The sequence below is a fragment of the Drosophila persimilis genome, unplaced genomic scaffold (genome assembly GCF_003286085.1).
Source record: "Drosophila persimilis strain 14011-0111.01,24,50 unplaced genomic scaffold, DperRS2 tig00000652-arrow-arrow-pilon, whole genome shotgun sequence".
In the NCBI taxonomy this organism is placed as follows: Eukaryota; Metazoa; Arthropoda; class Insecta; order Diptera; family Drosophilidae; genus Drosophila; species Drosophila persimilis.
In genome coordinates, this window is record NW_020825329.1 from 1018644 (window position 1) to 1147400 (window position 128757).

The window sequence follows — 128757 nt, forward strand, 5'->3', positions numbered from 1 at the left end:
ATAATGGGGAGTTAGTTACTGTCATTTCATAAGCTTGCATAACCGTATTTCGGTTCATTCATTTTGTTTTGCTATTGAAGTTTGTAGGTACCTTACATACCTACATATGTACATATGTATGTGAAAATATTTGTACATATTTATCAAGTGAAAAACATATGTTTTCATTTTAAAAAAGGACATCAGATTTATGATTTTTTTCTGATTGCAGATATGGCGAGCATAATATTAATAGCATGCCTTGCTATATTGGGACTAATCATTGCAATAGCTTTGTTTCTGGCGGGTGGGTATTTGTGGTGGAGACACAAAAGATCGCAATTGCAGTTTATTGAGCCCAACGAAGACGAAGAGTCTAGTAGTTACAGTCTAAGGTGAGTCGTATCACCTCATTATTTTATTTTTTATTTTATTTATGCAGATATTCGACAAAGGCTAACTGAAGAATATAGAATATTCACAACTAGCCATCGTTCATGGTATTATATGTTTGAATAGTCGCTTCAATAGTTTAAATATGTCTAATAACAAATGATTTAAGTGGTTGAAACAAATGAAAGGAATATTTCATTAAAAATACTATATTTAATTTTAAATGTACAGAGCTGCTCAGGACATTGATTCCGGAAATCCGCCTAGCAAACCACAAGTGCCGGTGGCGCAAGCAATAACAACTCCTCTTCAAAATAACATTAATCGGAAATTGAATGGATTCTTAAGCCTTAGAACTCCCCTAATTGGGTATGTATTTTGTTCTATCTTCATTGTACTAATAAATCTATTATATCTATTATAATCTCCACAAATTAATTTAAAACTCAAACCTTTTAGTGGCTCGGCACCTGCACAAGCTAAAGCACAAAATGCTTCTACAGGAAATACAAATGATGGTACCTCCAAAGATTCCGCGGTAAGAATAAGTCAGACTTCCTCTCATATCCTCTTTTTAAAATTTAATACGCTTTTATTTTTAAGTAATTATATATTAATTTTCGAACAAAAAACAGAACAAAGGTGAAAAAACCGGTTTCTCAGTTGTTAAATGTACGCTTCTCTCCATCTTAGAATAAAAGTATCTCCATGACAGACATGTATCTGGACAGCACGGATTCTAGTGAAAATGTTGGGCAAATACATTTCTCCTTGGAATATGATTTTCAAAATACAACATTAATTTTAAAAGTTCTTCAAGGAAAAGAACTACCAGCTAAAGATTTAAGTGGGACTTCGGACCCATATGTTCGTGTAACCTTGCTACCAGACAAGAAACACAGATTGGAAACTAAAATAAAACGAAGAACTTTAAATCCGCGATGGAACGAAACATTTTATTTTGAAGGATTTCCGATACAAAAACTTCAGTCACGTGTGAGAATGCTTTCTATTATCTTTCTTTACATGATCTTTAAAAAGAAATTTTAAATAATTTATCATCATAACATATCATCACCCTTGGTATAGGTATTACACTTACATGTTTTTGATTACGACCGGTTCTCACGGGATGACTCTATAGGAGAAGTATTTCTTCCTTTATGTCAGGTAAACATATCTTAAAATAATATTTCTAAAAAATGTGTATAGAACGTTTAATATAGGTGGTTGGGTATATTGCGTGGGCAGACTGTTTTGAAGATTTTAATTTATTGGTCGTGTTACTGATTAAGGCTCCACATGCTCGTACCTTTGTCCTCTTAGGTTGATTTTGCTGGTAAGCAGTCGTTTTGGAAAGCATTGAAACCACCAGCAAAGGATAAATGTGGGGAACTTCTGTCTTCGCTTTGCTATCACCCCTCGAACTCTATTTTGACGTTAACATTAATCAAAGCGAGGAATCTTAAAGCAAAGGACATCAACGGAAAATCTGGTAAGAAATCTTCCCGCGCCAAGTTTAAAAATAAAATAAAAATATTTGTTAGCAGAGATCAACTTTTTATTATAATTATATCCCCCACCTTTGATATTTTCGTTAACCAATTATTTTGAATTAACTCTAGATCCATATGTGAAGGTGTGGCTTCAGTTTGGAGACAAGCGAGTAGAGAAAAGAAAAACGCCTATATTTACATGTACATTAAATCCAGTGTTTAATGAATCATTCAGCTTCAACGTTCCATGGGAAAAAATAAGAGAATGCTCTTTGGATGTTATGGTGATGGATTTTGATAACATTGGGCGAAATGAGTTAATAGGACGAATACTATTAGCCGGTAAGAAAAATATATAGAACAGCAGAAAATTTTAATACATTTTTGTTTTTACGCATTAACGTTGTACTTATTCATAGGAAAAAATGGTTCTGGTGCATCGGAAACTAAACATTGGCAGGACATGATCTCAAAGCCTAGACAAACTGTAGTACAATGGCATCGCTTAAAACCTGAGTAAATTTAAGATTTAACTATCAATTTCAGCATATGATAAACACAGAGTATGCATGCACATACATATGTACATGGATTTATACCTACCATTACCATTATCATACCATATGGAAACGCACACAATTAGCAGTATTTAATACAGTCTGCACAAAGCATACATAAGTATAAACGCATTGCACATTGGTTGGATATTTGAAAGTTAATACCGAGTGAACGAATAAGGATACTGCAAATAAATCTAAATTCACTTATTGCTCTGAAGTTTTAAAGCCTCACAAACCTCTCTGAGCAATACTTAGTTTTATAATTACTTGTCTACCTAGCTAGATATATGTACGAGTTTTTGTATTTGTACGTGCATGTACTTACACATACCCGTCTGGCTTCTGATTATTGTTTATAGATGTCAAGGTTCGTTGAATTGTCTTTAAATTTCTATACATTTTCGATTTCATGAAAAAAAGCGCGGTTAAAATCCATTGGAACTGAATTTTTTGTTGAACAAAGGGGTATAGTAGTAATTTGTCTTAGCTTGATTAGCTAAATAAATTATTGGTAGCAATAATAATAAATATATCAGATTTATTTTATCGGCGATGCGTGTTTAATGTAATGTAATCAATTTTTAATGCCGAAATAGACAACCCACAAAAACCAAAAGAAATATATTAAAATGTATATAATACAATTGAATTGTTAGATATATTAGATTAAAATAATCTAATAAACTCGTAAAACGACATTGTTACAAGTTACATAAAGCGAATTGTTGTTTCTTTTACAATAAAAGAATATAAAAGTAAAGGTCATATTAATTTTAAATATAGTTTTATCACAAAATATAAAGTATGATAGGGCTATAGTTTAAAGAAATTATTTGATTAGAAAAATGAATGCATTAACACAATACAAAATTGAACATTTTTAATAGTAACTATAAAAAAAAATTAGCCAACCATTGCCGAAACAAGCGTCTACTGCGAAGAAGTGCGAAAATAAAATGACATTTAAATTAAGAATTAAACAATAAAGAGATTTATAATTGATGCATTGAAACTGAGTTTAAAAAACGAAAAATCGAAAATACAACCCACCTTGAAATTACATATTTGTTATATACCTGTTATAATATTATTAAACTAATTTATGAATATTACATAGCTGCAAATAAAGCATTTTAAACTTACGTGTTGGGTATTTAATGCTAATGCTTTTTGTTGAGTTGCGGGAAATTATAATGTATGTGCACACATCTCTAGTACTTACTAAAAGAGTGATTTCGCTTAAGTTGCGTGTCTGATGCAAGAATGTAGATAATATTATTTTATACAAAGATAGGGTTGGGAGGCTGGCGAAAATCCTCATTCTGAACTCTCCACTAAAGTGTCGGCTGGGCCTTGGGCAGCAAAAGGCAAGAGTAGCCCGAGCGAGAGTGCTGCCAAAGACACTCCGGCGAACAAGATGCAACGCGGGCCCAAGGGCGCTACCCTTCAGCCAAAGACGACGAGGAAGTTCAGACAGAAGTTTCCAAGAGGCATCTGATTGTGGCTCTGATCGATAGAAGCGACGAGAATGGGAAGATGCCGGCAGCTTAGTGGAAGCTAGTTCACACGCAGCCCTCAGAATCTCTCTACCCCCGAATGGAAGACAACTCCAACGCTACCATGCCCACCTTCGACGGCATCGGATGATTGAACGGGTTGAAGTGATCCTTAAGTGTAACGACGACACAACGCAGCAGTGGCTGGTGCAGAAGGTGATCCAGTTGGAAGCCCTGTGGCATGGGGCCAAGCTGGAGGTGGTAGACAGGGAGCTTATCTCGACTAAACCAACTAAGCATGGATTTATAAGGCGGCGATCAACCACCACGAACTTGTTACAGTTTACCTCTTTCATTATTAATGGCTTTCAAGGTAACTTATAGACGGATGTTATTTACACCGACTTCAGTAAAGCATTCGACTCTGTAAACCATTCCCTTCTGCCACATAAACTTGACCCTTTAGGGTTTCCGCCCAACCTCCTGAGATGGATTTCTAGCTATCTTTGTTCCAGGTCTCTAAGAGTCCTCTTCAAAAACTTCCTCTCTTCACCAGTAAAGGTTTCTTCGGGAGTACCACAGGGCAGCCATCTGGGCCCCTTACTCTTCACATTCTTTATTAATGACTTGCCTTCGGTTTTAACATACTCTCGAGTACTTATGTATGGGGATGATGTTAAACACTGTGTCCAGCATAAGGACATTTCATTTCATTCTCGCTTGCAATCCGATCTTTCAGTCATGGTGTTGTGCTAACTTGTTACACCCTAATGCTTCGAAATGCAAAGTTTTGACATTTCACCGTTCTAGCCCCTTGTTGGCTACCTATACCCTATGTGGCGATTCTCTTGAGAGAATTACCCTGGTGAATGATCTTGGTGTCTTATTAGACGCAAAGTTAAAGTTTCCGAACACATTTCTACCATGGTAAATAAGGCCATGGGCGTGCTTGGGTTTATAAAGAGGTGGTCAAAAGAATTTGACGACACCTATATAACATAGACTCTCTATACTACGTTAGTTCGTCCGATTTTAGAATACGGCTCCTGTGTATGGTGCCCTCAGTACAAAGTACACCAGGACCTTATAGATTCAGTACAGAAAATCTTTTTACTAACATCTTACTCTAGTAGACTACTATTAGTAAATCTCCCATCCTTAGTTAACCGTAGAAAAATGCTTGGTGTGATATTTATGCACAACTTGATCAGGGGTGACATAGACAGCCCTGATCTGTTGAGCCGCATAAACTTCACGATTCCTATTAGCCTGACTAGAAATTTTATACCGTTGTTCCTTCCATTTTGTAGATCGAATTATTCCTTGCATGAACCGTTTAGGGTCTTATGCTCGGATTATAATTCCCTCTACCATATTATATCCACCACTAATTCTCTTCCTCTTATTAAATTACTAATCCTTACACACCTTTCTAGAAATTAGTAATTGTAGTGGTATTTGTATTTTGATTGCATGCTTAGTTTCTGAGTAAGTTTAGTGCTAATTTTCCTCGAATGTTAGTCTAACAGCTATCTTTCTTGCATGTTCGCGTTCGGTTCGGCTACGCGCCGTGCGTCATGCGGCAGCGCCCCTCGGTCGGTTGGGCGGGAGGAGGGCTGCGTTTTGCCTAGGATCCGCGCGTAACAGCCTTCTGCTGGTTTCACACGGGCCACTTGACGGTGCAGTAACTGCTTCGCCTCTTGAAAGATGCAGTCATTGCATGTCAACGTCCAAGAATAAAACGAGGGGGAAAGTTGTGAGTTGCTGCGGACACCGCAACTCTACATTTATACCCGATACTTAGTCAGTATGGCTCTCCTGCGGCAGACGCCGAGAGAGACAGAAAATCAGTCTGAGCGTGACGTAGGGCGCTGCGTAGCCACTGCAAATCGATTTGTTCCTATTAGCTATAAAAATGATCCGATTTGATCCAGATTTAGCAGCCGGATAGATATGGTCATTATCTATGATTCTGCGTATCCTCAATATTGTGGATGCAACAGATTTCGGTACTTTTGAGATCTAACAGCAGTGCGGATACCAAATTTGGTTACTCTAGCGTTAATAGTCTCTGAGATTTGTGAATATCCCCAGATTTTCGTCCTTTTCGGGGGCGGAAGGGGGTGTGGCAAAATTTTGAAACAAACTCGTCTCGGTCCGATATATTGGAAGTGTCGATACTAAATTTGGTTTCTCTAGCTTTTATAGTCTCTGAGATCTAGGCATATAAAATATATGGTCATTCTCCACGATTCTGCGATTCTTGATGCTGATCAAGAATATATATACTTTATGGGGTCGGAAACGATTCCTTCTGGACGTTACACACATCCATTTTCACCACAAATCTAATATACCCCAATACTCATTTTGAGTATCGGGTATAAAAAATGGTATCATCCTTCACCTTTGCAGTCCAAGGAGAGCGAACACTAAAGCTGCTGCAAAGAACCCGACTGTAAGGACCAGTCTATAATGTGTTGCATGATGGTAGACCACTACCCAACGAGGGCGACCAGCATGTGATCCATAAGATCAGCAAGAAGGAGAAGGACCTGCTACAGCCTAAATACGGGAATATAATAAACTCCAGATGATAAAGATAGCGCATACTCTACAGACAGCCGAGGTGAAAAAAGACCTTGGTCTTAACACCATCATGAAGGCCGCTCTGGGTCTTGCCATGGAAGATTCAGAGAAAGAGGATGACGGTGACATGACGATAGTAGTCAACCCGTCGTTAGTAGCTACCCATGACACTGACGATACTACAGCTCAACTGCAATAAGAAACTACATAAACTAGCGTCGTCAGAGCTGCTCATAGCCATGGAGCAAGGGCCCGTCGAGAAAGCTTTGGTCCAGGAGTAATGGATTGCTTCATGCAATGCAGTGGCCGGACTAAAGTCCTCCAACTACAATTCAATCGGCTAAACAACGTAAGAAAGACCAGAACCATCATACTCGTGCGACAGGAAACCAATGCTTACCTTATATCATACAGCACGAATGACCTGACAGTAGTGATGTATGACGAGAGTATCGTGGTTCAAGAATAAGGCGTGGATGAAGAGGTAGAAAAATAAATTTTGTATTGCTCTTAATTGTACGTCGTTTAAGATGGGATCTTATCTTCCTGTTGGGTCTTCCTTCGTTGTTGTTGCTTGGGTCCTTCGCTTTTATTTGATTATAAAATAATAATAATAATAGAATTTGTTGTTTGCTTTTACTCCTGGAGCAACTTATACAACAGTCAGAAAAAATTATGATGATTTAAAAAATAAAAATAAAAAATGTGTTTTATCAAGGTTGAAGAATTCGGAGGGGGATATTATTTGGTTTAATTATCTGTTCAGGTTTCTAGGGTAGAGGTCCTCTTAGATCATCCTGTTGGGCAGGTCGACTGGGTGTATTCTGGCCAGACTACGCCGGTATCTTGTTCTCGGAAGACGCCTCGCCAGTATATTAGGGTGGCTTCTGAGCTTACAAATATGGTTCTTGATTGTTGATAACATCACCAACGAGTGGTACGTTAAGGTCCTTGGCAATGTCCCGGTTACGGATATACCACTCAGCTCCGGAGATCCTACACAGAAATTTACTCTGGAACGTCATGATCCTCGCAAGTTTAGTTTTGGCGGCAATCCCAAACACCTGAATGCTGTACTTCCAGGTAGGTGCTAGTGTTCTAGCCGTTGACATGCAATGACTGCATCTTGCAAGAGGCGATGCAATTACTGCACTGTAACGCGAGGATGCAGGAAAGATAGCTGTTAGACTAATATTCGAGGATAATTAGCATTAAAGTTACTGAGAGAACTAGGCATGCATTCAAAATAACATACCACTAAAGTTACTAATTACTAGAAAGGTGTGTAACGATTAGTGATTTAATAAGAGGAAGAGAATTAGTGGTGGATATAATATGGTAGAGGGAATTATAATCCGAGCATAAGACCCTAAACGGTTCATGCAAGGAATAATTCGATCTACAAAATGGAAGGAACAACGGTATAAAATTTCTAGTCAGGCTAATAGGAATCGTGAAGTTTATGCGGCTCAACAGATCAGGGCTGTCTATGTCACCCCTGATCAAGTTGTGCATAAATATCACACCAAGCATTTTTCTACGGTTAACTAAGGATGGGAGATTTACTAATAGTAGTCTACTAGAGTAAGATGGGAGTCTCATACCTTCATCCCAGTTAAGGCCCCGCAGAGCAAAGAGTAAAAAGTTTTCTGTACTGATTCTATACGGTCCTGGTGTACTTTGTACTGAGTCTCCCATACACAGGAGCCGTATTCTAAAATCGGACGAACAAGCGAGGTGTAGAGAGTCTTTGTTATATAGGGGTCGTCAAATTCCTTTGACCACCTCTTTATAAACGCCCATGGCCTTATTTATTATGGTATAAATGGGTTCAGAAAACTTTAACTTGGTGTCTAACATAACCCGAAGATAACAAGTTTGCACAACACCATGACTGAAAGTTATTGAGCTCGGATTGCAAGCGAGAATGAAATGAAATGTCCTTATGCTGGACACAGTGTTTAACATCATCCGCATACATAAGTACTCGAGAGTATGTTAATACCGAAGGCAAGTCATTAATAAAGAGTGTGAAGGGGCCTAGATGGCTCTCATGTGGTACTCCCGAAGAAACCTTTACTGGTAAAGAGAGCGAGTTTTTGAAGAGGACTCTTAGAGACCTGGAACAAAGGTAGCTAGAAATCCATCTCAGGAGGTTGGGCGGAAACCCTAAAAGGTCTAGTTTATGCGCTTGAAGGGAATGGTTTACAGAGTCGAATGCTTTACTAAAGTCGGGGTAAATGACATCCGTCTGTAAGTTACCTTTAATAATGAAAGGGGTAAACTCTAACAAATTCGTGGTGGCTGATCGCCGCCCTGTAAATCCATGCTGAGTGGGAGATATAAGTGACTTGGAGAGATGTTGCAAGTGCGGAGTTAATACCTTCTCAAACATTTTGGGGATAGCGGATAACTTTTCTATACCTCTATAATTTTTTGCGTCAGACTTGCTACCTTTTTTATGGAGAGGAATTATAAACGATTCCTTCCAAATGGGGGGAAGCAAGTAGAATCGATGGACAGGGTGAATAGTTTAAGCAAGGGTCCACACAGAGCCTCGGCGCAGTACCTGAGTACACAACCTGGAACCCCGTCTGGACCCGGTGAAAACACCGGCTTAACTAGTCGAAGATCATGAAGTAAAGAACATTCATTTTACCGTATGGGTACGGATGACCAGAGTAGCTTTCCTCAGAATAGGTGGTGTGGAAAAAGTGGGCAATAAGATCGGCAATTGCCTGATCATTATTTGCCGACGTATTACAAAATGATAGCGAGGATGGGTGTGCGGACGTTCTACGCTTACTGTTTACGAAGGAGTAAAACTGTTTAGGGTCCTGAGAAAAGCGTATCCTGCATCGAGATAGGTGGTTCTTATAGCATTGTACACTAAGATCCGAACATTTTGACCGAGCCGTTATATAGCGAGAGTGAGAAGTAGGAGAACCAACTTCTTGAAATTTGTAACAAAGTCTTGATTTTAAGTTTTTTAAGCTGGATAACTCTTTGGTGAACCAAGGGGTTTTCCAGATCTAATCGGACCAGAAAGCGGGACACAAGAATCAAAAAATGTGCCCACAGCATTGTAAAAAATCATTGTATCAAAATCCCTAATGAGGTTATTAAGCTTCGCAAACTCGGCTTTTCGAAAGCAGCGGACACGTACAGGTAGCCTACTCGACCGATGCAATGCAGTTGGTCCTATATCTAGCGACAATTCGAAAGTAGGATGGTAGGCGTCTTCAGGTATAGTGAGTGGAAGGGCTCGGGTTAACAACACTAAGGTCGGATCCGATACAAAGCACAGATCAAGCAATCGACCCAGGGAATTTTTCACATGGTAGACTTGAGACAGGGACAGGTCAAGCAAGCCGTCAACAAAGTCATGTCGTGACATGGGCACTAGGTTACTAGACTCGTTAACCGAAGACCAAACAGTTCCTGGCAAGTTAAAGTCACCAAGAACTATCATATGATCTTTATCTGATAGCGAGGAAGAAACAGCAGCTAAAGCGGACAAATGCGATGGGTGCGAGTTACCCAGAATTTCCTTGAACAGGGGAATGCTTGAGTAGGGTTTCAACAGCCTCGTCATGGCTGAGACTATCTGCCGAGTTGTCAATAAGATAGCAATGGGAGGCAGGTGGTCGGAGGTGAGGTCATTCTCTTCACGGATTGTAAGCTGATTTCTGGGGATAGATCGATATATGAAGAAGTCTATGCAGGAGGGCATGGATCTCCGAAAAGGTGGGTAGTAAGTGGGGCTTCCTGTCGCCAGAATTTGTATCGAGCCATTGGTTAGGGCATCATGTAGTGCCAACCCTCTGCGGTCTCCTCTGTGATTGCCGCAAATCCTGTGCTTCGCATTAAAGTCTCCTCCAATGATAAATTTGTTACCCAGTTGGGCCAGAAGATTGTCAAAATCAGTGCTTGACCAGGGAGACAGCCCTAATTGCTGCAGCCTATTTACCCCCATCTCTCTGCATAGTGTTGACACCATGACCGCCGCAACCTGAATCGGCCCCAATTGCACAGCGTGATGGTTGTAGTGGCAAATATCCTTCCGAACGAGTACAGCTGCTCCTCCTCTGGCCCTGTTGGATGGGTGGTCGGCTCTGTAACACTCGTATCCGTGGAGCGTGTAGTTTTTTCCTGGGTATAAATAGAGCCAGATCATTAGTGTTATGAGCCAGGCCTACGGGCGTTCCAAAATCCGATCCTTAGGTCCGATAGCATTATGGTCTTCTGAGAGATTGCGAGGGTATGGGTGTACCTGCGTTACGCAGTTGGTCGAGGGACTGCAGGATACCTGCTACTGCCATTGTGAGGCCCGCTACTGATCTCTGCTATTCCATAAGAACCTGAGCTATCGAGCTCGTATCCATCTGCTGTTCAGGATAAGAACCTTGGGCGTTGGTGGACCAAGTTGTTGGTCTGCGTTTTCCTTGAAGCTGAGGGAACTGGGTGTTATAGTCCAGCTGTGCCAAGTAGTGCCGGCGAGTATCAACGTAGGCCTGTTTGGGTTCGTTACGGCGGAAAGCATCCGCGAAGAATATCCCCCGCTGTACTGCCATTGATGGGACATTTCTCACCTTTCTAGCATCTGGGTTTTGCGGAGAGACGTTCACGGCGGATTGGCGATTTTTATGCATCATGACGTAGATCTTGCAGGATCTATCATATGCTGCATACTTTCCGCTGCAGTTTGAGCATGTGAGGTCGTCCACGGTTATGGGGTTGCATTCTGGGCTACCTGTCCAGTGGTCCTCGGCGCATCTGCCACACATTGGTCGCTTTAGACAATAGTTTTTCGTGTGATTTAATTTAAAGCAACGAAAGCACTGCCTCACGCTGTTGTTTTTGCGGGGCAGCTCCATTTGTCTCCACCCGTTGTCTGCCGACTCTAGCGATCTTGAGAGCTTCCTTGTTGTTAGGGCCCTGGGCGAGGTCAATAAACCAGGCTTTTTGGTTGGGTGGTTCCTGCCTGACTCCATCAGCGCTAACGGAAGGGCTCCTCGTGGACTTCGGGTTGCACAGGTTGACCACTCGATGTCCCAACTTCTTAAATGCCTGGTTGATGGTATCCTTGGGTACAGATGCTGTTACCCTGAAGTTTCTGTCCTCGGAGACGCAGAAATGGGTGTACTGCACCCGCAGTGCATTAAGGATCTTAATTATCTTTCTATGGGTGTCAGCATCCTTTGCGTAAATACGAAGGTCCCCTGAGGGTGCCGTGCAGAATCCTCTGGGATCGGGGGGCTCAGGGAATCCTCGACGGCAGTAATGTCCAGCACCCCAGGGATGGTTATTGGCCTAGGCTTTCGTGGTTTTTTAGGAGTTGTCTCAACCTGAGTTGCTTGAGCCGCTGCTGAGGTGGACGGGACATCATCAGCAGAAGGGTTATGTTGAATCCTAGGCATCTCCCTCGCCGCAGTCTGGGCAACAGTTGAGAGATCCTGTTCACGCAATAGGGCAAAACGGTTGCCTTGAAGAGGCGCAGGATGAAGGGCGGGGGAAACTTGGAGAAGTTTTTTTGTGTGAATCGTTTAAGAGCTCAGATCCACAACGTTTCTTTTTTCCCGCTATTTGCCATGTCACAGATGATGGGTCACACAAGCGTTTGGAAGGAAGTGATTGAGCCTGGCTGGACGTCTTAGAAGTTAGCATGGAGATAGAATAGATAGATAGTGCTGAGGCTTAAGTACGCTCCAAGGACAATTGGAGGCGGAGGACGAATTAAACAAGGAAGGAATCGGGAGATTTAAGTACGCCCCGAAGGTGGGGAACGAGTGAAAAGCAGAGATTCTACCTTTGGCACAAGGACCACTTCAGAATATAGGTGCGGTGGACCCACGGGCTTTCCGAGTTGGACTGCCAGCGGCGATTCCCGATGGAGCGACTATCTGTGTTGGATGTTGGAAGGTGAGGAAAAGCGTTTTCTGGTAGCTTACTGCAACATTTCACATGACAGGCCCGTACCACTGGAAGTTCATAAGTACATTCCGTTTAAATGGGAATTTAAATACTCTCCGAAGATAACAGTCTAAAGAAAGCACCGGAATTCACACTGGGAAATTTATAAAAAGCAGTTACTTCGAAGCTCGCGAATCCATGCTCAGCGAAATCCGCTGAGAATATAGAGGAGTACCTACAGATCCTATCCAAGGAATTACTGGATACCACACATCGTGGAATCTCACTTCCCAGGATGGACCGAAAGCACTGATGACAAAAAGATGGAGTCTATGTCTACGGGCATAACCAGCATGGAGGGAGCAGGGAGGTACCACTGCCTAAAGAACTTCGAAAACCATGTGCATAGAACGCTTATGTAGACTCAGTCACTACTTTCTGCCCCTACCATGGAAGGACTGAAGATTTAGCACTGTCTAGCTGCGGCGCATGCTGCCAAGCTAGGCATAACGAACAGAGACACCTGTAGGAAGTGTGATGCACTTATGACCATCGAAACCCTGGAAGATCACGGGCAAGGAGAAGATACCTATGACGTAGATATTTTAAGAAAACGCCTTAATGCCTTTGCTGGAAACGCCTCGAGTCTAGACGAGTTTCAAACCTCATAAGCGCTTCCGCAACGGTTCATACCCCCGAATCCGGATAACTAAGGGCCATATTGGCCTATGCGTAGCGCCGTCAGGGTTAGCCGAACCTAACTTATAGGGCTGGGCTCTATGGCTTTGAGTAGATGTGTACATACAACGTGCAGAAGTCACATCAGCCCCAAAGCATATATTTTTTGTCAGGATGACCAGCTAAGTTTATATACCCATGGGCATCAGTTCTTAAGTTTGTTTTTATGCAAGCTTGTCTTTCAGTTTTGAAGCTTTTCATAGACTGCACGTTGTATATGTAAGTAAAATGTATACTTAATATGAAATGTATATTTTTGCAACTGAAGTATGGACAAGGTTGATTGCATCTATAAAAATATGTGAGTTCATGAAGGACGGATTAACCCGTCCTTCTTCTTTTAATTTTGACCATATCGTCGCGCTCTGTGTGGGCCCACTGACAGAGTTCTTCGGATAATTTTTGCTTCTCAAGCCAAAAGTAGATCACAATAAATATTTATTTATTAATGTATTTTCGAAGATATAATTATAATTTAACTTTTATTTATTTATTTAGAACTATGCTCTTTTAAGTTATCTAGAAATTCATGTAAGTAATAGCAAAAAATTGAATCCAGTCGAATTCGAGTCGCCATAATACCCCATGGTCAGTTACTATATATTAAACAATATATTCCTGCATTCCACGTATCATCTCTCCACCTAATGAGCAAAATTCAATCTATTCTTATACAACACACTCCTTTATATCTATCTCCCTTCCTCGCCAACGATGTACATTTGTATGTACCATACGGCCGATAAATCTCCATTATTCCCAAAGAAGACAGGGTTGAGAAAGAGAAGGGCGAGGCAACTGTTTCTGCTATTTCGGTTTTTCAGTATTTGTGGATGAAACAGAATTCTTCGATTTGAGTTAAGTTGTGAAGTGTCATAAATTTTAACAAACTTTTTTCAGTGTTATACCACAAACAAATTCGATCCATTAAACCATAATAAACAATGAAAATCACTTCAGTGATTTCAGGAAGGAGGACATGGTTTAAAACTATTTATTTTGAATGTATTTTGGTATTGAAGTAAACAACTAAGAACCAAGACGTATCAACTTCAGTTGCAGTTTTCGTCCAAATCAAATTAAGATCGCATTCAGGAATACCCTAACAAAATAAAATATCGATAATATGTTTACACAACCCTAATCCTAAATGATGACAAATCACATTTCAGCGACCGATACTAAAAAAAAGAATAATACAGCTACATATGCATATGTACATTAAACTTCACTTTTATATCTAACAAATTTTATCCAAGATACAAAATGATTATCACCGTAAAAAATCTGCAGCAGCAAACCTTTACTATTGAGTTTGACCCGGAAAAAACGGTGAGTGGTAGTTTTTTCCATATATGTATGTATGTATGTTCGTGAAACGTAAATATGTATATGCCTACGCTACACGTATAAATACAAATAGTATGTGCATATGCATTTGCATTCACGAATAAAATTTAATTTAAAGTTGTAAGCACATTCTGAAAACATTTGTTGTATAGGTTTTGGAACTCAAGAAGAAAATATTTGACGAGCGCGGGGTAGAGTACGTTGCGGAAAAGCAAAAACTGATCTATGCAGGAGTCATACTTATGGATGACCGTACAATAGCGTCATACAAAATTGATGAAAAAAAGTTTATAGTAGTAATGTTAACACGCGATACAGCTGCTTCGACGGCTGCATCTTCAACTTCTGATACTCAGCCAAAACGGACAAACGAAGCTGAGGGAAAATTGTTTGAAAAAGAAAAAAATATCGAAAAAACTATAAGCAGTACAAGTGGATCTACTCCCATTTCTGGCGCTGTAGAGTCCGCGCCTTCTGTGTCCGTCTCGTCAACTGGAACAGCTATACAAAGACCCTATTCCAGTAGCGATTTAGTTGGAGAGCTGGCTAATGCTTCATTGCAAACACGTGCCGAGTCAAATTTACTAATGGGAGAAGAATACAATAAAACTGTTTTATCGATGGTAGAAATGGGCTACCCACGTGACCAAGTGGAACGTGCAATGGGCGCCAGTTTTAACAACCCTGAACGGGCTGTGGAGTACCTGATTAATGGTATACCCACCGAGGATGAAAGCCTATTTAATGCCGGTGACGAGACAAATAATCAAAATCCAAGAGCTCCTGGATCCCAACCTATATCTGAACCAGCTGTCGATCTTCCAGCCCAATCTTCTGGTAACTTGATTTTGAAATATAACTATGCTATATATCTAACTACGTACAATTTTCCTATGCATATATTTTTATTTGCAGATCCGTTTGAGTTTTTGCGTAGCCAGCCACAATTTCTTCAAATGCGCTCGCTAATATATCAAAACCCTCACCTTTTACATGCTGTTTTGCAACAGGTAAGTTCATCAACAAAAATAACATGCATTTTTAGTTACTTTTCGCACTTAGATTGGCCAAACGAACCCAGCTCTTTTACAACTTATTTCGGAGAATCAGGATGCGTTTCTTAATATGCTAAACCAGCCAATTGAGGGTGAATCCGCATCTGGCAATAACACTCAACGCTCTACGCCTCCTCGAATACAGTCTTTTCCAACTCGGACAGAAAGCTTGCCCTCATCAGCAACAGAAGAAGGGCCAGTGGCCAACCAACGGTCATCTGCTGGTGGCATTGCTGCAGACCAGTTGCAAAGGCGAGATGTCGCCGACCGCGAAGTCACGGAACAGTCCGCCGGAATCGCAACCATTCGTCTAAATGCCCAAGATCAAGATGCTATAGAACGGGTATATAACATTTTCATAACATATATATAAATTTTGTACAATTTAAATTAAAAATTCCCATAGCTGAAAGCACTCGGATTTCCGGAAGCACTTGTGCTGCAAGCTTACTTTGCCTGTGAAAAAGATGAAGAACTAGCAGCAAATTTCTTACTTTCATCCAGCTTCGATGACTGAGTCGGCCAAATGTAAAAAGTTATATGTATACCTATAAACCGAAATCGTTACTAATAAATTTAGAGGTTAATAAAAACAACCAGAAGTGCTGAGCCCCGGAAAAAAACCAAAGTCCAGTCCTTCATGTTTTGACCCTTTTAGTTTTACCCTGTAGCATATGAACCTTTTTTACAAAATTTTGAAAAACAACACGTGTGTTAAGCGGGAATCATTTCTTGCGGGAGAGAAGCCAGAATCTTTTCCGATCCCATACATATTTTTTTAGAACTTCATTTTCAGTGCAGTCCTATTTGATGTCACACAAAAACAAGTGTGTATCAATATGGATACTATTACATATAGCCAGTCATATAGCCACTCTCGTCTCAAACTCCCGTCTCTCCTCCTGTATACCATAGGCGTTAAGTATGAGTGCTCATGTCCGACATTTACTCGAAAGGTACTAGTAAAAATGGCCAATAATTTTAAATTTGCATGTTTTATTAAATTTATAATAAAATACCTAAATTGAGATAGAACATATATAATTCGATTTAACTAAATTATTCCATTTATTAATCGGACCTGCCTCTAAATTGCTATTGAACTAGCTTCTTATATCAATGACAACGCAACCACCATTTTGTCGAAATGGAACTTGATCGCCAGATCTAGATTCTCGACATTGTCCTTCTGTAGTTTAATATTCAATTACAACTGCAATGTGTAATGGTTTTATTTATATAAGACATTACTCTTGAATGCCGAATAAAAAAGTATATGAAATGCCACTTTTACAGTACTTGAAATACATGTACTGAAAATTCATATTTATTAATCTTTGAAATTACAAACGTTACAGTATATATCATCTTTTTTGAACTGTATTAACTGTGCCCAACTATGGGCAACAAGTGAAATTTATTGAATTGCATGTAAGCCCATAGATTCTATACACTAACGCGCGAACGACAGGAATGTACGACAGTGTACGTATGCTTATTCTAATGCTTATGTCCAAATGTTATGATAAGCGGTAGCAGCGCACCACATATCATAATTACTAGCTCACTGTATCGTAAAGCCTGTATACTATGACTCTGAGAGTTACTCGCGGCAGCAATACCGTTCATGTCAATAGTGCCGACATCTCGAGATTCCTCTAATACCCGATACTCATACTGAGGGGAAGCGGTACCTTTATGATGATGATGCCCACCTTGTGTAAGCTCTGGGAGAACATGCACAGTGGCAACATACAAAAAAGTTCCGGCTGAAAATAGCATAGCTATCCCAGTAGCATTCACTGAATTCAAAGTCTCCTTTTGCTCCTGACCAATCCCGAAATACGTTAAAATCGTCAGTAGTGGAGCTGATAAGGAAAAAAGTGCCAAATGTCTACGAATTTGTTGTCGCTCGACTTTCTCATGCAACAAAAAGCTAACCAATCCAAATGCTGCAGGTGCCTTGTGTAACATAATGGCGAGAAAAACTATTATTTCAACGTCCTGATGACTCGTTGTTGCAGCAGCCCCTAACGCAATTCCATCAGCTATACAGTCAAGCATGTAAGACATATAAAATGTAAGTTCGAAAAACACCTATTAAAAAAAGTAAATACCTGCAGCATGTACCACTAAGCCAAGCGTGAGTGTGGCAGTATTTTTCTCGTCACTACCGATATTGCTCCTCCGTTGAGAAACGTCAACCAGCATCATGAAGACAAAACCAAGCACGAGGGAAAGTCCTATAGTTTGCGAGTAGTCTTGAGGTTTAGGACCTGGCGTCAACTCTGTCGTTCGTTCACTATCCATATACAATGAACGAATACCTTCTGGTATAATTACAGCTAAAGCAGTACCCACCAATAAACCAGCGCCAAGCACAGTGACACACTTCAACTTCTCCTAAATTCAGAGAATATTGTTGAATTAATGTACATTCATACCTATGCATATGCAAATAAATGCTTGCGTAGAATTTGATGTATGAATATCTACCTCGCTTAATTTCATCAGCATTGGTATGCTTCCAGCCAGATAAGAGCCAACGAGCATCACTATCACCAATAAAATAAGAACTACAGTCTCTTCCGCCATGATTACCTGGTTTGTTTTTAATTTGGCACAAAACAGACAGACCGCTACTACATACTATGTATGTTCATTTTTTATGGATGTATTTTTGCCAACTCAACTACAGAAACTAGTGTTGGGGAACGAACTGCTTTCATCCCATCCCATACAAAATAAATACATTTTTTTGTAAATTAAATTCATTTTTATTCCGTCAGCTATGTTGTCATTTTAGCTAGTTCCATTCTGTTCACTAAATCGTTATTTTATTTATTTTGTGGTATTTTGGATATAGTTTTTCAACATCTCTATGTCACACACCCTGCAACTTATTGGATATGTTTCGGATACCGGATCAGATATTGTACACATCAAGGGTAGGCCGACTCTTTCGAAGTCAAGATGCAGCTTATTCAGTTCCATGCGAAAATAGTATTATTATTAATACATATGTAGGCGGCAAGGCATTTGCACAATCGCATCGGGTGAGCGCCAGTCCCGATGGAATGCGATTTACCGCATTAAACTTCTGGGGACAAAAACGACCCAAAACTACTTGATATCGTAGAGAGATAATCAGCTAGGCTCTGGCTGTTTTCCAATTTTCTTTAGAAATCAGATATATTGATGCTCCCGTTTCCACATTCCGCAAGATTTCTTCGATTTCAAAAGCGTACATCTTTATAAATAATTTTTTTTTTAACCCAACCTCAAATTTGTGTCGGAAATAATTGGCCAGGGCAACAACAGTTTGCGTAAAAATTCGTAAAAATAACTGGCGCTTGTCCGCTTTAGTTATCGGAACGTTAGCAAGAAATAAATTTTGGCGCATAACAGCGCAAATGTGCTCAATATGTATCCTGCTATTCGCCGCTCGTCAGACATGTTAAATACACACGCGCACTTACTGCCGTCGTTTTGCTTCATAAAAGTATGCCTGAACATTAATATTTTATTTTCAAACCTCATAAAAAAATATTATACTGCAACGAAAAAATATACTGCAAACAGAAAAAAACACTTGTTACTGCCCCACACAATTTTTAAAAGGTATAATTTGGGATATTTCTGAAAGGTACCATTTTTCTGAGATATAATCAATCTATTAAATATAATTTTCAACGGTATATAGAAATCCAATAACAGCAAATATTTAGAATAAGCCAATCAAGTAGAAAATTGATTCATCAATCGTATAAAATTATGTGGGCATTGCTAAATGTTCCATATACTATAGCTGGAAATATTCGACGGAAGATCAAATACGAGTATTTATTGGTGAATAACCGGTTGACAACAATGATTACCGGCAACACTAATTTTCATACCCTAAGGAAATTGAATAGAATATAGAATTGAGAAAATGTTTGTAATCCCAGTCTCCGTAGGTATCAGGATCGAGATAAATATATACAAGATACTAATAATATATGTATGTACATAAATATGTCTAAAACATATCAATTTGAGAACAGGTCTTTATAAATTACGTTTTATCTTCATATGAAATTAACGAAATAGGGTGTACAAGCGACTGTTTTTTTATTGAACTACATTGTTTAAACCTTGTTTCAGCCTAAATACAATAAAAGCAAGGACTAACAATTAGCCAATTAAGTAGAAAATTGATTCATCAATGGCCTAAAATTACGTGGGCAAAACTAAAGGTTTTAGTTAGACAGAATTATTAAACGGAATCTCTACATTAAGCAATTGGAACGACTATCCTCTTTCGTTTTTTTTTTTTTGTTTTACCAATTTCGTTTAAACCTTTTTTACGCAAAATGCAATAAAAGCAAGTGTTTAAAATAAATCAGACAATTAGAATATAGATTCACTAATCGGATAAACTTATGTGAGCATGGCTGAAAATTCTATTTAGCTAGTAATATTCCACGGAAGATCAAAAACGAGGAATATGTAAAATATAACTTGAATTCGTCAGTATATTTACGGTATATTTTTTAAATGAGACGGTATGTTTCGGTATATTTCTGAGGGTCGGACGGTATATATTAACGATAAATCCGCGGTCACACTGGTCGCATAATTAGCAATAGGTAAAATTGAAAAAAATATTATATCTATTGATAATTATTTAAGTAATATTATGTCCCTATGACATGGCACTATATCACCTTAGCCACCAAGGTTTTAATTCACATTTTGATGTACATATTATCGCATATTATCGTATATACACGTTTGAATACATGTACATGCATATACACAAAGGCGAATGATAGAAACTGAATTTTTGTGATTCGCGTTCATATGTTTGCAGTGAAGTGCAATTATTGTGCGAAGTCAGTGTACATATAAGATAATGTGTTTAATGTAACACAAGCTAACTACATAGATTAATTCGTAAATTTACGCTTATCATGTCTGGCGTCGAAAAAAATAGCACTGTTTTGTACCACAGCCTCTATTGAACACTATCAAATCAAATATGTTTGCATTTTGCAATGATATAAAGTATGATTACTTTACAAGTCTTCTCTTTGGGAGAGGTGTTTAGACTCTCAAAACTCTAGCAGTTTTAATAATAAAGTAAATTTTTCGAAAAATATGCGTTTTAAGTTTTTTGATATTTTCCTTTGGAAAGTCTTGATTGAGTAAATAATCGGTGGCTTGAGTCGATTGTCACAAGAAAGTTACAAAATAAAAAGAAAGCACTGTTGTGAAGAATCTTTAATTTCATAAGACAACACCTATGTTAAGATGAGTAAATCGTCTGTTGCCCAACAAAATGATTCGCAATAATGTTAAATAACAACAAGAAACAAAGGGAAGAAAGGGCGTGATATCCACATTTCTGATAAAACAAGAAGGACCCGTTTAAGCTACAAAAGGATCTTAAAAATCGGCAAGTGCCAGCAACGTTAGATCATGCTTTCATGAAACTAAATTGAGTGCTCTTAGTACGAGAAAAATTCCACTTCTGACTGTAAAGCGAATTCAGTTTTCAAAACAAAACTTGAGTTTTCCTGAAGAAAAAGGGATCAAAACATTCTGTGGTCCGACGAAAGCCGACATTTATTTTTTGGTGGAAAAAGGTCTTGATCTTATGTGAGACGACTACCTAATGCAGAATACAACCCCTTGACGCACATATAAAATCATTAGACAGAAAATCAAGTATAATCGTATGGGCCTGAATTTAGTACTAGCAAGGTGATCCAATACATGTCACAAATCGATGATGGATCACATGTGAAGTTAAACTATCTGTTTCTAATGGGGAAACCAAAGGACAACCAATAAAGATCTTTGGGGTATCCTGTATTTCGTGGATCGATATCCCAAAGGAAAGATGCGAAAATTATATGAAATTTAATGCCGAAATGTTGAGCTGCTGTTGCAACAAAATATTAACCTTTCAATACAACGAGTCACATATTTTAGTGACAAATTTGGAAAACTTCCTTGCATTTTATAGTTTTTTGAACTTTTTGAAACCAGTGCTATTTTTGCTGCGCCTTAATTTCCTGATAAATCCATTTCTGTAATACCATTGCTTTCGGATACGTTAGATTACACCTTACATCTTGTAAAGACGTTCTTTAAACAAAAACACTATATAATCATAAGTCCGAGTATCATGGTACTATTTTACCTGCCGCAGCTACTTATAAAATTAATAAACGCAAAGTTAATCTTTCTTTAAATAAAACCACCTTTACGATAAAACCACACCAAAGGATAGAATGGGAAATTGCTTGAAAATTAATAGTTCTGATGACATTTCACTTTTGCGAGGCAGTGAAAGTGTACACAGGCAAAACAGCGGACCTCTGCCAATGTTTCAGGTAAGTCCATAAAATGGATTAGTTACAAATGTATGTATACATACCTGTAGGTTCGTTTATTCTTTCAGAACGAGCAGTATCAACAAATCTTTTTTCCATCGCCATCCACTTCCATCGGCCATGCTCCAATAGCAGGCCATTCACAACTTTCCGAGGAGGACCAAGTTAAAATAGCAAAACGGATTGGTTTAATGCAACATTTACCAATAGGCACATATGATGGTAGCTCGAAAAAATCACGAGAGTGTGTTATTTGTATGGCCGAATTTTGCGTTGATGAAGCTGTTCGCTATCTTCCATGTATGCATATTTATCACGTGAAATGCATAGACGACTGGTTAATGAGAAGTCTCACTTGTCCCAGCTGCTTAGAGCCGGTCGACGCTGCTTTGTTAACAAGTTATGAAACAACATAGCTCAACTGCAATATGCCACTGTCTGTTAGTCAATACAGTAGGCATTGTAAAACATGCAAAACACCATGAACATTTTTATTGTTAAACTCGTCATAGTAATCATTGATTAAAAAAATTCTTTGTCTTTATTGTTACCGCTTGTGGGTATATATTATCACATTTTTTTTTAATGCTATTGATTCATTTGATATAAATATTTACATAAATAAGTTAAAAATGTAAAAATTGTGAGATCAAAATTTATAAAATTAATAGTACTATATAACTTACGTGTTAATTTTCAAAAAATACTATTAAATTTATAGAATAAATTATTATAAACAAAGCTAGAATAAGATTATTATAAAATATAAATATGACGGATCTATACAATTCGTTCAGTCTTCGTAATTGCTTCTATGTAAATGTCGTGTGTTTAACAAAAACTATAGTATGTCTTGTAAAAAATGAATTGAATTGACTAACTTAGTGCGTATATTTCATGGAGATTGGGTTGTCTTGGTATATATGTACATACGTAGCGTGAAAGTGACCAAAAATCAAAGCAATAATACTAAATATAAATGTAATACCACGTTAATATAGAGTTGCGTCTTTTCGCCCTCTGTACATCTTCTGGGGAATTTAACGATGGTAAGGGTTCTGGTTCTTGCTAAAGGTGAAATTGGTAGCTTCTAGGTTGAAGGAGCGAAATCTTTTAAAGAAAAACATCAATCGTAAACAAATAATAACACTCATGCTTATAAAATACTATCTGAAGAGAAAGACACTTTCTGCTTGTTGTATGACTTTGAACCTCTCAATATTTAAAGTTCTATCTATCTTTTCTACGTATATTAAACAGTTTTTAAATATTTTGTTCTTACAAATTTCAAGTTTACAGTCTCTAAAATTTTAAGTTCGATTGAATATTGTGTTTGACGTCCTCATATTCGTATGATTCTGTTCTATTTAGTACTTGAGTAATCGTACGAATCTTTTTTTTTGTGTACAAGAAACGGCAATCTTAATACGATATAAACATCATATTAAATCACATTTATATTTGGAAATAAAAGGAATTTTTTAATATTTAAATAATAAATTGTTATACAAGAATTACACAAGTTATTAAATGTTAGTTTCTGCATTCTAAGTTAAGACGAACTAAAAATTAAAAATTATGATACTGCTCTATATGTGGCACAGTAATTTTATGTGCATTCTATATATAAAGTCTGAATTTATTAGTGAATCCTACCATAGGTAACTATTGAAACTTAGAAATTTCCATAATAATTGAGAGAGTTTCTTTACCGGGCTGTATACAAAGTATAGTTCAAAGATTTTGTTCTTACAACTTAGAAGTTGAGGGACTCTACGAAGTTTTAGGTGTATTGAATATTGTGTGCTCAAGAATGCAAAAGAAATGCATTATGACGTCATCAAATTCTAATGATTCTATTCTATATATGTAGGTACGTACGTAATCGCACGAATCTTGTTTTTGTTTATATGATATGACAATCTTAATACGATACACACATTATATGATTTAAATAATTTATATATTGACAATAAAGGGGATTTTTTAATACAACATACGTATTTTAATAATAAATTATTTTAAAAGAATTACAAAAGTTATTAAATGTTAATTTCTGCATTCTAAGTTAAGAGGAACTAAAAAGTTTTTAAATATGATGTTATCGACCAAAAATTCAGTTATCAAATTTTTGAAACCACTTAGAAACGGTGTTGAAAAATTTACAAAATATGTATATGTCAATTATTTCACACCGGCATTCTTACTGACTTGGTGTTGAAATGGACTCTATAACTGGATAACTATAACTATTAGTCGCTCATTTTAAGCAAACATACAAAGTTTTTCGTCATTCGATAGGATAATAATGCCAGCCGAAACAAAGAATAATCAAAAAGGCTAGTTTCGGTGGCTGAAACTTTTAAAGGTTATTTGCTTTGTCGACTAGCGATTCTGACAATTAGTCTGCGCCCGCTCTTCCTCAGAAGTCTTACCGATTATTCTCTGTGGCGACTGCGACGATCCAAATTCATTTATCTGCAAAGCACTATGTTCCAAACAACTCTGAACTAAGAGTGACTATATTTAAGGAAATTCAGGTAGATCTGTAATGACACAACAATGATCGTTAAAAATCTGTTTTGTATGTTACTGACGGAAAAAATAGTTAAAAGCCTGATCAAAATCGGAATATCGGGTTTTGTGTTTGAGCTTTTAAATCAACACAAAATGTTTGTTTTAATCAAACTTATACGTTTATACGGTCTATACCTCAGGATTGAGGAATTATTTTAATAGGTTTTATTCGAAAGAAGTTTGGAAGCTGTTTCGAGATGACTGATTTTATCTCAGTATATCCAGTATGACCTCTTAATAGAACTCAAACGAAATGTTACTTAATGTGAAATAATTGCGTAATGAATTAGGACTAAGAAGCAAAGAAAATTCCAAATCTAAGCCACATACAGACAACCATGATTCGCCAACCATGATTCCAGCAACTTCGTCAATAACAGGTGTTCTATCAGGATTGATGACAATAGCGTGATTGTCACTTTGTAGTTTAAGCATGTGTGATTTGAATAATTTCAGTAATTCATTGTGCCCATTTAACAGAGCGTCCAGCTTGCTGACGATACATGATAAACATGGCCTTTGATTTTGAACGTGGAATTAAATTGTTGACCATTTACAGCAATATTGCTAACTATTTCTGTTGCTCCAATTGATGTCATTTGGAAACATGAATTTAATGTGCGAATTGACTTCAGGAACATGCTACCATCTGAATCTGTACCGATAAGTAAACCGTGCAATGGTTCAGGTGGTGTTTCAATTTTGGTTATTTGTAGTTTACCTGATGAGCAACATATCCCAACTGGCACATTTTTAAATTTAAATTTTAGCAATAACCACTTTAGAATGAGCATAATATTCAACATCAGGCTCATACTGGAATGCTACTCGAAGAAATAAATTTGATGTAAATTCTCGATGAAATTGTTGGCGTTGTTGATCAATTCATCTACGTTTGTTGCGTTGTTGTTCAATTCCTCTACGTCTGTCGACTATCTATCTGCACGTTACTCTCCGTTCTAGTTGCCTTTGTCTACAGTTTGCTCGTCGCAACTAGAACTTGAACCAGTTGAACCAAAGGAGGATCTGAAGACACGGCGACAGCCTCTGATGATTGCGATGGGAAATGAGTGACAGGTCGTTGTGGTACTGTTTCTGATACTGAATTTTATTGAATAAATGCATATCATTATATAGCTAGCAGTGGTACTCTTATTGTATATATTATATGTCTGTGACTGAACAATCTCTTCTAGTAATTTATATTCGAATTCCGTTAAATTATCTGTTTTCGCGCTCATCTTAATTAAGCTCTGAGCGCATAGACGCACATACGTTTGTATGTCGCTTTCTTTCTTGTTGAGTTCGTTGAGGCACCTGTAACCTCAAATGTTGCGTTCTCGGCATATCCTCTAACTCCCTAATCCAAGCTTTCTGTTCCATTATTTAAAGCGTTAATTCATAACTTATTCGACGTGCAGGTTATATTTTTGGTACTTACAAGATGTGTGTAGGTATGTTATAAAGTGCTCACTCACAATGCTGAGCTGGGGATATAAGTGATTTGCAGAGATGTTACAGGTGCGGTGTTAAGATTTCGCTGTGCTTGGCAGCCACCTCGGCAACCGGTTCACACTGGGGCCCAACACCCACCGACGTGTAGGACCGATTGGCTTTTCGAGCCTATCCACGCAACACTTGCTGCCTCAAGACTGTGAACTGGCAGAGTCTCCTTCCTTGTCATTTTTCAAAATGAAATCCAACAGCGGATAAATCTTTGTTCAGCAATTCACCAACAGCCTTTTTCAGGTGGTAGGCATCCTTATATGTTGTACATGCAGGCTGGATAATATTCCCCAACGATCTTTATTTATTTGTGTGTTTGGTCAGGAGACCGCTGACTTTTGCAATAACACTATTTTCCTATCCGGTAAAAGTCTTTGGTCAGGAGACCGCTGACTTCTGCAATAACACTATTTTCCAATCCGGCAATGGCATCCGGCGTGGCGCGTTGTCTTGCTGGCATCCCCCAATCCCCGTAAAAGTCTCCAACAAAAACGTTAAAATACCTAATTTTAATCATTGACTCATTTATTTAATTTGTGTTATAATAATAGTAATAGCATTAATGGCTTGAGTATACGGGGCTTGATCGGAACATTCATGTGTATGAAATAATTATGAGTAGACAACATATGCATGGTTTATACATATGTACATGCATATGGGTGTAGTTTCCCTTTTTGTGTGAAAGGAGTTCGAGTGATGTATTTATTTGTATAATTTGTTTTAAGCCTTAAATATCTTTAGGGCACTCTGATCTATTGTATAGAGTGTGCATTTCATCTTCTCGTAACATCCGCACATACGTATGTACAGTTAAATGTACGTATTCATATGCGTTGTCTTGTAAACCGATTTTTTAGAAGTAGACTTCCATTTCTTTGGAAAATGATATCCACAATACATACTTGTACAGTTGCGGTAATTTGCACACTTGTATCTGAATGAATTTAAACTGATTTGACTTGATCCCCAAGTGTACGAGAATGTATATATGCATAGGTATGTTTAAAGGAATTTAAACTGCTGTTTCGGTGTGACTGTGGGATGATAAACGCTCGACGTCGATTTCGGGTATAGTCAGCTCATCGGGTATATTGTCGGCATACTCAATGGAAGATGTTTCCGAAAGTCGTTTGCTCAGTGAAGTCTGCTTTCGCAGCACCTCTGCCAGCGACGTGTTGGTGTGTTCACCGTAACGGGCGTCAAGACCTTGCCGGAATGCGTTCACCACACGAATCTAAGTACAAATTAATAAAAAGAAAAGAACAACACCAATAACAGTGACAAGAGAGACGGAAACAACAGTATAAGAACAGTTTCGATCAGTCAGACTAAAAATGAAAAGAATCGAATGCAAATGCATAAATTTTGTTTGCGTACATAGATATGCACATACTAACATACAAGTATACATATGTACATAACAAAAAATAACAAACATAATAAACAGCATTTTCTTTCAAATGTGTACATAGTATTGACATACATACATATGCAAATGGAGAGCTAATAGTGGAAGCACACGTACATACATATGTAAGTAAAACCCACGCAATGCAATCAGACGGACAAAGCAAAAGCGAAGGCATTCTATCACAGCGCGTGTATGCCATGGATGACCCATTAGAATATCGTGGTTTTTTTTGCAGGAGATTAGGTAGTTTACAGATCATTTATTTGATCGACCTCCCCCAGAAGCAGGGTTTTCTATTACATTCACAACTTATCTATTCGAAATTCATGCAAAACTACAAGCAAATGTGTGTGTGTATATCAGGTAAATACCAAAAGTATACAAGAGTGCTAGAAAGGAATACTTTGAAAAAGGCCGAAGTGAAATGAAAAACTATGACTTGAGAGCTCAAACAAATACTAATATTGGGGTATTTAAAAAAATATAAAATGATAAAGCAAGCAATGGGCTAAACATAGATAAATCAAATTTTTCGGCGCACCGAAATTTGCATTATCAGTTTTTTAATCTTTCGAGTATGTATATATGTATATAGGTAAAGTTATATATGTATACATATGTAAAGTTTTCTTAAGCTCTTGAAATTAGTGGACACAAATTGATATTTACTAGACTGCATCTTTAAGCAAATGCTACAAAGATTGATAGATAACCGACAACGTAGAACAAGATTCCTTAGTTTCTCTTGCTTAATTTATAGTAAGGTTATAGCTTTAGCATACAGTATACGAGTATTTACGATCAGACAAGCAGACAAGTGCATACAAGTGTATTATCTGTTTTTTTTTTGGCCAGAGGTTGAGCTTAACGCTTTTTTAAATTGTTTTTGTAATCAAAAATGTTCAATAAAATAAGAAGGGGCTTACAGCTTGATCAGTGTTGCTCTTGCTATATGGGACCGGAATCAAGCGTTCTTGCAATTCTCCGCCTATCACCTTTAATATTGAAGAGAGAAAGAGAGAGAGAGAGAGAGATAGAAAGTGAAATAGAAAACAATAAATGGGGAAGAAAAATACAGACACAGGTTGAATTTCAGTTAAGTGTTGCTGCCATAGAAAGTGTTTGCTACAAAGAATTTAACATGAATTATACTAGAATAATGTACATACATATATCTTATGTATCTTTAAATGGATGGTAGGTACTAAATAAGCTTATATTGAAAATTTAAAAATAGCACTAATACAATATATACGAAATAAAGACACAAATGCGGAACATGTTTTGGAATTCCATGTCTGTACAAGTGTGAGTATATTGTATATTGATGTGAATGTAGTAGGGATGGCCTCTGTCTTGGCATAGGGGGAATACTTTACTTAACCGCCCTCACAGTTTGTGCAGGTTTTATGGGTACAGGTACATATTGCTACGTACATAATCGTATTCCTTATACGCTAAAAGTTATGCTATTCACACATATGTATGCTAGTTCAATGGGCAACAACTAATCCGTTTTTCTATGTATGGGTGTAAGAGGTAATGGAAAGAAGATTAAATTACCGATAAAAAATCCTTCATTGTAAAACCTCCTAATGTCATTTTGGAGCAAAAAGCAAAAAAAATGTTTGCGATGCTTTCAGTATACCCCTAAGCCAGTTTTAAATTCGGCAACAGGATAATCCGGAGTCGCACTTAGGCATGTTCTGCATATATGTATATGTAGTATTTAGCAACCACCATTAAAAATCCGTGAGTGTGTCGTATTCATACAATATGGATGAGTATGTATACCTACCAGAAACGGACAATTGAGGGCCCTTGAAGGTTATTGATCATTCATACAAACACTCAAGCCAGACAGACAAAAAATATATGCAAGATCCATTAGATGTACAGTAGTTAATAAAACGATTACTAAGTTATTATTATTTTTTTTTTTTTACAAATAAACAAGGTAATAGTATAAAAAGCATGCTTAAATATTCTAGAACGTATAAAGTATTTTACTGTTAGATTGCATAATTATCTGGATACTGCAGACTCATTGGATGAGCAAAGCGCATGGGTATAGCAAGCGAGACAAAACGTGAGTTACACGTATGTTTGTACTAATGCACTAAGCTACCTGTAAACTAATTAAATATTTGTTTTGGACTTATACGGTCGTTCCAACGCATTAATAGCTGGTTTCGTTTACTTCCAATCTTTCGATGAAAAAAATCGGTAAATTTGCATTTGATTGTCGTAATTTTATACTGGACGAACCGAATCGTATTTCGCATATGTATACATATGTAAGCCCCAAGAGAATAAATAAATAGGTTATTGGGATCGAAAAATGCACGAATAACAAAGTATTTAAACAATAAGCTAATACAGATAATAAGAACGAGCATTTTTAGACTATTGCAACACTGTTAGGGTTCAGGTTCAGAGTGTCATGGTCAGTCTGATTTGGGATTCGGTTCGAGAATAGGTTTGCCGATACCAATTCAAATTCAAATACGTGTGTGACTGACAGCCGCTGAAACAAGTAAGATTATTAAATTCGTGTCTCATTCTGTCCGTTCGAATGGTGCGTTTCATTGTGATTACTCCGCACTTGCTGTTGCAAAGTGTGAGCTATTTCGGAGAAACCTGGGGATATGGCAGGGACACGCGTAGATTGTGTGGTGGAGACCGGGCCGGATATGTTTATGGATGTAGTACGTCCATTGTGCAAAGTTAGATGCTGCTGCGGGTCTTCGTCAATATAAGATATGTCCAAAGGCAGCGGAACGCTGGTCAGATTCTGTTGAGGCTGCGGCGGTGGTTGTTGCTGCTGTTGATGTTGGTGCTTGTTGTAATTTGGGCTCAGAAGATTGAAATTGTACAATGGATGGCCCCCGCCCACTGGCACGCCTGTCCGAGGACTGCGTAAGCTATGCAAGCTGTGCATCGATCGGCGTTCGTTTAGGTCTTCCAAGGTCGATCGGAAAGCACGAATCACGCGCAACTGAAACAAATGAAATTAGACAACAAACGAACAGAAACAGAAACGTAAAGAAAACTACCAACGAAATAGCAATGCAGTCAATACATACGTACTTATTAACTTTAGTACATATATACATACATACATAAAACATCAATTACGCACAGTAAAAGGAATTAATAATTAAATAAAAAATCAAAATAGAAATAAAATGCAGACTTAACGTAAGCTCTTAACTAAAATCAGATCAGTCTCGAAAAATTTTAAACTAATTAAATCACTGCAAAGTGCATCGCCAGAAAAAGCTGTACCACGGAGTTAAAATTACGCATACTCGTACGTGCAGAGCTGAAGCGTCATGCGGGTGCGGGATTTTTCTGTTCGTTCATTGGACACGGACATTAGAAATAATGAAACTTTGGACGATGCGGACGAACGAGTGTTATAAATTTGCTGGAAGCTTTACCAATCATAATATGTATATTTGTAACTCACTATTGGCCACAGATACTAGATACGGGCTTTAAACAGCATAAAGCTAATCTGTGAGGTATAAGTATCTTTGCTTTCTTCCCTAAAAATGTATGCATGCTACTGCAGAAGAAAACTCTTTTAGGATTAGTTGGGTTTAGTAGAAGAAGCTGGTGAACACCGTAATATATGTACATATTTTAAGAAAAAAAAAACAAAAACTCTATCTTCGGACTGCCGAATATTTCGTAACTTTGCAAAACGTTTGGATTTTACTCGTACATCATAGTGGAGATATTTCGTGCTTTATTAATCGGAAATACATATTTATACCTTATACATAATATTGGAATCACAGTATATTCTCATATAGGTATTTTAAAAATATTCCGTGATGTGCTGTCTTATGACAGTTACATTATTTAAATTTATTTTTGCAAGGATATGATTATAAAAATATATTTTAAAAAATAATAATAATGTGTTATGCTGAAAAATATTACATTTTCAACACTAGTTGTAAATTCAGCCGAATCAAATATCGAAATTAGATGGAATGGGAGAAACTCACCAACCTGCAGTTACCACTAAGGTCCCTTGAACTATGTCTGTGTCTACTTACCTAAAATATTGCTTTCGAAAAATAACAAGTGAGCTACAGAAATGTATGAAATGCCCATATATGAATACATATATGTAGGAAGACACAATATACATATATTGACAAAATTGGTGACAACAAAGTAGATAACTGTGTCCGTAGATAACATACCAAAGAAATAAAGCGAATTCAGATATTCGGTCTAATCATCGGTTGTTTTACATACACAAATATTCAGTCATTCATCCAACATATGTACATACATATAAAACTATGTCCTTTGTCCTTTGTAAACTGTCTCAGGAAAGCAGCTAAGCAGTCCATAAATGTAATTCTGATTTAAATAAAACTAACGCACAGATAGGTACCGAAGACACATGTAGATACATTTAATGCATGTACATAACTCTTACACCCCCATGTTGATTGATTAATTTATCGCTTTGTTGCTTATAAATAAATTGTACTGAGGGGAAATAGCCTCCCCGGAAACAGTGGTGAGAAGGTCCAGTGCTCTCAATTAAGACACATTATCTCTGGTATCGGAGTCTGTGCAGTCGGACGGGTGGGGGTGCTGTGTACGTGCTGCAAGATAGGGAGGGACAGTACGGGGCTACTCACTATGCTGAAAAAGTAGTCAACTATTTAGGGACACCATTTATTACTATGTATTATCGACGTGCACAATGGTTCGTTCTTATACAGAGAAATAAAAATATAGTTACGTACGTTTGAATGCTTACAGGAAATAGAGAGCTGGACTTTTTTGTGTTGTAGGTAGTAGTAGAAGATAGTACAGTAGATATCAGAGTAAGAGAGAGAGTACGTAACATACATAATGTGGAGCGTAGCAGAAGACCCTTGTACGTTGTTGTGATGGTTGCTGTTGATGTTGTTTGTTGTAGTAGAAAGTAGTAATAGTAGTTGTTGATGGAAGCTGTTTTTGTTTTGTGGTTTTATTGTGGTGCCAATATTATTTTTTCATTTCTTTTGCAGAACTATTCAGATCCAATTTATTAAAGTTTAGAATCTATACACTGAAGAAATTTCTACCGTTGTTGTTACCATCCTTGACATAATTGTGAAGAAAATTGGCGTGTATGTTAACATATCATAAGTATGGGGATTTTGGTTATTGATGCTTTTTTGTTGCCCCTTTTTTTTTTAATAATTTTTTTAAATTATAGACATTTATAATCGCTGCAAATCCTAGCTAAGTACGTATAAGCCTACGAGTACATCAGTTTTTGATTTGGTTCTGTTCAATTCTGGTCTAATTCTGCATTTGCTACCTTAAATATTATTTGCATCTTTACGTCTACCTCCATGTTCTCACTAAGTACCATCGCCGCCTATTTATATTCAGCTACGTTTATAACATTCTTATTATTGGGTATATTTTATCTGTGTTCTGTTCCTTATTAGTTAAGTCCTTTAGACCGCTTTAATTTATTATCAACATACTTATGGATGTTTGAATGAAATGATACACACAATTTTAATTTCGTACATTTTAGAGTCCCTGTGTAAATTTGAGTGTACGAGTGTGTCGAGTGCGAGTATAACTGCAGGTTAGTTTAGTATTTATATAACATTTATGTAGAACGGTTGCTGATTTTATTGCAATTGTCAATTACACTTCAGTCTCTCGAATTGGTTCCGCCGGCTTTAAAATTACAAACATTAACAAAAAATATCTCATAATTACTTTAGAAACAAATCATTTCAAATTGAAAGCACTCAATCAATAGTTATAATAAAAATTAAAATGTTAAAGTAATATTTTTAAATCAAATTCAAATGATGCAAGATGTTTCGATACATGTGTACGAGTATATGTATGTGTGTCTCTATTTCATTGGGTTAAAAACAGATAATACAAAATCGTCTGCAGTCACAGTTTCAAGAAAATCCTATACGAATTATATATAGTAATTAGAAAATAACAAAAGAGTAGGCTAACTTCGGGATCCAAAGACTTCGATACCCTTGCAGACTGACCGATTGACTATCTATGGATAAACACACATGAGCTACAGTTCAACATGTACATTTGTTCCAATTGTCTTAACCAAATTTCTTTTCGCTCAACAAATGCACCTGGAGATGGTGATAATACATACATATCATATGTACATATACTCGTATGCACTATTCGGGCTATTCTCAAAAGGAATCATTTTTCTGCAGGGCTGTGAGTTTCATTTTTTCTTCAGCGCAAAAAATGATTTTGCACTGAAAAAAATGTTCAACAGACTGTCGGATCTTTTTTTATATTTTTAAGTCGAAGCGTATTGTTTTTTTTTTTTATTGAGAAGCGTTATAATGTTAATCATTCCCGCTACAAGGATTTAGTGGGTTTAACGTTCTGCAAATTTGTTAGAATCAAAAGCTAAATTTATCCAATAGTATTTTAATGTATCCGCTGTTTTTTTTTTCTTTTTTGACTGAAAGGATCCTACTTTATCTGAATTCTGGTTTTTGCTTTATGCTTGCACATAAACACACTACAAACTTGTGAATGCCGCGTGCCGTTATCTGGTTTAAACACATATGCTACATAGTAATACGTAACACTTTCAATCTGGATCAAATTATTTTATTATCCAGTATTTTATATCAGATCCTACGGACGAGTCGATGTACGCTACGCTATTACTGTCCATCTATCTGACTGATTAGCTCAAGAGACTTTAGAAAACAATTTTAGATTTACACAACTACAAAATATAAAACCTATAGAATAATTTCGCCCCATTATTTTAGTCTGAATATCCGCTTAGATAATCGAACTCGATGGTTTATTATACGGATGGAATAGGATCAAGAAATGTTGTTAAATATGTGAAATCGTTTCGATATCGTAGTACCTTAATAGAGTCAAATTAGGTACATGCATACATATGTACATACATATATACAAATATTTTAAACAAACCTACTATAATATATTTCGTCTATGATTTAATCTTTCGTACACACGAAAGAGAATGCCCGAGAATTTCAAAAACATCATACATTGCGTGGGCATGTCGCGGCAAATTGATGCTCGGCTCGAGACTGGGACCAAGAAGTGCAAAAGAGAATGCCATCGCCAAAAACACAAAGTGATTGGCGCCAGAGCGCACGTGTAGACTGACAGGGACTGCTGCGCCGATACTCCCCAAAAACAATATACATTGCGTGTGGCGAGGCAATTGATGCTCAACTCGAGTTTCGTTGATAAGACTTGTTTTTCTAATGCTGTTTTTGTACATGTATACATACTACATGTTGTTCTTGACTTTAATTGCTTGACTCGGTTTAAGAACAATGTAAAGCATTGTCATTTTGGGTTGTCATTATTTACCCTCAGTGCAAGGGATATTTAGTTGAAATTTTCGAAACTCGTATAGTTATATATATAAGCAAAACAAAAAAGAAATGGTGGGGCTGCACAAAAGATGTCCACGTGTCATGTTTATTTGTTTTTTAATTTAATAAAGGCTTGATAGGGACATTTTATTTTCAATAACGATGTATATGATATTATTATAGCCCCCCTTCGAAACAAGCAACCACACTCACACAAAATGATAAAAGATGCTACGATTGAACAATAATGTTTTGTAGACATGTAAAACCATTAAGTATACCGTATTCCAGCATACTATAAATTTCATTAGTTATGTATTTACAGTAGCCAAAGCAAACAAAACTAGTCAAAAAACACACACAAATGAATGCTGTACGTATGTTCTTTATAAATAAATGTATGTTGTTTGTAGCGACTCTACTCGATATAGTGAAAGTGGCAGAGAAAAATGCATACATTTGTAGTATACTAAATATACGCGAAAACATTCAACAAAACGTCGATGTCTAGGTGTGCATGTGTGTAATTGAATGGGAATTGAAAATAAATATAATAGGGAGCAGGATGGGTTTTGTTATACAAAAAACACTGTCTAGCTGCCAATACATTAAATCATATAGACAATTCTTACCGGTACTGAAATCTGGTCGTTAGTTGAGTTTGCGCGAGTTTTCAATTATGAAGCACGGTTTTGACGGTTTGGGTTATCAATTATCAATTCATCAATGTTTATGAGGTATGTATTACAAGATTCAGACGTCAGGTTATTGTTTGATTATTTAATTTTTGTTAATATTTATTTGTCGATATATTATATGATTTTTATTGTAGTAGATACACAATTATTTTTATTGATTATTCGTTCAATCAAACATTCAGGATTGGATTTTAGCATTTTAAAAGGACGAAAAATATGAAATGAATATTATCAATTTGTATAATATTTTAAAGTTTTTTTTGCATAGGTTTGAGGAGACTAGTTAATTGTTATGTAGGTTGCCTGTCAGATTTGTAGTATACTCTTTTATACATCCACAAAATAGTTTCAAATGTTAAAAATGCATAGGATACTGCAAGACCACACATAAATATATTTAGATACATAGTGTGCAATAATAGGGTGTAGAGGACCGGAGTTCAGGACTCCTGAAATACGAGTAAAAACTGGAGTAGGAAGACTACTGTGTATGTACATTTTTACATACAGCTCTCGTACTTTTAAACTTCGGAACGCTGCTTTATACATCGTACTTTTAATCTCAATATGGAGGGATATAGGAAAGAGTATATTTAGTTTCGGTAGTGCCGAAAACAAATACATTTATTTGTTTATATTTGTTAAGATTGTGGAGCTGTACATTGTGTATATAGTAGAATATGCAAAGTATACAGAGAAATGTTTGTTTTCAATAACTGAAATACTAACATGCATCTATCAAGGAATTTAAATTTAAATTTTCTAAAGGACTAAACAGTAAAGAAATAAAAAATACATACATATGTATAACTGAATCATAAATCAAACCTGAATAAAATAATACAAAATCGATTAAAAAGTTGACAAGTTGGATAGAAAGACACATGAAAGTTATCGAAAAATAAAGTAAAGTACGTAATGCCAAGCAGATATAATCTTTTATGAGTATAACGGATACATTTACTGAAGTCTCAGTTAATGCTAATCCTTCCTAATGGTGTAAGAGTGTGCTTCAGTGGATTCTGTCACTCTAGTTGAATACGTGTGTGCGTGTATTAATTCTCCAATCACTCAATCTAATCACGTAGTAAATAAAAAATGATTCCTATAGAAGGATGCATTTCTTTGCTGGTCAACTTGAGCAAAATAGTGAGTAAATTGAAAGAGTTATGTATGAACAGGCATACATTAATGGTTTATTCTATCTTCACGCACAGTAGGCAATTTCTTTTGGTTTGATTTTATATTTCGCTATGAAAATGTTCGGGATAATCTGGAATCGTATTGTTTATCAGTTATGGAGATGTACAAAATGCTTAATAAATGGCGGCTTAAAAACTACAAAAGGAAATGTGTAGATCCAGACGTGATCCATCAAAATGTACTAAACACAGACAGAAACGAGTCAGACGTGGATTCAAAGAGAATGGCAGATAGAGAGAAAGAAAAAAGGGGTGGAAGAACAAGAGGGAAAGAGAGCAAGAGAAAGGGCTGTAGATGCAGTGGCTGGTGATCAAATTTGTCTACTGCAACAATAAGCTATACATAAATCGAACTACAAAGTTTTGGAAAGATTATAGTAGTCAAAAGCAACAAGATTGCACAACACAATTTCCAGGCCTACCCTAATCAATAATTTTACCTCAAATCAATCGAGCGGATACAATTTGAAACTTCATTCGCAGCATACATACATGCATACATATGTACATATACAGATGCCTGACTGATACGGGTGCATTTGTATCTATTGTGTTAAAGCTTAAGGAAGTAAATCAAAGACTCAATTCTTCGGCATGCCGAATCGGAAGATCTCCTTTGAACTTACTCCGCTGGACACACATGTATGGACATGCATGTAATTTTTACTTTTCAACAAAATTTCCATGCCTAGTTATCACTTCTTTTTTTGTATGTATGTATGTATGTATGTATATTTATCCTATTCTGTCTCCTCTGTCTTGGCCGAAAACCCACCATGTGTCTTTGCTGCGCAGTAAGAAATGTACCTACTGACAGAACACATGTATGTACATACGAATGAGCACAAAAAATAAGTTAAATAACGAAAATGGCAAATCATAGAACATACAAAATATTGTATACCAATTATTAACAAAAATAACTTAATTAAAGCCAATTAATCAAAAAATTGATTAATACAAGTCGACTATTTGACTTTTTTTCATTGATTGATCCGTATTATCTGTTGAATATTCTATATCAAATATAACAGAAAACCGAAAGCAGTCGCCTTGGTATTCGCCATGCGACCACAATGTATGTTTTTTTGGAAAACCAGCCTTAAAACTAAAGTCAAAGACATATGATGTACGTATTTAATATGTCAGCGTCTAAAAAAATCAAAATAAATAAATTATACCTAGGCATCTGTGTAAAATATGAGAATGTTATATGAAAAAGGGCACATAAAATACCCATGTAATGTAAATCAATTTAAATATATGTAAATTTAACGAAAAATCCGTGAATGAATTATAAAAAACGAAAATTAAATTTATAAATTAAAATATGACTACACAAGTTTATACTCGTTAGTTAATCGAAGAGTAAACTTTAATTTCTCGACATGAACATAAATGGACAAGCGGAAAGTGATACTTACTTGAGTCTGCAAGCGAGTTAGCCCACGAATCCATAGAATCTGTCCAGCTCTCGGCTTCTTATCGGAATCAATTGAGTCGAAGCGTTCCTCGCCTAAATTCATGGCATCTGTGTACTCCTCGGGATGGCCGCGACCCCACCTGAAAATTACATCTATTTTATTGAGGGTATTCAAGAGGTGTTTGGCGGGCCAACAAAAATGCCTAGCATAAAAACCCTAGCTTCATAACGATAATATAATACAGTGATCCGATTTGTATCATATTTGTATGCATATGCACATACATTTCATGTTCATGTTAAAAAAAATTAAAATGACACCAACATTATCTTTAAAAAACTTTTGCGACCAATCGTTCCAAATTTCGCTGTATTAAATCTTGATAGACAGACAAAGAAACATATGTTCATACACATGTATGTATATGATAAAAGACTCGGTTGTTGATGCTTATCAATAATACTTATACTATATATAGTACTTTAGTAACCTTACAAGATTCACGTCGCCTAAAGTTTACTTTTGCAAAAATAAAACAGCTTACATAAAAAAACGTACTGTTGCTCGGTTCAAGGTAACTGGAACCGTGGTCGGCCAAAAAAGCACAGTTTGAACTCCTGTTTTGGTCTTGGCCAGTTTTGGGAAGTCTAATTTCCAAAGAAACGAAATGAAAGCCGTACGACAATTCGTAATAAGCTTAAGATAAAAGTTTACTAAAAAAAACTACTAACTAAAGAAAATATTCCGAAAATGATAGTAATTTATTTTTTATAATTTCGAATATATATATTTATATATATAAATATTCAACCGAAAAACGAACTTTTCTCTGAATTTAAAAACTATGATATGGATCAATAAATCTCCGTAATCACTCCTAAGTAGAACTCATTCCAAATAAATTGCTCTTTTAGAAAGTACAAAATGTTGTAAAGGGTAAGAATTTAATTTCGAATTAGTTTTTATCAACCATATTCACATGACTATGCTCCGACCCACTATTAAAAGTTTCTAAAACAAAATATTCCCAGCGAACAAACTTAAATCTCTGCGCTTGACGAAAAAACATTTACCACCAGGGTGTGGAAAAATTATAAGAGCACGTTGGAATTGATCTATATTTACAATCATTTTAAAATTGGAAAGAAAAAACATTTTTATCTGCGTTAAACCGGGTAACTATTGAACCATTGGGTTGGTATATGTACATTTTGTAAATCAAAAATTGAATTTTTGGACGAGCGATTGTTTTAGTGGATTCTTCAAATATTATAAAATATTTATTTACATAAAATGTAAAAAAAGCATCAGCACATGTTTGGTTTGGCAGATGCAAGTCAATTTGAAACTTCAGAGAGTGGTGGCAGTACAGTCTAGATATTCATAAATATATATGTAAAAAAATAGGTACGGGAACGTTATACAATATGCTATACAATTTTACATACGAACACGAAAATAAAAAAGGGAGACAGACTAGTACAAGTATAATACAATACAAGGGAAAATCGTCATGTAATCAATTTTGACTTTAGGACTTAAAAACCACCAAAATGTCTGATATTTCATTAATTTCAAAAACTTAAACATACTTACATATTGGGCAATATTGCTTACAGGAATTTAAGTGAGCAGACTACGCGTAGCTTTCATCGTATACTGCCTGCATATATTTTTTAGAATATTTACTGTACATACATAAATGTTTTGTCAGCTTAGTATCAAGCTAAAAGTAAACGAGTTAATGCCTTAAAATACTTATTTAACAAAAATATTAAATGTAAACGTTTGAATAGAATCGCCGATTTTTGAATACTTTTATTGTGTAAAATCTAAAATACTGAAGCATAATACATAAATATACATGATATACCTTAAATAGTTATATTCGTAACGATTCCAACGTGAACAGAAACGAAAAAATAAATACAATATAGAATACGTATTCCAATATAGCTAAGGCTAAGCCAAAGGCAAAGAAGCAGTCCAACTTCCAAAAATCTCTATTGCGAGCGATAGCTAAATAACAAATTTTACCTAAGCACGATTAATTAATCTACATCATACTCGTACATAGGTAATGATGTTGACGGATTCTCAGGGTAGGTATTTGTGCTGAAGTCATTTTCTTGATCCGTTCGGTTTCCTAATTCTTATTCAAGTGGAATGGCTTTGCACATATGCACTTACATCTGTGCATATATGGAATTATCTAACTTTTTAAGCCGAGGTCCATTGAAAAGCGTGTGTTGGTCTTATAAGCTTTATAACAAGGAACATTTACTCACGATAGTATTTTGGGCAATTTTCTCGTAGGCACAGAGGTAATTAGTTGTCCCCAAACAAGTGTACCGATTCCAAAAAATACACACCAGAGCCATTGGTCTAGCGATAGAGCTCTTGTTGAGAAAGCCATTTTTCCATATTGAATGATTAGAACCTTACAGTGAAAAGATTAACCGGTTAACGATTTCACATATACATATCCAACAATTATACAATACGACATACCTGCGATATCATAGTGAATATCCAAATAGTGTAGAATATGGGATTCGTCAAAAGTCCCTCAATGACGTTGCGCTGCCCATGGATTTTTCGTGCATTTATTTCATTGAAAAGGGTCATCATGACAAACGTATTGAAAATAATGGTAAAGTGCTGTGTTGGGCCAGCGTTAAGCTCTTGGCCGCGACCGGATTCAATATCGAGTATCAAATCGCCTACAATTAGTTTAACAAATTAGTCGAAGATCTATACATATTATGTATGTAGAGTACAACTCACCAACGAAGAGCAGCGAAAATATTATAAACAGCTGATAAAGTGCCTGGCCCAAAATGTTTTTCATCATTGTGCGGGAAATTAAGGGTTTTGTTCGACCATATGGTTTACGGAGTAATAGATCTGGTGTCGGAAGCTCAGTGGCCAAGGCAAGCGATGCTAATGTATCCATTATGAGGTTAACCCACAACATTTGCACTGCCTAGAATTAATTTTTGGATGGAGTTTATTTTAGAGTTTATTGCCAGGACAGTTTTTTACAAAGACATACTTTGAGAGGGGAATCCTGCACAGCGCAGGCGCCAATAAATGCAACAATAACAGCGACCACGTTGACTGTCAACTGAAACTGCAAGAACTTCGCTATGGAGTCATAGACATTCCGGCCCCACATCACAGCCTTGACAATACTGCTGAAATTGTCGTCGGTTAGTATGATATCAGAGGCTTCCTTGGCAACGTCTGTGCCAGCGATACCCATGGCAAAGCCCACATCGGCCTTTTTTAGAGCTGGACCGTCATTGGTTCCATCGCCTGTCACAGCAACCACTTCACGATTCTCACTTACTGCGCTGTCAATGATACCTATAAAGCAATTGAAGTTCTATTTGTGATAAAGCAGAACTCGTATCTACTGTAAGCTACTCGGAATTACAATTTACATGGACTTTGTTTCGACTGTTGTACATACCTTTAACCAATGTATATTTGTCAGTGGGAGATGAGCGGGCCAAAACGCGTAATTTGGGCCACACCTTGTCTATAAGATGTTGTTGAATCTGTGCGGATGAACAAATTAGTTAATTTAATTCCGAGGGTCAGAGGCAGAGGCGTAGAAGGGCAACACTTACATCGCCATTGGTATCCCGAATGCGCCGGTTGAACTCTTTGCCTTCCAGAATGAGAAAGTCATCGTTGGGACGCAAGATACCGCATTTGCTGGCAATTGAGCGTGCTGTATTGATATTGTCTCCCGTAACCATACGGACAGTAATGCCAGCACGCTGGCACTTGCGGATGGCGTCCGGGACTTCGGGACGCACTGGATCTTCAATGCCAACGACGCAAAGGCAGGTGAGATTTGCCATGATGTTTTCCTCATCGTCCCAGTTTGGTTCGCCATCAATGTGGACTTCGTTCAAAGCTGCTTTCCCAGGCACAAAGTCTCGATAGGCAACAGATATGGTGCGCAGACCATCGCATGCCATCGGCTCAATGACTTCGCGTATCAATCTCTCCTGCATGTCCCTTGTAAACTTCTCCAAGGTGCCCTCGTGGCCGTAAATAAAAGCACATCTGTAGACAAAAAAAATTATAGCAAACTGACCAGCTAGCCGAATTATACACACTTTTTCATGATAATTTCTGAGGCGCCTTTCGTGTACAACCGATAGCCACCATTGGGTCGAGGTATCACAGTTCCCATGCTCTTGCGAACCGAATTAAATGTATAGACGCGCGTGAATTTATCCTCTGGGATTTCGTCCCGAATAGACTGATACTTGACTCCCAGTGCCTGGACAAAGCCCAAGAGAGAGCACTCAGTTTTGTTGCCAACCTGAATCGGTAGGTCTCCAGGGTTTTTTCCGCCCTTTTTACAAAAGAAGAACACACCCAATTTACAGTGGATCATTTACAGAAAATCATTAGTAAAGAATATAGATAATTACCATGATATTTGAAGTGTATGCCGAGTTGACTGATATCCCCATTGTGATCAAATTTCCCACGTGCTGTGGTATATCGCTGAGTGTGGGCAAGACCTTGCATAGTTTCTCACATATATAGGATTGCACCACGGTCATGCGATTGGTTGTAAGTGTGCCAGTCTTATCTGAGCAAATGGCAGTGGCATTGCCCATAGTTTCGCAAGCATCTAAGTGACGAACCAGGTTGTTGTCCTTCATCATTTTCTATTGACACGAGAAAAGAATAGAAGACAGTTGTGAAACGAGTCCATGTGTTTGATGTGACATCCAACTGACCTTGACCGAGTAGGCCAGAGACAGGGTTACAGCCAGGGGGAGTCCTTCGGGCACCGCAACTACTAATACTGTGACACCAATTATCAAATGCTTCACTAGGTTATTGGCATAGGTGTTCTTCCAAGGCTTCTCGTCAATTACAAACGTTTTAATGCAGAACTGAATTATCAAAATTATAACCGTCAGCACGGCAATGGTTGAGCCAGCGTAGCCGATCTGTATAGCTAGTTTCGTCAGCTTGGCCTGCAGCACAGACTTTTCCTTCTTGTGTCCTGTTTCAGCGGGTGCGGATGTCGAGGATGATTGCGGCACATGGTTTCCATCTGACTCGGACTTGGTTCCCTCGCTGACTGGCTGTCGCTGCGACGACGCTTGGGTTTGGGTCCCCTTCATTGGGGTTCGACCATCGCTTTCACCTGCGTGGTCCGCAAATAAGTATTATGTTCAATTATTTACTACATAGCTTCTATCACATACAACTTTACGGATAAATGACTGATAAACAGGCTTACTGTACAGTATACTCATCTGCTTTCAAATCGTGTAATAAGTAATTTTTCAATATAGCAAGAGCTTTGGCAAAGTATCGGACTGGGGTGGGGTAACGGACGTCCATATGTATATACAGTGATGGGGCTTTCTAGGGCGAAAATAAATCCGGTTTCAGGTGTAGTTTTGAAATGCTCTCAAGTTTAGCATATTCAATTCTATTCTTAATGCAGAAGAATACCTACGAGACAGAGACAGTCTTAGCATTCTGTATGCACTGTCAATATCAACGATTAAATATTGGATGGAGCCAAGATCGTAGATCGTCTTGGACGATCGATTAGTAGTGTGGTTGCGCGTATTGCAGGTAGATTTTATATTATCCAAAGCTAAGAAGGGGCTTGGTTAAAGATGATTTCGCTCAACTAAGCTCTTCTCTGAGGCACAAGCTGATATTTTCTCGTTTTGCCAACTACTTTAATCATGCTTCGTAAATAAACAGATTAGGCACTTTTTGGCAGTAAAGATTTCACTTAAGATACATATGTAGATGTATATGTATATAGGGCATATAGGGAACCTTATCACTGTATATACATATGAGGTAAGATTACAAACAAAATCATAACACGAAGATAATTACGAAGTGATTCACCTGTCAGACTCTTGTTTGCTTGTTTGCTGGCCTTTTTAGCTTCTGAATATCAATAGTGATTTGCATGTCGTTTAGTTATTATTCCATTTTAGTCAATTCGATTAATTTTATTTGGGGTTTATTAGATTTGTATTTTTGTTGGGTTTTTGTTTATTGTTGTGGCCGAGTCGAGATCGAGGTTTTAATTTGGTACAGGTACATTGGTTGGTAGATTGGTTTATTGGTTGATTGATTGGTCGGTTGGTTGGTTGGTTGATTGGGGTAGATGGAGGAGTTCAATGATGGATCAATCAATTCACATCATGCAATTCGCAATTCGTATGACAATTGGAATATGAAAAAATAGGAACAACGAAAAATAAATAAATAATAAATATATGTATAATATAAATATTTGTAGCAGTTTAGTGAGATAGGTTTTACTATAGCTAATTCAAATGTTTAGCAATTTCCACAAGATTTATGACGTGTTTTACACTAACATACTAGTACATTCATACATCAAATGATTGCTTTGGAATTGAAGTTATAGCCAAATTTATCACATTTACTTTTCTCAATCACTGTCGATCTTATATGATATACTATTGTGACATATGTTTTGTGATACATACCCTTCTTCATCTTTTTGATTTCAGCTTCCTGCTCATCGACAGCGGCTCCAAGGAGTGTAAAAATAATACCCGCCTGAGAGTTGACACCAACAGCTGTGACAATCATTTTTCCACTGCCTTCCATCACGTGTGTGCCGGATAGAACCATAGGATCAACATCTGGGCCTTTCTTTACATGATCAGATTCACCAGTTAGCGAGGATTCATCAACCTTTATGGACAACACAAGTGCACATTAAAATACATAAAAGAAAATCTAATAGGAAGTAGCCTTACCTTTAGATCATTACTTTGTATAAGGCAACCGTCGGCTGGCAACAGATCGCCATATTTAATCTGTGCAATGTCGCCTACGAGAATATCACCAACCGAAATTTGGCACACTTCACCCCCTCGGATAACCGAAAACTTGTGCTCGCCCTCAATTCGGTTCTGCAAGCCCCGGAACTGTCGTTCCTTTGAGTAATCGTTAAAGGCTGTCACTATCACAACTACAATAACAGATATGAGAATGGCCAAGCCTTCGATCCAGCCATGGTGTTCTTCCTCCTCTTGTAGTACAGCTGTGTCAAAATATATATATAGAATCGTTAGATTCGGCTGCCAGCTGGCAACTGCCACAGGTGGGATCAGGAAATCCAACACTTACGTGCTTCATCGTCGGCGGGTTTATAAAAAGATAGACCAAGCGATACTAATGCAGCTACCTCTAAAATAATAAGTGTTACATCCTGAAGAGCCTCCCAGACCAGTGTAAGAAAGGTTTTTGGTGGCTTCGGTGGTATTATATTCGAGCCGAATGTCTCGCGTCTGTGCTCTTCGTCAGCCTTCGAGCCACTTAAACCTAAAATGAATATAACGTGAACCTAAGCACAGTGTGTACTATGAAAGTACTTTCCTTCATTCGGAGATGTGTATAACTTTTTGCAGAGTTCGTGAATACCACCAAATTCACCAATCATCGCTACACCTTCCCGTCCGCGATGCTCCATGAGCTCGCGTAATTGCTTAAGTGATATTCCATATTGCGCCGGTCTTCCATCTATGGTGGCCATTTGTTATTGTAGAAACTATAAATGAAACTCGATATATTAACATCATTTTAAGACTATTTCCAAATTAAGACTACAAATTAAAGACTGAAAGCTGGAACATATAGAGCCGCTCCTAGGTCCGCGGCTTTTCTTTATACCCAGTACTCAGTAAGTAAACATACATATATTTGAGTTTATGATTTATGTAATTTATTCAGAATAGTTTTGGTGGTGCGAAAGAGAAAAATGAATTTTTTGGCAAAAACAAAACTTTTAGAAAAATCGGTCGAGCCATTTGCGATATTTGTATATATACAAATGTATATTCGATTTTGTCCGTTTCCATTTTTCTTTTCAATTTTTTTTTGTACATTTGTCTTTTTTTTCTTTTCTTACACTAACATCATGCGTTTTATCTCGACAGAGCGCGTGGAAGGCGTTGAATAGCCACTGAAATTTAATTTATTACTTCTGGCTATAAAGATCCCATCTAATCCAGATGTCAATCTGCTAGACATCATCATTTTCTAAGATTATGCGTTTTTGGTTTTCGCGTATCATCAAATTTGTAGATGGCACTCCCCCCCTTTGTGAGGGGGAGCCAAATTTGGAAATACACTTGCAACAGTAGTCAAATTTGGTTGCTCCAGCTCTAATTTTCTCTGGCATCTAGGCTCTCAGCGGGGCGGACGGACGAACAGACAGACATGGCTATATCGACTCGTCTATTACCGGGCACTACGCATTTAAATACATATACACTACTGGCCAAAATAATAAGTACACGCTTATGAGCTTTCTTTTACGTCCTATAAAACTTTTCTTATAAACATAATTAAAAAATCAAATTTACTTTTAGTTTTCTAACCTACAATAGACTATAAAAATGTTTATCATAAGCATTTTTCATTTCAAATATATGTTTTATGACCGATTAAACCTTAAAAACATAAACAAGTGCTGGCCAAAATAATAAGTACACAAATTCTCCAAAGCGAAAAGCTAAAAGCGTATCAAAATTTTTCTACTTTTTTCTTATAAGTTATAATCTGTTACTAGTATCCTATATAGCAACACTTATTTTGGATGACTTCGGGCCATTCTTCTTAGCATACTAGCAATAAGTTTGCGGCAAGTCTCCACTGGAATCTCACATCACGTTTTTTGCACAAATTCTCCACAATTTTTTTTTTACCAAAATGCCCATCCATCAAAAATTTAAGCATAGCATTTTATAAAGGTGGTTCCCCACTTTAATTTTTTATTTAAATATTTGGCAAGACTGTAACCATTCCATATATAAACAATTGGCATCCATTTACAAAAATTCAAGCTATACCATAACAAACTAGCACGACACCAATATACTAATTTTTGGCCAGTAGTGTATGAACTTCATGAAAATGCATGTCACATTACAGCGACTGCTATAGGAGATTATGTGTGCACATCACATCCTGTGACAATATAAAACAAGCTGCCAGATGTTGCTGACCTCTATATGGAATACGACCCCTCTCTCCACCCACCTCTCGCTCGCTCCCGCTGGTGATCGTACTCGTTCACACTCTCATTCCCACACCTTGAATGCAAACTACATGCGTATTTCGCCTCTTTTTACTTAATATGTAGATATTTAAACGAAAATAAATTGAGTACCGGGTGTCTGAAGAACAACTACCTCGAGTATATGTAACTATCAAATCTTTTTAATAAAGACGAATTTTTATTTTTAATCGCTCGTGAAAACAATTTTATGGTGCTGGGTGCAGGTATTTGCATACCACACAGATATTTTTAAGGTACTGAAGTTACCAAAGTTCTAGCACGAACTATTTCGGAGTCTCATACTCGTATTTTATTTTGTGTAAAGATAGTAAATGACAAAATGACAACTATCTAGAACGAATTGGAACGATCCGGCTTCGTCTGTTGTGCGATAGCAGAGATATGGTTTTCGTTTATGGTTTAAGATAATGAAGAAGTGTCTCACAATCAGCTGTCTTCCACAATCTAATGACGTCAAACAATACCGGTACTAACTAATTCCGAACGGTAAATACCAGACGAATCAGTGATGAGGTATCTGTATCCAAAAATAGAATTTCGTCCGTATGCATATACTAGTTTGTGTATGTATGTATTATTATTAAAGGTAAATAAGTATGTAAACTTGCCATTGCTTGTTCAAGCTAAGGCGGAATAAAATGCTTGCAAACGCATGCACGTTTGTACGTATGTACATAATAAATATATCTAAGAACTCTACAGCAGTAAGAAAGGTCAGCTTCGGCCCGGACCGATGATTTATGTAGATATGTACGATTTCAGGTGTAAGTGACGTCTGGCAAACAGATGGCCATTCCGATCTTTTCTTAAATGGAAATTTATTAAAAGAAATATTCCTAAACCGATTATCGAAGATGTAGAACCTTTTCTCAAATGTACTTCACGGTTGCAAATATTTTCTTTTCAGCGTTGTATGGTTTCGTAAGGGAATAAAGATATACACATGTATGCGCATATTTGTGAAATGTACATATGCATGTATGTACCGTTTATCCGGCACAGATTTCATGTGCACATATGTCTGTACGTCTTATATATTATAAATGTATGAATATATTCTTAAGCGCGTACACACACAAATTATTATGTACATAGAAAATAGTACCACGCCTTGTAACAAAAATATACATATGATGTAGAGTCCCGTAATATTGAATGCGTTTTCTTTTGAATTGTGTTTTCTAATCACATGCACATACCAACACACTTAATAAGTTTGCAATTTGGTACAAATTCTTGCACTGAAAAGTGGCGGCAACGCAAAGGACAACACAACCCAGCGATATGTCATCGACACCTCAGACAGAAACTTACGTCATACGTCATGACGTACATGTAAGCGTACCCTGCGTATTTGCAGTGGTATTGGCCACATTGGCATTGGAATAGATATATGTATGTATGCATGAATAGATATCCATACATACATATGTACATATGACAAGCCTTCAAACAGATTACCCTTATACACTCGAATATATTGATTCTGATACTAAAAAAGTAGCTTCAATCTTATAAATGGACTAGTTGGTTTTATGCGTGGGCGTGGACAAGGGGAGCCACTTGTTTATACGAATATAGATGATATCATATCACATCACATCAAGTTCCGTTCCTGACCGCATTAAATATCTAAATTCCTTGACACATAACGTTTGTACATTTCTATGTTTTTTAATTATTAACATACACAATAAGTTGGGTTTTTTATGTTACACGCCTAAGTAAAAACGCCGCGAAACGGAGTAACTATTTAAATTATAGGAGCCGAGTTGCTATTTTCTTTTTTTAGATTGAGCAGGCCGACCCTCAGAAATATACCGAAACATACCGTCTCATTTAAAAAATATACCGTAAATATACTGACGAATTCAAGTTATATTTTACATATTCCTCGTTTTTGATCTTCCGTGGAATATTACTAGCTAAATAGAATTTTCAGCCATGCTCACATAAGTTTATCCGATTAGTGAATCTATATTCTAATTGTCTGATTTATTTTAAACACTTGCTTTTATTGCATTTTGCGTAAAAAAAGGTTTAAACGAAATTGGTCAAACAAAAAAAAAAAAACGAAAGAGGATAGTCGTTCCAATTGCTTAATGTAGAGATTCCGTTTAATAATTCTGTCTAACTAAAACCTTTAGTTTTGCCCACGTAATTTTAGGCCATTGATGAATCAATTTTCTACTTAATTGGCTAATTGTTAGTCCTTGCTTTTATTGTATTTAGGCTAAAACAAGGTTTAAACAATGTACATAGTTCAATAAAAAAACAGTCGCTTGTACACCCTATTTCGTTAATTTCATATGAAGATAAAACGTAATTTATAAAGACCTGTTCTCAAATTGATATGTTTTAGACATATTTATGTACATACATATATTATTAGTATCTTGTATATATTTATCTCGATCCTGATACCTACGGAGACTGGGATGACAAACATTTTCTCAATTCTATATTCTATTCAATTTCCTTAGGGTATGAAAATTAGTGTTGCCGGTAATCATTGTTGTCAACCGGTTATTCACCAATAAATACTCGTAAGTGATCTTCCGTCGAATATTTCCAGCTATATATGGAACATTTAGCAATGCCCACATAATTTTATACGATTGATGAATCAATTTTCTACTTGATTGGCTTATTCTAAATATTCGCTTGTATTGGATTTCTATATAACGTTTCAAATTAAATTTAATAGATTGATGAAATTGACAAAATATTCCATTATTTACCGATATACCGTAAATATACCGTCGGTTCAATTTTGACCTAAAAAATACCGAAACATATTAAAAATACCGTAAACGGTCACCCTGGAGTCGAGTTGCTAATTTCTTTTTTTAGATTGAGCATGCCCGATTTTACGATAAAACATGCGTCAATAATTTCAAAATATACCGTAAATATACTGACGAATTATTTTTATTCAAGTTCTATTATATTCATCGCTTCTGATATTCGACTATCGGCCCAGAACTCATAATTTTATCCGATCGATAAATCAATTTCCTACAAGACTGGTTAATTTTAAGTTCTCATCTTTATTGGATTGTTTATAACATATGGTTTAAACACAAAGGGTCAACAACCATTTCCACCAAATTAGTTGTTATTACATGTTCCCTACATACTAACAACACCGTTGCTACATATTAACTACATTTTTATCTAATTACCAAAAGCGACATCTGAGGGAGAGAAGTGTTCGTTTGAAAAATGTTTGACCGGTTTTTTTTATATAAGCCCAATGGAAGTGCAGTATGGAAAACCTCCGTTATCCACTTTTGACAAGACTTTTTTTTAAACATTTTTGAAAAAAAATAATTTTAAAGGTGTGTGAGCTAGACATGGTGTTTAAACTGGCAGCGTCTTACGTTACCCTCAGAAACATACTGAAATATACCTTCTCATTTTCAAAATATACCAAAAAATACTTATGAAGAAAACATAGCCCAATTAACCCGCCTCTATTTAAACAAGCGAAAATCTTTAGTTAAAACGCGGAAAATATTACTGTTTTTAAACCACGATATTGTTCACCTGAACTGTGATAAAATTCTTCAAGCTTAATAATATTCGTGCCCGTATATAAATACCCACTGGACGACTATGGGTTATGCGGCTCCTTCTCTGATCGGAATTTTAATATTCTGTTTGATATCACTAGCTAGATAGGACACACAGCACTGAACACATTATTTCATTCGATAAATTTATCAATTTTCTACAAGATTTGATATTAAAGGCTTCGTTTTATTGGGTTGTGTCTAAAATAAATAAAACGTAGGGAACAGATACCGAATCAAACCGAAGAAGAGAACCAATCGGTAGAGCTGCGCGCCAAAATATTTACGTACATTTTTTAAAAGGAGAATAGAGCACCAATTAATAAATTAATATTTAATATATAGTCCAGTCTGAAAAAAAACCGAAGACGAATATGCTCTTCCATGCGAATATGAAAGACTGCAGTACTTTGTTAATCGACACCGCTATTTGTAGAAGCTTTGAACAGACTCTGACAGCTGCTTGTCTAGGTTATCATTATCTTATCTCAGTTATTCTGCACTGCACTGCGGCGTTGCGATAAAGTAGCGTAGCACAAACATTTTCATACACTTCCAGATAGTTTATCTTGCACATGTAAATAAAGATTCTTACCAGATCAGTACCTATAATATTATTATTATTTCCATATCATGAAACTAATATATATATCTAGCTAATGTGCCCATTAAGCTGACGCCCGGTTTTTGATGATTTACAGTGTGGTACTTCTTATTTTTAAGCCGGTGGTGGTTTGTTTTTTAATTTAAGTCTCTTAAAGTCTTAAGTCTCTTGGGTCCTCCGAATAAGGCGGAGAGAAACTTGGATTAAAACCGTATTCATACCTGATTTTGCGGAAGAACGTTGAGAATTATAAGGCTTATGGTTTTGTCGCATCCGGACCGCTTTCTTTAATACTTTTAACATATTTTGTTTCTTTAAAAATAATCACAAACTTTTGTTGGAATACTTTGATTTTTCTGCATTTTTGCGCTGACTTAGTATAAAACTCAGATTTCCAGTATATTGTATGGTTAATAGGCTCACACTGAGGATATCCCGGGGGAACAGTGTGATTTTTTAACAGACGTGAAACCCCGACTCAAACTGGCGCCATACATATGTATTGGAATCCCTTAGAAATTTCAGCAGCTCTGTTTGGACGGACGAGGAAACGCGGGTTGGGATGTCAACCCAAACGTCGGTGGAAAGCGTGACTGCTACCACCGGCGGGCACAGGGAGGAGCAATCCAGAGAGCAGAGAGAGTGCTGTCAAAAACACTCCAGCGAGCAAGTGACAACGCGGGCCCAAGGTGGCCACCCTCCAGCCGAAGGCGAAGGCGAGTAAGCCTAGAGACACTTCATTGTGGCCTTAATTGATCGCAGCGTCGAGAGTGGGAAGATGACGGCGGTGCAGTGGAAGCTACTTCACGCGCAGCCTGTTGAACCACTCTTCTCGCGAATGATAAGTTTTACATTAAGCTAGTTTACACTTGAAATATATACGAAAATATCGGAATTGTAGAAATTGTAGTTGTTCCACACCCTGAAGTCTTTTCTTTCCCGCCTACTAGTACGGTCATAGTTCAATGTGCCCGAAGACTAGAAAAAGGGAAGGGACCAAACTGAGCACCTCAACATATATACGGACGGCTCCAAGATGGACGGAGGAATTGGAGCGGAGCCCAGGCGCATGTTTGTGCCATCAGGAAAGCAACAGAGGTCGCTCTGCTTGAAGAACGACCACACGATGCGGTCAACCTATTCATCGACAGTCAAGCGGTGATACTGTTAGTGCGAATACTCCCAGGTCACTGTTTAGCTGCGGCGCACGCTACAAAGGAAATGTGATGAACCTGTCCGGCCCTCTTAGGGGCAAGGAGAAAATAGCTGGGCGCCCCGCAGCTAGCATAACTGGAAGATGGCTCCAAGATGGCCACAGAAACTACTGGCCAATACCAAAAACACCGCGAGTCTCAAGGACTTATAGATCCCATAGGCACTTCCGCGACGGTTCATAGCCCTATCCGGATAACTAAGGGCCTAACCTATATATATTTTTATCAAAACAACTAGCATTTTTTATTTATTTATTATAACGAATTCCAGATCAATGCGATTATAATAGGGAGACTTAGCGATACGGGACTTGACCGATTTAAGACGGTGTCGATTGAAGACGCGGTGGGGTCGGTTCAAGACTTTGTCGGATTGAAGATTGAAGAAGTGATTTCTAGATCAAGACTAAAATCAAAGGCAGGCGGCTAAATTTCCCGTGCCCTAATGCAAGCAAGAGCGCGACAGATTGACAGGGCGATAGATAAGGCGAAAGAAAAAATGACGCGATAGAAAGGCTGGATATTCTGCTGCCTTGAGGGAGCACATGTCATGTGCGTATATGGTGATACAGTGGGTACAGTGAAAAAAACGAACCGGATTTACATTATTGCTGCACCACTGGCTGCCATTTATAAATTATTGGGAATATTGTTCTGTGTAACATCGTCCTTTTTAAGAATTTTTAAATCTCTCTATCGGACTAAAATCAGCTGAGAATATGTTGTTTATCGAACTAATGCAAAATGTAGCAGGTTACAATGGTTGTACAACGTCTACACTGCTCGGCATTTTGTACATCGCAGAGTAAAAAGGCGTACTTCAAATTCGCCCTGCTTGTAGGAAATTGATTCATCAATCGGATAAAGTTCAGGGTTGAGGTTGCTAGCTAGCTAGTAATATTCAACCGAATATCAAAAACGAGGAATAGGATGGAACTTGAATACAAATAATTCGTCAGTATATTTTGAAAATAGTGACGTATATTTCGGTATAGTTTTAAGGATATTTCGATATTTTTTAAAATATCGATGTATCAAATATATTGACATCACTAGTGCTTCGTTGTATGGTTGTATGGTGTATGTTCGTTCGGCTTTTTTGCACATTTTAAATAGTGAGTTTATTTAGTGAGTTGTATTAAAACAAGTTATGCATTATTAGCATCCTTGGAATCAGGAGTTTGGTAAGAGACTGAAAGATATGAAAATTAAGCAAGTGATATGTAAACAGTTCGCACATAAAATATGAACAGGCCAAGTGCGAAGCGTCCATTCGCAGCATTGCCAGGCGAAAATAAATTGGTGCGCATATAGATGCTTTCAGTGTATATCAAAAATATTTTGGTATTTTTAGTCTGAGAAAATACCTACAGAAGCAATTAAATTTGTAAGAAAATATGTTTTTTTTTCATTGTGCATCCATGTATATGTACGAGTTTTTCTGCAATAGTCAATGTTGAAACAAATACCAAATGCTGCCAGACTTCCTAAATTTTTGATAACATTAAACATAATGCATATGTTGAATAAATTTTGATTATTTTTAGGTGAATTCGCGGTTTTTTATGATAAAGAATGAATCCTTGTTTCGTTTCATTCTACAATTATTAGAATTATATAGTGTAAAGGGTAAGAAAATACCACGACATGGAGAGTTCAGATTTCGCGGGGCCAACCAAAGGAGGAGTAGCAACAGCTACATCAGCTGAATCCGAAGATCTAAACAAGGAGCAAATATTGCATTCGGAGCGGCAAACAGCAAATGATATGGATACAGAGGAAAGTTTAGAAAGTAATGTAGCCACCAACTTGTCTGGCTTTCGGTGGAAACGTGTTCTTAATCCGACAGGACCACAGCCGCGTCCGAGACACGGCCATCGTGCAATAAACATAAAGGAGCTTATGGTTGTTTTTGGCGGTGGAAATGAAGGAATCGTTGACGAATTACATGTTTATAACACAGGTATTTTTAGTTCAGCATAATTTAAAAACATGCATTTTCTCACTAAAACTTCGTGTCGTGTCTTTCATCACATTGCAGTTACGAATCAATGGTACGTGCCAGTGCTGAAAGGCGATGTCCCTAATGGATGCGCTGCTTATGGGTTTGTTGTTGAGGGAACTCGGATGTTTGTTTTCGGTGGAATGATTGAATACGGAAAGTACTCAAACGAGCTTTATGAGCTCCAAGCGACCAAGTGGGAGTGGAGGAAAATGTACCCTGAATCTCCAGACAACGGCTTATCACCGTGTCCACGCTTGGGACACAGTTTCACAATGGTTGGCGAAAAGATTTTTCTCTTTGGTGGACTTGCAAATGAATCAGACGACCCAAAAAACAATATTCCAAAGTAAATAGTAGTTTCGCTAGAATGTGGACTCTGTAACAAATTGTTTTGTATTTGACTAGATATTTGAATGATTTGTACATACTGGATACACGGGGAGTTCACAGTCACAATGGTAAATGGATAATACCAAAAACATATGGCGATAGTCCGCCACCCCGCGAGTCCCACACTGGAATTTCGTTTTCCAGCAAAAACACTGGAAAATTGAATCTATTAATATATGGAGGAATGAGTGGCTGTCGTTTGGGGGATTTGTGGTTGCTTGATACTGGTAATATCACTTCATTTTATTAGCACTTGCTTAACGATTCTCATGGTATCGTTTGAACTATTTATTGTCAGATTCCATGACTTGGTCCAAACCACGCACACTCGGACAGGCACCACTGCCGCGCTCATTACATAGCTCAACGATGATTGCCAATAAGATGTATGTTTTTGGCGGATGGGTTCCCTTGGTAATCAACGACTCCAAGTCGACAACGGAGCGCGAATGGAAATGTACAAATACGCTTGCGGTCCTGGATTTGGGTACGTACATATAGTGTTTTTATATCATTACTAGACCTCGGATTTTGCATATTTTATTCATCAGCATAGTCGTGGGCTCATTATTAATTTTTGTTCAATTGATTTCCTTTGACTATATTTGAAAAGCACTTGGCTGGGGGATCGGAGGATCGGAGGTGCTGCGAGTACGAGTCATCAGAATTTTTCTATCTTAATCCTTTAAAAATATGCAAAATCCGAGGTCTAATCATTACTATACATACCTCCTGCATTTTGTGGTAGCTTTTAAGGCCCATAAATAGAGTAAAACTTTAATAATTAAGACTTAGCTTAGCTAATTCAAATATAGCTTAAATAAAATAAAATCGAAATTTGTATACCCGATACTTAAAATTATTATAGGGGTGTGGATGTATGTAACGTCCAGAAGGAAGCGTTTCCGACCCCATAAAGTATATATATTCTTGATCAGCATCAATAGCCGAGTCGATTGAGCCATGTCTGTGTGTTTGTCTGTCCGTCTGTCCGTCCGTTCGTCCGTCCGTCTGTCCGTCCCTATGGGCGCCTAGATCTCAGAGACTATAATTTCGTCCCACCCCCTTCCGCTATGGAGCTAGAGCAACCAAATTTAGTATCCACACCTCTGTTAGATCTCACTGTTTCAAGTGTATTTCAAAATCTGTGGCATCCACAATATTGAAAATACGAGAATACGAAATAAATACGAAATTAAACCCACAATCATAGAGAATGACCATATTTACCAGATTGCCGATCGGATCATTTTTATAGCCAAAAGTAACAAATCAATTTGCAGTTGCAACGCAGTGCCCGACGACACGTTCAGACACGTTTTCTGTATCTCCCGAACACACTCATTGTCGCTCAATATAGCCATACTGAGTATGTATCAGGTATAAATGTAGAGTTACGGTCGCAGCAGCAACTCATTTGTATTGAACTTTTAAACAAAATTTTGTTTTATTATTAAATTAATTTTTTAAATATAAATAAAAAAAATTAATGCATTTAATTATTTCTAAAGACTGGTATCAAAAAAATAAATATATATAATCATATTCTGGTTGTGGGCTTCTCCGATCCGAAAGCAGAATTACCATCTGATAGAAAACGAGGGGGAACGTTGTGAGTTGCTGCGGACACCGCAACTCTACAGTTATACCCGATACTAAGTCAGTATGGCTCTCCTCCGGCAGACGCCGCTAATATTAAGCGACACGACGAAGAGTGCGTGCGAGAGAGACAGAAAATCAGTCTGAGCGTGACGTCGGGCGCTGCGTAGCCAGTGCAAATTGATTTGTTTCTTTTGGCTATAAAAATGATCCGATCTGATCCAGATCAGCAATCTGATAGATATGGTCGTTATCTATGATTCTACGTTTTTAGTTTTCTCGAATCTGCAATATTGTGGATGCAACAGATTTTCGTCCTTTGTGTGGGCGGAAGGGGGTATGGCGAAATTTTGAGATATACGTTTTATAGTGAGATCTAACAGGAGTGCGGATACCAAATTTGGTTACTCTAGCGTGAATAGTCTCTGAGATTTGTGAATATCCCCAGATTTTCGTCCTTTGCGGGGGTGGAAGGGGGTGTGGCGAAATTTTGAAACAAACTCGGTCTCGGTCCGATATCTTAGGAGTGTGGATACCAAATTTGGTTGCTCTAGCTTTTATAGTCTCTGAGATCTAGGCGCTAATGTTTTACTCTAAGCAAAGCCGCCTATGCTACCTGTGTGTTAGAGAGAGACAGGGCGAGAAAAAATGAAATTGTTTTCTTGATGCTGGCTAAAATAATAATACTATCAATTCAGATTCTGCAGTCTAAAAGATATGGTCATTCTCTACGATTCTGCGTTTTTGGTTTTATCGTATCTTTAAAAATGTGGATGCCACAGATTTTCGTCCTTTGTGGGGGCGGAAGTGGGCGGGGCGAAGTTTTGAAATATTTTTGTAGCAGTGACATATCACAGAATTCTGGATCCAAAACATCGTTGCTCTAGCTCTTATAGTCTTTCAGCACTAGGCGCTGAAGGGGACGGACAGACGGACAGACAGACATGGCTCAATCGACTCGGCTATTGATGCTGATCAAGAATATATATACTTTATGGGGTCGGAAATGATTCCTTCTGGACGTTACACACATCCATTTTCACCACAAATCTAATATACCCCAATACTAATTTTGAGTATCGGGTATAAAAAGGGATCCTTGCGAGGGATGCGATTTGTTCAGAATTTACACGCAGAAAATGTTATGCCTCGAATGTCGCGGCTGTAGTACTACATCTAATAAAATTACACGGATGACAATTTCAAAAGCAACCAAAAAATATTATTTTTCAAGAATAAAAGTGATGGTCATATGTATGTATCTGTGAGATACATTTAGATCTGTAAAAATAAAATTTCGGGCGACGATGACTACCCAAATTTTTTTTATAAAATCAATAAAGACTTATTTGAATATAATTCTGTCCCGATAAAAGAATCTAAATGTATTAACAGTTAACTAATTTAACGAATTAACTTTATTATTATACCCAATACTTAAAATGAGTATAGGGGTATAATAGATTTGTGGTGAAAATGGATGTGTGTAACGTCCAGAAGGAAGCGTTTCCGACCACATAAAGTATACATAGAGCTAGACTTCTGTGATATGTCACTGTTACAAGTATATTTCAAAAGAAAACACAAAGGGCGAAAATCTGTGGCATCCACAATTTCAAAGATACGAGAAAACAAATAGAATCGTAGAGAATAACTATATCTTCTAGACTGCAATCTGAGCCAGATTGAATTATTATTATAGCCAGAATGATGGAAATAATTTCATTCTTTCTCGCTCTGTCTCTCTCTAACACACAAGTTTCATGGTTGTCTTCGCATATTGCAAAAAGTGAGCGCTTAGATCTCAGAGACTATAATATACCAAAAAAAAAAAATACCAACCAAATTTGGTATCCACACTCCTGTCAGATCTCACTGTTACATGTGTATTTCAAAATTTCGCCCCACCACCATCCGCCTCCACAAAGGATGAAAACCTGTGGCATCCACAATATTGAAAAAACGAGAAAATTACGCCCACAATCATAGAGAATGACCATATCAGATTGCCGATCAGATCGCATCATTATTATAGCCAAAAGTAACAAATCAATTTGCAGTGGCTACGCAGCGCCCGACGACATGTTCAGACACGTTTTCTGTCTCTCTAATGTTAATTTTTGAAGTGCATCTCGGTATTTTATAGCCACGTCTTTCCTTATTATTATTATTTCCTTGCCAAATTTAACCTTAGAGTCAATATGTCTAATTAAGAATTATAAGTGAATCCCATTGTCAAAATATGTCTGGCATTATAAAATTGATCACATGTTTTTAGCCATCAGAAAGATATAGAATATATACACACATAATTCTATATATTCTGATTAAGACGACAAGCCGATTCAATCTAGCTATTTTTGTCTGACCGTCTTTTTAAATGCACTTTGATTATTTTTAATTTTTTTTAGACACTATGACCTGGGACAATGTCACCTTGGATACTGTGGAGGAAAACGTACCAAGAGCTCGTGCCGGCCACTGTGCAGTTGGCATCCAAAGTCGCCTGTATGTGTGGTCAGGACGGGATGGCTACCGCAAAGCATGGAACAACCAGGTTAGGGTGAGATATTCTCCTGTTAAAGTTTTAAGAAACTCGTTGCATTCGAATATAATTTTAATTGATATACAACACACTCTCCTTCACAGGTTTGCTGCAAAGACCTATGGTATTTGGAGGTGACGAAACCTCTTTACGCAGTTAAAGTGGCACTTGTGCGCGCATCCACACATGCTCTTGAGCTCTCTTGGACTGCAACCACCTTTGCAGCCGCATATGTTTTGCAGATTCAAAAAATAGAGCAAGCAGCAAATCCGACCTCGAAGCAATCAGCTCAAAGTCTGGTGCAATATGGAACAACGTCTACAGTAGCCCCCCCAGCAAATGGCTCCGAAATTACACCGTCAGTTGGAGTCGAAGCTGCAGCTGCTTCATTAAAGTTTGAAAAGAGTCAAATTTCAGTGCTGCATCATGCGGCGGGGGCTGCGAGTGCATCCGAAGCAACCGTTCAGCCAGCAACAACTACGACTAAGCCTGCATCGGTATCGGGTAGCGTGGCTTTCACTGACATTTCGCAATCTCCATCACCAAACACACAATTGCAAATGAAACCCATCTCTCGATTGTTAGTCGAAGCTGCTGCTGCTTCATTGAAATTCGAAAAGAGTCCGGGCTCAATGCTTCAACATGCTGTGGGTGCTGCTAGCTCATCCGAAGCCGTCGGTCAACCACCATCAACTGCGACTAAGACTGCATCCGCACTGGCAAGCGTGGGATTCACTGACGTTCTACAATCGGCATCACCAAACACACAATTTCAAGTGAAACCTGTCACAGCTGTGGCCGGAACTTCTTTTACTGTACCAACATCGACGGTCGGTGTGCAACCGCAGATATCCATAATCAGCAGTACTGCGGTTTCAGTCGGAGGTAATGCTGCCACCACCAGTAGTAGCAGTGGCATGCTGCAAAAGTTTCGTCCCAGTGTAGCCCCTTCAAGAACAGGTTCCACCACAACAGCAGTAGCAACAGTAGGCGGCGGTGACACTATGGCTGTACGCGTGTCTGGTTCAATGCCATCGAACGTTGTGCTTAGTTCTTCGGCTTCAAGTGGCAGCCTACGCCTAGTACCCAACGTAACTGCATCTCAGACACTGCGCATAGCAACCACACATAGCACTGGGGGAGGCGCTGCAACTAATATATTAAAAACAGCACTACCGAGCACTGCTGTTCAATCGCAGCACACGGGACAGGCGACAACGTCAATAGGTGGAAAGCAGTACTTTATCCAAAAACCGCTAACCCTGGCCCCAAATGTGCAGCTTCAGTTTGTTAAGACGAGCAGTGGCGGCATGACGGTTCAGACACTACCAAAGATGAACTTTAATATAGCCAAAGGCGCTACTTCACAGAGTCTTTCGATTGCAAATCAGCAGTTGTCTGCTGGCTCCGCTCAGATTCAGGTAAGGCAAGAAACTTACCAACCAAAATACATTACTTGTAATTGAACATTTTTTCTTAAAGATTACTTCAGGATCACAAAAGTCGGCGTCTTCGGCTGGTTCAACAGCTTCATCAGTGGCAGGATCGACGACGTCTACTAGCCAGCATAATAAACCTATTGTATCTGGAAACGTACTGAAGCTTGTTTCGCCCCACGCAATGACCAGTGGCGGCAAATTAATCATGAAAAATTCAAACATTCTGCAGATGGGCAAGGTGACGCCAAACGTAATGGGCGGAAAGCCCGCTTTCGTTATAACAAACAAGCAGGGGACGCAACTGGGCAACCAGCAGATCATTATTGTTACCACTGGCGGCAGTCTGCGAACTGTTCCTGCCAGCACTGTGATGAGCACAGCTGGGACAGGAACGGGGGCAAGCATAGTTAGTATAGTAGGCTCTACGTCGACCACCACTAGTACACTACAGGCGATTGGTGCGCAACGAGCAGTGATATCCAACCAGAGTGGCGTCAAAATGATACGCAACATATCATCAGCACCGGGATCACTAGCGACAGGTCAGAAAGTGAGTAGCTCTCCTCTACAGCAAAAGACAGCACTATATATAGGCGGAAAACCGGTCACTGTAATGAGCACGAATGCAGGCGTTGCTGGATCTGGAAGTAACTCAAATAAACTAGTGGTTTTACCAGGGACAAGTGCGACCAACGTGGGTTCTACTACGACACTTAGCGCCAGAAAAAGCTTCGTTAACATTTTTAATGCCGGTGGCAGTTCGCGTGCACTGACATTGGCGACCAAGAGTGTGCCAGCCAAGATTGTGCAGTCGGCACAGGTACAGGTACAAAAGGATTCTGTAGCCGAAAAGAGCGCTCCGATTACGAATATAGCGGATACTGATCCGATGGACGATATAATAGAGCAGTTGGATGGTGCTGGCGATCTATTACAAAAACATCCTACCCATGAAGCCCAAGGGAGATCTGAAGAGGGGGTGAATGACGACAATGCCACATCTACGTCAATGTCAGCATCAGGCCGGTCTGAAGGCCAGTCATCTGCAAGTGGCTCAAGCGATCACAATCAAAGCATAACAGACCAACAAGTGGGCATTGTTGAAGATATTACCGGCGTTAGCAGCACTACTGATGCCAGGGAAACACCGGCGGAAAGCACCGAAAGTGTTAATAGCACTGAATCCGGGGAAGATAAGATGAATAGCATTGAGTTTACGGTAATTAGTGTTTTCTGAAGAGGATATGACAGCATTTCTCATTATTTTTTTTTTTTTTTAAAGGCGAAACCTTCATCATCGGAGAGTACCTGCAGCCGACCGACAACGTCTGAGACTGAAGCCGCCACTATACTAACAAACATTAAAGCTGGGGAAACTTCAGTTTTGGGGAGCGCAGGAGTCGGAAAGGATCCAGCCATCTCCACTACTCGTGGGGCGGGGGCCGACGGGGCTCGAGATACAGATGGCGATTTCAGTCAAGGTCATATATCTCATCAACACCAAAATGGTTTGTAGCCATTCGTCAGTGACATGGCACTGCTTTGATATTCATGTTATTTTCTCGTTTTAGTGGATGGCTCACATTTGGAGGCATTAGCTTCAGCAGCTGTGATGCAAGCAGCCACGGCAGATGCTACCGCTTCGATGAACTCTAGTCAAGTGGTCAAAATTTTGGTTGAACGATCGGGTAGTGGCACACAGCTAGCAAATGCAATTACTGACAATTCCCAAACCAATGTTTGTACCTTGACAAGTGCTTTACAGCAATCTGTTTATTAATTTACTTCGACTGCTTTTTAGGATCAGCAAAACGCCATCGCCGTTGCAGCGCAAAACACCTCACAGAACGATAACGATAAATGGCAAACAGTGGGGGTGTTCAAAGACCTCTCGCATACAGTTACCAGCTATATTGACTCAAAGTATTTCAACGATACTCTTCTCGAAAGTTTAGATGCCGATAACTTACCGGACTTTAATCAATATCCACGTGTCAGCTTAGATCCGGGAACAGCTTATCGCTTTCGGTTGGCTGCTATTAATTCATGTGGCCGTGGTGAATGGGGAGAGGTTTGTTTTAATTTAATTGATTGAAATTTGTATTTTATCTATTGCCAAATGCCTTCTTACAGATATCCAGTTTTAAAACCTGTTTGCCGGGCTTTCCAGGTGCCCCATCGGCAATAAAGATTTCAAAGGACGTTAAGGAGGGCGCTCATTTAACATGGGAGCCTCCTCCGGCACAGAAAACAAAAGAGATAGTCGAGTACTCTGTATACCTGGCTGTAAAGCCCACGACAAAGGACAAGGCGTTGACGTCTCCACAACTAGCTTTTGTGCGAGTATACGTAGGTGCAGCCAATCAGTGCACAGTGCCGAACGCCTCGCTTTCTAACGCACATGTGGATTGCTCGAATAAGCCAGCTATTATATTCCGGATTGCGGCGCGCAACCAAAAGGGTTACGGACCAGCGACTCAAGTTAGGTGGCTGCAGGGTAATTAAAGATTTAAATATAAAAATATATTTTTATTGCATCACCAATAAATGGTATCCTAAAATTTTTTAACTTCTTGTAGATCCTGCTACAACTAAACTACAGACGCCCGCAAACACGCCAAATTTAAAGCGTGCTCAGGACAAGACTTTCAGTGGCACAGGTAGCCCGGCAAATTCGTACTGTTCACCGCAAAAGCGTGGACGTAGCGGGGGCTTGCAAGATTGATCATCTAATTAGATATAGTCTATAGATAGGTGTAGAAATAAAGGGGACATGTCACCATTAAGATTTACAGTAAATACAACTGCCACCGCCGCAAAAAATACACACTAAAATCGAACCCATTTCAAATATATGTATATATTTGAGAGCTTGGGTAGAGCATTAACATCGGTGTGAATATATGACCTCCTGATGTGTATGGATGTTAAACACTTGCTATATAAGATGTTCACTGATTAACTTTGTGTAAGAAAATGACAAAATGAGAATTGATGAAATATTAATTATATAAAACGAATTTTGAGAATTAATTTTAACTGCTATTTCTTTTGCCGGACCTTTTGGGGGGAACGTTAATTTCCAGTGAATTTATTAGATGCATGTCAGGAATTCCAAATTTCGGATATCACCCTGTTCAGGCAAGAGGTACATGGCAATTTAGTGCTCCTTTTATATGTATATATACCTACATACATATATAGGAGATCCGATTCTGACCTCCCGCGGACCCAAGCAAATCCATCTACAAGTGATTTATTTCTTTAATCTTATAAACGTAAACATAACACAAAGGATTTTTTACATGATTTCTAATCTGTTTCCGATAAGTGACGATCCATATAATATTGCACACTGACTTACGGGCACTGTTGTAAGTACATACAAACGTAATCGCATTTACATATGGAAATATGTACCTCATTTATAGTATATAGTATATTCATAGAAGTTTGCACATAAATATATATATATATATATATATATATATATATATTTAATTCTATTTTAACTGCTGCAATCGACGCAATTACGAAATCGTTGTACTTGATTCTGTATTTCTATCTGTACCTATCCTACTGGGCTCAATCACCGCCAAGCTTCATGAGCTCGACGGTACTTGTTGCTCTTGCTGATGTGTCGGGAATCGATGCTGTTCGTTACTGTTAGCACTGACATTGCCATTGCCACCAATTGACTGTTGCTGTTCTGATTCGCTTTTGACGCCGGTACTGGCAGCCAAACGAAATGCCACCTCATGGGAGCGCAGAATTGCTTCGGCCTGCTGGTGCATGCGAAGAGCGGTTTCTGGATGGTGGTGACTGTGTTGTGAATGGGCTTGCTGAGTACTAGGAGCCACTGCGTGCTGTGAATAAGTTGACGCCTGGTGATGATGTTGTTGCTGATGATGGAGGGCCTCTATCGGATTCATTCCTCCTAGTGTTGAGTCTGGTTCTATGGAGCCACGCATCATGTTAACGTTCATGTTCATCGCAACGGACGACGCGTTAGCTGATGACTCGTTTTGCATCTGCAAGCTCGGCACATTTATGTTCGGCGAACGGCGGGAATTGTTCCCGTGAGAGTGCCCGTGCCCTAACAAATGTGACAACTGCTGTTGATGGTGCTGTGGTGTCTGCTGTTGCTGAAGATTATGAGGGTGCTGATGGTGGGGTAAAGGATGTTCGCCGAGCTGTGAATTGGGCCAAAACAATTACGATTAGTATTTATAAAACAAATCAGGCAACACTTACTGAAAAAAGAGATGAGCGAAAGTCACAATTTTAAGATTTTAATACTTGATTTTCACATTTCGACTACTCGTATGCAATGACTGCAATGGCATGCCAGCTTCGTTAATCTCTTATTTCAGTTACCATCTCTTACATGCTGTTGGTGCTGGATGGAATGGGGATGCGCGGAGTGGCTTACAAGTGCAGTAGAACCATTGTTGGGATTGTTCATACGCATAGCAGCGGCAAGATTAACCACAGCAGCTTGGACGGCCGCACTGGGAACATTCGAACAGTCAATCCCATCCTGTGGTGGTCGGGATGCTGCTACAGCTGCGGCTGCTGCTGCCATTAGTGACATTCGATTGGCAACGTGCAGCCCGGTATCCATATTGTATTGACTCGAATTTGGAAGACGCAGCTCGTTCATTTTGCTGGAATTGCAGCTGTTGTTATTCGCGCACAGGGTGTTGTTATTGGTGTTGCTAATATTGTTGTGGCTACTGTTCTCAGTTTCACTTAGGCCGTGATCGTGATCATGTTCTTGATCTTGATCGGAAGTTGATGACGATGAAAGCCGCCCGTTCGACGAACATTCCGAGTTTGCTGATGGTGACGGGCACTTTGAGTTGGATCCCCCTGAGTTGGTCACACCCATAGGTAGCACATTTCTCGCCTCTCCAACTCCGATTCCACTGGCAGCACCACTGCCGGCAGCTATAGTGGCCGCTAGTATGCTCTCTCGCTCTCGTTGCTCTGCTGCCGCTCGGGACTAAAGTATAAGTGTTATATATAGAAATATGTTATTAATTTACGAATAAACCTTTCAAAATTGTACTTAATTGTACTTGGCTTTAAAGAACCACAAGACTGAATTTGCTGTTAAATTAAATTAAATTAAATTTCGAAAGTTTGGTTGGAGTATCTTCGCAAACAGAATTGATTTCCACACAAAGACTTGTTTTTTGATCGACACTCCTAGTTGTCCGATTTTGTTTTTATTTGGACGAGTCAATAAATACAGGAGACCGTTTCTTTGTTTCTTACGTTTGGGGTGGACCTAATATCGACTGTTAAAAACTGGGTTTCCTAAGATGAGGTAAATTTGCTTAATAGTGTAGGGAATCGATCGGAATTTTTTATAGAAGCATAGAAGCAGTGGCCCAAAAATCAGTATCAGAATTATCAGTAGTTTAAATTTCAGGCTTTAATTTGTTTATTATTCGTAGCATACCAAGACGTATTGAGCCGCGAACTGGTGCTTAGGATCCATACGCATCGACTCCATATGGGTAAGCAGGCCTGTGGGAGGTTGAAATATGATTAAAATGCCGCGAAACCATTTTTTTTAATACCATTTTCATGTGTGAAAACAGCCTGGCACACACTACAGGGCCACATGCGGAGGCTATTTGGGAGCTGGGAGGTCTCGGCGTGACAAGCCAGATGCTTTCGCAGAGATCCTTCGTTGACGTAATGCTTGCCACAGACTGGACATGGATGATTGGCAGTTCTTCTTTTTCCCAGGTAGCTGTCGCTGAGGTTTGGTCCACTCCCAGTTGGGGGATGTGTAGGTATCCTTGCACAGGTGGATTCGGATGTACATTGTGAGCCAATTGGTATTGGCCCGCCCCCAGATACATTGTCATTTCCGTTGCCACCCGCACAATTGATGATCTCACTAAAGTGGGTTGCAGCTGCGGGTATTGGGTGTTTAGGAACTTATATTACAACTATTAAAACTCTCCTCTGATCTCACCTGTTCCACTTGAAGGTGGGCTCTTTTCTTCATGGACGTGTTTCATATGGTCCATGAGTGCTTCGGTACCAAGAAAGAGCTTATGGCATACCGGGCAGGATGTTGCATTGGGACCACCGATGAGTGCCGCATGCTGCTGCAAGACACCAAGATGCAGCTGTAGCTCCTGTCAGTAATATGCGGCATTTGTTGATTTGTTGGTTGTGATGATGTTTGACACGTGCATATTAAAAGGACATATGAGATCGATAGCGATGCCGATGTCGAAAGGTAGAAAGTAATAGAATGCCACACGGACGACACCGTAAATGAGAGTGAAAAATGTAGTTATTGTTGTAGTTGTGATTGGGTCAATCTTTACTATTGCATTATTGGATCAGAACTCACTTTGGATGTGTGCGTCCGCAGACTGGACTCAGTGGCGAATCCCTTTCCACAAATATTACAGTGAAATGGACGATTCTTGGCTCGCTCCACTTGGGCGTCATGATTTCGGAGATGTTGCTGCAGATTGGAGAGCTGTATGAAGGCTCGCCCACAGTCGGGCAGGTGGCACTTGTAAGGGCGTTCTCCTGCAATGTTATATGGTAACGAATGAGCAGATTAAGTAGGCTGGCTTTTGTGATGTCATGCCGGATTGACTGGAAATGGTTAGTCCGTGCTCAGATTTGTTTGGAGCAACACATACATTTTTTCGAAAATAAAGCCTTCCTAAATAGTAGAAAAAAAGTCTCTGTCTCTGTTCCTCAATCCGGAATAAGAATCGTCGAAACGCAATAATATATTTGTGAATCATTAAATATGCAAATCGTCATTCTACAAAGGCACATTAGCTATATAATAATATTGGTAATGCTCGAATTATTAAAGCAAATACTGTCGATGAAACGAGATTTATCAAACATTTACGTTCAGAAGCTAGATGACGCCCGTAAAACTAAAGAAGAACTAGAAGTAGTCAGGAAATCATCATAACCATACCAGTATATATGTATGTACATATGTACATATTTATGCATGTATATTATTCAAGTAACAATCCAGATACTCACGAGTAATTATAATTACTAAAAATAATCCAAAAAGTGTACCCCAAACATCCCCCACCCGCACAGTCTAAGAAGGAAAAGGATATTTTAGGTAAAAAAAATGTGTGGCCTTAATGTGATACTGCCCGAAGACGTCGCCAAAATAGCTAAAGGCGCGTAATTGACTGATTGACTTCATTTTAACGAGATTAAACAGCAAGTTCTCGAAACTTACGTCTAGACCGTGAGGAAAATCCCTTTGGTTCCCAACCGAGTCAGTGCAACTGGGAAGCTTTTTAAAAAGTTGCAGTTCTCCGGAAATTACGCATTTTAGATTTAAAGCAAATTTAATTTCATTTGAACGCGCAATTAAATGAAAAGTGGAGGTCAGCGACAGGGACAACGACAGGCGACGGAGAACCTGAAGTCTAAAACGTTTAAGCTACTTAGAGTCACTTTGCTTTCCAGTGGCATTAAACACAAATAAATAGTTACAAAGTGCAGTCGTGTAGATGAAGATGCGGTCACCGTCGAGACACCGTCAGACATAGCAGACCCAAACTCCTCAGAGTAAAGCCACCGGCAAAGAGACTGGAAATTGCAGCAGTGTTCACACCTTGCGGCACGTAGTCGCTGCCTTAGCGCCACTTCATTTGACCTGTCACTTTAAACGCCTTTAAATATGCGATGGAGTAACAGTAAAGTTGACTAGCTTGCACCACTTTATGGCTCGCTTTCCATTATATGTCGCGGTTGTTAGCAATGATGTTTTTCCTTTGCGCCTGCTTAACTTTAAAGAAACCGCCTGAGACACTATTGTCTAATTACCCCAGGACCAACACAGCGGCGCAGGCAGGCAACCGGCAACCGTCGTCTATAAAGAGGTAAAATACGACATCATAGCAGAGGTTGACGTTGCCGTAGCCGTAGCCGAGTTCCGTTCCCTGCCTCTGTCGCTATGCCGCCGTTATCGTGGAAGGGCGCAAACTGGTTTATAATTAAAGCGTATTTGATTTCTTTTACAGTATTTTTACACAAAACAAAATATAAAAAAGATGCGAAAAATACAAAAAAAAAAAAACAGAAGGCAATTGTAAAGTTGCAATCAGGTGTGATATAATTTGGTCGAACAGAACGGAAGACGGTGGAACTTGAATGGCTCAGGGTCTGGGTCTATCAAATGACATTGAATGCAGCTAATGACGTTGAATAATTTCAGTTGTTGTATCGCCGCGACCTGGCATGAACTCATATTCATAGACCTATCCTATTCATTCTTTGCAGCTGTCTTCCGTCACAAACGGGCTGGATTCAGGCACGGGCGCGGGCGCTGCCTCGAAAAGCACTCAAAGTTTATTTAATTATCTTTGTCATTGGCATTTGCATTTGCATTTGGAAATGGGTGCTGCCAGCTTTAAAAAATATTTGCCGAACGCAGGATACACGGATACGAATACGAGTACGAACTTGCAAGTCCATAAGATAGGGACAGCGCCAACGCTGAGTGGTGAGAGGGAGACAGTGACAGTGACCCATGGCAGTAGCAGTAGACGACTGAGTGCCGATGAAATTATGAGTCTGGGGCTCGGAGTGGGGCTGGCGGCCGGTTTTAATTAATCAAGAACGAGCACTAAGCATTTTTCATCAGCTTTGTAATTACAATTAGAATGAAGAAGATCAACAAAAAATAAGCACATAATAAGAAAAAGAATAAATTGTGATATAAAAAAGTATGGGATTGGATGGGATGGAATGCAATAGATGAAAACAAAAAAACGGCTTTACGATTTTGTGTTCACTACGATGATTCCTTACTTGTCCTTTTTTTTACGACTTGAACATATGTACATACACACATACTATACATACATATGTCAAACTTACCTGTGTGCAAGCGCGTGTGCTGTTGGACATGGGACAGCTGCTTAAATCTACGATCACAGTAAGAGCATTTGTACGGCTTTTCTCCAGTGTGGACACGAATGTGCTGCACGAGCTGGTGATTGCTGGAAAAACTCTTCATGCACTGTTGGCACTGATGTGGCTTGGTGTCCGTTCCGGGTGTAGCATTGCCACCCAAGCTAGGCGTGCCGGTAACTCCGTGCGTCGCCAGTCCAACGCGAGGAATTTGTTGTTGTATTTGCTGCATAGCGCTTTTGTGCATAAAAAGCTGAAAATGCAAGTAACACGTTGAAACAGTGCTAGTGAGTTGAAAATAAACGCCAGGAGGCTTTTCACTTCCCAGCCAGCCCCTGCCTGCCTTAGCAGAGTAGGTCCCTTAATTCATTAGATCTCAAACTTGTTCCTGTTTTATGCACATTGTATGTAGGTACGAGTATATTTAGTATGTATTGTATGTTGTATTGTATATCTCAGTGAGTAGGCAAGGTTATGGGTTATGAGTAGATTAGATTGCAACATTTAGTCCCTACCTCCATGTGCAAACTGTCTCCGCGGCGGTCTCTGCCGGTTCCATTTATAGATTATTTCGAGTAAAATTTATCATTTTGTGTGCCCGTGCAGTATATGTTTTTTTAAAAAGCGATTTTTATAAAAATGTGTATCGTTGCATGTTATACAAGTTAAAAACATGTCAGCAAAAGTTGACCTTTTTGTTCAAAATCGAGAATACAGAAAAGAAACTGAAGCTATTAAAGGTAAATAAACAATGCTATCAATGGTCATCGGTGCTGCTCACCTTGCGAGGCCGCCATAATTGCTGATTTTTAACAAATTTTTATTGGGGCCAAAAAAATCCAAAAGTAAATAAAACAAGAAAGAATTTTTAGCTTCGGGCAGAAAATTTAGTTGCTCTCTATCTCGTATGTCGGATCAAATCAAGTATTTAAGTTAATAATAAAGCTTGGTTTTTATTATCAAGTAGTTGAATTATATTTCAAAATAAAGATTTTTTATTTCCCGAGCTCACGATATAAACAGCTTGCTTAAAACTTCAATCGGATAGATTCCATATAAGGGGGACTATTTTGAATGGAAACAGACGTCTCGGGTTATTTGTGCTATGCTGCCTCCGCCTCTGGCCAGAACCATATCTGCAAAGCTATAATAAAACTGCAAGTGCCCAAAAAAAAGTATACAAAAATTATGAACACACATACATTAGATCATTAGTAATCGATCAGGATAATGGTAGCTGGGACTAATATTCGTACATATAGAGCACAGACTATTGTGTTGGCTTCCCCTTCCCCCCTTTTCAAGACCAAGCGGAGAACGATACTGAGTCCGATACCGATAGCGGCCCTTGTTCTCCAGAGAGGTAAGGTAAGTAGGAGAAGTGCAAGAGCGAGGACGAGGCGAGGCTGCTTTCATACGGCGTTCTCTGGTTGGTTGGCCAAGTGGCCGATGTTTTGTTTTCACTGGTAACGGCGGTAACAACCTCCGTCGTTTCGCCACAACCACTCGTTTTTGGCCGAGACAGACTGCACTTTTTATTCATTTGGCTCTGGTGAGTAGTCGTACATGCACAGGAACAGATAGAGGCGGACACAACTACAGGCGTCTTTGCCCCTTCGCTTCGTTCGTCTTTGAATCGCATAAAAATGGCGAACGAACTCTACAGGACTCTGCTGTGTCCAGAACCAGCCAACAGCAGTTTGCGAATCGCCGGCAAATGAGATTGCTTGCGATAATAAACGGCGAGTGCGATAGAAGAACAGGTCCAGCACGGCATGGCGGGGCGTTTCTGTGTGGGTCCTCGGCCTCTGTGTGCGCGTGGAATAGTATGAGTATGAGATGGACGCGAGCCAGAAGATGAGAATAAAGGAAAATAGCGAATAGATTGTGTATATATGTATGTACATACACACAATTTATGTGAATATACACAAAAAATTCTCACGAAAACGAACCTGTATTCGAGGTGATGGAGCAAGTACATATGTATGTACAGACATACTCAGGCTGTGAAAGTTAAAAAAACTAACAAAAAATCTTTCAATAACTTAACTGACTGCGAGTATAAGAGCTTGCTGGAAGGTTTTTTTCTCTCTCCCGACAAAGAGAATGAGTCGAGTGTACTAGTATACTAGTATGTAAATATGTATGCTTGTACATATGTAAGTGGATACGTCTGGTAAGGCTAAGTTTATACTTTTAAAAACAATTATCTACTTTCATTCCTTAAATGTGAAGTCCTTTCCGAATTTCGAATTCGTTTTTAATGTCCACATTTTTTTATAAATTCAAGTCTTCGACCCCAATCTAAAGGGATGGACCTACTATCAGGGGTAGTATGCATGCATTTACAAGCCTATACCATCATTCCCTATAGCTTAGGGGTAGCAGGAGGCGGTAACCACTGTGAGGCCTGTGGCCTAAGGTGTATGGAATAAAATGGTTGCAAAAAATGTGTGGGGTGATTATATCGGTGTTGTGTCGGGGCAGTATGTACATATGCGTAGCAGTTCTATAATAAAATAAATTGATTCGGTATTTGGGGACGTTACAAAATGAAGGCCTTTTGCCTTAACTATATATGTAGATGGGTAACATGCATTTATTCATATAAATAGCTAACTGACACCCTTGAAAATGTACCGATTTTCCATTCACAGCTTTGAAATATCACAGTATCTCAAGGTCACGTAAATAATGTAACATGTGGTAAATTTGTATTCAGGAGATTCTTGCTAAAGCCATATGCGTCTTCGAACGGAAAAATATTCCTCTAGAAACTTTTCTTTCATAAACCTCTAACAAGTTCAGTACAAAAATTGTTCTAAAACTATTTATGTAGCTACATTTCTTAGTTCTTTTTACTATTTTGTGAAATACAATTTTTCATTCACATTTATTCAAATTATTTTCGCCGAACAAGAAGATGTAGAGTTCATCATCTATTGATTTGGATATGAACATAAATACGTACACAACATATAAATATGTATGTACATAAATATGTTTATACAATATGTAATGTACCAATCTACAGCCCTTTTTTCCTCTCTATTTTTTTTAACATTACTCTTTATAAGCAAGGGGAAATATAATATAGAAATAAAAAATTAAATTCTTTTCTTTGATTTTGTATTCGATTAAAATGGGAATATTTGAGTTGGGACGCTAAGTTTCCTTGACAAGTGACTTATCCGAAAAATAGAAATGATCGCCAACCATCCTAAGTGAATATCTACAGAGCTCATACAGCAACAGAATTACTGTTCACTTCAGTAAGGTTAGTAATCCAATAAATCAGTCAACAAACGATGGGACAATGTGAGCGGCGCCTATATCATCAAAGTACAATAAGAAATTAAAATGAAACCAATTGGATGTAAAATAAAGTAAAACATTGCAATATTGTCAAGAAATAAAAAGTTTATTGCTACAAATTTAAGTATAAGCGGCTACTGTTTTGTGGCCAGTTTTTATAGAGACGGGTAAAACTTAGGCTAGAATATAAACTAATAATCATAAAAAACTTAGGAATATATCTCTCACGTTAATGTAAGATTACATTACATTAATATGTTCATTGTTCATTATTGAAGCATATCAGAATTAGAAAAACGGTACTAGTACGAGTACTTCTTCTAAATGGTCCAGATCAGCGATTCTTACTTCGAGCTAAGTTTTGCTAATGTTAATGTGTGTGTGTATGTGCCAGAATGTGTTCTAATCTGAAAAGTGTTTTGTTGGTGTTGTGGTGGTACAATTGCTGTGTGTTCGTGTCTTTGACGAGGAAGAGTACTATACACAACGGAACAGATGCCAACTCACTCGTTGCAGGGTTGACCAACATTCTTCAAGGGTGCGTTCACTGATCGCGGCTGCGCTACTCGACCGGGATAGCTGAAGCTGCAACGGTATAAAAAGTTAAAAAAAACTATAAATAAATGTAAATAGTATGTACATATGTATATTGGTTTATGTACATAAATAAGTACACACATATGTTCATGTAAGGAAATGTTTATCTTTTCGTTTTAATTTGATAAAGGACAAAAAATAAATAAAATACGTTTTCAAAAGTATGAGACTCGGACTCGGATTTATTTATACACATACATATGTACATATGTATCTGCATGCCAATAATGGGATAAACAATATATATTTATATATAATATATATATATTTAAATAAACATATCTTTCTCCGAATTGGCAAGCTGAGCATTTGAGAATGGCATTTCTAATTAAATTTGTAAAATTAAGTAAAATTAAAAAACCTATTGTCTATGAAAGGTAGCTTAAACTAAATAATATAAAGCTTTAAAAGCTAAATAAATAAAACTTCCAATCGCCAACGAAAAGAAATCGTGTAGGTTTTATGTACAATTTTGAAAAGTTAGGTTTCAATTGAAAATTAAAAATTACATCGTGCTCCTCTTCATAGTCAAGTGTCATTGTGTAAACTATCAGACCGATCTAGACAGCCGATCGTAAAACGAAACAAAACGGAACGAATACAACACAGCTCTCTGTTAATTCTTAATTTTGTTGGTTTTTGTTTGATTTTTGAATCGCGCACGTTTTTCTATGTTAGTTGTCGGATTGGTGTGGGTTTGGCTTAACTGGCTTGGTTATCTACACAATGGAATCTGGTAAGGTTAGGTAGACGTAGACTGCACTGGACTGGATAAGATTGGTGCTATGAATTAAACATCCGAAGGCAAATCCATCCAGCACAACAATATTCACTCATATGCATATGAATCAATGCACTGAAAGACTATTAAAGTCAAGTCAGAACTTCTGTTGTACTTGTCGCCACTTTATTGTTTTAATTTTTCGGGGTCGGTATTTTTATTTTGTAGTTCATAGCGTTGTTGTCAATCAAATTTACAGTTTATCGCGACCACAACAACTTTGGCGAACGGATTTATTGAAGTTAGAAACGCGGAGTCACACAACCTTACGGTCCGATGTCCTTTGAACTTCTGCCGGTAGTCGGTAGTGTAGTCCTTGGCGGTGTAGAGACGCTGCGCTTATCATCCACAAACGGGACACTGTGCCCATACCAGTGTCTTCTTCTTATAGTATCGCGCCGTCGACGCTGTCGTCGACGTCAGCTCCTAATTCTGCGTCTCTTTCTCTGTTCCTATACAACTAGTGCTCTACGCTATTATTGTTTTCTTGAAGAAAATATGCGCTGCGCGAGTAAAGTTATAATGAAAAAAAGACAGACCGGACCCAAAAAAAGCTCCCCAAGAATGAGAATAAACTCTGTCGCTCTCTCTTTCTGAACGCATAGAATGGGGAAAAGACAAGGCAAGAAAAGCCAACGAAAAAAAAACGAAGCGTCTGGCGTAGGAACAACGAAACGGGCAGTGTGTGTGTGTAGTATAATACTAAACTGCGCCCCATTCCCATTCCAACCCCTCATCATAAGTTATAACTGAAAGCAGTTAGGGATTCACACACACACTCACGCAGATAAAGGAGGAGAAATTGCGAATGTTCATAGAACGCAAACGAACACTCACGAATGGGGTTACTTCAAGAAAAAGCACAGCGCAAAAAACTAAGCAAACGATAAGAATATACATATTCTCGCTCTCTCTCCCTTTCCCTTTTTCTTTTGCTCTTTTTCTCACTATCTATCTCTCTCTTTTGCTCTCGTTCCTACTATATCACTCCTTCCCTTCCCTGCTCAACCCCTTTTCCAATTTCCATCCCCTTTACCCAGACTAGTCGAAATATTACATAGAGAGGGGTTTGGTCTGGTCTGGTCTACTTGTACAGATGCCCAGAAATGGAACAAGTCTCAAGCGGTGCAAGAAACGGGCTGTTAATATCATTTAAACGCCAAGAACGCCACGAACATTTTCCCCTTCGGTTCAGGGTTCAACCGAGAGAGGAGAGCTTTTTAATTTCCCTCCCAAAAAGGGGTAAGAAGGTAATATAATATCTAACCATTGTTTGCTGTTGGGATATTTTGAGAGTTTCTCTTAATGTTTCGAACGTCAGGTTAGACCTTAGACCTTGAAAAAGAGAACGCTCGGATCAGGAGCTCTTTGGACACTGGAAAGTACTCGTACGTGCTCGTAGTCGTGCAATACAAAAACGCACATCGCATCCCTACGAATGCGTCAATATATCGGTGGTCAAAGCCGTTCACTTTGAAACTTTCAAGTAAGAGTAAAAAAGAAAAATAACTTTCAAGGACATCAATAAGGAAATCTACTGGTCCACGTAGTAGGTATATACATACATATACTCATACACACTCCACTCATGGTACATTTGTACGTACATCAGTAGAAGTGCTACTCTTCAAGACAGGACATACATAGCTCATATTTAGTCATCCTCAGTATCTTTCTTTCTTTTCATATGACATGTATATATATATTATATATAACGCTACGTACAGTATTGCAGCATGCACCTTACATACGTAATCCGAACTGACTTGGCTAAAAGCAGGCTCAACTTCATCATTCGACCCTGGGAACTTAAAAATTTTGTGGGTGAAGTCCAATATTAAATTATTAAATCCGATTCGACAGTGTTGAAATTTGAAAAATATTAAATCAATTCTAAAATAGGATACAATTCCGGATAGGCGATGTTTTATATATTTTTCTGCTGAAGCTGCTTAAAATAGGACAGATCTATGCGGAAAAAGGTTAGGCGGGATTACTGACTTTCCTAAATGGGATGTACATCGCAAAAGCTATGCGCCTCTACGCTCTTGATCTTTATTTTAAATGCAAATATTATTTTTATAGGTATTACCTGTATCTCGTTGGCCATCTTGTCGTTGTTGAATTTAATTTCAGGAGTAGAGCTGCCACCAGATGGCGTTATTGAGTGCTGCGGCGACTGCTGACCTTGTGATAACGGTTTGTTGAGCATTACCGTTCCAGGCCCTGGACTCTGTGTCTGCCGGTGGGGTTGTGGCTGCGGTTGCTGAAGACCTCCTGAAGTCTGCTGTTGTGTTTGTTGATTGGATTGCAATTGATCAGCGCCGACGCTACTAGTACAGGTAACACTTGCAGAGGCATCCGTGCCGGAGCCTGGGGCGTCACCCGCGTCGTAAAAGTCACCAGTGTATGCCTGCTCCGTTTGCTGTTGGCGGTTTTCATCAAGACGCGGCGGCTGTTGGTCAAGCTCTTGTTTAGGCTTGATGACGGGATTTAACGGATTATGGCCATAGTTTCGGAGCATATTGGACTGATCTGACGGGGGCGAAATATTATTCTGTAGGGCTGTAGACTTGAGGTGAGCTGCGGCGGCAGCGGCAGCCGCGGCGTTGAACAGCAGGTGATGATTACTTAGCTGCGGGGCTGGCGCCGAGAGCTGACCCCTGAAGGAATCGGGGCCAAAGGGCTGCTCATGGTGCTGGTGTTGCAGAAGGTGGTGATGTTGCTGAGGCCCGCTAGATTCGATTTTAGTGTTTAGTGACGGGTTGTTGCTATTGCTGTTGTTGCTGGCAGCCGTGCCATCTGAATTGGCACTGGGGGTTAACTGGTGATCATGCTGTTGCGATATTGTTGGATGGTGGGACTGGTGGTGCTGTTGATGATGATGTTGATGCTGATGGTGGTGGTGCTGCTGCTGTTGTTGGTTCGGAGGAGTGTGTTGATGAAGCGCCGAGTGAAGTCCGAATGGTGCGCGGGCCTGCTGCCAGAAGTCTGCGGCGTCCATTTTGAACATCAGGATGATGGTGGTCAGGAGATTTGTATACTTGTTTTCTGTATCAATATCTTTTTGCCGACCGATCTTTGATTGGGACTCCCAAGATTAGAACTGGTCAGTCCAGTGCGATTCGTTTGCGGTTGCCCACAGCATCTCGATTTCATATAATATCACTGCCTATAAAGAAAATCAAATACATGTATCCGAAACTATGCAATATTTATAAACAAGTATGTAGGCTTATTTTGAATCGAACGTATTAAAGTAAACTCAAAATAAAAGCAAAGGACAGGCAATAGAAACTAAGATTAAGGCAATGCAACGCTATGGAGCTTAATTTTGCGTCATATAAAATTTATTCCACTTTTACACTAAGTCCCGAATAATAGGTATAAAGTGAGAAAGAAGTGAAGTTTTAAGCCTATTTCAACAGTCTGCCATTGCTTCATATCCAAAAATGCACATTATTCATTCTAATTTATATAAATTAAAAAAATATGACAATTTTGTGAATAAGAGCTCTGAAATATTATTGTTATACTAAATCTTCTGAACGGGTTTTTGAATTCAACAGGCGTACCAAAGCTGGGATTCGTATTGAAGTATCCCTGATAGAGCGAATTTGCTTTGAAGTCCTGTTTGCAAAACAAAACAGTATTGCGACGGTAGATAGTACATACCAAAAGAAGATGTCGGGTAATGGGCATTAGATGGGACATTACAAAAGTATACATAACCAATTTTTCTTTTATGACGTCCAAGGAACTTTGCATATGTACGAGAATCGGACATACAAATATGTACATATGTACATATGTATATGCATCAAAACATTTTTGAATTCGTACAAAAATAAAGAACAAAAAGTTAACACTTTATTTTGGTCTCGCAATTTGAATTTATTCCCGTATTTTCGAATATGTACGATAGAACTTTTCAATTTGGTTAGTTTTTTAGTGAATTTATTATCCAGCTCATCTGCTCATCCATACAGCTCATCTGTTTGTCGGTTTGTCTAGTCTCATTTACGTGTCATAGGCTACAAAATTGGTAAAAGAAGAAGCAATAATTGGTGGAGCTATAACTAATACATAATCGAATGTTATGTACATATGTACTCGTAGCTTCAGCTGAAAAGCGTGTTATACATATACATATGAATATAGTAGTCCCACTTTGAGGCACTTGGTGAAAAAGGAAGATCGCCTTTTTTGAAACTCTATTTGAAAGCAAATATTTCGTCTTTTTTTATTATTTGATCATGTTGTGGTAAAAGAGCACTTCACTTGGATTTAATAGAATCAACTGTTAAACTTTGATGATCCATTACATACTCATACTCCAGCAACTGGGAACGGACCGGCTATTTTTCAATCTAAAAGCCAATATACATATGTACATATACTCGTATACTTTTGTATGCACGGCCACGGTTACGGTCATTAGAAACGAAACGGACACCGACACGTCTATAAAGTTGTTCCCAGTTAACTACACTACCGATAACCTGGCGGCACGCGAGTCATTGAAAAACTAATTTTGTCGCCGCCTCGGCGAAGTATAAATATGCTGTTGCTTGGGGTTCAGTTCAGACACATCTCGCTTAGAAATAGAACTTGTACTTGTACACAAAAGCGTGAGTCGGCCCGGCCTGAAGTAGAGTTCGTTGGCGATGCAAAGTAAGCCAAACGTCTTCGTTTTTGACCTCAACGTTAACATCTTCGGCAAAATATCTTCGCCTCGTCTTCGTGTCCACTAACACCAACATCACATCTGCGCTTAGAAGTTTTCAGGCATCCAGGCTCTCTTAACTTGCTCTTAGTTGGGCAGACAAGCAAGTCAGTCTGCCAGCAAGGAAGCAGCAAAGCCGTGGGTGCTTGGTATTTGGCTCCATCAGGGCTTGCATTGCAAAAGATAGATCGATGTGACTTACAAAGATATCAGCCGGGAAAACCATTGACTTATACTTCTCAAACAATTTCTCCAAAAGAACAGAGCAAATCTAGTCGTTACGAGCATTTAAGGCGAGTACTGTTAGCTCTTAATTACTAAATACATATATTGGATTTTCATTCAAAAACTTACATGTTCTACTCACATTCCTGATGCATTACAGTTCCTTTTCAAAATGGCTATAGCGCCAGCCATTAGATATAATGAGACTATAATTCGGATGATACTCAAATAGTATCCCTTGGTGTAGCTATTTTCGCTTGATTCTTAAATTTAGTTTTTTTTTCCGTATATGTATGTGGTTTATTTAGTTATGCATTATTGAAAGTTATTTGAACATAAGGCCGGAATAAGGCACACGTTGCGGTTTCGCGATATCGTAACTTCGTAATGGTAGTTTACTAGTGACCGTTTTTTGTTCAAACTCGTTGATTGCTCGCTCCAATTTAGTTTAGACTTGGATAGTTTTGGTTTTTTTAGATTTTTCGTAAATTTTACATCACAATTTGTTGCCTTGCCCGATAACTTTGCTTATTTTTTGTTCGTATGCCCAAAAATATCACCCAAATTTTTAAATATATATTTCTTTTCTCCTCTCCTCAGGCATATGTTGGTATAAAAAATATAATTAAGTATAATACAAAACTCTAGGCTTGTCTAGCTTGCCCTCGCCGCCCTCAAGTTCACTCTGAATATTTTTTAAATTAAAACAGAGCTAACAATTCGATTCAGCCGATTAATGGGTTATGTTATACTCGTAATATACTATGTACCATAAATGATGTCTTCTTCGATTTACGAAAGTAACTAATACTACACATATGGTAAGGGTTACTTAAGGGTTATGTTATGGTTATGTGCTGAAAGTAGTTGGCGTGTCTGTGTTTTAGTTCCTATCGATTAGTGAGTGTTGATTCCTACTGCGTTATGTATGTATAATCATCATTCATTATTAGTTTATGTATCAATCTCTCTCCAGATATTATAAAAACTTTTCTGTAATCTTGTTTTATACTAAGGTTTATGTTAATGGGTTTTCTTTCAAATTCAAATTCTATTTACAGAAAGTGAGGACACATGTACATATGTGGGTGTCTATGTGGGTATGGTTGTTGGTTGTGTCTAGCTTTTGTGGAAAACGCTAGCTATAGGGTAAGTGATATTGCAAACTGTCTGTTCCGGTGTCAGTGTGTCTTGAGTAGGCATTCAAAAAACGTATTTTGTTGCTTTGGATAGTGTACCGTCTAATAGGTTCTTTCAGGGTATGTGTTCAAGCCCTATATACTTCAAGTCTATAGTTAGTTACTTCTACAATACCTGGTAATAATACAACTTTAAAGATTTATCTACAAGTCAAGTCGAATTCTCTATATCTATTTACTAGGCCTGGTAAATAGTCTAGTCTCTTATCATCCCATCCCATCTCCTGTTCAAAAATCTCTTAATCTGTTATCCTTGGTGAGGTGAGGCTGGAAAAGAGTTCAATTTATGATTCTTCAAGATTCCTTTTCACGTGTATTTTTTTTTTTATTTTATTTTTTAATTTTTTTTAAACTCTATTCATCCTTCATTATATAGTTTTGTACTTTTGATTTCAATTTCGCAACTTTTTGGTTGTTAATTATTCTTTTTTTTTGTTTTTTTCTGTTGTTTTGATTGCCGAATGTTCAAATTTTTGTTAGATTTTAAACGGTTCGATCTGATTCTGGTTCTTGTTTATTTATTGTTTTTTGAATGTTTGAGTTGAAGTTTAAGTTTGAAGTATTATATGCTTGCTTTTTTGTTGTTGTTGTTTTAATTGATCAGGTCTAGAGTTGATGTTGTTGTTAATCCCTTTTGTTGTAATGAGTATTGCTAAAAAAATCAGAAGAGTATAACTGCATCCGTTCTATTGCTTTTAAAACTGAATGGTGGTTTGAGTTAAGTTAGCGTTGACTTCTATGGTGGCTATAGGTATTAGTTTTAAAAACGTATTTGGTCTATTGTTTTTGTTAAAATTATGATGATCTGAAATCAAATGGAAAAAAGGTCAACATTTATATGATAAGAAAATCAGGGTAGGGTTTATAAACGATTCCCGACAAATTCAATTAATTTGAACTTAAATGGTTGGTCGACTCTTTTTATTCTAATACGAGTTTTTTTTTCACAATCCACATATTGTATTTATATAAGTTTAAAAGCTAAGTTATGCACATTTGAGAAATAAAAATGCTCCGCGAGGTCTGGACGATCCGCAGTCGGCTGTTCTACTCCATGGAATATTGCGTTTGTGAATGCGCCGTCGTCCAAAATAATTGAGAATAAAAATCTGCCATCATCGCCGCAGCCCCAGCGCAACGTCGACGATGCATTGATGGTTAGGAGAGGGCAGGGGGGAGCAGCGGTTTGCTTATTATGAGATAAAAATTGTGTACGATAAACAAAAAGCGACTGCAGCAGCAGCAGGAGCAGCAACGGCGGATGTGGATACAGATCCTTTCACTGGACCTGGGACCCATCGCGAATGCTATGCCAGCGCCGGCGCTCTCGTCAAAATGCAGTTGCAGTTGCAAGTTGCAATGCCAGCTGCAGTCGTCGTCGCAGTCGGTGTCGCTGTCGAGGCACAGACTTCTCCTGCTTTGCCATGTTGGCTCATGTGTGTGCTTGTATGTATAGTACGCAATTCGTCTGCCCCGTACCACGTTTCGCATGCATTTTCGTTGCATCATCCCCTATACCGCCCACGCCCACACTCGGGTAAAGTGCGGCTCAAGTGCAATTTTTGGTTGCATTCAGCTCTCCCGCTGCACTTTCTGCAGTAACATCCCTTATATGACGGCAACAGGAATGACCAATGCAACAACCACCACGTAGACCCGCGCTGCCCACCCTCCTGAGCCCCACCCCTTTGCAGCAGTGCCTTCTGTTCTGCTATGTTGCACCCACAGTCAGGTCCAGGTTCTGGTCCTGGTCGATGGCATGCAAATTTGTGCACGATTTAATGTCTACTTCAAGGCCTCTCTCTCGCTCTCCCTCACACACACACACACACACACACACACACGCTCTCGCACACAGACTCACACTTTTGTTGACTCTTTCTGTCTGGCTCATGTTTATGTGTTGCACTTTTTGCGTGTGTGTGCGTGTGTGTATACGCTCTGGATGCATTTCCGGTCGTCGTCATGGCGCTGTAGCATGCACATAAATGTTTATGCATTTATGTATGCATTCTGCTATATATTTATATGTATGTACATCCGATAAGCATATCCGAACCCTTAGATGCATGTACATAAGCATGTGCATATAGATATACTAAGTATGTACACAAAATAGACACACACACGAGAGACATAATGGAGTTCAACGCTGCCACTGCTGCCATTTCATTGATTTTCGTCCATGGAGTGTCCAGAACATGTCGAACTATATCGATTTTCCTTAAACGTATGGACCTAAGCTATGTTACGAACAGAACAGCAGAACTAATGTCTTAACTCTTTCAAAGTAACTTATGCTATCAAGGTCGCGTTTCAAATGCAAAGAAGAGCATGCAGGCGGAGCCTAACCAAAGAAATACATTTTCTTATGTGCTATATAAACAGTTGGCCATACAAAAAAATTAATCATGGGTGTTATGGCAATGCTTTAGTCGATGCTGGAGCTTACGTACGCTATATAATCAATATTTCTATATATGTATGTATGTATGCACTGTGAAATGAAGAAAGGGGCATCAACATAAAAAATCCACATCCACATCTGCATAAAATGTGCATTTATTAATTTATATTAATTCGAATAGGCGCTGCCCCCTTAGAATGGAAATCCAGAATTATTTACGTGAACCTGCATACATATGTATATGTAAATTTGTATTTAAGTACATACCACTAAGTACATTAGCAGATCTATGCGCCCCAAAAGTACGAGTGCAAGAACGAGTAGGAGTTTCAGTTCGAGTATGAGTATGTAATTCAAAAGCAGCTCCTGGGCAGAATATGGTTAGAGGAATGTGAGAGTATCGCAAATCAGTTTGAGCCGACAGTCGCCCAGGTTGTTTTTGATTCGAAGCCTTTTTATACAGAAGCGACACACTTTACTTTGCAACAGTATTTCATACATAAGAAAAATTTGATATACAATATTTTATAGTGTAAGAATAATTGCTGATCGGTCATGTGTGGATTGGAGAAAAAATATTTTAAAATCTTAAATTAAGATGTGTGAGAAGATCTGTATTTTCGAATTAATTATTATTCCAAACTCATTTAATTTCCTAGAAAGTCCCCATGAACCCAAAAGCTTTAAAGAATGATAAAGTTGAATAAATTAACTTTAACTTTACTGGTCGTTGAACTGTAAGGGTACATAAATAATTTCTTATGTACATTAAATCCATAGCCTTGCAATTTTAATCCAGTCATTCTTTCTAATAAAATGTTCAACTAAAAATAGCTCGTAGGCGGATTGCGTGCAACTTCCAGTCGAAATACGTACTATACATTTTTTAAAAGAAGCCAGAAGCAGCGAATATCTTATCGAATAATATCATGTACACATGTGCACTACGTATCGTATCGTATGTGCATTTATTTCAGAATAAAGCTGGATGAGAGAAAAGCAGCGACGCACTTTCACCCTACATCACTACTCGTACATTCCGTTCCAAACCGCTCTTCATATTACCCTCACGGCCGCGTTGCGTCAATTGCAAATACAATTTATAGGGAATAAATAATTGCTAAATGAACAATGAGAAAATGTAGCTCTGAAAGTTCACTTATTCGTGCGAGGAGCATGTACATATATTCATACATATGTATGTATTTATTAATTTCTAACAGCTTATATATGTACATATGCGTTTTTGCGAAACGGTTGGCGAATTATGTATGTCCGCTTCTCTTCTTCATATGGTACAATTTTAATTTTTATATATTACGTTTTAAGTATACTTGGAGATAGTCTGGTCTGGATTCACATCGTAGAATATAGGAATTTTATAAGCATTTACTAAGATCCATTCGGATTCACCCGCACCCACCTTTGCGGCAAAACGCCCAAGTATGTACATATACATATGTATGTAGACACTAATGACGCGACTGATGACTGAGTGGTCATAATTATGTGGAAGTTTCTCGTCTGGGCTGCTGGACCACCTGCCATACTCGTATCTGCCGCTCCATTGTACATTTCCTGCGAATATTTGATTTCATTTAGGCTCAACTTCACGAACTCACACACACCACAATCATCGGTTTAGCAGAATTACAATTATGTACATGCCATGTATATATATATATATATATATATATACCCACATCACATACGTAAATTGTACATAGTCGCGGTCGTTCCTGCTTAACTAATACATGCATTTATGCAGCCATATATCTATGTATCTGCATACATCTGGTCTGGTCTGGTCGTGTTTAACTTATATAAAACGATACATGCGAAAGTATATATATTGTAAATATGTGCAAATATAATTATTTATATAATAAGGCACATACAATTGCTCTGTTCTGTTAGAATTGTTAGTGTCAATATACACAAGTATATATACCTCCTTTAATAGTATGTGTCGAATACGTCTGGATTTGAAATTGGCAAAATGTCAAATAGATACCTTTATAGAACTGCATACTTACGTGCATGTGATGCGCCAATGTAATAATAATAATGCAAGCAAGATGACTTATGTACATATCGAGAGCTATTTTAATCATTAATTTTTCTAAAGTAGGGTTTTCAGTGTCTTTTTTTCTGATTTAATGCATCGTTATTACACTCAACACAACACACTTCATTTATATTGTAGAATAAACACATGCATTCTTTTGTTTGGTGTTGCTGCCCCTTCCCTTTCATGTTATTATGGGGAAACTGGACTACCTCTGCCTCTTCTTCTGCCTCTGCTCTTCCTGACAGCCTTGGCACGATAATGAGAAAACACTTGGCATACTGAAACTACAATTTACAACTAAAGGGAAACTAAGTGGAGTAGCGGCATCGGATCGGTGGCCGTTGCCGTTGCCTCGGGCAGTCGCGATCACGATTTGCGGTCAGAAGCAGATGGTGTGCCACTGACCCACCATTGAGCGATTGCGAAAACAAGCACACACAAAAGAAATACATAAATTTAGCAACAGCCCAGATGCGAATGGAATGGGGGGAGGGTATAGCAGACTCGTAAATATGCATTTATGTATCTGCAAGTGCACATCTGCTCCCGCGACATCCTTTTGGGGCAGGGCAGGCAAAAAAAAAAACAAGAAAAGAAAAGGCCCGTCTCCATCTCTCGAATAAACCCCATTCATGGTTATTCCACATCGTACCTATGTTATATCTCTTTGAAGAGGAGTAAAATAACAACTATAGCATTGCCTAGGCTACGGCAAACCTATAGTTGTTATTTTAATGAGAAGTCTGCCAAAATCGCATCACACAAACATACCCTCTATATTGGTGCGCAAGCTTTACCTACTCGGAACCCAGGACAGATGCAGGACAACGGCTAGCGGTAAATAATAATAAAGCGACTGAGATTTTGATAAAAAAAATACATTTACAATACACACATACATATGTATACATACGTATCTGTCATGGGTCAGGCAGGCGCAGACAGTTGCGCAGGCAACTAGATGCATCAGCAGCAACCCCTAAAGGGGTCAGCCCCAAACCATTATTGTGCAGCTCAGGATGGATGGATGAGCCGTTCACATTTCACCAAGAGCCAGATGGTGTTGGGTCGGCGCAAATACAGCTCCAGTGGATAACGGGACCAGGACCGGGACCTGTGATCAGCGTCGTCGGCACACAGGGCAGGGCAGGGTCGTTGTTGTTCATTAATTTATGCGTAAAGCGGACAGCGAGCAGCGAAAGGGACATCAGGAGGGACTGTTGGACAGCCGCTGAGGACAAAAAAGCAATCATTTAGGCAGGCAGATAGGTCACGGAGCCGAAAGCCAAAATTCTATATTGTGGAAGGGTTGATGGTTGGACACTGATTTGCCAAATACTTTCCATCCATCCCTCGAAGAGATCATTTACATATCACGTGTTCTCTTGCCTCATGTACCCATACCACCGAGCCACATTTTACGAAGATTCAAATGCTCGTACGTTATTAATGTATACATATACATATGACGAAACATATACATATGTACATACTCGGACGAAAAAAAAATTTGTCGGAATCTAAGGTCACAGGGTCAAAAAATATTTATTTTAGTAAGAAATAGTAAAATAAAATGTTATAGCCCGACTTGACAATGTTTAAAGCTGAAAACTTTATATTTGAACAATATATCTTAATGATCTAAAACATAACAAACGAGGGGGATCGTTGTGAGTTGCTGCGGCGTCCGCTACTCTACATTTATACCCGATACTTAGTCGGTATGGCTCTCCCCCGGCAGACGCCGCTAAGATAAAAAGTGCGTGAGGTAAAGACAGAAAATCAGTCAGTCGTCGGGCGCTGCGTATTGCACTGCAAAATGATTTATTCCTTTTGGATATCAAAATGATCCGATCTGATCCAGATTCTGCAGTCTAAAAGATATAGTCATTTTCTACGGTTCTGCGTTTTTGGCTTTCTCGTATCCTTAAAATTGTGAATGCCACAGATTTTCGTCCTTTGTGGGGGCGGAAGTGGGCGGGGCGATGTTTTGATATATACTTGTAAGAGTGACATATTACAGAAGTCAGGATACAAAATGTTGTTGCTCTAGCTCTTATAGGCGCTCATACGGACGGACAGACGTACAAACAGACATGGTTCAATCGACTCAGCTATTGATGCTGATCTAGAATATATGTACATATATACTTTATGGGGTCGGAAACGATTCCTTCTGGACTTTACACACCTCCACTGTCACCATAAATCTAATATACCCCTATACTCATTTTGAGTATCGGGTATAAAAATATGGTCTGTAACATATGTATGTATATATTTATCGTATATTTGTGTTCCCTCCAGGAAGGGGTTGGTTCGCTTTGTGCAGTGCACATTAAAAGACAGAAAGCTTTAAAGCCTTCGATTGCCTAGAAACCTAGAAAGACAGGTGAATGGAAAGAATAAATGATGATCGAAAATAAATAGACATATTTGAGAGGTCGCAGAAGCTCCTTCAGTACGTTGCGGTTAAAATTTCCACTGATATATTTATAAAAGTGTAATATCTATCAGATTGCTGAATGTGGATCAGATCGGATTATTTTTATAGCTAAAAGGAACAAATCTATTTGCAGTGGCTATGCAGCGCCCGACGTCACGCTCAGACTGATTTTCTGTCTCTCTCGCACGCACTCTTTGTTGTGTCGTTTAATATTCGCGGCGTCTGCCGAAGGAGAGCCATACTGACTAAGTATCGGGTATAAATGTAGAGTTGCGGTCTCCGCAGCAACCCACAACGATTTCCCTCGTTTTATTTTAGTTTTTTGTGTCAAAGCTGAGTAAAGCATGTACGTATATTAGAGAATACTTGAAGTCTGTGCTGGTTATTCGATCTCAACAACTCTTTATGAATTAAGTTATGGTTCTAGATTTAATCAATTATAAAGCATAAATAATCAATCACTGGTCGCACAGAATAGCAAACTGTCGGAGAAATTCTAACAAAACCTCACCGACCAAGCGTGGGGTGGGATGAAACAAAGAAATTCATGAAATGAAAAATGAAAAAAAAATAACATAGCAAGAAATAGGAAAGAATTGTATACGAGACACTGCCATTTTGTCTGTGTGTTGTCTGTGTGTGGATGCAGCCCCTTTTCAGACTACCCCCACAACCATTACACTCCGAAACTCCAACCCATCGACCCGCTCACGTTCACCCTACTCCCACCCACCCGGACTCAGTCATCGTTAGTTTTAGTTGCCCTTTTTTCCTTTTTTTTCATTTTTCGTTTTTTCTTTCAGTTTTGAATAGATGTTGGCATGGCGCACTTCCTTCCGTAATGGCAACAACAGCAGCAACAGCAAAGCTCCCGAGTCGGCCTTGATGGATGGGATGGCGATGGCAATGGAATGGCCGTGCTCCAGGACAGACAGAGACGGAAGCAAAAAAAGGGGATGGGATGGAGATCCCGCGCAAATAAAATGTAATTGAGGGGAGAACCAAGCCCAAACCAACGCCAAGACCAAGACGATGCTGGCACTGACAAAACTTTGGAAGGTTGGTTGGGTTGGGTTGCTCTAAAATGGTGGGATGGGGTGTGGGATTGCGCGGTTAAACTCCCATTCTACGAAACCGGACTCGGCCCAGTTCTCAGCAGTGCTAAAAACAATTTAAAATTTAATTTTCCCGAAAAGCAGAAAAATCAACAGAAAAATGCGTCCGAGCAGGATGTCCTGGCCGGGCAAGAAAACGCGCTCACTTTCTTTCGTCGCCTTTTTTTCTGTACATCAGAATCGAAGGGTATTTTGGTTACATTCTCGTTCTCGTTTTTGACAAGAGAATTACAATTACATTGTAGGAGATTTGGCAGTTTCAAAAAGCCGAGATTGCTTGCACTTCAAGTACAAGTCCAGATTGTGGATTCTTTTAATATGTTCTTTTTGTTTCTTTTCCTTTTTTCCTTATTTTATCTCTGCTAGCTTGTTTAATTGTCTGAAAAGTGGCGCAGGGGCCGTGGAGATGTGGGGGTGAGAGTGAGAGTGGGTGCAAATGGGGAGATGCGATGGAATCGTAATGTGAAGAAAAAATCAACCAATAAATAAATAAAATAAAAGTCTTGCAAAGAACTCGACGAAGCCAAGGGTATGGCTGCTATGGCCGGCTCTATGCGATTGGCCATTTTACTTGTTGGTCGACGACCATCCATCCACTTTCTCATGGTACTGTATGGACGTATTTATATACTCACTTGGTGACATATATTTTGTTTATCATATAACCAGAACACTAGAAAGGCGCATCGGTTTTGGTCCCGGTCTCGATCCCGGTGTCGGTCTCAACACAAACGCAAACCGCAAACTCAATTTTTGTAAACAATTTTTAAATAAGCAAACCAGCATATACTATGCCATTAAATTTTTACATTTTATACCTGAAAGGATACGAATCAAACTGAAAAAGAAACAAAAAAAAACAACAAAAAATAGGCCTACAAGCCACTTACTACTTATAATTATATAGTGCAACATACCCCTTTCACGCACTTTCCATTATGCACCACACACACATACGAATATGCCCTTGGTAATGATGATTGCACGTTTTACCGCGGAAGCACTGTAGCGTAAAAGCGTTACCGCTCAGCTCAGTGACGTCAAAGTTGCTTCCCCTTCCGATTGACTCTTTTCAGGTAACGGCAAATGTACGTACTCGCGTCGAACGTTTTCTTTCCAGGAATCAAACCTTGTCATAAGGATGTCCACTTATGCCACAGACATGGTGGTCCATCCACGAGCTTTTTCGTGTACTTGAGTTAAGTTAAGTTAAATATTTCATTCCATATCTTATATTCTTTGTCCCCGGTAATACGCAAAAAATAAATGCAAAAAACTGAATGAAAATAACCAAATAAAAAGTAATCAAAACTTTTCGGGCTGCGACTCGAAATATAAAGTTTTCACGCATACTCGAAGAAAGGCAATCAAAAATTAAAAGCGAAAAAGAATTTTTTTGTCTCTAACCAACTTTTTAACATCACAACGCAGCAGATACATATAGTTATATAGCTACATATAGTCATCGTCAAAGAATTTCTTACAATTTCTACTTATATACATAGGTTCAAGAATTCTAGAATAAAATAAGAATTTAATTTCGTTCAGTTTTGGGTGGGGTTGGGTTTCACAGAAAATTTACAAAAAAAAAGTCGCACGAGACAGTCGTGGGAAAACTCAAAATAAAACACATTTTTATATTGACAATACATTTTATAATTTATCTTAAAAATCTTTTCGATTTTACCCAATTTCGCACGGGACAAACAGTTCTTGTATTATTAAAAGTTAAAAATATGTTACACTTTACTTTAAAAGTTAAAAAATATACCGTCAATCGAGATAGGCCCATTCTTCGGGGAAGAAATTTTGGAAGAATCATCTTGAATCATATTTTTATACCCGATACTCAAAATAAGTATTTGGGGAGTATTAGATTTGTGGTGAAAATGGAAGTGTGTAACGTCCAAAAGAAATCGTTTCCGACCACATAAAGTATATATATTCTTGATCAGCATCTTGATAGCCGAGTCGATTGAGCCCTGTCTGTCTGTCCGTCTGTCCGTCACTATCAGCGCCTAGTGCTCAAAGACTATAAGAGCTAGAGCAACGACATTTTATATCCGGACCTCTGTGATATGTCACTGCAACAAGTATATTTCAAAACTTTGTCCCGCCCACTTCCGCCCCCACAAAGGGCGAAAATCTGTGGCATCCACAAATTCAAAGATACGAGAAAACTGAAAACGCAGAATCGTAGAGGATGACTATCTATCTTCTAGAGTGCAAAATCTGATCCAGATCGTATAATTATTATGGCCAGAATCAAGAAAACAATTTCATTCTTTCTCGCTCTGTCTCTCTCTAACACACAGGTTTCATGGTCGGTTTTGCCAATTGCAAAATATGAGTTCAAGGATCTCAGAACCTATAAGAGCCAGAGCAACCAAATTTGGTATCCACACTCCTAAGATATCGGACCGAGACCGAGTTTGTTTCAAAATTTCGCCACACCCCCTTCCGCCCCCGCAAAGGACGAAAATCTGGGGATATTCACAAATCTCAGAGACTATTCACGCTAGAGTAACCAAATTTGGTATCCGCACTCCTGTTAGATCTCACTATAAAACGTATATCTCGAAATTTCGCCCCACCCCCTTCCGCCCACACAAAGGACGAAAATCTGTTGCATCCACAATATTGCAGATTCGAGAAAACTAAAAACGCATAATCATAGAGAATGACCATTTCTATCCGGTTGCTGAATCTAGATCAGATCATTTTTAGCCAAAAGGAACAAATCTATTGGCAGTGACTACGCAGCGCCCGACGTCACGCTCAGACTGATTTTCTGTCTCTCTCGCACGCACTCTCTGTTGTGTCGTTTAATATTCGCGGTGTCTGCCGGAGGAGAGCCATACTGACTAAGTATCGGGTATAAATGTAGAGTTGCGGTGTCCGCAGCAACTCACAACGTTCCCCCTCGTTTATATGAATACATGGAGGAAATCCAGCTATAAAAATAGCCAAATTTCACATCAAAGCCAATGAAATAAACTAGCTATGTAAATTTCAACAAATGAAAAACATAATACCGGTAAATAATACATATACAAAGTAAATGTATTTTTATTGAATTTTAATTTTTTTGGTCACGGTGGTACTTCTGTAAATGGCCATATATTAAAAATAGAGTATTAAAAATATATACGATTAGCTATACTCATTACAGCTATAGATCATCACTCATATTAGCGTCTAGTTACGTTACGTTTTGTAATCCAATGATAAATGATTAAGAAACCCCATCTGAGCTAGATTAGACTGCCTTTCTGTAGATGAGTGTATTATTCAAAAGATATCATAAGAACTCCACTGCAACTACATAGGTCCTTGGAATATTTTGTCAACCATTTACTTAAGGGCTGTGGGTATTTTTCAAATCACCATTTTGGTGATACGGCCAAAGTACTGCGCGTATCCGATTGATAGTTCTGCCGGAAGACCTCGTCCGATTGATCTAATCGATTTTATTTGATAGCTTCGCTTTGCAAAGATTGGTTGCTGTTTTGTTCAGTTGAAATTTAGTTTTGTAGCCCTAGTACCGACTGTTCCAAAAACAGACGAGATAACAACGTAATGTAGCGTCATTCTATACTATATTAATTCATTAATTAAGAGTATATGATAATTTAATTTCCATATATTATATCAATTTTTTTATTTTATAAAAAATCCGTAGGTGGATTACGGGATTTTCGATTTTTATATATTTTATTTTTCTTTATGGTTCCATCATCATTTTACATGATTATAAAGATAAGGATAGAATGTAAAATGTAAATGTAGTGTAGTTATGTTATTGACAACGGAGGCAACGCAACATTTTGTATCAGCGACACCTAGCGGGCGGCGGCTTCACGATCGATTTTAAGTGATGTAATCTTTATAATTTTTAGTGATGAGCATATGAAATGTTATGTTGATGTTAATTTAATGTTAATACTGATTGGATCTATTTTTCAAACTGTTAAATACATGTAGAAACAACAGATGTCGCCACCCTGCCGTACGTAGTATGTATGTTGTTTGTATTTTTTTTCAGCCCCCCCGCCGCAGAGAGACCAATTGGGCCTGGCTAGCGGCATTGTTCAATTTATAAAAACGATAATTTTTTGTAATCAATCTGTAACAGATACTTAGATTCGATTTTTAACGGTTTTTAATAAGCTCTGCGAGCACCTGATGGTCAACTGTGGAGTGTGGGCTCAGCAATAGCATTACCAGATTTGTTCTACATTGTACGACTTGTTTTCTATTCCCTGTAAAATCTATAATCTGCTTTTATTTTAATAGTTTTAATAGTTTTTATATTTACATTAAAGTACGTATTACATAGAAAATCAGTGTTTGTAACTGGTTTGCTTATAAAACGTAGTTGTAATTAAGTGTATTCACAATGAGCCCATATAAGCGTACACCTTTCTTTCGTGGAGTATAACTTACCATATTCATATGGATTCAGTCTAACCTTCATTTTTTCTGGAAATGAGAATCATTGTGCGTCCAAACTGTTTAATATCAGAACTGCTACAACTGCTACAACTGCTACTTTAAAAATGATGCCATTTTGTTGGCACAATACGACGAAGCGATATCATACCCAAGAAGATTTTCGCATGAAACACTATGTATTTGATATTAGATCTACAAAAACTTAAATATACGCCAAATATGCAGTGCGAGATTGGTAAAATGCTTTGAAATTGTTCTAGAGGCTTACTCAAAAGTGGAAAAACTGTGCTAGAAAGAAGTTTAATATGATGATCATCTATTGCATATGTTCGACGTCCAGAAAAATATCATTCTATTTGTAGATGTTGGACATACCAGGTACACATGGAATTTACACAGAACTTTAATTCAAAAACCATTTTTCCCTTTCAATTTGTACATACATACATACATATGTGTGATGTCCGAGAAAGCTCTTGAAGCCGAGAAAAAAGGTCTTTCGAAACAAACGCGAGAACATCAGAAAAAATTCCAGGAAAAAAAACTATGGAAGATTAAATACATGACCAATTGGTCTTCAATTTTATTTGTAAAAAATGTTGTTATGAACAAGGATGTTAAGATCTCACTTTTAGTGAAGCACCTGGATTTTCCTGACACTGCTTCCAAATATTATTTTTTCTTCCGCCGTTTCATACCCGTTGCAGAAGAACGGTGCGTCATCCTGTCCCCACTGTATCATCATATAAACACATTCTCAGCAAATTGATTTAAAAAGTCCTAAAGCCGCAAAGCAATTAATTTACTTTTGATAGCTACGTTCTCTTACGAGCGGTGCGGGTGCGGGTGCCGTTCAGCGAGAGGGAAGGAGAATGCCAATGAAAATCCGATTTACCTTTGAATGGCCATACAAACAAGGGCGTAAAAAAATGTTCGAAGAGGGAGGAGAAAGTACCAACCCAACAGAAAAAAAATGGTAAATGTGAAAAAATGGAATAAAATTTCGCATGGGATCAAGACAGTAATTGCCGCGATTTGCCGCCTTTTAAATTGTTTTTTTTTGTATTCTTGTTTCACTTTTCCACACCCACTGAGGGAGCTTTTTTTATTTTTCTACACCCATCCCCACTGACGGACCTTGGCCTGTCCGGGGACCAAGCCAAGCTGCCCATTCACTTGGCATTTAAACAAACACATTATGTTGTTGGACAAATATTGTGCGGCCTACGACCGCGGGGGCTTGGCTCCAGCACGAGCTTCAGTGGTACAGGAGTACCGCAAAGTCATGTTAATTAACATGCGGCCAGTTAAGAGCCAAAACCGAATACTGGGTTGGGGTCATACCGTACCGGCAAAACGGTAACGGTCGAAACGGACAGCGAGCCAAATGCCAATGTGAATTGCTCCTGTTGCTTCAGCTGACGCCCAATTTTGAAAGTGTGAAAAAACTTGGCTAAAAAAACGGTGGCAAGGACAATAGCCCCCACACCACACTCTTCTCACAGGACATGGACATGCATTTTTTCGAGTGTCAGAGTTAGTCGTTTTTTCTTTGCGTGCGCCCGCACACGTCCAAGTCAAAGCTGGCAAGATATTTTCTCTTTTGTGGCTTGCAGGGACTGGACTCGCATGTTTCCACTCCCCACCACCGTATAGGGGATTAGCTTACGTTCTCGTTATGCAACCGCATCGATTAACTGTTCTCGCCTTGTTTCGATGTTATCTAATGATGTTATTATTCGCCGCTCAATATACTCCTAAAGATATCGGATTGATTTGCATCTTGCATTTGCAGTATCTTACTCTGTCGCCGTAGTCTGGAGTATTAAAGATAAAAAAGCTCTGGATCCTACGCATGTTTACAGAGTCCAACATCAGACTTCATCCGCTAACAGGAAACAGGATAACTTGGCTTAAAAAGTTTTAACATTCTTCCCAAAATTTAATTAAATGGGACTTGGTTTCTATTCCGTTCGGTTCCTGTTCTTGGCTTAATCACTTAGTATATTAGTAATCTTATGATTAATTTACCGTATATAATATATTTTATACGTAAGAAATAATGGTGTCAATTCTTGCACTCCGTCTATCCTCAGTTAAACTAATGACCAAAATTTTCGTTGTTTCCATATTGCACCGTGCGTTTGATATTTATGAGATATGTAGAAACCAAATTTGGTTGCTCTTGCGCTAGATTTTGTATATCTAGGCGCTCATCAAGACAGACAAGGCTGTTTCGACTCGGCTTTTGATGCTGGTCAAGAATACATGTATAAGGATAAAATATTAAATATTCTGTATTTTATTATTATGGTGTTGCTGCTGGTTATGTTTGTTATAATATTGAATTTGAAGTTAGGTTAAAAATGTTGCCGCGTTTTCCTTTTATTTCTGTAAGGATTTCAGTCCTTTTTACAAATGACCTGCCGAAAAGAGAACTCCATTCCTCTCTTTTTCCATTTGACAATGTCTCTTCACATGTCTACACATATGTGTGTTAATAGACAAGAGACAGAAGAGAAAGAGCGCGCAGAAGGACGCGCACGTACTCTCTTTGGTGCCTAAGAGCTTCTCTTAAGCTGCCTTTTTTCGTCCTGATATTTGTTAATCACAGGTTCAAGTTCCATGCATATTTAAAATAAATTGAACAGCGAAAATGAAGAATGTTCTACCAAAGATCTCTGGGGTCTCTGATGTCTGGAGTGATAATACATACTATGTATGTATGTTAGTACGTCAAGAGGACGAAACGCTATCTAGTTGAAAAAACTTTTTCACATTTATATGGTCATTTTGTTTAAACATTTCGATATCGAGGGCTGGGTCTCAAAGGTTATACCACGGTTCTAATAGTACGTCATTCACACTCGCAATTGAGAATGGTTCCAATGGGATTTCACTTTGTTGTAATTTTCCAGTCAATTATAATAGAAAAGCTTATACAAGCTCATATACACAATGAAATCGTAATTTTCTCCATTCAATTTAAATTTGTCAATCTATATTTATATAAGACCCAAAATTTGAGAATTTCCTCTTACGTCATAACACGAATGATGACCTAGTGGAACAAGGTTGATAGTAAATCAATCGGACAACCAAATGTCCATATATACATATGTATGTGCATATGTTGTGTCCAGTTGTATAGCTCTGAAGGGGAAAAACAAATCTCCATCTCCACACAGACGTGAATCAACAGGCAACAGGCTAACGTGATAAAGACCCTTCCTGAAATGCACTGGAATAGAAGCCTGAAGGTCAATTTTTTATTCATTGCTTTAGGCCATCTTTTTTTCAGGCACTTAGTATCCATTATCATGTTTTTTCACATTTGGCTGTGAGTTTTCCCCAGCGTGGACACACTGGGACTAATTCCCCAAAACGAGATTTTACAACGGGTTGAGGCATAGCGAGTTCAACGTATGCGTACGTACCGCAATTATCTCAATTATCGCCACAATTCAGATGGGGGCAGAAGGTCTAACTGCGGGGCAAAGCTAATATTGAAAAAATGTACGATTAACTTAGTTCTGGTACTGAGTGAATGAAGGTGTCAGCAATCCATAGACAAGTGAACCACATCAAAACCCAGCCCATTGCATCCAAAAATGTCAGTAAGTCGCGTAAATGTATTCGTAAAAATTTCAGTGACATTTCTTAATTTGGTAATAAGCAAACAAAAAAACGTGTCGGAATCAAAAGTCTCAGGCTCTAAATGTTGTGAACATTTTCAGCCCGATTCGATAGCGTTTAGAGGTGCCGACTTTAACTCAAAGTTAACGAGAGGGGAACGTTGTGAGTTTCTGCGGAGACCGCAACTCTACATTTATACCCGATACTTTGTCAGTAGGGCTCTCCTCCGGCAGACGCTGCTAATATTAAACGACACGAGTGCGTGCGAGAGAGACAGAAAATCAGTCTGAGCGTGACGTCGGGCGCTGCGTAGCCACTGCAAATTAATTTGTTCCTTTTGGCTATAAAAATGATCCGATCTGATTAAGATTCAGCAATCTGATAGATATGGTCATTATCTATGATTTTGCGTTTTTAGTTTTCTCGAATCTGCAATATAGTGGATGCAACAGATTTTCGTTGTTTGTGGGGGCGGAAGAGGGTGGGTCATTTTCTACGATTCTGCTTTTTTGGTTTTCTTGTATCTTTGAATTTGTGGATGCCACAGATTTTCGTCCTTTGTACAGGCGGAAGTGGGCGGGGCGAAATTTTGAAATATTCTTGTAGCAGTGACATATCACAGAAGTAAGGATATAAAACGTCGTGGCTCTAGCTCTTATAGTCTTTGAGCACTAGGCGCTGATAGGGACGGACAGACGGACAGACAGACAGGGCTCAATCGACTCGGCTATTGATGCTGATCAAGAATATATATGTATACTTTATGGGGTCGGAAACGTTTCCTTCTGGACGTTACACACATCCATTTTCACCACAAATCTAATATACCAATACTCATTTGAGTATCGGGTATACAAAAAATATATGATCTTTGGCCAATGGTTCCTATGGCAGCTACTTATACTATATACTGGATTGGTTCAATTGGTTTGGATTGGTTTCCCCTCTAATTTCTGGACGTTGACATGCAATGACTGCCTCTGGCAAGAGGTGATGCACTTACTGTTAAAACCTTAAAAGAAAAGTCTAGACATTTGCGAGTTGAGTTGTAAATTCAAAACTAAATTTTATTCTTAAAATCAGAGCCTTATATATGATTTGACAATGAGGTGGAGGTACAATTTTGGATTCTAAAAAATGATAAATTTTACTGCGGGTATCTATTTCAGTTCATGCTTACATTAGGGTTATTTTAAGAATGCATTGGTTAAGTGTTTTTCCCACTTGTGTTTTGTTGTAGTATCTTTTAATGGGCTACAGATCTTTGTTTACCCCGAAATGTCATTACTTATCTACTTTATGTGATTTCTTTAGAGATCTCTTTTTTGGTTACATGAGTGAATGTGTACAATAACATATTTATGTTTGAACAATTACTGCACCGTCAAGTGGCCCGTCTGAAACCAGCAGAAGGCTGTTACGCGAGCATGCAGGAAAGATAGCTGTTAGACTAATATTCGAGGAAAATTAGCATTAAAGTTACTGAGAGAACTAGGCATGCATTCAAAATACAATACCACTACAATTACTAATTACTAGAAAGGTGTGTAATGATTAGTGATTTAATAAGAGGAAGAGAATTAGTGGTGGATATAATATGGTAGAGGGAATTATAATCCGAGTATAATATCCTAAACGGTTCATGCAAGGAATAATTCCGTTGGCGAATAATAATAATAAATAAATAAATAAATAATAATTCGATCTACAAAGTGGAAGGAACAACGGTATAAAATTTCTAGTAAGTCTAATAGGAATCGTGAAGTTTATGCGGCTCAACAGATCAGGGCTGTCTATGTCACCCCTGATCAAGTTGTGCATAAAAATCACACCAAGCTTTTTTCTACGGTTAACTAAGAGTGGGAGGTTTACTAATAGCAGTCTACTAGAGTAAGATGTGAGTCTCACACCTTCATCCCAGTTAAGGCCCCGCAGAGCAAAGAGTAAAAAGTTTTTATAAGGGTCGTCAAATTCCTTTGACCACCTCTTTATAAACCCAAGCACGCTCATGGCCTTATCTACCATGGTAGAAATGTGTTCGGAAAACTTTGACTTGGGGTCTACTAACATAACACCCAAATCATCCACCAGGGTAATTCTCTCAAGAGAACCAAATACGGTATAGGGAGCCAACAAGGGGCTAGAACGATGACATGCCATAACTTTCCATTTCGAGTCATTAAGGTGTAACATGTTTGCACAACACCATAACTGAAAGTTATTGAGATCGGATTGCAAGCGAGAATGAAATGAAATGTCCTTACACTGAACACAGACTTTAACATCATCCGCATACATAAGTACTCGAGAGTATGTTAATACCGAAGGCTAGTCATTAATAAAGAGTGTGAAGGGGACTAGATGGCTCTCATGTGGTACTCCCGAAGAAACCTTTACTGGTAAAGAGAGGGAGTTTTTGAAGAGGACTCTTTGAGACCTGGAACAAAGATAGCTAGAAATCCATCTCTGGAGGTTGGGCGGAAAACCTAAAATGTCAAGTTCATGCGCTAAAAGGGAATGGTTTACAGAGTCGAATACTTTACTAAAGTCGGTGTAAATAACATCCGTCTGTAAGTTACCTTGAAAGCCATTAATAATGAAAGAGGTAAACTCTAACTAACAAGCTATAAATCCATGCTGAGTTGGAGATATAAGTGACTTGCAGAGATGTTGCAAGTGCGAAGTTAAGACTTTCTCAAATATTTTAGGAATAGGGGATAACTTTGATATACCTCAATAATTTTTTGCGTCAGACTGGCTACTTTATTTATGGAGAGGAATTATAAACGATTCCTTCCTGATCGGGGGGAAGCAAGAAGAAGCAATGGACAGGGTAATAGGGAATAGTTTAAGCAAGGGCCCACACAGTACCTCGGCGCAGTACCTGAGTACACAACCCGGAACCCCGTCTGGACCCGGTGAAAACACCGGCTTAACTAGACGAAGATCATGCAGTAAAGAACATTCTTTAACAAGGGACTGAAAATGCCGTTCGACCTCTGTAAACCGTATGGGTACGAATGACCCGGTAGCTTTCCTTTCCTTTCGAAATAGGTAGTTCTTATAGCATTGTGAATTAAGAACTCAAAAGTTTGACCAAGCTATTACATAGCGAGAGTGAGAAGTAGGAGAACCAACTTCTTGAAATTTTTTATAAAGTCTTGATTTTAAGTTTTTTTGACTGGATAACTCTTTGGTAAATCAAGATGGTGTCTAATAGTTTCTCTAGAATTGGACACAGTTGTATCAAATCAGGATTTGTTATTTTGATCAACTACTTCCAATTTTATTCCTATTCCGAATGCATTTTGGGTAGACGAGGTAGACTCTGCACATTAGTCTGAAAAGTTGAATGTAAACTATTTATTGTTGGATTAAATATAAACAAGTCGACCAGAAATTTTGGGGGCTGGATTATATTTGATTCCAACTCAAGAAAAAAATTCAATCCGATCAGAGCGATATATAGTATTGCTGCCATAGGAACCATTGGCCGAATATCGCATTTTTATACCCGATACTCAAAATGAGTATTGGGGTATATTAGATTTGTGGTAAAAGTGGATGTGTGTAACGTCCAGAAGGAATCGTTTCCGACCCCATAAAGTATATATATTCTTGATCAGCATCGATAGCCGAGTCGATTTGCACCGCCCACTTCCGCCCCCACAAAGGGCGAAAATCTGTGGCATCCACAAATTCAGAGATACGAAAAAACTGAAATCGCAGAATCGTAGAGTATAATTATATCTTCCAGAGTGCAAAATCGGAACCAGATCGTATAATTATTATAGCCAGAATCAAGAAAACAATTTCATTCTTTCTCGCTCTGTCTCTCTCTAACACACAGGTTTCATGGTCGGTTTTGCCAATTGCAAAATATGAGTTCAAGGATCTCAGAACCTATAAGAGCCAGAGCAACCAAATTTGGTATCCACACCCCTGTGATATCGGACCTTGACCATTTTGTGTCAAAATTTCGCCACACATCCTTCCGCCCCCGCAAAGGACGAAAATCTGGGGATATTCACAAATCTCAGAGACTATGAACGCTAGAGTAACCAAATTTGGTATCCTCACTTCTGTTAGATCTCACTATAAAACGTATATCTCAAAATTTCGCCCCACCCCCTTCCGCCCCCACAAACGACGAAAATCTGTTGCATCCACAATATTGCAGATTCGAGAAAACTAAAAACGCAGAATCATAGATACTGACCATATCTATCAGATTGCTGAATCTGAATCAGATTAGATCATTTTTATAGCCAAACGGAACAAATCAATTTGCACTGGCTACGCAGCGCCCGACGTCACGCTCAGACTGATTTTCTGTCTCTCTCGCACGCACTCTTTGTGGTGTCGCTTAATATTAGCGGCTTCTGCCGGAGGAGAGCCATACTGACTTAGTATCGGGTATAACTGTAGAGTTGCGGTGTCCGCAGCAACTCACAACGTTCCCCCTCGTTTAACTTTGACTTCAAGTCGGCACCTCTAAACACTGTCGAATCGGGCTGAAAATGTATATTTTATTGTTTTATAACAAAAGGAACATTTTTAGACCCTGAGACTTTTGATTCCGACACTTTTTTTTCGCCCATACAAATAAGAGCGAGCATAATGAACATATGTAAATACATATATTGCTGTTAGTTTCACATATCTACGTATACAGTAAATACTACGGTAAGGTAAGGGAGTAAAATAAGTGGTGCTTCGAATAAAGGGTTGATCTTCACAACGAGAACGCGGTCAAGCCAAAAGAGGCCCACAAGTAATGACCAGCGTCTGGCGGACTTGATTATTCGAACTGTATGGTCCCAATCCAATGCAAGACAACAGTAAGATGTTTAGTAATCCCTTGGTCAGGGATTGCTTGTATACACAAAATTTCCAACTGGTTTCAATTTGTTTCTTTTACTCACTGCTGGGAAAGAAAACCAGTTTTTGACCATTGACCATAGTCTAAATCTGACAATAAGAACAAAAAAAATTTGAATCGCAGCCGGCGTTTTGCGCGGTCAAACATATTTTCCTAACTTTCTGTCCCTTTTTTGGTGCTTTTCAACCCTTTCCTCTTCATTCCATATAAATCGTTTCATGGAGTTTATTGCATTTTTAGCTGGATTCTTTTTGACTGATTTGCATAATTTTTGTTTTTGTGAAACACGAGACTGGACAACAGCCGAGATCTGCGCCTCCAAAGCGACATCTGCTTGACCTTTTCACACATACTCACATCAGCCGTCCAACCCCAAATATATGTATGTACGTATTGTACGTTAACGTTTTGTTAATACATATTCCTTCTTAAACACGACAGATGGAGAAGATTTAAAGCCTAAATATAGTCGACTAGTTCGAACATTTTTATAGAGAATCTTGTGATTTTTAGGAGATGATTTTAATTTGTTATTGCCTTTAACTTTGATTATTCCATTGATGGTGCACGCAGAACAGCAAAAATCGTTTGACTATATTATATTTGTACACGAGGATTGCTATTCAATTTCTGGCCATTAAAAAGTTTGGTGTTTTCTGAGATAAACCTACATACAAAATTTATCTGTACGGTCACGTTTAATATCGATTTACGATAAATGAAAGATTCATCTTAAGAAAAAACTAAAATGAACTCCTGCAAATTTCCGTGCCATGATTCTCCCATATTTAATGTGGGTTTTTAGCTTAGTTCAAGTTTTATTGATGAAGCACCATGCATTTCCAATGTGAATGTGTTTGCGTTAGATCGCACACAGTTTTAAAATCGGTCATAAATAATCTCGTGTCGATTGGTGTAAGAAAATTATCAAAAAATATGATCGTGGTGCTTTAAAAGCTGTATATAACATCTAAACAGCTTACGGATCATGGATATATAAATTTTTGTCCGAAAAAAAAACATTAATCGACGGTACGGGTGTTTTAAAGCGAGCGAAATGCCACAAAAGCTTTCGCAACGAACCATTTCACATTAACTCGTTGACGCCAGTTTATTCGGAAATTGGTACAACTTTGTATAGAGAAGAGAAAGTTTTGGAAAATTCTTTATTAGATGCGTATAATGATTTTATCCAAAGGGCTCATAAAATTGGTTGACTTTTGCCTTTTCGGTTGAGGCCCCATTGTGCAAAGTACGTTTTTTCATAGATAAGCCAGAAATATAAATATCAATCTACGTATAGTTAGTTTCTAGATCATTGCTAACTTATAATTCAATTTAAATCATCGAAGTAGTAGTAGAAGTAGCTCAGAGACTCTGTCCCAAAAAAAATGTCAGCTCGGCCCTTTTTCATGTATTCATTATTCCTCAACTATTTTTTGATGAATGTGATGATGTACAAAAATTGGCTTTCTTACTTAAATCCGATCTCACAACTGCGACTCCTGCCATAAGTGTGTTGCAATGATAATTTTGACGATTTTTCACCATTCCGCTGCTTTTAATTTTGCATACACTCTTGGGATTTCTACATTAACAACCTGGGTGATCTAAGTGTCCTTTTCGACCATAAGTCCATTTTTGGCTGTTTCATCAAGATTTATTCATAAGTTTCGTATTCTATGTTTGCCAATGTGTGGACGTAAGGCACCACCCTACATTACTATTTCCGGCTATAAAGCTCTAACAATCTGTTAAAAACTGAACTCTAAATATATGTAAAAAATTATTTTGAATATATAAAAGCTTTTTCCTTCGGTCCCCTCGTCCCCATATCTAATTTCTCAATTCTCACGAAGATAAATAGATTAATATTATTTTATTTATTTATATACAACGAGGTTAGAGTTAAAGCTATTAACCTAGCTTTTTTAATGATAGCGCTGGTTACTATGATTTTCGGCTATGTTGCTATTATGTTACATTATGCTTATTATTTTATATTTATTATATGTGAGATTATTACATGGGTTCTATATAAGAGTTAGATTAATGGATATAAATTGGTTTCTTTTAGATAGTTTATGATTAGGTCGATTTCAGTTTTAGTTAGGTTAGAGAGAAATGTGAGCGGATTATTGTTAGCGAAGATTTTGAAACGTATGTCTGTGAGTTGTGAGGATGGGCAGCCTTTTAGTAGGTGTTCTATAGTTACTGGAACGTTATTCAGGCAATGCGTACAAGTATTCATTTTGGTAGGATCTAGGTAATTTTGGTGAGTTATTCTTGTATGTCCTAGTCTTAGTCTAATTATCTTTGTTTGTTTTATCCTTGATGTGGTGTTTTGGTCTAGTCTTTTGGTGAATTTGTCGGCTGTTATTTGGTTGGGGTTATAAATGATACCAGTTCGATATTTTTTCGAGTTTTATAAGTTTGTCTTCAAGCATTTTTGTCTTGAGGTGTTTGTTAATGTCTACTATACTACTACAATAACAATTGTGTGTGTATGTAAGGGGCATTATTGAAGCTGATTTCGCTTTTTGGTCTGCTGGCTCATTTCCTTTTATGTTTTTATGACCTGGGATCCAGAGTAGTTTTATTTTTGGATGTAGTTGCAGTAGAAGAGATCTAATTTTAGATTCATAATAGTTGAAGTTATCGGGGTTGCCTATGTCTTAAAGAGAGGATAGAGAGTCTGAACATATCATATATTTCCCGCGCATAGATTTAACAATTTGTATTGCCTCGAATATGGCTATGATTTCGGCAGAGTAAATTGATGAAAAATTTTGTAGTAAGCCCAGTTTTAAGGTGTTTGTTTCCGTTTTGATTGCAAATGATGTGGCACTTATGGTTTTTGATCCATCCGTAAACAGAAAGGTGTGATCATTAAATTGGGTTTTGATAGTAAGAAAGTGTTGTTGGTATATAGAGTCGTGTGTATTATTTTTGTCTAGTTTGTCAAGTCGGTATTGATGGTATTTGGTTGGAATTTCCAGAAAGGTAGCTTAGTTTTTATCTCGGGTTTTACGAGAAGGCTTATGTTTTGTTTTTTGCAATGTTGTAGTGAGTAAGTTATTGCTGAAGGTATTTTGTTTTTAAAGTGGATTCTGTTTTGGAGGGACTTTGAGATTTTGTGAAGTGGTGAGTGGTTTGGAAAATAGAGTTTTTTTTATTAGTTTGGCTTGTAGAAAGTACCGTCGATCTGCAACTGTGTTCATGTTAGCTTCCATTAAGAGATTTGTAATCGGGGTTGTCCTAAATGCTCCCAAAGCTATCCTTACTGCACAGTTTTGGATGGTTTGAATTTTTTTAATCCGAGTTATTGTGGAATTGCAGTAAAATACTAGTCCGTAGTCAATTTTAGAAAGTATTATTGCTTTTGTGATTGATATTAGAGTATGCGTATTATTATTTATGTACTTTAGTTGGTTCTTTGTTATTATATTTTTATGATATAATAATCTTGTCAAATAAAATTAGTAGTAGCTGAACCGTGTTCGCCCTGTTTTAATGCAGACGACGACAAAGTCAAAAGGGTTGGTTAAACAGTAACAAACTAGCTACTTCTACCTCGATCTGAATTATTCCACTGCCAAAGAAGCCACCCCACTACTGCGCACCCCCGTTCAAAGAGAAAAGCCGCCATTTTTAGCGCCAACCAACCACCATTCCTACTAGTCTTATGAACATCGTTAAAGGCAAGCAGAAATATGAATTATCCTTGTTTTTCTTTACCATTTTTATTTTATTTTAACCATTTTACCATTTTATGTGCAGTCACCTTAGGCGCTGCATTGCTATGTAGTTTTTTTAATAACATTTATTTATTTATTTATTTATTTACAGCGAGGTTAGAGTTAAAACTATAAACCTAGCTTATTAGTGATAGCACTGGTATGACCTTCGGCTATGTTTTTAATAACATATCTGTTTGAAATATTTGCTAAGAAATACAAAAATGATTCAATGCTTAAACGTTAGTTCGCAAGGCAGGGCCGATAGGTTCCATATCCCTGGCAGTAGTGCTGACACTTGTCAATGTTCACTACTGAAGTACGTACACTGTCATACACTGGGACATTATTTAAAATGTCTTTGCGATCCTTATTTATGCTAAAAGAAATATGAATTTGAATTTCGAAGGTGGCACTTTTCTGCAGACAGAATATATGAACATACATTTATAATTCGGAACCACCAATGTCATGGTTCGGTCTGTGAAAAACTTTTTTGGTTTCAAGATAATTCAACCAAAAGCTGTAAAATGCTGTTAGATAAGTGTTATAGAAACCAAATCAGATGATTACTATATCAAATATGTAGATGGATATCGATTATTTCTTGATTATTTTGAGAGCGGTTTTATTAACGTAATAAACGAATCTCTTTGTCTGCTGATTTCTAGCAATCCGAGAAATAATTTTACACGGGAAAATACTTTTCTTTGACTGTTTTAACTGCTCTTTGATAAAACAAACACGGGAAAATACTTTTCTTTGACTGTTTTAACTGCTCTTTGGTTAAACATAACTTTAGTGTAGTGTTGTATGTTACTTTTAATTGCAAATTTATTGCCCAACAAAATTTTTTTCCTACATTTTGTTTTTTAGTTTAATTGAAGGATTACTTCCAAATTTGAATTTTAATTTTGTGTTCTCCTTGTACGAGTAATTGTAGACATATTTTGTACTCTCTTAAGCGAGCTCGGATAAATATTCATAATAACGAATATTCAAGGCGCAATACATTTGGCCATAACAAAATAATTTCGACTTGAATGTAACAAGAAAGTTCTTTCTTATTTTTAAGAAATCACATACTATTTATGCACATTCAGATATGTATGTGTGTAATATATGTTTGTATGTTTCTTGTGCAGTAACATGTTTCAGGACACCCTACCCTCAACGCTCATCACAACGCTATATTCTAATTCAAAAGTATAATGAGTTTCTTTCACTGCCATTCCTTGTTCTTCCCGCTGTAGCCACCCATCCAACCCATCGACCCACTCATTCTCGCACACACACTAAATGAAACCATCTCTACAAGGGGTTGTTAGATTTTGCAGAAAATGGCAATTCGAATAAGAAATACACTGTAATGTGAGAGTTCATTCTGCCCTGCCATCCAAAATGTGATGTGATACAGTACCTGGACGGTCTAGCCTAGTCGTGGTGCCTGTCGTGGCACTCTTATAAAAAGGCGCAAGGAGCTAAGGAACAAAATTCCCGGTATCCTTATGTACAAGAACAGCATCCCCCCCCACCGCTTTACTAGGTACAACAAACTCCTCCACCGTTTCCTCAGCCGCTCCCAGGAGATGTGCAAAAGAGCACATAGGTACATACATACTTAGAGATGCGTCGATGCCAGTTAGTGGCTATGCTGCCTAGTAGGAAATAGTACGTTCACATAATTTTTACAATAAATACAAGTACAAGTGAATTAAATGAATCAAAAACATAAATATATGTTAACGATATTAATTAGAGTAATTCTGAAGTTATTTTTAAAATATTCAGTTAATTAACTAAGCCTTGATTAATTATACGATATTTGTAATGTTGTAATTATTTTTCAAGGTTTAATTAAATTTAATTTTAAGCAAACTTTTTTAAATATATTTAATTGGGCAATAAGTAAAGTAACGTTTTTTTTTTTTAGTTAATCAAATCAGATGAATATAATCATGAAATTATAATAAACGAGGGGGAACGTTGTGAGTTGCTGCGGACACCGAAACTCTACAGTTATATCCGATACTAAGTCAGTATGGCTCTCCTCCGGCAGACGCCGCTAATATTAAACTACACGACAAAGAGTGCGTGCGAGAGAGACAGAAAATCAGTCTGAGCGTGACGTCGGGCGCTGCCTAGCCATTGCAAATTGATTTGTTCCTTTTGGCTATAAAAATGATCTGATCTCGTTCAGCTTCAGCCATCTGATAGATATGGTCATTATCTATGATTCTGCGTTTTTAGTTTTCTCGAATCTGCAATATTGTGGATGCAACAGATTTTCGTTCTTTGTGTGGGCGGAAGGGGGTGGGGCGAAATTTTGAGATATACGTTTTATAGTGAGATCTAGCAGAAGTGCGGATATGATCTGGTTCAGATTTTGCACTCTAGAAGATATAGTCATCCTCTACGATTCTGCGTTTTTGGTTTTATCGTATCCTTAAAAAAGTGGATGCCACAGATTTTCGTCCTTTGTGGGGGCGGAGGTCGGCGGGGCGAAGTTTTAAAATATTTTTGTAGCAGTGACATATCACAGAAGTCTGGATCCGAAACATCGTTGCTCTAGCTCTTATAGTCTTTGAGCACTAGGCGCTGAAGGGAACGGACAGACGGACGGACGGACAGACAGACAGGATTTTGAGTATCGGGTATAAAAATCTAATATTCAAATTTTCTTCAAATTTTCCACTGGGAGGCCATGTATTTCATTTCCGCACAGCAACCACATTTTCGCGCACAGAAACGAAGAGAAGATGGTGATGGTGGTGAAATGGAGTGGAGGTGGAGAGTTTCCACACAGGCATCTGCGCACATCTATACAAAAAACACATACTCGCACATACCTCCCCTTCATTTTTGTTACCGCCAAATGCCATGGCTATATTTTTTGTAGAATATTTTTGAGCAACTTTCTTCAATTTCTCCGCTAGCGTTGGGGGTTTTTTTTGTCGTTTTGTACTTCTTCCTCCTTGCACTATGCTTTACGCTCTGTACATACATACATATGCATATGTATGTACCTCTGTATATACGAGTATTGTATGTGTATGTGCATGTGTATATGTGTATGTGTATGTAGTTCTTGTGCGCGTGCTGGTGCTGTTTTTTAATGAAACACAACCCACTCAAGTGGCGGCTTAAGTTTCAAAATGCCAAAAGGAAAATGGGCGAAACAACTGTGGCGATGGTTTTGGGGGGCGGTGGAATGGTAGAATGGTACAATGGGTATGGGTAATGGGGGTACGGGTAACGGTTGGAAGGGGGCGTACGCGTACCGTTCCGTGTCCCGTTGTCCCTTTTCTATTTATGGAGAGCGAAAGGGAGCAACTTATAGCGAGACTGAAGGCAACGACAAAGAGAAACGCAAAGAAGAATATACAAAAGAAGTTTTGAAAAATAAACGCTAGCGTTGGGGATAAGATAATGGATAATTTTATATGCATGTATGTAAGTATGAATATGTTTTTGTATTTTGTGAATTATGTACATACTTTCGAATTGATGTACATACATATGTATGTATGTCTGCTACAAAAGAATAAGTACGTGAGCACGTGCGGCAAACCTCTTGCTCATTTATATATTTACACACTAACACATACATACATACGAAAAAGTATCAAATGGATTAAAAAGTAAAAGAGTTTTTCGTTAAAAATTAGTCTACTGTACCTGTTTACAGTACTGTCAATAATTTAAATTCCAGTAGTCGTAAGCTGGAAGCCAGATGGCACACGATTCGCGGATATTTGGGTATCGATATATCTAAACGTTTAAATGATATCACATGGGTGAGATGCAGACATTGCATATCAATATATAACAAAAAATATGTTAGGTTAGTTAGGTTACAATACATTTAGAAAATAGTAATCGAACAGAACTATATGCAAATGTATTTTAGACATTTTCAATTTGTTGGTTCTTTCCACGAAATATCCGGCAAAAGGCCCATAAAGCCAAGAACCATTAGGAGAATACAAAGTAAATAAAACCCGATTTGCATTTACATATAGTTCTACCCCGATAATTTTCTTTTATATTAATTGAAAAGTTAGCTTTCAAAATTCAAAATTTACAAAATTCACACAATAATTTCCTTAGCTCTGAACTAAAAGCTTATTTAAAAAGGCCAAAGTTCACTTTTTTGGTACTTTTAAAATCATGTTTCCGTTTACTATTATCTCCTATAGGAAAGCTGATTCTAGTTAAAAGTAGATATTGAACTATCTAAAAATAAATCCCAGAAAATTGGCCCAATCTCGGCTAATGGTAGGTTTTTAAACTTTTATTATCGTTGAATTTATGTCATCAGCGGATTTAATACAAAAAACAAACAAAAAATGTATACTTAATACTTGGTATATTACCACAAATAATGTGTAACATATATATAGCACTATATAGTGCTACCCAATTCACAGATTTTTCTCATTTAAAGACCAGTACTTTTTTTTTTTTGTGACGTAACTTCAAGTTTAAATATTTTAAGCCATGCGGTCGAATATTGTAATTTTGTTGGTGAATATAAGGTGTTGGGTATATATATATATCACAATTTTAGGACCACCAAAACTTCATAGAAATGTATATTTTCCTTAATTTAATATTTTTTTAATAATTGTAAATCATATAATGTAAATGCATAGAGATGTATATTATTTTCCTTAATTTTATTTTAAATTTTTCAATAATTTTAAAGCATTTAATATAATATATATAATAATATTATATAGGCTTTTTTGTTTTGTTGTTGTTATATGATTCCTCGGATTCCTCGATTTGGTGTTGTTGTTATAATCTACATCTCTTATGTAGAATGCATTATACACGCCAACTACATGGCCACGGCTCGTATCCCAGTAGCGCCATCATAATTATTGCGGGTACTTCTTGAACTAACCCGTACCCGAGAACTCTCACTGCTATGAAATGCTATGTTTTTGTTTATATGAACATTAATGAATTTATTAATTATTGCACGTCAGGGCTGTCTAAATATTTAAATAATAATATCTAAATAATATTTTATTAAATTATACTTTTAAGAATCATTTGAGACAATATTAAATCTATTATCGATGTATGTGTGTACATATGTATATATATGTAAATGCAGATATATGTATGTATATATATATATGTACATGCATAATTTACCAGATTGTTAGCTGTTTAATACATATGTATACATAAATGTATGTATTATCACCACCACCTTGCGTCGTGTCTTAAGTTTTTCCGCGGCAACAGAAGCACAAACAACTTCCACCAATAACAAGGCAGGGGTTTCTCGTCTAGTAGGTTGTTTCCGCCCTTAGAAACTCTTTCCTTGCCGCCCCGCTATCCTGCTCTGCTGGTTTCCGGGTCCTGTCCTGTCCTCTCCTCTCTTTTGACGTTGCGTTTGGTAGCGCCTTCGCTTAATTTTCTTCTTCTTTCTAAATGTAACCCCCAACCCAACCACAACGCTGCCCCTGTTTTGGACAGCGCTGCTTAACATAATGAGGGTGTTTTTTGCGTATGTTGATGCACATACATAGACTAATACATAGTAAACGAAAGTTTTCCAGTGCATGTTTGGGCAGATGTGGAGATACACAGAAGACGAACCTGCACGTACATGGTGGGTGTTGGGTGGACGTGGACGGAGATTGCTTCCCAGACATTTACCAAATTGTCTTCGAGCATAAATTTAGCAGATGAAACAAACAACTCAACATCCAATACATACGGCATATGGCGGTACATATGTAGACTTTGCTTTTCCCCACTACCTACTCCAGGCTTAAGGGATTCTTAACTAACTAAGTATATGTCTGATTACTTGGATTCTTTCCTTGATTAGATAATCATTGCTTCAGGCTTAAAAACACCCAGATTCAAACAGTATTCACCCCTAACCCAAACCCCGCCCCGCTTCAAATTTATACATACATTCAAGTTCCAGCTGCGTTTCTTCAGCGTGTGTGTGAAGTTTTTAAACAACGCGACAGCGACAGGCACCGAGACCACGCCCCTCGACCAAGCGTGAATTTTCCTAAGAAAGTTTAACATCAGTGTTTTACAAAGGTGGGAGGAACTTCTTAGATAACTTTAAACATAACTTTTTGCTTACTTAAATACATACGAATATATTCAGATAGGCAAAAATGTCGCTAATTTATCAGAAATAACTGTATCTACCTTTGAGCATGTCATTCTCATCTGCATCGGCGCGACGGTATTTTCAGCTCTGGTAGACACCTCCAAGGAGCCTTGAATTTTTGTTTAAGTATAAGTAGAATACATATGTATGCATGTAATGTAATGTAACTTTATATAATATCATTATTCTCAGGCTGAAAAACGTTCCTTAATATTTAAATATTTGTATGTGATTAATTAGGATGGCTTTTATTTATAGGGATTATCTCTTCTTCATAGCACGTTAAAATATTACGTTTAATTTTACTCTAAGATCACAAACAACTTTGGAAGCAATTGAAAAGCAGTCTTTCTCCGAGGATGGATATCCAAGTGGCAGAAAGTCAGTCTGAAAAATATATTGCAATTTACGCGAAACAAAGTCGGATTAAGCAACTGTATTAGAGAAACTAAAGTATCTTATATTATCTCATATTCCTAAGTATGTATTTATTTGGTAGCGCCTACAAACTTGACACCCCCTTACGGTTTAGATGAGTAACTTCTAACTGAGACAACATACCTTTTTCTTTTTTCGTATCCGGTTAACGCATTTGCTGCTGATCGACCACACACTGCAGAATGGCTCCCAGAAAGGCTAAAGTTCAGAAGGAGGAAGTGCAGGTCTCGCTGGGACCACAGGTGCGCGACGGTGAGATCGTCTTCGGAGTGGCCCACATCTATGCCAGCTTCAACGACACATTTGTGCACGTTACGGACTTGTCCGGCCGCGAAACCATTGCCCGCGTCACCGGCGGCATGAAGGTCAAGGCTGATCGCGACGAGGCGTCTCCCTACGCCGCTATGTTGGGTGCTCAGGACGTTGCTGAGAAGTGCAAGTTACTTGGGATCACTGCCCTGAACATCAAGCGGCGCGCTACTGGTGGCAACAAGACCAAGACCCCCGGACCCGGTGCCCAGCCCGCTCTGCGCGCTTTGGCCCGCTCGTCGATGAAGATCGGCCGCATTGAGGATGTCACTCCAATTCCATCCGATTCCACCCGCAGGAAGGGCGGTCGTCGTAGTCGCCGTCTGTAAACGTCTGTAAACGTTCCTCATTGTATTGGCTCTGGTCTTATATGCACTCGCATGTACGCGATTCAATAGAAGCAAGGTGCTACGTTATTTTTTTTATATAACTATGAATACATCTGATAATGTAGAAGAAATACCTATTTTTACATTAATTATTTTGTATATATATGTATGTTTTATTTTATCTTAGCGCGCTTTTAGGGGGTTTTAAGATAACGGGCAATATCTCATGCATTGAATGTTGTTATTATTAGTTTTTAGTGACGTGGTAAACAAATCTGGTCAAAAAGATATTTTGGTTCTCCTGTACTGGTCATATTGTGCTGACTGATCTAGTTGTCTAAAAAAGATCAAATTTTTTTTATTGGCTGTAACCTGTAACCTGTAGCCCTGTAACATGATTTTTTTTGGTAGACTTAATTTATATTTAGCTATATTTATTATATATTGTTTTATTATTATTATATTGTTATATTTATATTTATTATTATATTGTTGGAGTGCTACTCCATAGAAAAGACTAGGTGTCAAATAAGGTTTTGCAATAAGTAGTATACTTTTTTGTGGAAAGACACTCTGTTTTTTCAATCTTAAGTTCTTTCTGCTTATTTAGTAATATTGTTTTTAATTAATATGGGTTCAAGGTTTGCAGTATTAATTGACTTATTTAATATGTTCACTTGGCAGGATTGAGGCATAGACCATTGCTGCCATCCCTATATGTACATGCATATGCAATTTTCCCTGCTTCTTTAATCGATTTGATAGAGTTATGTTAGCTCTATTTTTAGTACAAAAGATATAGATGGGGCTCATCCAATTTTTAGTTTTTAAAATAATAGAAAAGTTACAAAAATAGAAGTCGACATAGGCTTAATCTAGTAAAATGGAAAATACGATTTATGTAGGTTGCTATCGAGTATTTACACAATAAATTATCTCTACTAGTGTTTTTTTAAATTTAATTCAATTGAATACTGGTCCGGAACGTACGGGTCGCGAACTTATGGCCATCTAAGTTGATCTTCCTTATAATACCTATATTTTACTCGGACCACAGGAGGATATGTAAAAGAATCTTGTCCAATTAACAAAACGGTCGCATTCAAAACATGTTTAACTTTAATATTTGTATGCTCCGATTGGCGAAAGAATACGTTATGGCAATAAACAGTTCAAACTTGACCCAGATACAACTATGGTGTTAATGGTCCATTTAGATGGAAAATGACAACAGTACTCGAACGACACCCGCTTTGTTTTGGATCCGGGCTACTGCAAACTTGCTGTCTTGGCTCGCTAAACTTGACTCGTACTAAAGTTGCCTTTCGCTTTGCAAAAACGACTCTTTTATTGCAATAAGAGAGGAAAAACGCTCTTTGAAACCGCTTGGCCACTGGTCAAATTACTCGTAAATATCTTGCGCATGCTCATTCTCCAGCTCCCCTACAAAGAAGTGGTCAGAAATTGAAAATGAAAACACAATCGACTGCATTTGCATCTGTCTGGAGGGGAATTCTGTTTAAACTTTCAGGGAGCTCCTACCCCTCACCTCGCACCATCATATAATGAATAAGGTCTACGTTTTGCACTTGGATTCAAATTGACTATACTTGCCCTTGACCTTTGAAAAATACATACCATACTGCCATTTCAAAGATATTAGTCAATAATTTAAAAAATTCATTTGCAATGTCTTGCGCTCAATACTTTCTGTTAGCGCGCGATGATTTTGATTGACGAACCGTATTGCATATCCAACAGATAAAATGTGAATGAAAGCTGGTTCTCTCTGATCGACATGGAAACAGATTTCTCTCCGTCGTGGGAGCGCCGGATTTAACCTTCCAACTAATCCTGACTGAGGGTAGACGACAGACAGACATACGAACAGATAGACAGATAGACTCAGATCATCGTACCGACCAAAATATTTGTACAATACATGCATTTATAATTTATGGCTTGTAGATTATTTTTTCAGGTCGCTAAATAGCTACATACATGCTTAACAATAGAAACAAATTTTAGCTAAAAAGAATAAAAGGCTCTATAGATTTTTAACACATTTTTAAAAGTTTCAATGGTCAGCAGCTATTCGCATTACTGATTGTTCTTATTCGATTCCCTTCCACAAAAATTCACGAAACGAATCTCTTATTGGCACTGTCGACTGTCGCCCCATGAGAAAAAAGTTGGTCAACTGTCGACAAGGGTTGTGTCTGGTCAAGCGGCCGTCATCGACGGTGGTCAGTAGATTTTAAAGTTTTATTGTCTTTTTGCACCCAAGAAAAGGTTTTAAATTGGTGAGAAAATTTTCTGGAAAGACTGGTTTTTCAATATATGAGAAATGATTCTTGAAAATGTATCCACAAACGGGCTGTTTTACCCTTTCTTTTTCATCCGTTTGATCATCCCCTCCCCTCCTCCTCTTCACCCTCCAAAGAAAAGATGCACCCCACCCCTAAGACCACGAGAAGCAAAAAGGAACATTCCATGGAGCGCGAAAAACTCAAATTTAGCTGGAGCCTAAATGGTGGAAAGACGCGGGGTCCTGCGCGAAATAGGTAAGGCATGAAAGATGCGAAGCCAATAGGCACATCGCGTCCTGTTACGCATCGCCGTTGTGATGGCTCACCATTGGTGAACATTATTTTCTGCGATTTTCTTAGCTCTTTTTCTCAAGGCAAGAAGCACATAAGGTATATGGAAACGAACCTGGGAGCTGGGTGCACCACTTCCATTCCCATTCCTATGAATGCAGATGCATATTTGAAAGTTGGTTCATATGCACAGATGGATATGAATCTATTATATTAAACTCAGAAAGTGTTTTTCAGCATCTGCAAAACTTAAGTTAAGTACAATTAAGCACCTACCTCCACATTTAAGTACTAGACAGAACGTTTTCCCTATGTGAGCTATGTCAAGATATTAAAAGCGAGAGCCCTAGCTGCAGCGAGAGTGTTACAAAAGTACTAGCAAACGAAGGTAGCCAGTAAATAAGATTCGAGTTATATAATATTTTATATATTGTTTATGAATCAGAACTACTTGTGTTGTTATCTATAGTTAAATTTAGCCGCTTGTGTTTCCAGATTGAGGAATGGAAAAGCGAGTTCATGAGGACAAATTATTATTTTGTTCCGGACAAATCTGACTCTGACCGTTTTGAACAACCTTACTGGGACCCAATAGTCATTTACATTAAAAACATTGTTATTTTCTGGGAGAAACCCACATATAACTTTTTGCTGTACGGTGACGTTAAATATCGATTTACGATAAAAAAAGATTCATCTTAGGAAAAAACTGAAATTAAAACACCTGAATATCTCCGTGTCATGATTCTACCATATTCAATGTGGATTTTTAGCTTAGTTCAACTTTTATTGATGCATTGCCATTGTGAAAACCGGTGAATTCCGTGAAGATGTCCCACATCAATAGCAAAGTCTTTTGAGCCATGTCTGTCTGTCCGTCCGTCCGTCTGTCCGTCCCCTTCAGCGCCTAGTGCTAAAAGGCTATAAGAGCTAGAGCAACGATGTTTGGGATCCAGACTTCTGTGATATGTCACTGCTACAAGTATATTTCAAAACTTTGCCCCGCCCACTTCCGCCCCCAAAGGACAAAAATCTGTGGCATCCACAATATTGAAGATACGTGAAAACTAAAAATGCACAATCAGAGTATAAAGATTCTACCAGATTCCGAATCTGGATCAGATCGGATAATTTATATAGCCAAAAGGAACAAATCAATTTTCAGTGGCTACGCAGCTACGTATTCTGTTTCTCCCGCATGCACTCTTTGTTGCTTAATATAGCCATACTGACTATGTATCGGGTATAATCGTAGAATCGCGGTCGCAGCAGCAACTCACAACGTTCCCCCTCGTTAGGTATTAGTATGACTATCAATAAGATTTTCTATGATCACTCCGTGTGTAATTTAAAATCGATTAAAAACAGGCACGTGTCGATTGGAGTAAGAAAACTATTATCCTGATGCCTCAAAAACAGAGCCTATATAGTTTACGGATCATGGATATATAAATTATTGCCCGATACATAACATATCGATGGTATGATTGTTTTAAAGCGCGCCAAATGCAACAAAAGTTTTCGCAATGAACCGTTTCACATTAACTGGTCGCCGCTTAATTGTTCGAAATCTGGTCGATAACAACAGGTCATCTGGCAACTTTTTCGATAGAGAAAAGTTGTAAGATCATTCTGAGTAATCAATAACTGCAGACATTTCCTTACATCCAATCGTTTTATGCGCATTAACAGCTTAATTCAACAAAAATAGAGTGGTAAAAGATTTTGGACGCCAAAAAAGGCTGATCCAGTCATGTTTTAGAGAATGCCAAAGTGCTTCGAAAATATGTTAAAACGTTTCAGAATGGGTATTCATATTCTTGGAGAATATTTTTAAAACCAATAAAAAAATTGTCAATCATTAAAGTTCGTTCTTTCATAGTTCTTTATTCATTCGACGATGAACATGGCTATATAGTAGACTTCCAGTTGATTATGATCAACTTTATGAGAGATCAGACAATCTTTCTGTGGATCTAAAATTTCTTCCTATTGACATGCGGAGCGGGTGGTGGTTCAACCACTAGAGTGGGTGGCCATTTTGCGTAGCCATTGTTGAGTTCAGATCCTCATGTTCGATGTGAAAGGGTAGATTTTTAGGTTTGCCTTAGTATAGTTCTTTTATAAGTCATACAGTTGATGTTGCTACTATCACAAAAAAACTCACTTACTTACTCACTACTTACAAAAGGAAGTGGTTGCGCCGGTTACCATCAATAACCGAGTCTATATCGAAACATCTGCAATGCAAATTATTATACATTTATTTACATATGTACATATATTCAGGATGTGAATTTAAACCTCCCATACCTCTAAAATAAAATTGGTTTGTTTCATTGGACGTATTAACCACTAAAGTTACTCCGTTACAAGAATATCGTAAGAAGCTTGCTTTAATCATATAAGTAATCGTGTTGTGTTCGTTTTTTTATTATTCAATTCACTTTGAGCCCACACATTTTCACCCCAGTTGAACACCCAGTACAGTTGTGCCAAAAAAGCTAATATGGTTTGCCTTCACTTCCACTGTTTTCGGTCCAAGGCCCATGCTCATGTCTTAAAAATATTTATACATTTTCTTGTCGCTCTCCTTAGGAATACATATGCATAACCACAACTCGCGAGATTTTCCTCATTATATTGTCCTAGCACATATTGAATGCGTGAACATGTAGGTATGTTTATGTATATACATATATATTATGTATGCATGGGTGTGTGTATTCAATTCACCCCCCAAACGCAAAGGACTCGCAACCCAGGCAGCGCAATTTGATTGGTTGTTAGAACTCGCGTTCGCCCCATCCGTACGGAGGATGTTATAGGAAGGAAAAGGACGGGCCATGAGAAAGAAAAGGGGGAAGGAATGACTTAGCGAAGAGGCGGTTTCCTCAAGACCCCAAGACGCAAGAAATGCTTCGCGCTCGGTATACACACACACTTTTAACCCGATTGAACGTAAAAATCACACCCATACTAACATATTCATACGTATGTATATATTTATTTACATTTGTACATACTCGAATAAACCAAGTTGGGCGGTCGGCAAGGGCAAGTGAAGAGTAGGAAATGATTCCAAGGAGTGTTCCGTTAATAATTATGCCGGGAGAACAGAAAATTTCATATTTTTTATGTAAACTTTTTGTATTTTATATTTTTTACGTTCATAATGTTGTGGCTATCAAATGGCTAAGCTTTAAATTTACTACATTATATATGTGGGGAAAGTGGATGTGTGTAACGCCCAGAAGGAAGCGTAGATGTATTCTTGATCAGCATCGAAAGATTGAGCAATGTCTGTCTGTCTAGTTCTCAGAGACTATAAGAACTAAAGCAACGATATTTTGTATCTAAACTCCTGTGATATTTCACAACAGTGAACACTTGTTACAATGAGTGTATTTTGAAAACTTCTCCCCGCCCCATAAAAGACGAAAATCTGTGTTACCCACATTTTTTTAGTCAGGAGAAAATCAAAACCACAGAGTAATAGAGAATGAGCATATCTTCTAGACAGCTGAATCTGGATCCTAGCGGATTATTATTAAGCAAGAAGGCGCCAATCTATTTGAAGTGGCTACGCAGACCCAGCCCCGCGCCTACTCATTTTCTCTCTCTCTCTCTCACACAGACACATGGCAATATCGACTAGGATATTAAAAATCTATAACAAAACACAAAACTATTAACTCTCTATTGTATAAAATAGTTTTGGGTCGTCCTCTCTTTCTCCATGGCCCGATATATTTTCACAGATAAAAATGTATCTCATATACACAAATGTATCTCACAGATAAAAATGTATCTTACAGATGTATCTTATAGATACAATGCTTGAAAAATTGCGGTCCATCGAGCCTATTTTTTTTAGTTAATTAAGTAAGTGAGATGGGTTGGAACACGAGCAATGCGAGTGCTTAGGGTGCTTGTCCCCTAGTATCTTTATAATCTTTTAGTATCTGGTATAAACGAAACCATAATCTGTTAAAGAGTCACAAATTTTGAATACACTTGTAACAGTGAGATCTAACAGCATACAAAATTTGGTTGCTCTAGCTCTTATAGTCTTTGAGCACTAGGCGCTGATAGGGACGGACAGACAGACATGGCTCAATCGACTCGGCTATTGATGCTGATCAAGAATATATATACTTTATGGGGTCGGAAACGATTCCTTCTGGACGTTACACACATCCACATCTGTCCGTCCCTATTAGCGCCTAGTGCTCAAAGACTATAAGAGCTAGAGCAACGATGTTTTGGATCCAGACTTCTGTGATATGTCACTGCTACAAGAATATTTCAAAACTTTGCCCCGCCCACTTCCGCCCCCACAAAGGGCGAAAATCTGTGGCATCCACAATATTGCAGATTCGAGAAAACTAAAAACTCAGAATCATTAATAACGACCATATCTATCAGATTCCTGAATTTGGATCAGATCAGATCATTTTTATAGCCAAAAGGAACAAATGAATTTTCAGTGGCTACGCAGCGCCCGACGTCACGCTCAGATTGATTTTCTGTCTCTCTCGCACGCACTCTTTGTCGTGTCGTTTAATATTAGCGGCGTCTGCCGGAGGAGAGCCATACTGACTTAGTATCGGGTATAACTGTAGAGTTGCGGTGTCCGCAGCAACTCTGAACGTTCTCCCTCGTTGATTTTAGATCCGTAGTAGTCAGTTCGGCCGTTTCGCCCACTGTGCAACGTTCCGATAACCAAATCGGGCTGCGTCAGCTGTTGGCAATTGCAGCATTTCAGCATCAAGATCACTTCAAGAAAAACTCAATTGATATAGTTCTGTGTAACTAAGAATACGCTCAGAGAAAAATTATTCTGCATTTTCATTTTGAATTGGCGGGCTGGTCCGCAAGGAATGACGATAAATGATACGGTGATTACGCTAAAAGTGTAACCAGCTCTTCTTCTTTTAATTTAAATGTAAAATGTACATAATATAATTGATAACTGACAAAAGCTCGCCGCCACATGTAAATTATGGGTTTGTCACTCAACAAAAGCTGAAATGTGTGAAAAACTAAGGTTCAGCTTCTGCCCAATAGAGTATGCTGTAAAATCCTTTACAGTAAGGATTCGGAATGTAATAGCAAATCTAACGATTTTTCTTGAATATTTTGAATTTGAATACTTATGAGACTCTAATAAAAGGAAATCCAGTTAATTATATGTATCTATTATATAAAAAAATGTTTTGCGTCGTCGTTGGGCATTATTCAGCAACTCTGCCTTAATAAATATTGATATTATATTTAATTCATTATTATATTATACTATTATTTAATTATTAATAATAATAATTTGTACATATACATATTAAATTAATACATATATTTATATAATATAATATTAGTATTGATTATTATTATTATTAATATATATTATTATTATATTATGTATAAAAATATTATTTAATGTAATTTTGAATATATGTATAATAATAATATTTTGCTAGCATCTGCTCTGAGAATATTTAACTCATTATGAGGTCATCGCACATTCAATTTTGGGCTGATTTTTTGTTGCATAAATGAGATGTAGCAAACGTTCGGAAGTTCCTTGAAAGACAGACAACGTCAGCCTTTACTAAATTCGTCTTGAGCAAGACGCTCTCTCGTTCTACACGTGCAGCTGAGATTTTGAGTCTGCTTGTTTGTATTAGTTTACTTTTTACGATAGAATTGCCCACAATACAAAAAAAGTAATATTTTATATATCCTTAATATGCTAATTTTGCAAAACATAATTTTAATTAATTAATGTTGCTTCTGTAGGGTATTCGTGCGTCGTGTCAATCGCAATTGTCTCGTTTGTCCAAGGGAACATTGACCAAACGGTACCAGACTACTCATTGAATAATTGGAAGGGGTTTAGTTAAGGGAAATATGGAGCCTCTGATTGGGATAGAACTACAAACAGCTACAAGTAAAGACGCGCAGATAATGGGCAAAATTACAAAGTTATAACTGCGAAGACGAACCTAAAGCACTAATTTATTGTAACTGATATCATGGACGACATCATAATATAAGTTTATTTTATCACCCGTTACGGTTTTATACTGGACTTGAAGGATAGAGTCTTCAGTCCCTTATATTTGAAAACGGTACAGGAAAACATCGACGCTGTAGTTCAGACCAAAACTATACCCAAGTCCCGGGCTGTTTAGCTGCCTCAGGATTTCAGGAAGAAAGATGCCCGCCTAGTCTAAAAGGCAGAAGAATCGTCTGCCACGCACACGCTCAGTGGAACGAACAACGCACAGTGGAACATTCGGCCGTTTAAGCTTGCTAATTTAATGACTTCTGCACGAGTTAAGATTTCGTCATGTTCTTCAAATAAAAGAAAAATCCTTTAAAATTAAGCCTACCCAAGAACACGATTTTACGATGTCTAAATGCTTCACAATATTGTGTCAATGTTGAACTTGAATCCGGTGCATTTTTTTTATTTTTTTGGATCAATAAAGAACGTTTAATAGTCAATTTCTCTATACAAATATCTCTATACATATCTGTATACCTTATTTTTAATCTAATTTTTAAAAAAAGTCCAAACAAACATGTCAATTACAAAACTTTGCCTAATTATATATTTTTGTAAAATAATCATGCAAATTGGAAAAAAAATGTAATAAATTTAATGTTTCTGAAAAAAAAATGATTTGCCGATTTATTTTGGTATTGTATCTCACATGTTTAATATGTGAAATACATGGATGTATTAGTATATGGAACTCGTTTTTTGACCATCTCGACTTTGCAGGAGCTTTTTCTCTTGAAGGAAATTCCCTCTTTATATATATACTCTGTAAGAGAGTGTGTATACAGAACTGGAAATAAAATGTCCATAAGGGCAATTTTCCGTTACACCCCTTAAATTTCCAGTAAGGGGAAAGAGAGAAATTCCTTTTTCACGAACCAATGAACCACGAGCCAATCTCTAAGCTAGGACGCGTGCTGGCGGCGACTACCCCGTTCTATGGGATAAGATGCATCTCTGGAGCAACCTGGCCGACAAAAAAAAGCAAGTGGACAGGATCATCGAGCAGTTACACAACATGAAATTCGATGAGCTCACATGGGACATATGTAGCTCGGTATCCGTCTGTGAACCAGCTGGAGTTGGACACAATCGCGCGAAGGGTGCTCAACGAATTGGACAATATCCAAAAATTAATTTGAATCAGACGAAGCCGCCATTTTCAGAAAGGCCTACGTAATTCTTCAGTATGTCTTACGTGACCCACCCCGCAGAGTTTGAGGCGGATCCTATTATGTTTGAGGCTCCCGAGGTGGGAGTTACGGATCTCCTAACGCCGAAGCCCAATAAGGAATTTTGTTCAAGTTGGAGAGGGTTTTGAAGAGTTGGCCAGCGGGCAGGTGGTAAGAGGAACGATGGCTTGAGAGAGGTGGGTGTGTGTGTTTGATTTTACTTGTTTTTTCAATTTAATATTTTTTTAATTTGCTTATTTTTGTATGCTACAGCTAAAATATGAACAACAGCCTTGTATCTCTGGCTATAAATTGTTCCCAAGTAAGTGAACCGTGGCTAATTTTAAAACAAACTCGATTCAGTGTGATATCACAGGAGTATGGATATTATATATTTATATTATTATATTATATTATTATTTTATAGTCTCTGAGAAGTAGCCGTCAAACAAGATGGGAAGACTGACAAGGCTATATCGACTCGGCTATCGATGCTGATCAAGGATATATATGGGGCCGGAAAGGCTTTAATGAAATGCCGAATGAAAAAATGTCTCGTCAGCATTAATTGATTCATGATTTTCATTTATTTGGAGAAAAAAAAATCTGTAACTATAATGAAAAAATTTTAATTTAACTACAAATAAAATAGAAATCAATCTGTCCGTATGACCCCATGGGACATACATATATATATAAGCGTTCTGCACCAAGTCTAAAGTTTTTTTACGCTTTAAGTTTGTTGCTCCAATTGTGAAAAATGGGTATGGTATTACTTTTCATGTAGGGGCGACCTCTTATTCTGACACAGAACTTGTTTATCTATCTAATTGATACCTTATATAGATTTATAAGTCTAAAATTAATTTTATTTTCTGCGATACTCCAACAACAATATTATCAACAATGGAAAAAAGTGGCTTGTTGCCCTGGAGAACCACAATGGCTTATTGGTATGCTTAATTAATCCAAGAGAATAAAGGACGCTCGATCGTTAAAATGAGGCGCTCGCTTCAAAATTCTAACGATCATTATGGCATAGTGTTGGCGCATTTGGTGTTTATTAGGACAATATTGTTTATTGGCATACAATATACATAAATCAAAATTGCTATACATTTTGTCCAATACGTTGGACTCTAGGACTTATTTTTGAGAAACTTGTCCTTATATCTTGCGTTTTTATAGTTATTTTTTTTTTATTTATCAAAAAACAAGATAGCGTTCAACAAGAACATACTGCAACTTTTACTTCGGTAAAATACTAGGCTTAGGCTTTCAAAAAAGAGCCATAAAGAACGGTAGTGTCAGTTTTATGGTATGGGTGCGAGTGCTGACTACAAGTTATACTATACAATTCTGGGATGCTTACGAAAAGCAAAAAGCGGAAGGTATTCTGCAATTTCAACAGGAGTCAGTATTCAGGTGATGGTAAAATTTTACGTGGGGAAATTGCGTATTTAAATGCAGCCCTCGGCCCTTTCATTGCTATTGTTTTGCAAGTGCCAAGCCAAGTTTATTGAATAAATTTTTCTCTTCGCGTAAAAGTACTTAAAAGTTGAAGAATTACGGGGGTGAGGACGACGGAGCAGCTAAACCAAAATGGGACACAGTCCGAATAAACCCGTTAGCAGAAAGGGGTTCACAATAAGCGTGGGGGATGGATATGGATGGGCCTCACAAAATTTAAATCCTGTTGAATGGGACAGCATGGAAGAATCGAAATATGAAATATTTGAAAGATTGATTCGTCAACACATATTTTTTGCAGAGAATGCAATTTTTGCGCCATTGTGAATTAATTTTATAAACATATTTTTCATAGTATAAACATATGCATGATGGTACATACATAGATATGGAAGTTATTTATGTATATGAAATGGTCGGAAGTATGGCGATAGAAACGATTAGTCCTAAGACACCCAAACTTAACAAGCGTTCTTCAATATCATTCTACAATTAAACATTATTATGTATTTTATTGTGTTATTTTTATTATTCTCTAGCCAAATTTATAAAATTTGTTTGAAGACGGGCAAACTCGAATTGAATTGTAAAACCGGCTGTGTTGGGCTGTCTATCGCACAGGTTGTCCGTATTTACAAGTATTCCGTTGGCGTTTTATAAGCAAGGGGAAAAAAAATTTAAATAAATAAGATGAAAACCAACCACCAAACGCAAGGCCAGATAGCAAGTACGATTTGAGAACCGAAAGGAGGAAAATTGAGCGACTTGGACTGCCCGGACACCCTCGCCAACCCACTACTGCCCACCCTATCTTCGCCGTCAATCTGAAACCTTCGCATCACAAAAACCCCCTCCCCACAAAATGGGCAGTCAAGGAAAGTCGGTTTCCATCGCCATACAGTCCTACGCCAGTTCTTGTAGACGTTCCTACTGCGAGGGGGGCTGGGAGCTGGATGATGACCGTGCTGCTTCTAGGGTAAGTGCGAGCCGTGCCGTGCCGTCATCGTCATCATCAATATTTGAATTTAAAATTTCTTATTTTGCAAAACACGCGCCATATTTATTTCTTTTCTTTTGATTTTTCTCGCCTCCCCTTCTATCGTCTTTTCTGCCTCCCATTTTCTGTCGGTCCGGTCAGGCATCCAATCTCAACATACAACCACCCGGTCGGGCAGTGGCACTCTCACCACCCTTCTTCCCTTGGTCCACAATGCCGTTTTGTTTTATTACGCAAGCATTTTCCTCCATTAATAGCCGCGAGGCATTAAATTTTTAAATCAGCAACTTGTGCGAGAAATGGCGTGGATGGAAAGAAATGGCAGCGGGAGTGGGAGTAGGATGGAAAACGATGGTGCAAGATGGTGATGAGGGATGGTAATGGCGTGGGTACAAACGAGATGGCGCTACAGAACGAAAGAAGTCATCGCTAATGATGTCCTGGGTACAGTCGCGCATAATTGTATACACCCGACAAAGAATGGTTGCGCATTTGTATCTGGACAAGTACAAGTACATATTTATGTACACTCCACGAAAAATGCACAAATTATTAGGTAATCGAGATACTGTTCGTTAGTGCTTAGTCATATTATACTAGTGCGTATGCGGAATATTGAAAAGGTCTGCATTAAGTGTCAGTGTGAAACGTCTGGAGCGCTCACAGGTTACAATACACACAAATAGGTACATTACTTTCATTGGGGATGGTAAATATCATCTAAGCGCTTCTTAGGATCGCCAAGATTCATATGCAAATGATCAGTTTTATATCTCGAATTCCAAGTAGACCGCACCAACCCTTGAATTTCTCCGCGTGGTGCTGTGGTAAGGAACCTATCCTGCAGCTGCGCTCACGGGACCAGAGTCATGGAGCGTTACCGGACACTGGATGATCTGACCAAAGGGTAGAGGAACATCTGGAAAACTGGTTTTCTCACGCTTACCCTATCCATAGCGATCTCAGGACAAGCAGGACCCTGACAGCACGGAAATCTCACCGCGCAAGTATTCAAATTTTATTTGTTAGTGTTCGCTGGACGGCACCGTCACGTCACGTCAGCTTCATATCGTCCACAACCCGGCTAATACAGCCCAACGGACACTAGAGAACCCATAAGAGGGCTGGGGTTAGGTCAGTTGCTTCAAATTTGCATAAATGCCCGACCTTCAGCAATCTGAATTAGAACCGGTAAACTGGTCAGACCGGTTGCGTGTATCCTCTCAACCAACTCAGCATATGCATGCCCATCGAACCCATCAGTGCCCAAGGGCCTTAGCCTTAGCCCGTGCATGGTGTGGCCCAAAAACCCTTTAGCACAGTCCTTGTCGTTGCTGTTGCTGCTCCCCTCTTTCACCCCCAGTTGCTAGGCGCGCAACCTCAACACACATTCTCTCTCACATATGGCCACTCTCGGCTGGTTTTAGCACACATATTCTGTCCATGCCAGGAAAGCTCGCTTAGGCTCATTTAGAGTTTGACGCTGAGCCATAGCAGTTGATTGTTATTGCAAAAATTGATTACGGATGCACGATACACACCTATGTACATACATCTACATATGTATATTTGTTCAGCATGGAGAGCCGGCGGCATTGCGGTATTGTGGCATTTGCAAGTCTGCTAAATGACCGGAAAATCTTTTCTTACCGAGTTGTTAAAAACTTTTAATTGTTTACGATAATGTGGATAGCAATGAACTTTGAATAACATAAACATAGAATCTTAACCAGTGGAATGGCATGGCAGTATAGTGTTAAGTTAGTTAAGTGAGTAATTTTCCTGTTAATGATTTAATGATCCATTGAAATTCTGTCTCGGGCACAATCGAATAGATTCGCTAGCAACAACATGGATAATATTTTTCAATGATTTTATCCAAAGTGACCGCAATTATTATATTCTGAATTTATTGTGTTGATATGCATAGATGCAATGGTAAGCGTCCAGACATACGGCAGTCTGAAATCCAGGTTGTTAACATTTAGTTTATTCTAAATTTTTTATTTATTCACACCTAAGTTAGCTTAGAGAAATGTAGTAATCAACTGTGGTAATCCTTTACGTGCAAGTCCAAGTCGATGAAATTTTCTAAGAGAATTATTTTATGGAAATGTACAAAAACCAGTAGATAGCCAGAACAAGGAAAACTTTTCTTCCTAACTGGCCAAACGAAAAAGTCTCAGGGCTTTTTCATATTTTCATTTTTTCTCTACACCATTTTGTACTCGAGAGAGGAGAGTTGTCCCATTTGTCGATTGTCTACTTTTCTTTATTTCTTTTTTTTTACGTTGCCAAACTTACGCAAGCTGAGGGTGGATTTTATTGTATCGGCCGAGAGCTTGGCCAACCATTTTGTTTTCTTTCACTTGCAGAACCCACCCCACCCTCACCAATACAATCAGATGAGGTAACTAGAGGAATTCCGATTGCGTTATACGCTACTCAAAGAGCAAAGGGCAGACTCGTACTAACATTGTGTAAATGAAAGTCCTTTCCGTCCCCATAAAGTATATATAGCCTTGATCTGATATATATCAAACTCTCATAGTAGGTCAGTTTTCATTTCCGTCGTTTCTCAAAGATAGCGTTATACGCTACTCAAAGAGCAAAGGGCAGACTCGTACTAACATTGTGTAAATGAATGTCCTTTCCGTCCCCATAAAGTATATATATCCTTGATCTGATATATATCAAACTCTCATAGTAGGTCAGTTTTTATTTCCGTCGTTTCTCAAAGACATTACTCCTCCCTCTACCCCTATATACTGCTAGCTTTCTCATAGTGATAATCAATACCTTCCTCCGTTTCCTGACATTAAATTCCATATCACCGCGTATTTAAATGTCGTGTCAAAAGGTCCCACTAAGCTGCTACTGGTCCATTCTCCGCTCAAACTCGTCAAAAACAGGAACAAAAACCCAAGGAAATTACGATATTCTTTTTTATACATTTACATTGCTGTGGTAAAATAAGAAGGCGTAGCAAGTGAAATGCAAAGTGAATACACTCAAGGGACCGACGATTATACGATTTTATTTTATGGTTGCCATGTTTCTAATAGGTTTGAGAATAAAACTAATTAATTTTTTAATCAAAACAAAAAATTTAATTCAATAACAAGATTTTCTCATAAAAAGGCGGGTACATACATATGTATGTACATATAATGCATATTCAAAGGCATAATATAACAAGATGAATTTCTGTATGCGGTTTTTCCTTTTATTCTGAATTTAAATAATCAGTAATTTTTGATTGTTTATCAGTAGTTTTTGACATGTAGAAACAGTCGCGCACAGTATTATTTAAACGAGACATGCTGTGCGTTAAGCTCTCGTCATTAAAATTTGAATGGACAAATCTATTCCGAATTTCCGCAGCCTTAATGCCTCAATAACGCTAAGTGCTGACACATTTCCATTTTGATCTTCAACGTTATCGTCGCTGTCCTGTCCGTCATCTAATATATTTTTAACAATGTTGTCTTCGGAAGGTTCCTCACAAATCGCCACACCATTGTCAATAAGAACATATTCATCCAGTTCTTCTTTTGAAACCGGTGCTGATCACTGATAAATACATACATTTCTAAATGCGTCTTTTTTTGGCATTATTGCGCTGTTGTTTTTTCGGCTTGTCGCAATAGCCGTTATATATAGTCGTTATAACCGGATTCTATAACCGCTCTCCCAAGCGATAGCATCTGAATATTATTTTTATTGAAATAATAATGCCACGTTTTTTTCTGCCACATTGTGGTTATATAAATTGAATACAGATTAGGAACAAAACAATGCATACATATTATATAATTTTAAATATGCAATAAATGTGGGTATAGAATATTTTTTGTTTTTCTATTCTGCAATGTCAGAAATCGCTATCCGGTTCCCGCCGTATTCTGTTGATCGTCTCCCATTTCGCATCTGCATGATTAGTCCACTCTTCCCTGCCCAGCCCACTTTTCCTGAGTCATAATCGAAAGTCGAAAATCGAAAATCATACTTGTTA

At 38.1% G+C, this 128757-nt stretch overlaps 10 protein-coding genes across 16 annotated transcripts; 6 read left to right on the forward strand and 4 right to left on the reverse strand.

Moving 5' to 3' along the window:
* Positions 1–211: 211 nt before the first annotated feature.
* LOC6602014 (synaptotagmin-7) lies at positions 212–3035 on the forward strand. Its single transcript, XM_002027006.2, has 8 exons — positions 212–374; positions 604–741; positions 832–910; positions 1066–1368; positions 1462–1542; positions 1699–1867; positions 1998–2210; positions 2288–3035. Exons 1-8 carry the CDS (start codon positions 214–216, stop codon positions 2386–2388), a joined length of 1245 nt encoding a protein of 414 aa, XP_002027042.1. The 5' UTR covers positions 212–213; the 3' UTR covers positions 2389–3035.
* An 11378-nt stretch (positions 3036–14413) lies between these two features.
* Positions 14414–16165, forward strand: LOC6602016 (UV excision repair protein RAD23 homolog A). Its single transcript, XM_002027008.2, has 5 exons — positions 14414–14496; positions 14667–15351; positions 15430–15524; positions 15577–15912; positions 15976–16165. Exons 1-5 carry the CDS (start codon positions 14431–14433, stop codon positions 16084–16086), a joined length of 1293 nt encoding a protein of 430 aa, XP_002027044.1. The 5' UTR covers positions 14414–14430; the 3' UTR covers positions 16087–16165.
* A 686-nt stretch (positions 16166–16851) lies between these two features.
* Positions 16852–18201, reverse strand: LOC6602017 (zinc transporter ZIP9-B). 2 transcript variants are annotated; one of them, XM_002027009.2, is made up of 3 exons: positions 18066–18201; positions 17687–17972; positions 16852–17617 (listed from the first exon to the last, which is right to left on the reverse strand). In XM_002027009.2, the coding sequence occupies exons 1-3, from the start codon at positions 18162–18164 to the stop codon at positions 17070–17072; spliced, it is 933 nt and encodes a 310-aa protein (XP_002027045.1). In that variant the 5' UTR covers positions 18165–18201; the 3' UTR covers positions 16852–17069. The 2 variants fall into 2 exon arrangements, with proteins under 2 accessions (XP_002027045.1, XP_026846798.1); XM_026990997.1 differs by lacking the exon at positions 18066–18201 and having other exon boundaries at positions 17687–17871; positions 17931–17972.
* A 3602-nt stretch (positions 18202–21803) lies between these two features.
* On the forward strand, positions 21804–22536 carry LOC6602018 (RING finger protein 11). Its single transcript, XM_002027010.2, has 2 exons — positions 21804–21952; positions 22021–22536. Exons 1-2 carry the CDS (start codon positions 21851–21853, stop codon positions 22366–22368), a joined length of 450 nt encoding a protein of 149 aa, XP_002027046.1. The 5' UTR covers positions 21804–21850; the 3' UTR covers positions 22369–22536.
* A 4003-nt stretch (positions 22537–26539) lies between these two features.
* Positions 26540–29277, reverse strand: LOC113566238. The gene is made up of 3 exons (XM_026991008.1): positions 29013–29277; positions 28376–28444; positions 26540–27272 (listed from the first exon to the last, which is right to left on the reverse strand). Exons 1-3 carry the CDS (start codon positions 29049–29051, stop codon positions 27051–27053), a joined length of 330 nt encoding a protein of 109 aa, XP_026846809.1. The 5' UTR covers positions 29052–29277; the 3' UTR covers positions 26540–27050.
* A 66-nt stretch (positions 29278–29343) lies between these two features.
* LOC6601994 (plasma membrane calcium-transporting ATPase 2) lies at positions 29344–48545 on the reverse strand. Of its 2 annotated transcripts, XM_026991006.1 has the most exons (17): positions 48506–48545; positions 45602–45773; positions 45353–45547; positions 44980–45266; positions 44704–44914; positions 44090–44131; positions 42946–43361; positions 42631–42873; positions 42310–42551; positions 41812–42256; positions 41652–41739; positions 41232–41545; positions 40964–41162; positions 40688–40899; positions 40465–40616; positions 38177–38315; positions 29344–30447 (listed from the first exon to the last, which is right to left on the reverse strand). In XM_026991006.1, exons 2-17 carry the CDS (start codon positions 45756–45758, stop codon positions 29995–29997), a joined length of 3795 nt encoding a protein of 1264 aa, XP_026846807.1. In that variant the 5' UTR covers positions 45759–45773; positions 48506–48545; the 3' UTR covers positions 29344–29994. The 2 variants fall into 2 exon arrangements, with proteins under 2 accessions (XP_026846807.1, XP_026846808.1); XM_026991007.1 differs by lacking the exon at positions 44090–44131.
* Positions 48546–54260: 5715 nt separating this feature from the next.
* On the forward strand, positions 54261–63706 carry LOC6601995 (host cell factor). 3 transcript variants are annotated; one of them, XM_026990958.1, is made up of 12 exons: positions 54261–54662; positions 54741–55050; positions 55110–55321; positions 55393–55581; positions 59105–59256; positions 59343–60659; positions 60721–61896; positions 61960–62185; positions 62249–62415; positions 62479–62748; positions 62811–63174; positions 63257–63706. In XM_026990958.1, the coding sequence occupies exons 1-12, from the start codon at positions 54347–54349 to the stop codon at positions 63400–63402; spliced, it is 4845 nt and encodes a 1614-aa protein (XP_026846759.1). In that variant the 5' UTR covers positions 54261–54346; the 3' UTR covers positions 63403–63706. The 3 variants fall into 3 exon arrangements, with proteins under 3 accessions (XP_026846759.1, XP_026846760.1, XP_026846762.1); XM_026990959.1 differs by having other exon boundaries at positions 59105–59250; XM_026990961.1 differs by lacking the exons at positions 54261–54662; positions 54741–55050; positions 55110–55321; positions 55393–55581 and adding an exon at positions 58766–58828 and having other exon boundaries at positions 63257–63697.
* Positions 63707–64193: 487 nt separating this feature from the next.
* On the reverse strand, positions 64194–85375 carry LOC6601996. 2 transcript variants are annotated; one of them, XM_026991021.1, is made up of 11 exons: positions 85148–85375; positions 79391–79714; positions 76403–77482; positions 73440–73517; positions 69582–69867; positions 67057–67241; positions 66670–66835; positions 66266–66607; positions 66145–66212; positions 65065–65682; positions 64194–64870 (listed from the first exon to the last, which is right to left on the reverse strand). In XM_026991021.1, the coding sequence occupies exons 3-11, from the start codon at positions 77321–77323 to the stop codon at positions 64280–64282; spliced, it is 3255 nt and encodes a 1084-aa protein (XP_026846822.1). In that variant the 5' UTR covers positions 77324–77482; positions 79391–79714; positions 85148–85375; the 3' UTR covers positions 64194–64279. The 2 variants fall into 2 exon arrangements, with proteins under 2 accessions (XP_026846822.1, XP_002027049.2); XM_002027013.2 differs by lacking the exons at positions 79391–79714; positions 85148–85375 and adding an exon at positions 78640–78812.
* On the forward strand, positions 67250–69382 carry LOC113566242. Of its 2 annotated transcripts, none has more exons than XR_003409011.1 (2): positions 67250–67319; positions 68982–69003. XR_003409011.1 is itself a non-coding variant. In XM_026991022.1 (2 exons), exons 1-2 carry the CDS (start codon positions 68442–68444, stop codon positions 69181–69183), a joined length of 342 nt encoding a protein of 113 aa, XP_026846823.1. In that variant the 5' UTR covers positions 68435–68441; the 3' UTR covers positions 69184–69382. The 2 variants fall into 2 exon arrangements, 1 of the variants encoding a protein (XP_026846823.1); XM_026991022.1 differs by lacking the exon at positions 67250–67319 and adding an exon at positions 68435–68581 and having other exon boundaries at positions 68982–69382.
* A 26563-nt stretch (positions 85376–111938) lies between the features above and the next one.
* LOC6601997 (40S ribosomal protein S14a) lies at positions 111939–112570 on the forward strand. The gene has a single exon (XM_002027014.2). The coding sequence runs from the start codon at positions 111981–111983 to the stop codon at positions 112434–112436; it is 456 nt and encodes a 151-aa protein (XP_002027050.1). The 5' UTR covers positions 111939–111980; the 3' UTR covers positions 112437–112570.
* Positions 112571–128757: the final 16187 nt, after the last annotated feature.

Bases quoted from the DNA above. Each gene is read 5' to 3' on its own strand.
- LOC6602014 (XM_002027006.2), top strand. From the start codon at position 214: ATGGCGAGCATAATATTAATAGCATGCCTTGCTATATTGGGACTAATC. The intron at 742-831 runs GTATGTATTTTG...CAAACCTTTTAG, and splicing joins CTTAGAACTCCCCTAATTGG to TGGCTCGGCACCTGCACAAG. The intron at 2,211-2,287 runs GTAAGAAAAATA...ACTTATTCATAG, and splicing joins AGGACGAATACTATTAGCCG to GAAAAAATGGTTCTGGTGCA.
- LOC6602016 (XM_002027008.2), top strand. From the start codon at position 14,431: ATGATTATCACCGTAAAAAATCTGCAGCAGCAAACCTTTACTATTGAG. The intron at 14,497-14,666 runs GTGAGTGGTAGT...TTTGTTGTATAG, and splicing joins AGTTTGACCCGGAAAAAACG to GTTTTGGAACTCAAGAAGAA. The intron at 15,913-15,975 runs GTATATAACATT...AAATTCCCATAG, and splicing joins ATCAAGATGCTATAGAACGG to CTGAAAGCACTCGGATTTCC.
- LOC6602017 (XM_002027009.2), bottom strand. From the start codon at position 18,164: ATGGCGGAAGAGACTGTAGTTCTTATTTTATTGGTGATAGTGATGCTC. The intron at 17,973-18,065 runs GTAGATATTCAT...CTCTGAATTTAG, and splicing joins TGCTGATGAAATTAAGCGAG to GAGAAGTTGAAGTGTGTCAC. The intron at 17,618-17,686 runs GTATTTACTTTT...TTGACTGTATAG, and splicing joins CTTAGTGGTACATGCTGCAG to CTGATGGAATTGCGTTAGGG.
- LOC6602018 (XM_002027010.2), top strand. From the start codon at position 21,851: ATGGGAAATTGCTTGAAAATTAATAGTTCTGATGACATTTCACTTTTG. The intron at 21,953-22,020 runs GTAAGTCCATAA...TTATTCTTTCAG, and splicing joins GACCTCTGCCAATGTTTCAG to AACGAGCAGTATCAACAAAT.
- LOC113566238 (XM_026991008.1), bottom strand. From the start codon at position 29,051: ATGACATTAGGAGGTTTTACAATGAAGGATTTTTTATCG. The intron at 28,445-29,012 runs GTAATTTAATCT...TCAATATTAAAG, and splicing joins CAATGAAGGATTTTTTATCG to GTGATAGGCGGAGAATTGCA. The intron at 27,273-28,375 runs GTAAGCCCCTTC...ATTTGTACTTAG, and splicing joins AGAGCAACACTGATCAAGCT to ATTCGTGTGGTGAACGCATT.
- LOC6601994 (XM_026991006.1), bottom strand. From the start codon at position 45,758: ATGGCCACCATAGATGGAAGACCGGCGCAATATGGAATATCACTTAAG. The intron at 41,546-41,651 runs GTATGTACAACA...ATTGCTTTATAG, and splicing joins CAAATATACATTGGTTAAAG to GTATCATTGACAGCGCAGTA. The intron at 41,163-41,231 runs GTATGTCTTTGT...AATTAATTCTAG, and splicing joins TGCAGGATTCCCCTCTCAAA to GCAGTGCAAATGTTGTGGGT.
- LOC6601995 (XM_026990958.1), top strand. From the start codon at position 54,347: ATGGAGAGTTCAGATTTCGCGGGGCCAACCAAAGGAGGAGTAGCAACA. The intron at 60,660-60,720 runs GTAAGGCAAGAA...TTTTTCTTAAAG, and splicing joins CTGGCTCCGCTCAGATTCAG to ATTACTTCAGGATCACAAAA. The intron at 62,416-62,478 runs GTTTGTACCTTG...ACTGCTTTTTAG, and splicing joins CTGACAATTCCCAAACCAAT to GATCAGCAAAACGCCATCGC.
- LOC113566242 (XM_026991022.1), top strand. From the start codon at position 68,442: ATGTCGCGGTTGTTAGCAATGATGTTTTTCCTTTGCGCCTGCTTAACT. The intron at 68,582-68,981 runs GTAAAATACGAC...CATTCTTTGCAG, and splicing joins CAACCGTCGTCTATAAAGAG to CTGTCTTCCGTCACAAACGG.
- LOC6601996 (XM_026991021.1), bottom strand. From the start codon at position 77,323: ATGTTCAAAATGGACGCCGCAGACTTCTGGCAGCAGGCCCGCGCACCA. The intron at 73,518-76,402 runs GTAATACCTATA...ATACCGTTGCAG, and splicing joins AGATGGCCAACGAGATACAG to CTTCAGCTATCCCGGTCGAG. The intron at 69,868-73,439 runs GTGAGTTGGCAT...TTGCATTTTCAG, and splicing joins GTTGGTCAACCCTGCAACGA to CTTTTTATGCACAAAAGCGC.
- LOC6601997 (XM_002027014.2), top strand. From the start codon at position 111,981: ATGGCTCCCAGAAAGGCTAAAGTTCAGAAGGAGGAAGTGCAGGTCTCG.